General features: G+C 38.9%; 6 protein-coding genes and 1 non-coding gene across 7 annotated transcripts in view; 4 read left to right on the top strand and 3 right to left on the bottom strand.

Annotated features, from left to right (window-relative positions):
* The window catches only part of ptprq (protein tyrosine phosphatase receptor type Q), a 57,767-nt gene extending 54,259 nt beyond the window's left edge, over positions 1-3,508 (top strand). Inside the window, exons 56-59 of the mRNA XM_053623876.1 lie at positions 1-148; positions 2,121-2,256; positions 2,361-2,484; positions 2,567-3,508. The exon at positions 1-148 is cut by the window's left edge and continues 1 nt beyond it. Coding sequence (XP_053479851.1) covers positions 1-148; positions 2,121-2,256; positions 2,361-2,484; positions 2,567-2,604 — 446 coding nt within the window. The 3' untranslated portion in view covers positions 2,605-3,508. The remainder of the gene's footprint in view (positions 149-2,120; positions 2,257-2,360; positions 2,485-2,566) is intronic.
* Positions 3,509-8,943: 5,435 nt separating this feature from the next.
* On the bottom strand, positions 8,944-45,530 carry iqsec3b (IQ motif and Sec7 domain ArfGEF 3b). The gene is made up of 15 exons (XM_053622564.1): positions 45,100-45,530; positions 40,195-40,278; positions 30,030-30,150; positions 25,480-25,788; positions 22,992-23,647; positions 17,079-17,240; positions 15,683-15,805; positions 14,688-14,854; positions 13,472-13,611; positions 13,135-13,260; positions 12,346-12,445; positions 11,117-11,275; positions 10,911-11,000; positions 10,762-10,805; positions 8,944-9,419 (listed from the first exon to the last, which is right to left on the bottom strand). Exons 1-15 carry the CDS (start codon positions 45,528-45,530, stop codon positions 9,000-9,002), a joined length of 3,132 nt encoding a protein of 1,043 aa, XP_053478539.1. The 3' UTR covers positions 8,944-8,999.
* A 3,442-nt stretch (positions 45,531-48,972) lies between these two features.
* On the bottom strand, positions 48,973-49,083 carry trnal-caa (transfer RNA leucine (anticodon CAA)). Its single transcript has 2 exons — positions 49,046-49,083; positions 48,973-49,018 (listed from the first exon to the last, which is right to left on the bottom strand). It is a non-coding gene; the product is annotated as a tRNA-Leu (tRNA).
* Positions 49,084-49,619: 536 nt separating this feature from the next.
* On the top strand, positions 49,620-59,543 carry wash1 (WAS protein family homolog 1). The gene is made up of 11 exons (XM_053622567.1): positions 49,620-49,738; positions 51,525-51,665; positions 52,476-52,587; positions 52,788-52,934; positions 53,208-53,344; positions 53,667-53,802; positions 54,933-55,128; positions 55,245-55,430; positions 56,263-56,421; positions 56,849-56,917; positions 57,926-59,543. The coding sequence occupies exons 1-11, from the start codon at positions 49,731-49,733 to the stop codon at positions 58,072-58,074; spliced, it is 1,440 nt and encodes a 479-aa protein (XP_053478542.1). The 5' UTR covers positions 49,620-49,730; the 3' UTR covers positions 58,075-59,543.
* ddx11 (DEAD/H (Asp-Glu-Ala-Asp/His) box helicase 11) lies at positions 59,029-78,487 on the bottom strand. Its single transcript, XM_053622566.1, has 27 exons — positions 78,261-78,487; positions 78,067-78,178; positions 77,693-77,835; positions 77,385-77,471; positions 76,306-76,448; positions 76,170-76,227; positions 75,766-75,873; positions 75,363-75,450; positions 75,014-75,219; positions 73,981-74,133; positions 71,420-71,466; positions 71,164-71,243; positions 70,976-71,017; positions 70,464-70,531; positions 69,808-69,846; positions 68,154-68,280; positions 66,651-66,779; positions 64,754-64,866; positions 64,586-64,658; positions 64,385-64,488; positions 63,659-63,808; positions 63,124-63,192; positions 61,906-62,006; positions 61,216-61,300; positions 61,017-61,092; positions 60,286-60,440; positions 59,029-59,166 (listed from the first exon to the last, which is right to left on the bottom strand). Exons 1-27 carry the CDS (start codon positions 78,393-78,395, stop codon positions 59,134-59,136), a joined length of 2,724 nt encoding a protein of 907 aa, XP_053478541.1. The 5' UTR covers positions 78,396-78,487; the 3' UTR covers positions 59,029-59,133.
* Positions 78,488-79,366: 879 nt separating this feature from the next.
* Positions 79,367-88,563, top strand: fkbp4 (FKBP prolyl isomerase 4). The gene is made up of 10 exons (XM_053622568.1): positions 79,367-79,732; positions 80,830-80,974; positions 82,835-82,977; positions 83,057-83,177; positions 83,690-83,846; positions 84,000-84,090; positions 84,907-84,990; positions 85,096-85,281; positions 85,717-85,956; positions 87,412-88,563. Exons 1-10 carry the CDS (start codon positions 79,643-79,645, stop codon positions 87,493-87,495), a joined length of 1,341 nt encoding a protein of 446 aa, XP_053478543.1. The 5' UTR covers positions 79,367-79,642; the 3' UTR covers positions 87,496-88,563.
* A 7,180-nt stretch (positions 88,564-95,743) lies between these two features.
* Positions 95,744-97,076, top strand: LOC128606444 (macrophage mannose receptor 1-like). The gene is made up of 2 exons (XM_053622570.1): positions 95,744-96,546; positions 97,038-97,076. The coding sequence occupies exons 1-2, from the start codon at positions 95,801-95,803 to the stop codon at positions 97,045-97,047; spliced, it is 756 nt and encodes a 251-aa protein (XP_053478545.1). The 5' UTR covers positions 95,744-95,800; the 3' UTR covers positions 97,048-97,076.
* The last annotated feature ends 47,103 nt before the right edge of the window (positions 97,077-144,179 follow it).

Consider the following 144,179-nt stretch of genomic DNA (forward strand, 5'->3'; position numbering starts at 1 on the left):
ATGGCGACTACATGGTGGTGCATCACTTTAACTACACGTCCTGGCCAGAGCACGGTGTTCCTGAGTCCAGCTCCACTTTAATACAGTTCGTCAAAGCCGTCAGGTCCAACAGAGGCCACGACAATGCAACCATCGTAGTGCACTGCAGGTCAGCTGTCTGTCTGTGCTGAAATGTGTTTCGTCTGCATTTCAGAAGTATTTACATCTGTACAGGGTGAACTTCTTACTCTTTTATATACAGTATCAAATTTCTGGGACTGTACTACCATTCAAAAGTATGGAATTAATGTTTTCAGTAATATATACTCAGTAAACTATATATATATATATATATATATATATATAAACTCACATATATATGTATGTATATGTATATATATATGTATGTATATATGTGTGTATATATTTATTTATTTATATATACATACATATCATATATATATATATATATATGTGTGTGTGTGTGTGTGTGTGTGTGTATGATTCTGATGAAATCATTTGTAGAACGCTGTAAAATGTGCCCAGAACGACTCCAAAATTATTCCAAATGTTTGATAGTATAAATTATGATCTTTATTATAAAGCTAATATCCAGATTTGTCTTTTGTTTTTTGTTTTTTTTATCTTGAAGCAGATACTTAAAGGAGGAATCACTAATAATTCCAGTATATTGTTTATTGTTTAATATATTTTTTAATGACTGTTAACTAACTTATCCCAAATCCCAAACCTCTACAAATATCTTTTGGTGTCTGGTTGACATTAGATCTTTACCTCAGTGCTGCTGAATATCTCAGTTCTAACTGGCATTAGTTCTGGCTGCAAAGTAAATCACAGGTTTATACCAATGCACTCTTTCTAATAGCAGTCCCTCCAGGATTTCACGATTTTGCGATCGCAGAAATGAATGAAAAATCAAGCAGACGTCAGTAGTCTGAGGAGCTCGCAATTTCTCAGGATCACCGCAGATTTTTTGATGATTTGGGTCGAGACGTGTCAAAAAATGTGACGTCATCACGACGGGCGTTTGGCTGAAGCCCTCTTCGATTTGCATGCGTCGAACGTGAGTACAGCTCGAAGTCGTACTCGTTTACCAACAAACATCAGCGCGAAGGATCCTGCAAAACAATTTCGTGCGAATGCAATTTCACCAATTCGAGTGGTTTTCTGCAAAAAAAGCAGGAAAAAAACTCAAATTTTGACATTTTTTAAAAAAAGCCAAGTGTTTTTTGGCCCCAACAATCACAAAAAAATCCTGTATGGACTGTAATATGGCATCGTTTCTATAGTAACAGCTCATTCCCAGAGATTTGATGTCAGATACTCCACATGAACGCATTTAGGAGAATATATATAATCCTTGATATGGTGAAAAGACATTCATTTAACATTTTTAGAAGGAGTCTCTAGTGTCAGTGCTTTGTAAAAGTCAGAAGTAAAGCTAGAACTTTAAATTTTCCGACACTGGAGCGTGATGTAGTTTATTCCATAACTCCTATTAACCTATTAACTTACTGACTAAAAGGAAATAACTTTTATTGGATGTTCCGAAACATTAAATGTAACTACTGTATAAATAGTATGATGTATGAAAAGTATGACGTGTCGTTCTTTAATAAATGTAATCGTTGGCGAATTTCTGAGGAATAAAGGTTATAAACCTTTAGGGTGAAAACCATCCATCCATCCATCCATCCATCTTCTATACCACTTATCCTCCTTCAGGGTCACGGGGATCCTGGAGCCTATCTCAGGGTGGGGTGATAACAGTGACTTCAATTCATCACACCATCCCTTGTCTGATTGTTTTCCTTTAACAGCATGCCCCCAAGACTGTTTCATTCTTTACATATTAGATCTATAAACCATATAGGAGTTTAGTAAAAGGAATAATGGCTAAGGGAAATAAATGTGACTGGTGATTCCATGCGTTTGAGTGGTACAGTCTGTGTACAGTAATTTATTACATGGGGTGCACTAGTATATCATTAGAGCTTACAAAAGGTCCAGATGTGATTTGCATGCGAATATTGTCATTGTTTGATTGATTACGACGATTGAGGAAGTGCACAGCACGTGTATTGTGTGTGTGTGTGTGTGTGTGTGTGTGTGTATTGCAGTGCTGGCGTGGGCAGAACCGGAGTCTTTATAGCTCTAGACCACCTGATTCAGCACATCCGAGACCATGACTTTGTGGACGTGTACGGCCTGGTGGCAGAACTGCGCAGTGAGAGGATGTGCATGGTGCAGAATCTGGTTAGTCACACACACACACACACACACACACACACATACACATTGATTGAAAAAGACTCCTGTAAATGAAGCGTGACGTTAATGTCAGACTCTTCGTTCCGCAGGCTCAGTACATGTTTCTGTATCAGAGCACTCTGGATCTGCTGACCAGCAAAGGCAACAGTCAGTCCATCTGGTTCGTTAACTACTCGGCGTTGGAGAAAATGGACTCGCTGGATGCTATGGAAGGTAAAATACAGTCACACGACGGTGTTACGGCAACAAAATAAAAAGTCTCATTTAGACGGATCCATGCTGTTTTTTTCTTCAGGTGACGTTGAGTTGGAGTGGGAAGAGACGACAATGTAAGAGCGCTGAATTTTCTGCATTATGCCTGTCACGGCTTCATTAAGACCCTGAGTGAGGACGACTGGGGCACTGCGGCCAAACACAGAGCAAACACCAGGAACATTTATGAAGCCGACGGTTTGCACACACACACACACACACACACACAAACACATGGCGTGTGTGTGTGCAAACTGTGTGTACGTATAATCACTTCAGACGTCCCCTGCTCACATCATTAACTCATCGAACAGTGTACCGACGTGTAAAGTCAGAGGATTATAAGCTTTTCATTTGAATCCTTCCCTTCTGTTCGGTTTGGTTTAGATTGACACCTTTTACAGTTTTACTTACATTAGAATCTTACTAAACATATATTTGTTTCAGAAATTTGAAACTCCTTTTCTCTATTCTATCGAACACGACAAACATCGGAAAATGTTAATATTGCAAAGTGTAAAAACGTTGAAATAAAATGATCATTATTAATCATCGGATTCCTACATTTTTCATGATAATAATTAATGCTACAAGCTGAAGCAATGAAAGCGAAACGATGTTTAAAGTTAAAGTGTAACTTCGCGCTCTACCCTCACGTTAATGTCTTGTTTTACGTGTATTATGTATTACGTGATCGATTTATTTTATTCATACATCCAGTACGTCACACACGGTAGCGGACGAAGACCCAGCACTCGTCAGCTCGCTATTTTTAATTTGTTCCTCATTTATTCAATTTTTATCATAAATTATTAAGCCAAACAAGTGTTTATGTCAGGAGCTATAAATATACAGGATATTTTTGTGTGTATATTTTCAAATGAAACAGTATTTGTGTTTTGAAATAAATGCGATTTTTTTTTTGTCTGAGATATGCAGTGTGTCCATGTCATGAAAAAACGATAAAGAGCAGCTGTAGAGCTACACCTCAGTAACGTAGAAATACGATCAAGTAAACAGAACAGCCGCGCTTCCAAAGGTGAAAAACACTTGACTTTTCAGAAAAGTGCTTTTTTTTTTTTTTTTACCTCTCTACCAGGAAGCAAACAAGAAAAATAAAGATGGAGGACAAAAAAACGGAGTCTTGTTAGCAAGTGAATATAGGGAGATATAAAAAGTCCCCCATGAGCTGCCAGGACAGCTTCAGCAGCTTCAGCAGCTTCAGTGCTCATCGGTGTCGAGTCTAGACATCTGTGGCACTGTACTGGAGCGACGATGAACACTGTTCCCTCTGGTAATGTGATGATGATGGTGGTGGTGGTGGTGGTGGTGAAGAACACTCCAAATTTTTCATTAGGTGTTCAGTTAGAAAGAAACACCCAACAAAAGAAAGAAAGAAATGATAAAAAAAAAAGAGCTAGAAAGAATGAATGAAAGAAAGAAAGAGACCAAACAAACAAAAGAACATTCAAGAAAACAAGAAAGACACAAGGAATGAAGGAAGGAAGAACAAAAACAAGAAAACAAAGACCTTTGGAGAAAGAAAGAAAGAAATACCTTTTTTGAGAAAGAAAGAAAGAAAGAAAAATAAAGAAAGACCTTTTGAGGAAGAAGGAAAGAAAGAACGATAGAAAGAAAGGACCTTTTGAGAAAGAAAGAAAAATAAGAAAGACCTTTTGAGAAAGAAAGAAAGAAATACATTTTAAGAAAAAAAGAAAGAAAGACAGAAAGAAATACATTTTGAGAAAGAAAGAAAGACAGAAAGAGACCTAACAAACAAAAGAACTTTTAAAGAAACAAGAAAGACAAAGGAAGGGAGGGAAGGAGGGAGGAAGGAAGAATGAACAAAAACAAGAAAACAAAGACCTTTGGAGAAAAAAGAAAGAGACAAACAAAGACATTTTGAGAAAGAAAGGAAAAAATGAAGAAAGACCTTTTGAGAAAGAAAGAAAGAAAGAAATACATTTTGAGAAAGAAAGAAACAAAGAAAGAAAGAGACCAAGCAAACAAAATAACTTTTAAGGAAACAAGAAAGACGAAGTCGTTTGGAGAGAGAGAGAAAGAAAGAAAGAAAGAAAGAAAGAAAGAAAGGTCTGATATGTGAGTACTTATCTGATTTGCTCTGTCAGGTAAACGCTGATCCTGAATGAAAGTTGGCTCGTTTCTGCACTGCACTTGAGCAGAAAGTTATTTCCCTGCAGCTCTCCGGCTTTATTGCAGCTTTTTCAGACAACAACAGAGTTCAGTTATCTGAGCGCTGCAGTAATAAACACTGCACCTAAGACCTGAATATCACAGTGTTAAAGATTACCGTGCCTCGGGCTGTGCTCTGTGCACTGTTTAATCCAGCAGGCTGAAAGTGGAGGCAACTTTATTCATCCAGACTCCGACATAACCTCGCTTCCCTTCAAAAGCAACAAAAAAGAAACTCGCAGTTAAAGATTTCAGTCTAAATCTCACTGAAAAACAACACGACTCTTTACCATGGGAATTTCATTTTCACAGCAAAACCCCTCTGAACAGAACACAGCAGACACCATGATATCTGATCAATTTTATTCCCATTCCAGAAAACTCAGCTGTGCAAACTTCACAAAAAGCGGTTCCTTCCACAAATCCATAGCAATAAATAAAATCTCACTTCTTTATCATTTCTATGCCGACACACAGGATGACATCATCGCTAAGCTCCCTCTGTACAAGTAGACAAAATATGCAACTAGCAGTGAATAATACTACTTAATACATACTTAATCCTCATTAATGAATATCACCTCCCAAAACCCCAACTAAACAAAATAAATACACTTAGTTTAAAGCATCTAAAATATACTTCTGTAGTCTCGGTTGAATCATGTGCCTGTTACAGATCTATGCATATTCATGTTCATAGGCAACTTTTATATGACATGCAGTACAGCAAACAATAATGTTGCAGAGATGCAAGCGTGAGCCACGAGGAAATTTCAAACACAAAGCTATTTTCAGTGTGTAATCAAAAGTATTGGCACGTCCTATGAATCCTGGATGCAAAAAACAATGCGGTTATGATGTGTTATATGGCAAGCGTAATGCTGTCTAATGAAAGGTATGAGCCAGTGGGTCATCATAAGTACTTATAGTTACATAGTCCATATTGTGTTATAAAAAACCATTTTAAAAAGTACCTTGTTTGAGCAGCTTATGATCAAATTAAGGATTTGAAGACACTGCAGTGCTTACATTTTGATCTCAGAAGACGTTTGTACAAATGAATGAAGGTGATGAAGTTAAGATTTTGTTGTATTTTATGTAACATGTCTTTTTTAAGGCTTTACTGCAGCACTATAACCTACAGTACAGTAACTATCTCATGTTTAATAGGTAAAAGTACAGTAATTACAAATCAAATCTGGTAACCGATGAGAGAACCATTAGATTTGTACAGCAGAACGTACAGCGCTATAATTACACAGACCTTAATGTGTAAAAATGTGATTTTACTAATAGTTAAATATGTAAGAATATGTGAAATAATTCATGGGGGGGGGGGAAGCATCATGTACAGTATTATGCAGTAATAAAACTTTACAAGGGCGTAACCGCGCATTCTTTGGGGGGTCGTGTCCCCCCAAATGTTGAGGAAATACCAATCTGACCCCCCAATATACAGTACAAAATACTTTCTATATGTCCCCATTTAATGAACTCGTTAATGCCAACGGATCTGTCTTTTCTTCATCTATTCTATTTATTTATGTCTATTCCTTTTGAATATATTTCCGTTTGTTAAGGAAAATAGGTGTGCGCCCCCCCTCCAATTGTACGCTTGGTTGCGCCCATACTCAACACAAGATCGTTGATATATTTTAGCGGCTCAGTCTGTAAGAAATGGAGACAGCAGACAAGCGTAGAAAAGTGCAGCAGAACATACGAGCTTTTTTTCAGACAGTAAGTAACTAGATACCTAAATAGTAGGTAACCTTAGCTTAGTATAGAAGGCTTCATACCATGACTTGGCTTGTTCTTAAGAACGTCAATTAACTTTTGATATTTGCACACCCACGAAGTAGGCTAGGCTAACGTCAGTTCCAGTTTTTGACCATTAACGTTACATTCACTTTCATATCCTCCTGCCGAGTTCGTTGGACACCCCCCCCCCCCCCCCCCATGTCCATACTATGGTTACTCCCTTGATACCTTATACTAAAATTCGTATTTGGAAACCATGTTAATGCTTTACATGAACATTCCCGTAAATAACTTTTAACACAGTTTACACCACAGTGCTGTTAATTTCTCGAATCTGATTTTATTAGATGATGTTGATATTAACTACTGAAATCTGAAAAAAAAAAAGTTCTGCTGTACAAAACCTGCTGTTTATTTTTTGTTGTTGTCGTTTTTTCCTAACAAGTTACTAAGTACGTTAAAATCCAATATACAAAGTACCAGTAATGATTCGTACTTAGTACATTCTTACCTATTAATTACTAAGTACATACTATATATAATTACCCATCACTATAAGTACTTATAATGTCAGTTGCTATAAATATGTGATTACAATGTTGTTATGAATGTTATGTCTTCATAAAAGCTTACATTCTTACTTTACACTGTTTCTATGCCATGCTATTTATTTGTACACAGGATTCATAGGAAGTGTTTTTGTTAAAAATTTCAAACAATTTCTTTAAAAAAAAAAGCACGTGTATCATCTCAGAAGTCCGAAGGCAAAGCAAATCTAGACAAAAACAAAACAAAAACAAAAAAACAGCTTGGTTTATATTGAGTAGCAATCTCACACCCAGTCACAGAAAAACACTACATAGGCACCCTACAGAAACTGCCACTAGAAAGATCAGGATACCATCCAGGGCCTAGCAGTTGTTGGGGCCATAAAAGGTGAGAATGTATATTATACACAGATGTCGGGATAACCCATGGAATGTTTTATTTCAGCTATTAGCATTAACTTCTGTAACACTTTGTTCCTGCTGGAATGGGGAAAAACATCTCCGAACATTCAGTGTCTCATGAATTAAACTAAAGCTCTGTAATGAAACACTGCAGGTAGTTAGACCTATGCATAAGTCCATATAAATATGCCTTAATCAGGGTGTCTACAGGTATCCTCGAGTTATTTAAAGCACTTTTTGCACCGCTACTTCAAATGGAATTTAATACTGTTCGATATTCAGACCTCAGACCTGAGGTCTGAATATCATAGATGTACCGGCTATTCAGATGCCGAGCAAGAGTTTTGTACGTAGGGTGGAGTTTGCCTAAAACAGAGGTATGTGAGCATGTTTTTCTTAAGTTCAGTACGACAGTCTGACAGTTTCCTTTAACTGCACGTATGCCACACTGAAATTGAGATTTTTGGAAATATGATATTTATGTTTTTGATTGTAAATATACTCAACTATGGAATGCCATTTAAGGCCACTATTAAATACATAAATATGACGCTATTAATTACGTAATAGTGTCATCAGCAAAATGTTTTTTCGCCACACAGAGGACATCAGAGGAGACTTCAACTTAATCTGAGACTCTGCAAGGAGTGAATTGTTTATGGATATAGTTATTAATTAAAGTAGCATCAGCTATAAGTGTAGAAGATGAGTGCTCGGTCAGCTTATCCTTCACACCGTGGGCACGCTTTCTTTACAGGATTTACAAAAAAAAAAAAATGGAGTATTTTATTCATCCAGCCATCCATTTTCCATACCGCTTATCCTCCACAGGGTCATAGGACATAGCTCTAGACATTTGGACATAGCTCTGTTCCACTGTAAAAGCGTGCTACCAAAACTGCTCTTAACCAAAACAATGATATTTTATTCCGTATTTATTTGAGGTTTTATCCTTTATTCAGGGAATTTTTCAAAATGATGGGTTTCAGGGTGAATGCAAGTCCAAAACGGAGTAAAATGTATACCTATCAATATGAAGAATGTATTACTCGTCAGTGCGTTCATTTAAGAGCCTGTGGACACCCTGTTTAATAAAACACTATAGATCATGAGCACATACATGTTCACCCTTGTGTAACTCTAATCTAAGCCATGTTTTACAGATCGGAACCCTGGGACTAACACCAACACTTCTAACATCATCACGCTGTACGTTAAAGGTCGTAAGAAAGTCTGATGCTAACGTTGCAGCTCTGTGGAAATTGCTCTATAAACCCTTAAAGAGATAAAAGTACAGGGAAAAGAACATCTGACAAAACTAGCTACTCTGTATCTAAAATACTCATTTAGAGGACACGAGGCCCCGATTGTGAGATGTGATTATTTATACAGGACTGAGCAGGTGTTAGTGTACAAAAGGTGTGTGTGGGCATGTGTTTGTGTGTGTTTTGTCAGGGAGAAAAGAATATATTACCGTCTGTGGTCATATGGTTTCGAATAGAAAAGGTACAATGGGAACTGAGACACTTGAATATAAATGTGTGAGTGTGTGAGTGTGTGTGTGTGTGTGCACGCTCAGACTAGACTGCGTGTCCCACTTGAATACCTACGCTGACTGAGCAGGTGTTGCGGAGGGGGCGGAGTTGGAGGGCAGAACTGGTGTTTGTGATGATAAGGAGGCGGTGGAGGCGGCAGGGGCGGCTGCTTTGCCCTGCCCTCCCTCGAGTGGGTCGGAGTGGAGACAGCCGACTGGATTAAACGTTGTCCGGGGTTTTGGCTCAGGAACGCCTCTACATGCCCGCGGCCTGCCGAGTCCACGACGATCACCTTGACGATCTGCTGGCACTGGATGAGCGTGTCAGGGGAGATGTTAAGGGCAGAGCTGGGGGTGGAGCTGGAAGCCGGGCTAGGCATGATGGCCAGCTGAGGCTGAGAAGTGGGCGGAGCCGACGGAGTGCTGACCTGGTACGTTCGGAGCCTGTTGTGAATTGACACCTAGTTTAGGAACAGCCAGAAGCAGGAGGAAGCGTTATCAGCCTGGCCTGCGGTGCTCGGGCGGCCCTCCGGTGCGGACGAGACGAGAAGGCCGTGCCACGGAGCATGCAGGAGCACACACACACTCCGACATGACGTTCAGTGTGCTGGGACGTCCTGCAGCTATCACACCCCTCCTGAATTATTGGCACCCCTGACCTACCCACTTAATCAAGTTGTTATAACAATACGGCTCTGTAAACGATCGATTTAACCCTTATGTTCTGTACGGGACAACATGTTGAGGTCGTTTTACAGTAACGTTCCCTGAAGGTGATTAAGGGATGAACGGAACATGAAATTTTTTATACTAGGGAACTAAAATACAATATGCAAGTATTCAGAAAATATGACTAATTGGGTGCTATTCTAATATCTAATTATACTTCAACTTTTGATGTAAAGTGGGTGCTGCTAATCTAGAGCTTCACCCTTATTTAATCACAAAATGATCCTACTAATAGGTTTTATCAAATCGAACCATTCATGGTTTAACAGGTTTTGAATTAATCAGCACAGAGTGTGCGGGCGTCCTGTGAAAGTCTAGTCAAGTAACTACAGGGGTTCCTCAACGGTTCTTTAAATAGTTAATGGTTAGCTTTGTAAAGGGATTCTACTTGTTAATCAAATGTGCTTGCTAAAATTTTAGCCCGAGCGCTGAGAGTTAAGTAGAAGCAGGTTGAATCTACGATATAAGATAAGAAAATGAGAAATAAGGATTACAACATGACATGGTGTGCTTTTATAGGAAAAGAATTGGTGTAAATCATTGGTGTGGTATAATGAAACAGAGTTACTCTTCTCACCCCCCCAAAGTCCTCTTATACACCACAGCAATTTTCAAATGACTATACGTTATATCTATACGTTAGAGCTTTAAAATCAAAACGCCTGGGATATTGGCATGTCCAGTTCCTAGGTACAGAACATGAGGGTTAAATTCTGTATGAAAAGCATTAACAGGAAGCACATCCAATCTAATCTATATATCCAATCCTGCAGGAGGGGTTAGGGGTAAGGGGTGTAAGCATGTAGTATTGGGAGTGGGCTATAGTCTGGAAATGCTTGCACTGGTACCTGGTTGGGATGCAGGTGTTTGGCTGGAGACAGAACACCGAGGGCCTGGTGTCTCTATAATTATAAAATACAGTGAAGGACACAGTGGGTTTTGAGGTCAAAAGGCAAAGGGGTGGGGAGCTGGGGAAAAGTGGGACAATAGGAGCTAAATAAACGTTATGTCAATAGATTTACAAGCTCAAAGCAAAGACGCAGACAACACATTGCGCAATCAATCGATACAAACCTCGACTGCATTGCTTCCGGTCTTGTCGTAAAAATCGGGGTCTCCTGGAAATCACAAATGTAACTGTAAGAACGTGTATTTTTCAGTATAGTCAGTCTGCAGCTTCTGCATGAGTGTGCGTGTGTGTGTGTGTGTGTGTGTGTGTGTACCTGCAGGAGATATTGGTCTTGAATGCATCTCTAGTTGGCTGCCATTGTTCTGAGCAGTTGTTCTTACCGCCTGCTGCCTCTCTAATTCCCCTGAAATACAACACACACACACACACACACACACACACACACACACATGTTAGTCATGACAGCAACTTTCCTGCGAGCACACGCTGTAAAAAACCACTTCATGTAACTGACATTACATTCGATACGGATCTGTTCCATTTCAGCCACCTCGGCGATGCTCTCTCGCAGATCCTCCACAAACTTCAGCAGCTCTTCAGAATTCTGCGAGCAGAAACTCAACACCTGCTTCTTCTCCGACGAGAACGGAGACAAGATGGTAATACCATGAGGGTAATCTGTGAAAGAAAACATACCCTAACATGAATACAGTGACGTGCATAAGTATTCGCTCCCGTGAGCGTGTCCACATTTCGTAGTGCTACAACCTAGAACTTAAATCAACTTTACTGAGATTACAAGTCTCATACGGTATCTTTACAAATTAGCCTATTTTTGCCATTGCCGTCTGTTGTCGTCAGAAGTCGCATACTTATTAGATTGTTTGTGCCATTAAAGTGGCACACCTGTTCCTGGAAAATCCTAGAGAACATACCTAACCCAGCAGCATCATGAAGACCAAGGAGCTGTCCAAAAATGATGGATACATATCATCAGGGTTTTTGGTTAAGTTTTCAAACTGTGAAAAGGGTAACTACAGAGGAGCTAGAGAGACCCACAGCTCAGATGGGAGAACTGGCCAACGCCACAAAGCTGTGCTTTATGGAAGAGTGGCGAGACATTGTTGGAGACATGGAAAAAGGTTCTATATGATCAAAATTGAGAAGACCTGAGAAGACCATCACCACAATGAAGCATGGTGGTGGACGCTAGCATCACATTGAACTTTACAGTGGGCAGTGGTGGCTTGACGGTTAAGGCTCTGGGTTACTGATCGGAAGGTCAAGGGTTCAAGCTCCAGCACTGCCAAGCTGCCCTGTTGGGCCCTTGAGCAAGGCCCTTAACCTTCTCGGCTCCAGGGGTGCTGTATCATGGCTGACCCTGCGCTCTGAGCCCAACCTCCTAGCATGCTGGGATATGCAAAGAAAAAGAATTTCACTGTGCTGTAAAGTACATGTGACGAATAGAGACTCATTATCATTACCCTTGGTTGAAGATGTGCAAATATTCAAGCCACTGTAATTAACCAATAGGCAACTATGCCTTTTTTTATTTAAAATTATGTACTATCCTACGTCAGTATATGTTAATATATATATATTACTGTACGTAATTGACCAATTTCAAACACATGTCCACATGTGGAATATAAGTGAATGTCAGTTTATGCTAAATATAATGCTATAAACCCATGTACGCTTGTATATCAGGTTTGCGTATAGTTATATATTTATTAACACATGCTTACACTCATTTTCAAACAGGTGGAACTGCATCCCCAGCAGACCCATGGCTTTACAGAAGACATATGTCGCTGCACTCTTCTTCTTGGGACACAGCTTCAGTATCTACCAACACAGAACACACTCTTAATCCACGCAACTGTGTGTTTATGGCTCAGTGTGTACATGCGGCTCAGTGCGCAAACGGCGCTGGTCTGGAATAAAACAAGCGTGAAAACAACACAAGTTACTCTAAGATGTGATTTGTCTCCGAGTTGATATTAGACAGTGAAATTCAACTGTAACACACATAATGTTGTATATATCGTGTGCTACACGAGTCTATTAGAGGGATCTATATTGGCCTAGATGTGGTTTTTTTTCGGAAAAAAATTCAAATGTCACAAACATTTCTCAGTATATTTATACCTATTCTTTAGATTTTCTAATTCTAGAGGATTTAACTCGCACCCTTCTCTCGACATTTAACCAAAACTGTTAATACAGGCTGTTCTTTTGACTGGCAGTGTATTATGTGAGTGTGTTTTTAATATCTTGGTGGGGAACAAATGTCCTCATATGGATTGGAATATCTAACAAGTTTGACCTTGTGGGGACAATCGAGCTAGTCTTCACGATTATATATTTATTTATTACAAAATTGTATTTCAAAAGAGACAAAAAGGTTTTATTTGGGTTACTGGGGTTAAGGTTAGGGTTAGATTTTAGCACCGCATTAATGAGTATGTCAATCGAAGGTCCTCACAAGGATAGTAAGACAAACATGTTTGTGTGTGTACAGCAGAGTTACTCACCACGATGAGGTCATTAAAGAGGAACACCTCTCTCTGATGGGACGCTTGTTTCTGTGGCTTGTTCACGTCGCTGACTTCGTAGAGACGACTGCAGCACACCAGCCTCCGATGTGGCACAGACAGAATCTGAGAGAGAGAAATAAAGACAGACGAAACTACACTTCAGAGTGTGCACGCGTTTAAACGCTGAGGGTTTGATGAAAAGCTCGCACCATTAGCACAATACATTCATACATTCAGTTCAGTTTCGAGGTGCAACCCTGAATAACGAGCTCAACGAATGCTATAATAGGAAACACGGGTCTGTTTTCTGTTCCTGATTGGATGGTAGACTCACTGTCTTCATTCCCTGAATGTTCTGCTCCACCCTGGTGACGTAGGTCACATGGTCCTCGTTGGAGCGGAGCTCGCGCTGTTGGATGCGTTCGTAAATGCCAGCCACCATCTCCCGCGGAATATCAGCTCCGTCGTCAACCCCTGATAGAACCAGAGTAAAGTAGGGATTAGTCTGCAATTCTGTGAGAGAGAGAGAGAGCGAGAGAGGACATCGCATGTTGTGTGTATATAAATATAAACACATTTAGACTAGGGGTGTAACCATGACATCATGTACATCATGGAAATCAGCATTCTGTTAATTATTCATCGAATGCAGTTTCACTGTTTGAACACCAGAGTTCCCAATCTATTCAACCCATAGAGCTAAAATATATATAGAGGGCACACCGGTCACATGATCACATTCTTTCATGGAAAGTCATCTGTGATCGGTAGCTCCGGATCACAACAACCGACATGCATTGGTGGCAGTGATGGCTTGACGGTTAAGGCTCTCGGTTATAGATCAGAGGGTCGGGGGTTCAAGCCACGGCACTGCCAAGCTGTCACTGTTGTGCCCTTGAACAAGGCCCTTAACCCTCTCTGCTCCAGGGGCGCTGTATCATGGAGGACCCTGCACTCTGACCACAACCTCCTTACATGCTGGGGTATGTGAAGAAAAAAGAACTTCACTGTGCTGTAATGTACACGTGATTAATAAAGACTCGTTATTATAGGTTATATGGTTAAAGAGCATGTCACATGTCATGTAACCAATCAGTGACCAGTTAACAGAGCTGCTTGCCCCACCCACTTTGTTTGTACCATTGGTTCCTATTTGAACAAACCTTGTGTAGGAATTAAAAATTGTACAACATGAATCCATTATACATTTTAACGCTGTCTTCTGCTTGTAAAGTGAATTGCGATGGAAAACACTTCCGTAACTAATCCCTTCTTGCATTTTCAATCTATAGTATGTTCGACTCATCAGTTGGATTTTAAGGAAAGGGGTGGGGTTAATCAGCTCAGTTCTGAGAAGAGGTGGGGCTAATTTCAAGGCCAGAGAATTATGCAAATAACACAAGCATGATATGATGAAAATGACCTATGCATTGCAATATTGTGAAAAACTTTTTTTTTCCCCCCGAAGGCATCTCAAGAATCAAATGTCTAGGGACACTTTTAAAATATTACAGTCCTTTTAACGGTGATGAGAATCAAAGTAAAATCACCTCGGAGGTTGCGTATAAAGTCCTCGAGGAGCATCTTGCGCTCGGGTTTGATGTTAGGGCTGTACATGTCGGTGTTGAGCAGGACGATGGCGAAGGCCAGGATGAAGATGGTGTCGGGGTTGTGGAACTGCTGAACCACATCAGGGTTACACATACAGTACCTCTGACTGAGAGAGAGAGTGAGAGAGAGAGAGCGAGAGAGAGAGAGAGATGAAAGCAAAATGAGTGCAAGACAGTAGGTAAAAAAAAAAAGGACAGATGAGAGAACAGAAAAAAGGACAAGAGTGAAAGATAGCGTTGGTGCACTTAGTCTGCCTCATGCCTCGGGCTTGGCGTTTCATAATTTTTTTTCCATTAAGGCTCTTTGGTTCAGAATAACCCTCAGAGGATTTTAATTCTTCAACATATGCACACACACACACACACACACACACACGGCTAAGTAATGTCATGCTTGAGAAGTCACAACGTTTTATGTGTGGGCGTTATAAAATTCCATATTTATGTGTACAGAAATTTGAGACATTAAGCTCCCTGGACAAAAATGAGACCAGACTAATACTAAAACTAATACTTAGTCATGTTTCCCCATCACAGGAAAGTCTTCAGGACAGAGATTTTACGACAAACTGCATTTTCTTTCCTCATTAACTTCAAGAGAACCTACAGTAAAGGACTGTTTATGTCCTTTATAACGTAAGTGACAGAACAGGAACTAACTTGTGTTAAGGACGTTCCACAGCATGAAATGTAGCTATAAATGGATAAAACATATCACGTGTTGTTCTTTACTAAATGAAAATTGTAGCTAATGATTGGCATTTTTCTGTGATATATCATGCCAGGACGTGCTGTTGTAGGAAATTAATCAACTTCGGGGTGATAACTCTCTAACTCCGATTACCATCGAGTGTTTTTTTTTCCCTTACTTATCTTCTTACTTATCCTATTTTATTTCAAACGGAATACATCAATGTTTTTTGTGCGTTTCTCACCTGAACGCCTCGATGAGCCTCTCCACCTTCTGAGCCTCTCCCTGTACACGCACATGAGCCTGAAACTTCCGGAGAGCCTCGTCCAGCTCCAGCAAGGAGAAGTCCATCTCATCCACTACACAGCTGGGAGACAGACAATGCAAAGTGAAAGCTGTGTGTTTGTACGGTTTTCATCGTAAATAAAGCCTGTGGGGAGAAAGCAGTGATTCGCAGTACAGTGATACAGAGCTTTACAACTGGACTTAAAGTCTAAAAACCTCCGGTGCCATCTGACGTCTGTAATCAGGTTCAGAAGTTCCTCCGAGTGACTCTGCTCACCTGACCTTCGTTAACCTCTTATTTATTAAAGCTGACGTAACGAAGGAAATAGTGAAGGAAGCTGTTCATTGAAGGAAAATGAAATGAGGAATTAAAGAAATGAAAGCGATGAATGAAAAACAGGAGGCAGCGGAAGAAGGAGAAATAAAGAAGCATGAAAGAGAAGGGATGAGAGAAGCAATAAAGAGAAAGAATGAAGAGAAAAAAGATAACTGACTGGAAGATGGAAAAATAGAAAAGCAAAGAATAAAGTGACAGAAACAAAGAAAGAAAGAAAGAGAAAATAAATGGATGGAAGGATGGACAAAGGTAAGAAAAATATGGAAAAAGAGAGAGGCAAAGAGAAAAACGAGAACGAAGAAAGAAAGAGAAACAATGAAATAAAGAAAAAGAACGAAGAGAAAAAGATAATTGATTGAAAGATGGAAAAAGAGAGAAGCAAAGAAAAAGAAAGGGAAACAGAGAAAGAGAGAAACAAAGAAATAAAGAAAATTAATGAACAGAAAAAAATGGACTGAAAGATGGAAAAATATAGAAGCAAAAAGAAAAAAGAAATAAAGAGAAATAGCAAATAAAAAGAATGAAGAGAAAACGAAAATGGGCAGAAATATGGAAAAAAGTGCGAAGCAAAGTGAAGAAGGAAAGAAAAAGAAAGAAAAAAGAAAGAGGAAATAAATGGACAGAGGGATGGATAAAGGTGAGAAAAATAAATATGGAAAAAGGAGATGCAAGGAGAAAAATGAGAAAGAAAGAAAGAAAGAAAGAAAGAAAGAGAAACAAAGAAATAAAGATAAAGAATGAAGAGAAAAAGAAAATTGACTGAAAGATGGGAAAAGCAAGTGTGAAGCAAAGAGAAAAAAGAAAGAAAGAAAAAAGATGAGAGAGAGAATGTGAAAGTAACAGAAAGAAAGAGTAGAATGAGAATAAAAGAAAAAAAAAAGATTTTTAATGTTTAAGTCCTGTTTCTGTAAAGTTACTTGTAGATAACAACTTACAATTATATATATATATAATACCTTTACCTTTTTTCATTTAAAAAACAAAAACAAGAAAGTTCAGAAATAAACAGTCCACTCACTCAAGAACATCTCTGTTGAACTGTCTCTTGCTGTTGCCCAGGAACTCTCCAATCATCTGCCGGCTTAAGCCCTTCCTCTGCAGCAGGAAGTGAGCCACGCCTATGGCCGTATCAGGGATGAACCCTCGTGAGATCAGGAACTGGACGCCTTTGTCTGGGTTTCTGCACACAAGGCAAAGTGGGTCTGAGCACCGAGTGTGCAGTTAATTACACTTCAACTAACAAAGTTCTTCAGTTATTCATTCATTTATCTTCAGTAACCAACTAAATGCTACAAGTCTGAGTAAAATACTTGCAATTCTAGAGCTCAGGTTTTCAGACGTGTCTGACGTTTCCCATCTGCACCACTCCGGAGCATTTTCAGTGCAGAACTGCCATAGCCTATAATTTACGTCCATTTTTAAAATATATGAAGCAGCAACCAAACAACTGTTATTGAGCATTGAGTGCATTCAAGAGCTTTTTATATGCACACAGAAGCCAAACAAGCCAGTGTCCATTTTTTATTTCTGACCTCGAACACTGAACATTTTGAGGTGAAGAGCATGAGGTTACTAGTCAATAGAGTTTTTAGATGACATAAATGCAGCACTCAACTCACTCAGGGTTTAACGTTGTGTAAATTTGTGTAACTCAAATCATGTCTTGATGTCCAGGATTTGGACTTCATAATAATACCCATTAACGTAATTCTGTTGCTGTTGGTTGCTATATTGGTCAATATCTAACTGCGATGGAAAGTCATTTATATACTTATATGCCTGTATTCCTTTTAAGTATATTATTAGCACAAGATAAACTAAAGTATGAGGACACAGTAGCGCTGAGCGGTAACACGAGCAGCAGGCTTATGTAAGCCACAGCTGGCAGATCAGCTGGGCTACGACCGCGGTGTTCTCTAATGACTCTTACATAGCATATGGACCCTGCTGAGGAACATCTGCCTCTCTCTGCATCCTGCTCAGACTCCACAGTGCACACCTCCACCCTCAGACTTCGCCGCGGGATATCCCAGAACCTTCCTTTAACTCAATCCCGATCCAGCTCAAAAGTGTTTGCACTAATGATGCATTTATTTTCCCAGTTTACTCAGATTGCATGTCTCCTACAGTAGGTTCTGCTCTGTATGAGCTGTAAGTACTTTCAGTCATTATTATTATCTATGTCATGCTGTTGCAGTAATTCTGAAAAGATTGATGTTTAAGGGTTCAATGATAAAAGCAGTAGGAATGTAGAAACAGCGAACCAATAAGAAACTCTAAAGAGTGTCCCTTATACAGAAGAATAACTTCTCCCCTTCTCCGATTACAACCGCGCCCACGGGTCCTGCTTAGGGCTGTGACTGTACAGTGATTGCATTTCAGTGCGGCCCGACTGCAACGCAGTGATAAAAGTGAAATACTTTGATTTGAATAATTTGATTTCTTATCAGTCAGCATTATATTCTTAAAAAGAAATGCCTGTTTCAGGTTGTTGTTTTTTTTAAATGGCATGATTGTATTGTTTGGAGTGGATTGTGAATTTGCAGATGATCTCTGTATGTGTCTGTGCATTTAACTTCCTGGTTCAACCATTATTTATTATTACTGCAAGCCTAAGATATAAGATATAATTATGCGAATCGAATGAAGCTAGAAACGTCACCAGCATCGGATAAGACAATCACATGTTACAGCCTTTAGATTTAATAACTGTAGACTTTTTGATAATTATTATTATTATTATTTCGATAGATAGTGTATCTTTAAATAGAAAGGATAAATGTTCATGTTTTTCTTGGTTATGGTTTCTGTTTTTCTTGAAAAAGGAAAGGAAACAGTAAATTAAAAGTCATACTTGGTAGAGGAAGTGACATGAAAAACCACGTAGCCATCAGTTACAACGTATTTCAGGGGAAAAAGGAATATATTTTCTTCATCGAGCAAACAAGTTCCGAGAATAGCCAGGTAGATAGCTAGACTAGATATATGTAGTTATAAGTAGCATGACCCTGCTGAAAAAACACCCCAAAACATTAGAAACCATCGCAGAAATTCTAGTGGTTTCCACTACAAATACCATTACAAACCATCAGCTCTTAACCATTAGAACCATTACTAAATGGTTTCCATTAAGTATGAGGACGTATTAAAGACATAGATCCTTAATGGTATACACTAGACATAACATGCCACCAATAGAAGGCAACAAATTACCAGTAGAGACCCACAGGGACCATTACAGTTTCCATTAAAACCAATAGTATCCCATTTAAAACCATTACAAATTCTTTTAGGGGTTCTATTGCAGTTTTTTTTTTTCCAGCAGGGGAACCTTGTTGATATTAGCTAGTTTGCTAGCCTTGTTGATATTCAGCAAGTAAATCGTTTCTTGTATGTTTATTTCTAAATGTATCACCAAACTACATCAATACTGTTACAATCAGGCATACAATATACGCATCTATTTTATTTTAAACCCATTTTGCTTACTACAGCTAAAGTTCCCATGCAGCCAGCCATATTGAATTTTCAATCATGTCATGTGACTGCTCAAAAAAAAAACCAAGACGGGTAATTTCCCGAGCAAGAGACGCCAACTTCCTAGACTGCATCCCGTGGGGGTTTTCCAAAAGGAGGCAGGGCTCATTCCCTCTTCATGCAGACTGGAACTATAACTATTCTTGTCTCCCAAAGAACATTCTTCATCTAACTGTCAATATTTGGCTGAGGTGTGTCTCAGAGGGCAGGTGATACGCCCAGACGTCTACACGTCTCTCCACCACTCTCTAAACCTGAGGCCACAACTGTGGTCAAAAACAGGTCTCACGAGCCTCATACATTAATCACTACCTCATCTGTGTGCATTAGTCAGCTATTAATGTACAGTACTAATATAGTATAGTATAATACAATACTCACTTTATTGTTCTACTTGATGCTGTCAGGAGATTAAATCGATGTAGTCTAGCTCTAAGTGTGTGGAAGTACAACAAACTTAGTCAGTTGGAGTAACTGACAGGTACTGTTGACTCTCTTAACAGCATTGCATTTTTCTCAGTTTTTAAATGCATGTAAAAACAGAGGGAGTCCTGCTGCCACCCAGATTCAGTCCCAACCAGAAATAAATCACCTCTTAAATCTTATTAGCATAGCAGTGCTGCCCAGAGTTGTCTTTCCAGGCAACTGTGTATTTATACTACATGACCAGTCATACAAACACTAGTCAAAATCTCTTTTAGGACATTGCTATTTTTAGGCTGTGTATCAAAGAATGCGTCAAATCACACTTACACTCATAGACACCTGCTCCAAATGTTCAGGTTCAGTGCTTTTTCAGGCTGTAAATGTGCAATTAATGTGCGAAATAATAAATCTACGCTATTTAAGGATGTACCAGTTTTTAAAATGCACGAGCTGGCAGCTCTGCTGGAATTACTTCTGAAACTGAGAGCGCACAGCGAGGCACAGAAGCTCCGTATAACTGGATGGATGGATGGAGGAGGCAATGTCTAGAGCAGCATTCATAAATGCCTCTTTGAGCTGGCTTGTGCTGCTTATCTGACTTTAACCATTAGAATTCACTTACAATACGTGGATTTTATGTACGTTTTATTTTGCTAAAGGAGGAATTAGAGCAGTAGGAACTCGTTTCTGGAACAGGCAGAAGTGGGAAGTGGTTCCCAAGGGGTGTAAGAGAAAAGCATTTGCCTTATTGTCAGGAGACTGCAAATCCGAATCCGGGCAATGCCACAGCGATCCGTAGCCGGCGGTCCAAGAAAGGAAAACTGGCCACTCTGTCTTACTGGGAGGGACGGCAAAAACAGACTTGTGCACACCTTTACACTTATAAGTGATATCAAATTCTCAGTGGTCCATTAAAGAAAAAAAAAAAATTCCCAGCAATATTTCCAACTAATCGATAAAACCGATGATAATCGATAATTAAAATAATCGACAACGAATTTCATTATGGATTAGTCGGGTCTGTGACGTCACTGTTGACCCTACCACATTGTATTTTCCACTGCCCCAACCAGTTAACATCTCCACAGCAGTGGCTAGGCTATTAGTTGAATAGTCATCTAGTCTATGCAACCCTTAGTATGCGGATCTGTCAACGATGGCAGTACCCCACCGATTGACCCGGTCCTTTAACACTCCAGTTTCTTTCTTTTAATCAGTGGCTTTAACACAAGGTCAAAGATTTTCATTCCGGTGAACACTTTAATATCTGCTGACTCTTTAATTTCCGTTAAATGCAAATGCACGGTTCATTACTCAATCTTTTTCTGACCCCTTCACCCCCACCCACTTCCAAAAAAAACCCCCAAAAACCTGCAAAACAGCCTGAATGTGACCGATGACTGAAGAGCTCACCTGGTTACCGTGGCACCCATAGAGATGCTCACGTCAACCATATTAAAAGGAAGATGTGCTGGCGTGTTAATACAATGGCTGTGTGTGTGTGTGTGTGTGTGTGTGTGTGTGTGTGTGTGTGTGTGTGTGTGAGAATGTGTGAGTGTGTAGCTACATATTAATGTCGTGTGAAAAGGGAATAGAGACGTGATCAGAGCAAGCAGGCCGCTCTTGTTTTGAGAAACAAATGTTCTGAGTGGGAGGCTAGCGAGATGTGTGAACCAAACAAATGCTAATTTTCACCTTTTTTGTCTTTTGAAAAAAAAAAAGGCATATAATGTAGTCATTCTTTAGTCATTACAGCCCATAATATTACACAACATACAGTACAGAAGTGTCTCTATTAGTTTGTGTTGGATTTGAAATCACAGGTTTATATTAATTGCACTAATACATAAACGTGTCTATAGTAACAGCTTCAGTAGCACAGGATCTTGTATGGTAGATGCTCCGCACAATTTTTTTTAAAAATGTGTGTGATTGTTGATATGATGATGCTTTCTGTGAGGAGATTTAAATTCAGCATTTTTTTTTTTGAAGGAGTCTCCATTGTCAGTGCTTTGTAAAAGTCGGAGATAAAGCTGTAACTTCAAGAGAGAGAGAGAGAGAGACAGGGGAAAAAGAGCAGCTGTCGAGAGAAATGAATTTTTATAGCTGTTATAACGTAAGAGATAACGCAACTATTTTTTTTGCCTTTGTTTAATCTAAAGGGACAGAATCCTCATCCACCTCACAACGTAATTTTATTTATTAACATAGTTTTTTTTGTCACAATGTAGAACTTTTCTCCTGTGTAATTATAGTCGAAAAATAGAACCTTCAATGTTAAGTTTATTATCCAGTAATTCATCTTAAAGCATATTATTCTGTGAGTACAATTACTCAGTAACTACAAGGATGTCTACAAGTCACTTACAAGACTGAACTCCAAGCCACAATTTAGACTGGCATTAGATGGATTGTTAATGAAAACTGCAGTGTATTCAACAAAGGTCGTAAAAGTACCTGCATTCTTCACTCAGGTACAAACACAATGACTCATCGATATAAATCCTGAAGTGCAGCTTAAAATTCTTTTCTTAAGTTGAAGCAGAAAACTCGTACATTTACTTAAAAGTCCAAAAAAAAAACGATTCAAAAAAGGAAAAGACAACTGCCTGAGTTTAAAGTTTTTAGTTCCTTATGGTAAATTAGTGTCTCTTTCACCACAGAACGAAGGGACAAGGGAAATCGTTCAGATCAGATAGATTAAAGTGATGGGTATGATGCCTCATTCTTGCTGTAACATCTATTAAAGTTTAAATTTGGTAGGAATTATACGAATTCTTTAAAGCTCCTTAAGGTCTGATGCTAAAGAGACACTTTCTGACTTTATAAATGTGTGATTATAGAGATTTTTGAAAATGTATTGAATAAAATTTAGATTTTGTTTCTTCTGAAATGTAGGAAATAAAAGTAAAGTGCAGAGACTTAAAACCAGACTTAAGTAATCGTACTTAACACGTCTGGTACTCACATGTTAAACAGGTTGAGTCCGATGCGGTATAGACGCTTGCGTGCTACGTCTGTGGAGAGTGTCCCACAGTGCGTGTCTGGGCAGTGTGCACGCGGTAAGGACATGATCATGTTCTCGCACGCCGAGGTGGATGTGCTGCTGCTGCTGATTGGCTCGGAGCTGTTCTCTGACGCACTCTGATTAGTCAGCGGCTTCTCCCAGGCTGACTGTGCAGATTCTGCTTCATTACCAGTCGGCCGCTGATCCAGCGCTATCTCCTCACTAGGGGGCGGGGCTGGGAACTCAGACTCCGCCGCGGTGGACGATTCTGATTGACCCCCGCTCTGCACCCTTGCTTGAGGCTCTGTGGCAGTTTCCTTGGAGATGCCGTTGCCTAGGGAAACGGACTCGAGCACAGAGGAGGACAGGCGAAAGTTGTGGTTGTCGATTTGTACTGTCACGTCTCTGAAGGCCATCATGAGCTTGCTGGCGCTGCGAGGAATGTTTTCCGCACAGGCGTTCTGTGTGGCCTCTTGAAGGGTGGTAGGGTCCATCAGTAGCCCCTCTGTGGCTGGTCCAGTAGGTGTGGTCACCCCTGGTGACCTCGCCCCCTCCCCGTCACCGACAGAAGTCCAGTTGCTCAAGGCCTCATCTATGGAGCGGGCTAAGGACTGCACCTGAAATGTAAAATATAACAGAATGGAAGAGAATTCTGTGGCAATCAAAATTATTCAACCCCCATTGCAAATCAGGTTTATTGTCAAAATTTCAGCTGTTTGCAATGAACAAATCAAACAAAAGCAACTGAAATAGTTCAACACAATGAATGCTTCAAGTGGTTTCCCCAAATTCAACTGAAAATGCCTTTCTCCAGTCTCAAAATTATTCAACCCCTTCATGGCAAGCATCTTTAGTACTTAGTAGAGCACCCTTTTGCTATTATGACGTGCTGCAAACGAGATGCATAGTCAGACACCAGCTTCTGGCACCGTTCCTGAGGAATCTTAGCCCGTTCCTCATGAGCAATGACCTCCAGTTCAATAATATTCTTAGGCATGCATGCTGCAACCACCTTCTTCAAATCCCACCAAAGATTTTCTATGGGCTTCAAGTGGGGTATGGGGTTCAGGTGACTGTGACGGCCCTACAGAATCTTCCAGGACTTCGTCTGCAACCAAGCCTTGGTGGAATTTGAGGTCTGCTTGGGATAATTGTCCTGTTGGAAGGTCCGGTGAAGCCCAAGCTTCAGCTTCCTCACAGACGGCATGACGTTTTCTCCTAGGATTTCCTGATACTTCAATGAATCCATCTCACCTTCCACACGCTGCAGGTTTCCAGTGCCAGAGGATGCAAAGCAGCCCCAGAGCATCATGGAGCCACCACCATGCTTGACTGTGGACAGAGTGTTCTTTCTTCATTCTTCTTCCTCCAGACATACCGCTGATCCATCCTGACGAAAAGTTCCAGTTTTGTTTCAGCGCTCCACAGAACAGAATCCCAAAACCTCTGTGTCATATTTATATGATTCTGAGGTGACTTTTCTTGTGCTTTTGGGTCAGTAGCGGTGAACGTCTTGGAGGTCTGGCATGGAAACCTGCGTTTAGTACGCTCCTTACTGTGTTCACTGAAACCTCAGTGCCTGTTGCCACCAGGTCTTGCTGCAGGTCTTTTGCAGTCACTTGAGGGTTTTTCACAACCTGCCTTCTCAGGAATCTGCTTGCAGCCATTGATAGCTTCCTTTTTCTGCCCTGTCCAGGTATTTCATATATTTTCTACCTCTAGCCAGTTCAGGTATTTCATGTGTTCCAGCTCAAACATACCTGGTGCAACTAATGAAGCCCTTGATTAGTCACATCAGGTGTGCTTGAGACAACACCTGTTTTGTATATTTATGCTGTTGTGAGGGATTCTCTTCAGGGGGTTGAATCATTTTGAGACTGAAGAAGTCATTATAAGTTGCATTTTCAATTGAATTTGGGGAAACCACTTGAAGCATTTGTTGTATTGAACTATTTCAGTTGCTTTTGTTTGATTTGTTCATTGCAAACAGCTGAAAGTCTGCAAATTTTGACAATAAAACTGATTTGCAATGGGAGTTGAGTAATTTTGATTGCAACTGTAGATGTGAAGCGACAAATCCAAATGATCGGCTTGAATCATTCCTTAGACCAATCCTTGGTTTCTTTGGTTCCGCCGTTTCTTCAGTTTCTCACTCACAACTTTAGTCCGATCTGCAATTAGTTTATTTACTGTTCGACGGGTAAAAATGGAAGAAGAGCTTGTAACCATGGTTTCTTCTTGTCCGGTCATATACAACCTCTTATTAAATGTGCATAGAGACAATATGAATAAAAATAAAGCCAGTGTCTGCTATTCCACAGGACAGTCCATGCCCCAAAATGACAACAGCAGACAACAGTCCTTACGTGACTATGAGACAATGTGAATGTAATGCAAGATTGAATAAGAACTCTAAAGAAAGAGGAGCTTTATCAGTTAGAAGCTTTACCTGTTCGCTGAAGGTGTCCTCCAGGTTTGTGAGTGTGTTAGTGGCACCTGCAGACAGCGAGCTGGAGTGTGTGAGTGGGATGCCCATGAGAGAACAACCCTCCATCAGCGCACGCTCAGCAGAGAAGCCGTCTCTCTGCACCCGCACCCTGCGCACAGACATGCGTCGCGGAATGCCGCTCTCCAGAACCGAGTTACGTATCTTCTGGAAGTTCTTGCTGAGCTGGTACTGACGGAACGCTGTCTGGATCTTACAGGCAGCGCGGCGGGAGATCAGCGCACCACCGTACTTCTGCTCCAAATCCTCGATCTGCAGCAAGACACAGAGTGAAAGAGAGAGAGAGAGCGAGAGAGAGAAAATAGACACAGAGATAAAGTGATGATTTTGTGGCAGCATACCAGGATGAACACATAATACATTCACACTCCTTCGCACTGAAAAGGTTATTTACTTTACTTTTTCACTTGTTACCATGGAAACATGCTTGATCACCAACCTTTATTAACAGCAAGCTGATTTTAGCAAAGCCTCCCACATACAGCAGCGTGTAACCCTTTCTCTTTAAGTTCAAACTCCAATGAAGTGGATAATTAATTTGGGTAAAAAAACAAAAACCCTGAAATATATGTGTGTGTAAAAATTGAAAACACTCACAAAAAGATATAGAAGATTATTATGGAGGTTTCTGTCTTTCATGCGGACAATTTAGCAGGTCTTAACTCAATAAACGTGCAGTTACATTTATATAGCGCTTTTCTAGACACTCAAAGCGCTTTACGTAGTATGGGGGGGGGATCTCCTCAACCACCACTAGTGTGTAGTATCCACCTGGATGAAGCGACAGCAGCCATAGTGCACCAGAACTCCCACCACACACCAGTTATTCATGGAGAAGAGAGTGACGTAGCCAGTTCAGAGAGGGGGATTATTAGTGGGCCATGATAGAGAAGGGTCAATGGGGGAATTTCACCAGGACACCGGGGTTATACCCCTACTCTTTTAGGAAAAGAGTCCTGGGATTTTTAATGACCACAGAGAGTCAGGACCTCAGTTTAACAGCTCATCCAAAGGACTGTTTTTACAGTATAGTGTCCCCATCACTATACTGGGGCATTAAGCCCCACACAGACCACAGGGTGAGCACCCCCTGCTGGCCTCACTAATACCACTTCCAGCAGCAACATCAGTTTTCCTCAAGAGGTCTCCCATCCAGGTACTGGCCAGGCTCAACCCTGCTTAGCGTCAGTGGGAAACCAGGCGAGAACTGCAGAGAGATACAGCACTGGCCATATTTGGGATGTTTCTATAAAAAAGTGTAAAATACATGGATGAGTAAAAGTAAATCTATTATTTTAGACCCACAGTGTGATTTACTAAAACTGAAAGTGTTGTTATCTTAGAATATTAACAGCATTTTAGAGACGATTCCTTAATATGACCTTAGAGTGGTAAGATACAGCAATATGTACAGTAAGAAATAAAAAATGATGAAACATGCTGCTATAGGAACATAATATAATCAACAACATGGTGGCGGAGTTGCAGTTCATTATTTTCCTATAACAGCACATCCTTTTATCATCTTTTATTCCTATTATACCACAACAGTTTGTCACTGAGTACAATTTTCTATTTGATTAAAAATGGCATGTTTTATCTGTTTATAGTTACACTTTATGTTGTGGAACATCCGAGAAGCAAGTTCCTTCCTGTCAGCGCTTAGGTTAAAGTTATAAACATTCGTTCCCTCAACAATCTCTGTTTTATTTTCTCGCTCTTGACATTAATAAGACAATTCAAAATTGCAGCTTGGAATATTACAGAGAAATGGAAAGCGTGAACTCTTCTTTCCTGAAGACTCTCTTTTGAAGTTATACCTTTACACTGACACTGGAGACTCCTTCCATAAATGCTAAATAAGTTTTACATTTCCTCACAGAAAACTTGCATACTATAGAAACAATAACTGTTTCGAATACAGTACGTGATTATACAGTAAACCTGCCGAAATTTCATTCCTCGCTGAGCTCGACAGCATTTAAAGAGCTTGTGAAAAAGCATTCATTTAGATATGTACGGGATCAAAAGAACACACTCATGGCTACAGTCTTTGCTTTTGCGTAGACATCGTAGATTTTTTTCACAGCCTTTCATCAGTGTTATATAAACGACACGTCGTTTTGCATACATGTGGCAGGTTTCAGTTTTACTCTTCCACGAGATCCAAACTCAGCATGACTACGCAGAATAATTAGCACATGCAAGAATCTCATTTAAATCGTGTTTACGCCCCCTACTTTCCACATGACGGTAATAATCACCTCACACCCACTACCTTCACACACAATTTAACACCCTGCACACACAAACGAGCAACTTTATATAGAGAGAGAGAGAGCTGTAGAGTCTTATAGAATCTTACTGTGTTCTGACCATGTACTTCACAGAAACAGTATAATTACTGAAACTGCTCAAATTTACTTGCTTAACTAGTAAGTTCAGTGAATGTGGCGTTACAGTAAAATTTTGAGGTTGTTTTTTCTCCCACCATGTTAATCCAGTTTCTAGCAAAATGTCTTCCAAAATTTTTCATACTTACTTTATTATTATTATTATTTATTGTTTGCTTTTTTCCAGCTAGCCTTTAAGAACGCCTTTGACAAAAGAAGAACGTATTGAAATCGTCCTCATGGCTGGATCAGGAAGCTGTCGCAAGCTTGTGATGGACTTTAACAGGAAACAGGCCGAGCACATCACACTCGACACAACTGACGTGGTACTGGCAAACGCCGTCCCCTGTGTGTGGAGACTTTCAGGACACACTGTAGTTCCAAAAATGTATCTAATCATGAGGTATTTAATCATGCCCTCTTCGTTCTAACAGCTGGAACATGTTTGGAATTTCAAGTCCTGGTTTATTAAAGCTGTGATTGTATAAAATCACCCACGAAAAAAAAAAAAATAATGACAAGCTGATTTGCTAACAAGGTCTACAGAGAATAGTCTTTCATGTAAAAAATAAATAAATAAAGTTGTCTGTTTTGCACATTGGCTGTAATTAACATGCAATGTTAGACCTTTTCCACCTGAAGCTCTGTTTATGCAAAATGATTATCACCCACAATGCAATTTACTGCCGTGATTTTTTCATATAATGTGTGTGTAAACCAGATGTAATCGAAATTTCCTGTTTTTTTGAGAAAACCCAACCCATGACCTTTAATAACCCCAAGATCTCAAACTATCACAGTGTATACGTATAAAAACAGGCCAAGTCATTCCATCTACCCAGGGCGTTTATTGCCTATTATTATCTAGCTACTAAAATAAAATTGCATGGAACCAGGTGAAAAATATCTCGTATGATCCAAAAGACCTGACAACCCCTAGAGGAATAATTCGCAGTCCTACTCTCAGTATAATCCTTTAACACATTGCTTTAATGTTTAATGTCCTTGCTGAAACTATTAAATCTTTCCATACAAATCAGTGGAAAAATGTGGAAGGTTTTAGACTGGCCGAGTCAGACTTTAACCCAGCTGGGCAGCATTTCACCTCCTGAAGAGGAGACTGAAAGGAGAAACTCCCCTGAAACAAACAACAACTGAAAGAGGCTGCAGTAAAAGCCTGGAAAAGCAATACAAAAGAAGAAACCGACAATTTGGTGATGTCAAGATTTATCCGTTCCTATACTTTTGTGCGCCTAAAAATTGGGTAGTCTGATACAAAAGGCTCTATGTTTTATGTTGTTTAACACATATAGATGTAAACAACAGGAAATAAAAGCGAAAATCCTAAACTCTCGTCTTATATCCATCTTTTGATCTCAACCCAAATATCTTTGGACAAATGAACTGGTCTTGCCGTTCCAATAGTTTTGTTGGGGACTGTATTTATTTTAAAAAATATATATATTTTCCATCTCGCCCCTCACCTGCGTGCCACAATTTGAATAACTCTAATGTAAACTGATACGACTGAATAGCAGGTATTACATTTGGAGAAACATATTTTTGACAAAATGACAGTTTATTATAAGACAGATTATTTAAATTAGGTCTTAGTATCTCAAAATAATCAGAATGTTTGTCAAAATTATGATCTCGTGTTACTCACACTCTGACCTACGACGCCACGAGCATTTCATCAGTGTCTAATTAACATAATACACTCTTTTATTTTGCATTCATTTCGTATTTTTAAAAGTCTTTTTGACGTGCCTCGTCCCCTTTAATCTGCGATAAACATGAGTTTTAGTTTCAGGGAGCCTCTTTATTATGTAAATTTACTGTGGCTATCAAGAACATGTACAGTGTGTGTTGTTTCCTCCGTCTACTTTGCACATGACATTATTCACACAGTTACTTTTTGTAAATCACTTGCAACAAATGTAATTTATGTCATTGTGCTACTGTTTATTTGGCATCTTAGTAGATCAGGACCTCAGTGTACTTTAGAGCCTCATAGTACCACACACTTACCCAGTTAATACCTAGAACTCAGAAGCCTCTAAAAGGAGCCGATACCAGCTAGGTTCATGGGTAGTATACCTGTTTTTGTTTGAGATCAGGAGAGAGCTTATAGTCCGGCGTGTGTGAACAGGATGTAGGGCTCAACTGAGCAGCGTCCTTCTGGTCTTTCTCATCCTCTCCTTCAACTGGATGGACTGAACTGCTGAGTGGACAAAGACTTTTGATTACGCAATGTAGCACAAAACACATGAAATCACCAAAAGATTATGATTGTGTCAAAGTCTGATGAGCTCAAGCACTGTCTTGTTGAATTTCTGTAGCAATATTTAGACCAGGGGTGTCCAATCTTATCCGGAAAGGGCCGGTGTGGGTGCAGGTTTTCATTCCAACCACGCAGAAGCCACACCTGAGTCTATTGAAAACCATGATCAGCTGATTAAACAGGTGGAATCAGGTGTGGCTCCTGCTTGATTGGAATGAAAACCTGCACCCACACCGGCCCTTTCCATATAAGATTGGACACGCCTGATTTAGACTATACAGTACAAGGGTCGTATTCAGAGTGAATTCAGAGGAGACTTAATCACATGAAGTGAGGAGTTAATACTGAAATTAAACACACTGGTAGAATGATCCCAACAGGATGGGATTTGGCCAAAACAGAATCAGGTCTCAGTTCACACTTTGATTAATCGTAAATTCTGATTCATTTAGCATCCACAATGCGATTTACTCATTTACTGTGTCTATAATCGAATAAGACCGAACAGCAGGTATTAAATTTGGGGAAGCTTCTTTCCTCCAGTTGAAGATAAAAAAACGACAGTATAAAACAATGACACTTCTTTTTACTGTGATAAAGTTGCTCTCATCATGTTAGACACATTCACAGCTCCGATGCTGACAGCATTTCAACACATAGCATTTCACTGTTACAGCGTGTAGCACAACAAATTAAAACACCAGATGATCAAGTCCTGTAGCTATATTAAGGCTGTATAACTACACAAGGGCCCTATTCAGAGGAGAATTAATCACACATAGTGAGGAGTTAATACTGGAATTATGCACACTGGTAGAATTAATATCTGGATTTAAGAGCTGCTCTGAGGGATTTGCCCAAAACAGAGGCAAGTCTTAGTTCTGACTCAAAGCTCTCGCATGCATTACTTACTCTGGAGATATCCAGTATTAAGCCCAGTACCACCGTTTGACAATCTGTTGTAACCACAATGTTCCATGTTAAAGTTCATGTTTTGGGAAAATATAAAAGCACATCATATTAAATCTATCAAAATGTCAGTCCTGTGTGCTTACTGAAGATCTCAGCAGTGAGATAATTAATGTGGGTGGACTGCTAAATTTAGACACATTTTCAGAGATGGCAAATTAACATGTTTATCCAGAACTATTTATGACTATCAGGATCAAAATATTTTCCATTGTATATATCATGTTATTGTTAGGGGTTTATTTGAACCTTTGTCTCATGGGGAGATCATTGTGTTTTCCTACCTACTGATCTAGTAAACGTGTGGGAACACACATTTAGGATGCATTTTTAAAAGGAACTTGGTGTAAATCTGCCTGCTGACTGCAAGGCAAATTGAATTTCCAATAAAAGCATTGGCAAGCCCTTGATTTAATTTTAAGGAAAAGCTTTATGGGGAAGAGCTAATTTGCAGGTTGGGGAAAAATTACGCTAGAAGTCTGAAAAATCATTCGTGGATATCAGGGAAATGTACAGCATGCGCAGGATACATTGGTGAGAACAAATTAAGAGCTTTAAATGTAGAACAGAGGTGGTAGAAATATAAAAAATCCTTTCTCAAATAAAAGCGCAAATATTATAGTATCTATAAAAGAAATTCGGGAGAAAAAGAAAATGGGGGAAAATATTGTGGTTGAAAGATAAAGCTCAGTAAAAGCGTTAGAAATCAAAATAAATGCTAGACAGAAAGGTATAAAGACTGATTCCCAAAAACAGTGCATAATTTCCTTAAATTAGTTTTTGGAGTCATTTGTAACCAAATCCAATGTTTATAAAAATCTCACAGTTCATTCTAATGAGCATATAATTAGAGCAGTACAGGAAAAAAAAAATTCAACGTTAATCCTTTTAATTTTTTTTCTGCATAAGAATGTTTTTTTTTCCTTTGAAGGAGGCAAACAGAAATGGAGAATAATATGTGTTCGACTTTAATATCTTTAATAGTACTGTTGCGACTTGGAAGTTTCTAACAGAAACGTTTAAAATTATATATATATATATATATATATATATATATATATATATATATATATATAGTATACGTAGTTTTCACCCCATGTGTACTGTAAAGGATTAGGATTTGCATATACCCTGGGTAATTTTTCTGATTTTCTGGTACTCAATACCGGAGTGAATGCCTTGATTGAGATTGACAGGATTATAGATTGTGTATTCTCTACTTCAGTAAGCTCAAGTGGCTTGTGCTTGCTCTCAGTTTGTCTCTCCTGCTGCAGTTCAAATGATACCGAAAATCTGTGCGTCATCCATCAAACTAACACAGAGGCACCATTAATAATGAAACTGTCGCATAATCTGCCAGAGCCCAGAAACGCCTGCTGAAGCTAATTCAAGTTAATCTAGTCCTTTCTAGACCAGCCCACTACTGCAGAATTCAGTGACTTGTGAAAACTGATTGACCTACATTTACAGTCTTTTAATCAGTACTGAATCAAAGCCCACTGCTTCCTCAGAGCTAATTAACACTGCTTAATTACACCATGACGTGCTGCGTGATACGGTCGCTGCGCTATCAAGATCTTCACAGAAACAATTCCCCAACTGAGCCTTTCATTAAAACCAGGGATTTCTCACAGTGCGCAGCAGAAAAATCCTAACAGTTACACGATTATCATTGTTATTATTATTATTATTATTATTATTACTATTATTATTATTATTAGTAGTAGTAGTAGTAGCAGCAGTAATAATAGTAGTAGTAGTAGTAGCAGCAGCAGTAGTAGTAGAAGTAGTAGTAGCAGCAGCAGCAGCAGTAGTAGTAGTAGTAGTAGTAGTAGCAGTAGTAGAAGTAGTAGTAGAAGTAGTAGTAGCAGTAGTAGTAGAAGTAGTAGTAGTAGTAGTAGCAGTAGTAGTAGTAGTAGCAGCAGTAGTAGAAGTAGTAGTAGAAGTAGCAGTAGTAGTAAGAGTAGTAGTAGTAGCAGCAGTAGTAGAAGTAGTAGTAGAAGTAGTAGTGGTAGCAGTAGTAGTAGTAGCAGTAGTAGTAGCAGCAGCAGTAGTAGAAGTAGTAGTAGTAGTAGCAGTAGTAGTAGCAGCAGCAGTAGTAGTAGTAGCAGCAGTAGTAGAAGTAGTAGTAGAAGTAGTAGTGGTAGCAGTAGTACTAGTAGTAGTAGCAGCAGTAGTAGTAGTAGCAGTAGTAGTAGCAGCAGCAGCAGTAGAAGTAGTAGTAGTAGTAGCAGTAGTAGTAGTAGCAGCAGTAGTAGAAGTAGTAGTAGAAGTAGTAGTAGTAGTAGAAGTAGTAGTAGTAGTAGTAGTAGTAGTAGTAGTAGAAGTAGTAGTAGTTCTTGTTATCTTAATTTTATTTTGTTATTCAGTTTTTATCTTTCGTTTGATGTTACACATGACGCGGACTCAACTGTACCCAAAATTAGTCCAAAATGTTCGAGTCCATGTCAAGCTCGAGTACAAATTTACAGTCCTTGTTCATTCATAACCGGACTCAAGTGCCCCAACTCTAGTTCCTCCCCACCTCTGTATGCAGCCAATGTAGATCAAATGCACTGACTCTCTTTTCCTGGTAAGTTTCTAATCACCTACGCCATTACATCTTTAACACAATCTTTCATTTTGTGTAGCTGTACTGATGAATCTAAGGAAACTATGAGTATAATTGTGTATCACCAGTATAGAAAGAAAAGTGAGTTCTGTTTGCATGTCAAAGCAACTAAGGCTATTAAGGCTATTAATTTATTTATGTAACATTATCTATTCTGTTGATTAACACCAATAACTGACCATGAAAGTAAAATAGGAATAAGATCTAAGGAGTAACAAAAACTGTATGTGTACAGTATGTGTTATATATATGTATGTCCCACGAATTATCGCTCATCCACAGGGATTTGGATTCGAAGACTAATAATAAACACTTCCAATCGATTTTACTGCACCAAGACAGCTAAAAGGACTTTTTTTTGTGGCTCCTTGACTTTTAAATCAAAATCTGTTTTAATTTTCAGTCTCTCTTCAGCAGTACGAGCATCAAAAGACTTTTCTAAAATCAGGTCAACATTAGCAGTGTCGGCCATTTTGTGCCAAAAAACAGCTGAGCTACTAGCTGAAGAAGGAAGTGACAGCTAGACTTATAAACAGCAAATTTCAGAACTGAATGCAAATAACCCAAGAGAGCTTTATACTTATAGTTTATTTATAATATTTACAAACTACACCTACTGACATGCCAGTCATATTCATTCCTGATTTACTGATTGGCAGCTGGTTAAGAGGTTCCGCCCCTTTCAGAGGTAGACCAATCATCAGAATGAGAAGTTGTGCATCCAGGCGGGACGAGCGAAAAGTGCACTGTCTAATAAACCTCAAGATGTTTTTTTCCCCCTTTTTTTTCCACCCGCCCACACACCATTCATCCACAGTGAAGCCATGCGTGGCTCAAAATGACGTCTTAAAAGCCTGTTGTCCATCCATTTTCTGTACCGTTTAACAGGGTAAAGAGGGTCGCCTGGAGCCTATCCCAGGGGACTCTAAGGCTGGGGACACCCTGGATGGGGTGCCAACATGTCACAGGGAACAATCACACATCCATTCACACAATACAGGCAAGCTAGACATGCCAATCAGTGTACAACACATGTCTTTGGACCGGGGGAGGAAACCGGAGTACCCGAAAGAAACCCTAGAAGCACGGGGAGAACATGCAAACTCCGGCACACAGGGCAGAGGTGGGACTTGAACCCCCGACCCTGGAGCTAACCGCTAATCCACCTGTTGTCTAATGAGCATTAACGGTAAATGGTCTGCGCTTATATAGCACTTTTATCCAAAGCGCTTTACACTGTGTCTCATTCACCCATTCACACACACTCACACACCAGTGGTAGCAGAGCTGCCATGCAAGGCGCTAACTTGCCATCGGGAACAACCTGGGGTTCAGTGTCTTGCCCAAGGACACTACGGCATGTGGAGTCATGTGGGCCGGGAATCGAACCGCCAACCCTAAGATCAGTGGACAACCCGCTCTACCAGCTGATCCACAGCCGCATTAATCATTCGTCCCATTAAAATAGCGAGTACACAAACACGTTAGCAATGTGTCAGGAGCTTCATAGGACATTTTCATGAAGGATGCGCTGTCTGCTGAAAAGAGTTTGAGTTTAATAAACGAACAGTGCAATATTGCAGTGAGACATTTCAGAATTGGATTGAATTCCACCAAGATTGATGAATGATATAGACACGTTGGTAAGCATTTCACTGATGTGTTTTAATGAAATTTTAGTGGAAGCCCGGCTTCCTGTGTAGTCTTAAAGCAATTACCTGTGGTCTGCTGCGAATTCTAGAATTATTACTGCTGTACTGTACTGTAAAAATAGTATATACTAGTATATTCACAGGAGCCCAATGAAACAAGACAGTGGGTCATATATGGATCTTGGGCCTTGAGTTTGACACCTGTGTTGTAAAGTGAGAACAAAAAAGGGCCTAAAGCAGAACCGTCTCGGACACAAAAGGCTGAAGAATCTCCATTATCTCTGTCTGTCAAGTGAGATCTAAACCAGGCAGGAACTTGTCTGTTTAAACCGACAGACGAAGATTTCAAGCCTGTCCTTTACAGTAATAATGTTTGACTCACAGCCTGACAATGATATAATGCATCATGGCGTTTCACTTAGTGTAACACTGACGATTTTTAAGACAGGCACGGACATGAGACGGAGTAATGATATTTCCACTGGCAGAATATTCCTAACGAGAAACATTACATTTCCTTACATGCACGCGCACGTTATTATGTAATTCTCTGCATTATAAAGCATGTATGAGTGTCATAGGAGTGAAGGTCTCCTTCGTCTGTGCACTTTGCTCAGCAAAACCGCTCGGAGAAACCTCCCTACACACCACTTTTCCTCTGAAAGCAAATGTGAAGAGACTTTTATTGCAATAAAGCACACTCTGCTGACTGGGTACTTTGTCAGCACAACAGCCAGTAAGTACTCTATTACCTGAAACACACACTTACTTGCTCTCTCTCGCTCTCTCTCTCTCTCTCTCTCTCTCACACACACACACACTGACACTCACAGGAAATGCCCTGCCTTTAATATACTGCAAAATACTGTACAGAACTAACAAGCCACAGCGGTACATAATACACTATTTTTAAGGACGTTAAACCGAATATACAGTACAACCTATTTTCTAATAATAACAGCAGCTCCACTCAACATGCTTGCTTTTCAGAGGCTGCCGTGCTGGGGTAAAGATGAAAGGTTTTACACAGCACAATGTCTCTCAGATAAAAGCTAAGTGCACGACTGTGTCTGATATGTCTGAAGTCAACGTTCCCAGCGTCCTGCCACGGTTTTGAAGCAGCAACCCTCCAGTGCCCTGTACTTCTGATCACGGCCCTAACCGAAATCGAAATTTTAGTGAGGTCCAATTAGATTTGGTTTACGATACAGCTTAAGTTACTTACTGATTTCTGAATGACTGTATATTACACGATACATGATGACATAATAGTTAGCAATGAACGGTATCCTGCTTATAGCATGTTATAAGTAACATTACCAATACAACCTAAAATTAAGCGTTTATTTAAAGTAGCTTGCAGCTTAATCAGCTAACGCTACTGCATCTAGCAAGCTGATATGAGTAGTCTAAACACCACCACCACCATCAACAACAACAACAAAAGAGGTTTGCATTTTACATAAACACTCGCATAAATAATGCACTATATAATGATTATATAGGTCTTTATTCTTGGTCACGTATACATTACAGCACAGTGAAATTCTTTTCTTCACATACCCCTACATGCCAGGAAGTTGGGGTCAGCCATGATACAGTGCCACTGGAGCAGAGAGGGTTAAGGGCCTTGCTCAAGGGCCCAACAGGGCAGCTTGGTAGTGCTGGGGCTTGAATCCTCGACCTTACGATCAGTAACCCCGAGCCTTAACCACCAAGCCACCACTGCCCCTATACGGTCAAACGTATGACCATCACATCCATATGTGGTTCTTCCCCAAATTGTTGCCACACAGTTTGAAGCACACAATTGTATAGAATTGCACACTGTAACATTACAGTGGACTTAAGAGGCCTAGCCCAAACCTGTTCCAGCATGACAGTGCCCCTGTAGACAAAGCCAAGGTTATAGTGGAAGAACCCGAGTGTCCTGCACAGATCCCTGACCTCAACCTCATTGAACCCCATTAGGATGGACTGGAACACGACTGCACCCCAGATCTCCTCACCTAAAACATCAGTGCCTGACCTGCTCCACAGCCACAGCTCCAAAATCTAGTGGAAATTTCCCAGAAGAGTGGAGCTTATTATAAACTGCGAATAAGTCTAAGGGCAAACCTAAAGTGTCTCCACAGCTGTTGTGAGGACAATCATCAAGGCACGTTTTTCCCCCGCATAGTAGACTACGTTTTGCAACCACGCTATCAGGACGCGACTGTTTCCGTATCGAATCTGACAGCTACAGTTAACAGAGTAAACAAGCCCTTCTGAAACCACCAAGGTCCGAACCTTAGAGACCTCATAGCCAGTTACGGCCATGCCTCCGTTACTCGACGTGGGGTTCTACAGGAAGAGCGTCATAGTTTATTTAAGTTTATTTAATTAAGTGTTAAGTGTTGTTATAGAATGAAACGAAATGATAGAAATTGCTATGAATTTGCCCTTTAACACAGTGTAACAGGTTTGGTGTCTGTGGGTAGAAGGTTCAGGAATAAAAAAAAATCGTAATTAAGTAATTAACTAGTAAAAGTGTTAATTAAACGAGAAAAAATGTCAATCAGATCGCAATGTTTTCTGTATATAATTGACCATAATTCAAGAAGGTCAGGCTGTACCGAAATAATGTTCCTGTGATGTTCTGAAAATGTGTAATGACGGTTAGCTTCACAATTTTTGTTATTTTTTTCTCACACAATGTTAGTCAGTGAGTCACAAAGTGTCTGGTTAAAAGGTTGCAGCAACGTTGCTGGAAAGTTTCTGAGAATTACGTAAAAACGTGCTCGAACACATCGGAGTCGGATTGAACAAACGTTCTTGCAATGTTCTTGCAAGAACCATTCTGTCAGTTATTAAAACTTTGTGTTTATTAAAGCAATGATGTTCTACTGGTAAAGGCACGTAATCCTGGCAGAATTACTGTGTGAGAGCATGTTTTTCTTCTTAATCCTCTCTCTCTCTCTCTCTCTTGACTTAATATTCTTGCTCGCTCTAAAACACACTCCCTCTCTTTCCCAAAAGCATACACACACATTCTGTCTCTCTCATCGCCTCTCTGTTTATATTCTGTTCTCTTGGCATGCTTTAGTGTATTCTTTCTTCCCGGATTAACACACGAACGCATACTCTCTCGCCCTCTTTCTTTTCAGATAAATTCACCATAGTAGGCTTACTAGCACAAGCCCTTTTGCCTTTGCAATGTCAGATTATATTTTACTCACAGCCCGAGCTATCCTTCGTCTTCTCTCCCGAAATCAACTGAAAAAGAAGAGTCGTGTTCCAAAATCAGCGCTCAAGAAAATGTTTAATGACCCACTGCTTGACTGGGAATGTGGATTCGGTTCTGATTTGTTTCTGTTGGACATGTGTGCAGCTTTTCACATTACCCCAACACGAACCCATGTAACGGACAGACTTAAAAACTTTTAACATGGTGTCCTGTAAGGTCCACGTTCATCCTTTTTACAACAATCTAGGCTGGTAATGTTAGCAATGAGTGATGTATATTTATGTACGTCCTGAAAACATTGAACTGTATAGTCAATGTTATCGATTTATTTAGCACGCTAACATATCTGTATGTTGATTGATCTAAAGCTAATACTAGTATACACAACATACAACTTATATAAAAGTACTGCTGATGCTGTGAGACATCACGTGCTGAACTCGGGGTTGAGGAAACCTTCCAGAGTTTCAGAGTAAATATTTCATAGTTTTTGGGCGTTTGGTCTTTGTTTTTTTGTTTGTTTTTTTCCTAGTTTGAAGTCAGGAATACAGAGTCACAAGCTTTCACTGAACGCAGCACTAGGCCTGCTATAGGTTCTTGGACAAACATTCATAATTCATTCATAATGAACTTTCTTTTACTCTCACACTATCTGTTGTTACTCAGATGAGGACGGGTTCCCTTCTGAGTCTGGTTCCTCTCAAGGTTTCTTCCTCTTAATATCTCAATCTAGTTTTTCCTCGCCACCGTCACCACCGGCTCGCTCAATAGGGATAAATCCACACGCTTAAAATCTGTATCCTGTGTTTATATGTTTCTGTAAAGCTGCTTTGAGATACCTTGAGCTTGGTGGAAATTTACAGTCCCTCTTAATATCGAAATGGAACTTTTATGGCTTTTAGTATGAATATGTCAGCTTTAAGGTTATCTATAAGCTAGGGCGCGTCAAAACAATGACAGAATTCGCATTTAGAAGATATATACGCATTCAAAATTTACACTCTCTTTCTCTACCACCGATATGGATCAACAATTGTAATGGCATCATTCTGTACTTCAGCTTCTCATTTACTTTAATTATTCAATTCCACTGAGTCACCTGCTACTTTCACATCAAACTCTTTCCTAGCAAGAGAATACACTACAAACTCCACCACATGATCTATCACATGATACGTACTCCCATCTCCCATCACAACCACCACATTACTAACTAACAAACCTGTTCATTATTACTCAGTCCCTTTATAAAACCCAGATTTTAACTCATCCATTGCGTAATCTCACTCCAAGCCCTTTGTTCACTGCTAGCTTTTCGGATTTTGCACCACTGTTTGAATAATACTGGGTTTTCCCTTTTTAGATTGTTTGCTGCATGTTTTTCTTTTTAACAAAACCCTGCAACTGCATTCAACACGTGGCAAATTTCTGACTGTCTAATCTGACGTTGGATTGTCATTGGATTCTCCTGTAAATACAATCTCTAAAATGAATTAAATGAATGTCTCCTGCCACATCCTCACCTTGAGCAGCCAATGGGATCGCCTTCAGGAGCTTCAGGGGCTTCAGGGGCGGGGCAGCAAAACTGGTGCAGGACAGTCTGGCTTCTGTAAAAGAGAAGGGAACGTTTCTAATTAATATCATTAGCACGCATCTTTTATTACATCAGCGTCCATAGTGGCATATTTTATATTTACACTGCTGCCGAAGCACTGAAACCTCATTATACCCACTAACATACTGTTGGTTTTGGCAGCTCTTTCCCAATGCAAAGCTGTTAATTATGTGTAAAAGCTGAGAATCATTACTAACCAACAAGCACTTATTATTTTTCTATAAATCCACCCTGCAGCATCATTTTATTTTTTACATTCCTAGGACTATTATGTTATTTGAATTACCTTTGTTTACCGATTCAGAATTGCAGTCCATTGGCTCTAGTATGCAGTATATTAAAACATAGAAATGAAATGTACAGAATATCTATCTCCCCTACCACAATATAGTCAATCAACCATGTCTATATTTGGCGTCTGAGGGTGTTGCACTGGAGTTATGAGGATAATCTTGCTTCCAGTTTAGCATTACTGAATATGCATCCATAAGTAATCACATACTGACCCCAAAAAGACATCGTCTGGCTCTGAGACACCATTTATAAAAGAGTAGGACATATTTAGAGCTGCATTTCATGTGCTTAAACAAGTGAGGAGTTAAAGCAGAAACTGCACACATCAGTATTCAGACCTCATATATAACTACTGACTAAAACACTAATCAGACAGTTGAGCAGGATTTGTATGCTCTGGGCAGAGTTTGCTGAAAACAGAGGTGTGTTTCAATCACACGTAATTCTGACCTTCATTAAAGTTCCTGATGAACTGTCGGAGCACAATATAGATGTGCAGGATCAAGTGCTATTCTATAGGCTGCTGAATAATGAGTATAGAAGCCATATTGTTCAATTAAACCACATCATTTCAATGCATCTCATACGTACATCCTATTAGTCTCTTTTTGTTTTTCATTTTTAAATTGTTTCTTACAAAAAAAAAAACTTAAACTAAAAAACCTCAATTCACTTCTTCAGCATTTTCTATCCCTTTATTTTATTCAGGATTAAATGCAAGAGCTTGTGTTAAAAGTTGGTGGTCTAGATGCTGTTCAAAAACCCTGTCTCGGCGCGTCTTCACAAGAACATTCTGGCAACCGCATCCAGGTGACTCAACTTAAGTCTCTGCATAACCTGATTCTGAATACGAGGAACTTTCCCCAGCGTAAACAAACGTTCACGCGACGCTTTAACTCTTATTTCATTAAATAGTGGCAGTGCATTGCTTAAAAACATACAAATATTTGGAAACTATATTATTACAGATCAAAAAAAGAAACAAATATATGATCAGAAAGACAACTATTTGAATTCAACGTGCGTTATTACTTTGTTAATCAAGCATTAGAGTTGGGGTTTTTTTTGTTTGCATGTTTTTGTAATATCATAGAGATACCATTTAAGCACATCAGAGACTACTGAGATTACTGAGATTACAAGCCAAGAACATGTTGTGATGTATAATTAGTAAAATGTCATTTTATTTATGCTGGTTGAACATTTTTCTCATACAAAACTTTGGTTGCTGCCTAAGCTTTCCTTTGTCCTAAACTAAAGGTCAGAAATAATTCCACAAAAGTGCTTATAAAGCACATATTTACTATGAATAAGAAAGCCAGGGAGCAGGTTGTAATGTTCTGTGAATGGCAGTTATAATAAAAAATTTATAGAAAATAAAAATAAAACATCGATAAGACTTCCACTTCCCGCAAACCAGCACACGCTTTTTCTGTTGAACCTGTGTGGCTCAACGGTATATCTCTGGGTTAATGGTAAGAAGGTTGGGGGTTCAAACCCTGCCAAGCTGCCACTGTTGGACCCTTGAGCAAGGCCCCTAACTGTCTCTGCTCTGTATCAGGGCTGACCCTGCGCTCTGACCCCAACTTACTTACAGGCTGGGATATGCGAAGAAAGGAGTTCCACTGTGCTGTAATGTATAAATAAAGGCTTCTTCTTCCTTGTTAGTCGCCTTTTAAGAAAAACCGGCAGAGCTCAGTCGCATAACCGGAGCGCTTCAATAGAATTACAGAGGCTGTTTCTAGAGAGATCTCTTGCTAGCAATTATTATAAATCACTGTTTTTAGTAATTAGCCGAATGTAACATCTCATACACCTACAGCTAGTGTTCTGCTTGGAAATAGCCACACACAAACATTGAGCTTCTCCTTTCCTTAGAGAAATGTTAATTATGCACATAAATATACATGCACAGATACACACTCACACACACACACACACGCACACACATGAACCGAGAGAGATCCAGAGTACAAATGCAGTCTGAGAGGTGCACTGGGGCAGATGAGTGGTTCTAATATACGTAGCGTTTCTGTTTCTCTCTCTCTCTCTCTCTCTTTCTAAATATCTCTCTATCGCCCTCTCTCACACACACACACGCACGCACAAAATCTCTAGAGTGGATTAGGAGGCAGCTGGCGGATCAGCTCTACATCCTCTATGGGAATTTGACTTTAATGCTTCACTTAATGCACAGTATGCTGAAGTCTATTTGTGTGTGTGTGTGTGTGTGTGTGTGTGCGTCCATTTCTATGTTCATATTTTTGTCCGCATGCCTGTAAGTGCACTTGTGAGAAAAAAGGAAGTACTCTTGTTTACTGGAGCTTCACATTAACATGACGGCTTTCCATCCTCAGACACGTGCCGTATTAAAGCATTCCATCTGGCACGCCAGGTTCATTACGACCGCAACAGCGACAGCTCTCTACGGTAAACACAGCAAGTCATAAATCTAACACGTACTTTCATTTATCCTCACCGTCACGAAACCCATGAGTTCGCCAGTCGCTGACCAAAATGTTCAGATAAAATACAAACTACGCAGCGAAGATAGAAATGTATTAATCAAGAGTAGCGATCTGTTTGTGAGCAGCGATGTACTGCATGTTTGTGTGTATTCACACGTAAAGGCTTACACGCTTTAACGGTTCTTTGCTAGGGGAACCCTTAATGGTTCAATGTAGAACCCTTACAAAGGACTTACAGTAACATGTACCTCACTGAAAACACTGGTACACTGAAATATTTATTTTTTCCATGCTCTTCCATGTTAAATTTGTTTTGATCCTGAGACATTAAATAAAACCAGATTTAGACCATAGATTATAAGATTTTTACTGTTGTCTTACCAGATATAGATATTGTGATACAAATCATATTGTGATATACTCTATACCACAGCACGACTGAATGCTCGATGTTGATTGGTCAGAAGGGGTTGATTTAGTCCAGCTGCAAATCACAGGTTTATGTTAAGGCGCTTGTTCCAGTGCATTGTAATTTGGGTTAAATTGGGGTGTTTCACATAATCTGAGTGTAACAGTGTACTGATGAATGACGTGTTGTTAATTAACATAGAAAAGCATATGGTTTTTGATATATCATCTAGCCTATAAGTCAGAGGTTAGCTGAAAAAGAACAAATGCTTCAGGACAGAGGAGTTTATGATTTCTCTGTAACATGATTTCGTGTTTGTTGTCTTATTAACTTCGACCGAAAGAAAGAAAGACAAGAGAGAGAATGACTGTTTATAGCTGTTATACCATACGGATGACAGGAACTTGTTTCGTGGACGTTCCGCAACGTTAAATGTAACTATAAACAGATCAAATGTCATGATTTATTTAATTGAAAAAATGTAATTGCAGGAAAATCGCTGTGGTATAAGAGACATGAAACACTTTGATGGATTCTCTGATGGAAACTCAGGGGAGATATAGTATGAGGAATAAAAACACTTAGAGGGTGTGCTGTTAGGAAAATAATCCACTTCAGTACAGTAAAAGTAAGTCCGCTTTGGGTCAAATCACAGCAAATCACTTTTAAAAATATAAACCCTGAAATATATATATTTCCTCAATCTAAATATCCATCCATCCCTTTTTCCATACCGCTTATCCTACACAGGGTCTCAGGGAGCCTGGAGCCTATCCCAGGGGACTCGGGACACAAGGTAGGGGATACCCTGGACAGATTGCCAACCTATCACAGGGCACAATCGCACACACACTCACACACCCATTCCCACACTACAGACAATTTAGAGATGCCCATCAGACTACAATGCATGTCTTTGGACTGTAGGAGGAAACTGGAGTACCCGGAGGAAACCCCCGAAGCACGGGGAGAACATGCAAACTCCTCAATCTGAATATATGCAGCCTATTTTTTTTTTTAGGAAATAATGTGTTGCTTATTTTTAGTCACAGAAGAATGAGTCTTATAATGTGAACAGCAGACAGTAAAACCTAGCTGAGGAGCTTTTTATTGATTTTTTACTAACAGGGGGATGTGAGTCCTCAGATTTCTCTTTGACCTGTTTAGGAGTCACTGGATCAGTGTGGCTTGTAAGAGCATGCACTTGGAAAGATGTCAGTTTTATTTGATTTCATATTGTTATTATTATTATTATTATTATTATTATTATTACATTTACATTTATTCATTAATAGACGCTTTTATCCAAAGCGACTTACAAATGAGAAAATACAAACAAAATATTACTTAGTGGTTGTTCTTATCAATTCGTTTTATTTATAATATGTCTTTTATAGAAAGGTTTTGTTGTTGTTGTTGTTGTTGTTGTTTTACCTTTAGGCTTTACTATGCATATAACCCCTGTGCATTCCCAGTATTTGCGCAGGCGCTCGTGCACGAACGCCCCGTTGCGCGTGTAACATAACATTTCTCATAACACAGTAAAACTCAGATGTTGTTATGTAATCCAGACGGCGTGGCGTCATCAGTACAGTTGTCCACTTTAGAGCTTATTGCATGAACACTGATTGACATGACTTACTCGGAATTCCTTGGGCCGGTCCGACAAAGCGCGGTGGACATCTGGGGCACCAGGGACCGGCAGCGCGTGTCTGCGTCCGCGTCCTCCGTTGACGAGTCCATGCTTGCACAGCTGGGCACAGCTGGTACCAGCTGCATGTCTTGTGGTGAGTGGCGCTCGGTTTGAGGAGCCGGTGTCCGCAGAGGAGAGGGCGTCCCGTCCCTGCTGGCCAAAGCAGAGGAGGTGCGAGGGGGCGGATGAGGCCGCGAAGGGTGCCGGTGTGTGGCGTCGTGGAGTCGCCGGTTTTCCCCAGCCAGCTCCTTCAACTTGCGCTCGAGCGTGTCGATGCGATGCCGCTGGGTCTGAATGAGGCCCTGCTGGTTCTGCACGATAGTCGTCAACTCCTTGAGATAGAGCACCGCCTGGAGAGGGTTCTCCAACAGGCTCGACATGCTGCCGGACCGGAGAAGCGCGCCGAGGCAGAGAACGGAATCAGGCTGCGCGCTCAGCTGGACGGAGAAAGAGAGAGAGAGAGAGAGAGGGAGAGAGAGAGAGAGAGAGAGAGATGGAGAAAAACTCCCACCTCCGCCTCCGCCTCCGGAGGAAAGGATGCGCGAGATGGTGCTGATGCGAGGACGTCAAAACATAAGCACACGGGGGGCGGGGTTTCAGGCGTGACGCAGTGACGCACGCACGGGTGCACGGTAAAGGATCGCCCAGACTGTCGGTGAATACAGTCAGGGGGTAGAGGGTTAATTCACTATTAACCTCTGAGATCCTAAACTTTTTACTGGCACAGACAGACAGACAGACAGACAAAAATAGATAAATAGATGTTGTCTGACTTTTCCTCACATAACATTTCCACTGATTTAGCGTGCATTTCTTATTTATACATACTCTGAAAATTGAGTAATATTCAGGCAATTAATTTATCCTGATACCTCTGGTATACAGTAAGGCACACAGTGCAATTGTTTGATATCCATGAGAGAGACACACACACACACAGAGAGAGAGAGAGAGAGAGAGAGAGAGAGAGAGAGAGAGAGAGAATTTTTTGTGAATGTTTTGAACAAAAGATCAAAAGGTTAAACAATAAAGGCACATTTTCACAGCCTTCTTTGCTCATATTTACCAAGGGTGCCAATAATAGTGGAGGGCACTGTACATGGAGTATTGCACTCCCTGGCTTGAGCATGGTTATGTCAGTGATGTCAGAAAATCCTTCCATCCGTTCTAAACCTACAGACCCGCATTCATATCCAGTACAACTCTTCCCTTCCCAAGCAGTGCAAAAATTCCCTTTCTGATTCGCAGATAATGGGACTTAAACATCACATTTGCAGTGACAGTTAAGACATTCTCCAAAATGGAGGACATATATGATTGTTAATTAACTGCTGCTTCCCAAAGAAAGTCATATGTCAATCCACTTCTAGTGCAGAGAGAATTCCTTTGAAGGATGTGGGTTACTGAATAGAAGGTCAGGGGTTCAAGTCCCAGCACCACCAAGCTGCCACGGTTGGGTCCTTGAGCAAGGCTGTAAACCCTCTGTGCTCCAGGGTTGCTGTACCATGGCTGACCCATGTGCTCTGACCTGAACTTTCTATCAAGCTGGGGTATACGGAAAAAAGAATTCGCCCGTCCTTTAATTTCCGTGGCAAATAAAGTTTTCTTCTTCTTTGGTGCGCACATATTTTCCCATTAATAAAAGCATTGGCTTACATTAGGCCTATACTTAAAAATCATCTAAATCCTGCAGGATGATCCAGAGACTGCTTTCCTTTTTAAGAAACATCCACTTATCTCCTACAGTTGTGGCACAAACATCAAAGACCTGTCAGAAGTGAATTACATGATCAGCCTCAAAGTAACTATGGTACTTCTACATGCGAGTGTTCAAGATGTTCCACTGCAAATGTATTAATGCATCCTCAGAAGCATTTTTTACTTGCACATCTGATGAAGGATTTTTGTCAGAAACATACTGTTTCTCTGGAAACATTGTGTACTAGGCTTTTATTTATTTATTTTTACTACATTCCATTATTATTAGCAAAGTACACAGCAGTTACATCCTGGATTCTTCCTCAGTATATACATATACAGTCCTCTACTGAAGTATTGGAACGGCAAGGTCAATTATTTCGCTTCTCAAAGAAGCTCATTCTCAGCTCTAGTGAATTTTTGGCGTTTTGAAACTGAAAGATACTTAGAAGGAATTGAACCTTGTGTCTGGTGCCTTAGACCACTGAGTCATCCTGACACAATGGCAGAGCTGTCCTCCCTCCTTAGTGTTCTTCAAAAAATCATTTTAAAAATGGCACAACATTCTCTAGAGTCTAGAGTTTTCATGGAATCAGTCCAATAACAACAAAAAAAAAAGCTTCCAGAGAGCGACAGTGGATGGAAACGACATGTTGGCGAGAGACGTCAGTGGAGAATGGTCAGACTGGTTCAAGCAATCATGAAGGCTATGGTCATTTAAATAACCACTCGTTACAACAATGGTGAGCAGAAAAGCATTTCAGAACATGCAGCATGTCGAACATGGAAGCGGATGGGCTACAACAAAAACAGACAATTTAGGTGAATATAAGAAACTGGACATTTCTAACAAACGTGCTTCACCAACTTCGCAAGCAAAGTGCTCTTAGATCAAGTGACATTTCTGTGGTTTGAGGGGCAAAGGAGCATTCATTTTGCATTTTTGTTAATACCTCCATGTGGAGACCAGAAGACTCAGCTATCAGCTAGGAAGGGATTGAACCTTGAGTCTGACAGCTTAGACCCCTCGGCCATTCTGACAAGCAGACAGTACTGTCCTGTCTCCTTAGCGTCCCCCAAAAAAGATTGATCATAAAAAATCCACTAACTCAGAAGCAATGCACTGTTGATGACAGAGGTCAGAAGAGAATTTCCAGACTGGTCGGATTGAACCTTGAGCCTTTCGCCTTAGACTGCTCGTCCATTCGGAGACATGGAAGACATTGCCCTCTCTTCTTAGTGTCTGAAAAAAAGAAAAGAAAAAAGTCACCACTATCTCTAGAGTTTGCACAGAATGGTGTGAAAAAAACAAAAAAACACCCAGTTCTGGGGGCAGAAACGACATGAGAGAGGTAAGAGGCGCATTGGTTCGAGCTATCAGGGAGGCTATGGTAACTCAAGTAACCCATCTTTACAGCTATGTTGAGCAGAAAAGCATTTCAGACATGCACCATGTTGAACCTTGAATCTGATGGGTTACAACAGCAAAAGACCACATTGAGTTTCATTCCTGCCAGCCAAGAACTGGAATTTGAGTCTAAAATGGGCACAAAAACTGGACAGGTAAAGATAGGTCAAACGGTCCTTTGTGGTCTTTTTGCAATCTTCAGCTGCACAGATAAGGTGAACATAAGAAAGACATTTCTAGCAAATAGCAACTGTGCAAGCAAAGTGCTCTCATATCAAGCTTCTGTCGTTTGAGAGTCAGAAAAAAAAAACAACTGTCAGAAGAGGGATTTCAACCCACACAGAGACCAGAACACTCCACTATCTGGAAGGGATTAATTCTTGAGTGTGGCACCATAGACCACTCGGCCATCCTGACACGATATGGAGTAGCTTCTCTCCTTACTGTCCACTGTTCTTAGTGTCCAACAAAAAGGGAAAACTGGCACATATGTCTCTAGAGTTTGTATAGAATGGCATGATAAGAAAAAGCACGTTCTTAGAAGCAGCTCTGCAGGTGGAAATGCCTTGTTGATGAGAGAGGTCAGAGGAGAATTACCAGACTGGTTCAAGCAGACAGGAAAGATATGGTAACTAAAACAACCTCTCTTTGTATCAAGAGGAGAGGAATCTTAGATGACATCAAACCTCAGTGTGGGTTGGCTACAACAAAGAATCTGTCAGAAGTGGGATTTGAACCCACGCCCCCATGAGGAGACCAGAACACTCAGCTACCTGGAAGGGATTGAACCTTGAGTCTGGCGCCTTAGACCACTCGGCCATCCTGACACAGTGAAGAAATATGTCCTTACTGTCCTAGAATTGTAAGCTATCTATAACTACTATAGATATAACTATAGTATTTATAGATAAAAGCTATCTATAAATACATATAAATAGAAATTCTGTGTACTGTATATCAACTGGTTCCACTACCTACAGCCCCAAGGAAGTTAATAAAGTAGCTCTATAGCTATGTATAGGGCTTTATACAGAATATAGAATAATATAGAATAATAAAACCATATCTCTCATTTTGTACATAATTTTTTTGTAAAACATAAAAAAAGAGAGAAATGGTTTTGTTTGAGTAAGGTGAAAGGACACTGAATGTGAAATAGTTGAATAGAAAATCTAAATACTACTACTACTACTACTACTACTACTACTACTAATAATAATAATAAGTCGTTTATTTTAGATAATCAATTGCAACACTGTGTTTGTTATAAGAATAAATATACAGTCTTTTATTCAAATAAAATTGGTAAAACCGTAACGAATCTGCCAGCGTAAATCAACAGATAGTCATAATCCTCTGTCATGTGACCAAAGGATGCGGAAGTTTTGACCTGGAAGACTTGTGCAGTTTCTTCAGTCTGTGATGCGAGGAAAGAACATCGTCTTGTTTTAAAATTTAGGGCTCGACTCTCTAAATGGGCAGGTAAAAAAAATTCCTCGAGGTTTTATTTGGTAAATAATTAGTAGTAGTTTTTTTTGTTGTTGTTTTTAACAGAACCGTTGTTCGTCTTTTTGGATAGCTGAAGCTAAGTTAGCTGGCTAGCAAGCGAGCTGTTTACATTTTGGGGGAAAACGTAGACGGTATTTACTTCGGCATAACAACAAAATGTCACAAACCGGTCGCTTTTCTCACACTTTCGAGAACATCATTTATTTGTCAGTTGATTAATTTATAAGATAAGAATAAATGTCCGTTTCCGGCTTAGTGTAGCCTGTTGTCACGTGACTCTCAGTGAGCGCTGTTGTTGTTATGACTGTATCACTGTAGCGGTGTTAGGGTTAGAAATGTTGACTTTTGATAACCTATTCTGCAATTATCACGGTTTTAAGGTATCACGGTTTTAAGGTATTAATCGATTATTTAAAAACACACAAGTTGGTGGTAAAAACGAAAGGAAATGTTTATTACAGGGTGTCACGTGCCTTAATTATCGTTCTTTCTAGTTTATATTTCTGAGAAGAAATTTCCATAAAAATTCTTACGTTGTCAGTATTCATCACGTTGTTGTTGTGAGCTGAAAGAGTTTTTTTATTGTCATTTCTCTTTATAGCTTTTATATAATTGAACAAAATGTCCTGTCTCCAGGTCCATCGAGTAACACAACAATACAGTGGCCCAGGACTACATCAAGTGCAAATAGACAACCGGGACCGTGTACGATGAGTGAAAACAGTGCTGTAAATACACCGGACAGTATCTTTCGATTGTGGTTTCGGCGATAAAAAAGTCGTAAAATTGATGTGTGCAGAGCTGCTTAGCTAAAAACAGCCAGATGTTTGTTTTAGTTCTGATCAGCAATGACGTGATCTTGTGTGCTGTGCGTACGATAGCTGTCGTGTATGATATCTTTATGAGCACGCTGCAGGAGAGGTAAAAGTGTACGATGTTTTTGACAGTAGAGGATTAAACACACTCACTGGAGAAACAGAGGTGTTGTATACAATCTTTCACCCGAAGAGATCCTAGCTGAAGCGTGCCCAAATCCCGCTTTCTCCCGAAAATAAACGCGAGAGCTGTCTGTCATATGACTGTTTTGTACGGAAATGAGCAATAAGATAAAAAATTTTGATGGAAATATTGACCAGGGAGACGAAGGCAGCGGGGATCGTCTGTTGCGCAAAGAGAACAGTGCAAAACCTCAGCACCTCACTCTGCCACACAATTAACATGAGAACAGATGAATTTGATTTCCTCTCTGGCGCTTGCTGGCTGTTTTTCACAGCTGTACTCGCAGCTAGCTGCAGAAGGGTTCACACTACGCGAGTCTTCACCAAGAAAAGAAGAAACGCGAGAATATTTTGGTGTGTCCGTCCTCGGAGACTGAGAAAATCGCGGTGCTGATCCGTTCACACTAAACAAGGAGTCGACAAGCTCCAAAATTAGTTAGGGCATGGGCGCTAGACTCCGGGCGGAGCTAAAATTGTGTAGTGTACACTAGGGTTTAGGGTGAAACCGGAGGGACGAGGTTGTGAAATCCAACATACATTCCATGAGAACCACTGGAGTAAAGAACAAGAACATGTAGAGGTTAAGAGATAGAAATGTATTTGAATGTGTATTTTGAAAAGAGATTTCTGTATAAATACCACTCTATTCACATACACTCACCCATCTGTCTACGTCTGTGCAACGGATCATTCAGTATGCTGGATGATGATGATGATGATGATGATGATGTGTGCGCTCACGTGTGTGTGTGTGTGTATAGGATGACTCAGAAGTACCACCTGGAGGGCCAGGTCTATTCTGTGCCACTGATCCAGCAGGACCTGAGGAGGGAAGAGGCCATGCACCAGATCACTGATGCCCTGCAGTACCTGGAGAACATCTCCACAGATATCTTCAGCAGGTAATTCCCCGTCGCCCCAGATCATTTTAGTGAACTGTCTTTAAGAAATGTCTGATATGACCAAATATTTCTCTGATGATAAACTCTAGCGCTCCAGAAGATATTAATATTTATTAATATAAGCATGTGTTAATGAGGATTAAATGTAACCTGCACTTCATCATTAACATGCCTGCTTTACAAATTTATTTCTGTTAATAAAGCTGTTAATATAAAAAAAAGAATGTTCAAATGTAATTTTTCTAAAATAAAAGGCTTTAAATGTGGGGAAAAGGGCAGGATGTTCTGGAAATGGCAGATACAGTGCATTAGGTGTTTTTTCTTTCTTTCTTTCTTCTATATGCATGTTTTTTTTGTGTTTAAAAAAAAACTATGCTAATATCAGCTGCAGGAATGGAGAAACCAGCCGTAGTGTTACCATGACAACATAGTGGAGAAGAGATGGTTTTCTTGGTGTGTGTGTGTGCGTGCGTGCGTACGTGTGTGTAAAGATAACTGCTGGTTTTCTGGGTCAGCATCATTACGATGCATTTTTTTTTCCTTTTTTTGTTGTAATTTCTCTTCATTTCAGCCCATTTCACTCCTCACTAGGCAACAGGGTGTACTCAAGGTGTGTGTGTGTGCATGTGTGTGTGTGTGTGTGTATGTTCATGCACAGGCTTGCATGCTTTATATAGCTCACACACATCAGCTAAGCACTACAGGCATGACTATACTCTGTTTCATGTGTTTTGTTTATCATGATGTTGGGAGAAATTATAAAAGCAACATGGTCTCTCTCACACACAATTGAGCGTTTTGGTTTTGCAGGGTGTCTCAGAGTGTGGAGAGGAACCGTGCTCACCTTCAGGCCGTCACTGACCGCATTAAACTAGCCCAAGCACGAGTCCACAAGATTAAAGGAAGCAAGAAAGCCACGAAGGTGATAAACAAACTTTCAGTGTAAACACACACACACACACACACACACACACACACACTTTTTTTCATATCTGTAACACCTGGGGTGTCCAATCTTATCCAGAAAGGGCCGGTGTGGGTGCAAGTTTTCATTCCAACCAAGCAGGAGCTTGTGTGTGTGTGTGTGTGTGTGTGTGTGTGTGTGTGTGTGTGTGTGTTTAGGTGTTTTCCAGTGCGAAATACCCCGCTCCTGAGAAACTCCAGGATTATTCATCCATATTTATGGGTGCGGTAGATCCAGCATCTCAAAAACGACCTCGCTACAAAGTTCAGGGCAAGCTCCGCCCCCTGGATGACAAGGCCTTACAGGTGAGTGACGTCTTCATTTTTTCCTCCACTTTTCCTTATATCTTATGATCGGGGGTATGGTGGATAACGTGACACTAATCCAATGTAGTGTGAACACTAAATACTTTTCAAATCAGCCATTTTCGTAGGCGGTCCTAGATCGGATATACGCTCGGCCGTCACTTTAAGAACACCTGTACGCCTGCTCGTTCATGAAACGATCCAATCAGAAGGCTTTATGTATATATAATATATCTATATTTATTCATTCATTCACGTTCTCGTGTGTTGCAGGAGAAGCTGATGTATTTTCCAGTGTGTGTGAACACTAAGAAGCGCTCAGAGGATGAGACCGAGGAAGGGCTGGGGAGTCTGCCAAGAAACATTAGCTCCGTCAGCTCTCTGCTGCTGTTTAACACTACAGAGAACCTGTACGCCTCTACACACACACGCACACACACACACACACACACACACACACACACACACACACACACACACACACTTGTGCCATATTTACCAGAGATCTCCTTTACTTGTGTGTTTCAGCATTCCAAGTAGTCTTGGATCATTGAGCATTTTTGATGAATATGTGAACACAATGAATATGTGATGTGTGTGCGTGTGTATATATATAATCAAATATTTACAAAAATGTGAAGGGTGTACTCACTTTTGTGAGATACTGTGTATACATATATATTTTGTAAATGAGGTTTCAGACCCTAATCGGTTTCTTACCCGCGCGTGTAGGTATAAGAAGTACGTGTTCCTGGATCCTCTGGCGGGAGTCGTCACTAAAACTCACAACACACTAGAGACGGAGAAGGAGGAAAAGCCGTTTGACGCGCCGCTGTCTATCACTAAGCGAGAGCAACTCGAGAGACAGGTGAGAGTCAGACATGAGAGAGAGATTATTTGGAGATGAACGTTTCAATCAAAACACAGTAAGCACGATCTCAGTCTGATTTACAGTCCCCTCCGAAAGTATCGGAACAGCAAGGCCAGTTCTTTGTATGTTTTCACTATACACTGAAGACATTTGGTTTTGAGGTCAAAAGATGAATACGAGACGACCGAGCAGAGTTTCAGCTTTCGTTTCCTCATAGTTGCATCTAGACATGTTAAATGACTTAAAACATGGCACTTTTGGTGTCAGACCACTCAATTTTTAGATGAGCAAAAGTATAGGAACAGATAGTCTTCACGTAAATAACACTTAATATTCGGTTGCATATCACCTTGCTTGCAATAACTGCATCAAGCCTGCGATTCGCTGACATCACCTCAACTGTTGCATTCTTCTTTTGTGTTGCTTTTCCAGGTTTTTACCGCAGCCTCTTTCAGTCATTGTTTTTTTTTTTTGCTGTTGTTTTCCTTGGTTAACCTGTTCCATGTCTGGTTTGTAGTACATGAGAGGTTTCCTTCTTATTCAGAACATTCTAAATTGTTATATTGCCTGCGCCTGATGTTTGTGCAAAGGCTCTGATAGATTTTTGCTCTTTTCTCCCGTAGACAGCTCTCTGATCTTCATGTTGGTTTGTCCTTTTTAACAAGAAATGCAGTCTTCACAGGTGAAACCCAGGGCTCAGACCAAGAGTAGACATCCAGAGCTATTCATTCTTTAAACAATCAGTTTAACAGGGCACACCTGGGAAGCAAGAAACACCTATCAGTCATGTGTTCCAATATTTTTGATCACTTGAAGAAAAAAAACGGGTGGGTTCAAACAAAAGGAGCCATGTTTTAACACGTTTAGATGTAAATATGAGGAAACGAAAGCTGAAATTCTGGTCTGTCGTCTCGCATTCATCTTTTGATGGCAAACCCAAGTGCCATCAAATGTTACCATGGAAACGATAACATTTTAGAAGTTCATTAATATAAACCTGATTTATTTATTTTCTTAAACTACAGCTTGCGCTGCTGTTAGAGAGAATTAATCAACACCTTGTGACTAATCAGAATCAAGATTTCAACTATTTATTTTTAGTAACTGAATTTTTCTGTCTCTCTCAGACTGCAGAAAATTATTTCTACGTGCCGGACCTGGGGCAAGTGCCCGAGATCGATGTGCCCTCTTATCTGCCCGACCTGCCTGGAATCGCCGATGACCTTATGTACAGCGCTGACCTCGGCCCAGGCTTCGCCCCTTCTGGTGCGGTCAGTGCGGCCATACCAGAGCTGCCTTCTTTTGGCACAGAACATGAGGAAGGTGATGAGAGAGTGCATAAACGAACTGGACTGAAACAGAACCAGAACACTTCTGGGGGGGTTTTTGTTTTGGTCAAAAGCTGACAGTTTGTGATGTTTGGTCTTTTCATATTTCAGGCTCCCAGTTTCGATCCGAGGCTCCTCCTCCACCTCCGCCCCCACCTCCTCCACCCCCTCCTCCTGAGTCTCCTCAGGTTGCAGCTCCTCCCCCTGGAGCTCCTCCAGCCCCGCCACCTCCCCCTCCACCGCCTCCAGCTGTTCCAGATGTCACAGGTGGTGGAGGTGTAGCCAGTCAGGCCACAGGTATGCCCCGCCCACAGGTATACATCAATATCCTTTAGTAATACAGGGGATGAACTCAGTGGGGCTGACATTAGGTACTGTACAACAAATGTCTAACTGATCTATCTGTGTGTGTGTGTGTGTGTGTGTGTGTGTGTGTATATATATATAAATAAAATGTCGTGAAAAAAATAAGTACACCCCATGGAAATGCAAACATTTGATCCTCCAAGCAAACATTTGATTCTCTTTGAAACAGTGCATATTAATAAAGTTGATATTCTTGAACAAAACCACAAGGAAAATTTGCTTCTTTTTGCATCAGACAGTCTGCACTTGGGCTGAATTTGCTGGGGTGGCTGATTCTGCACAAACAGGCAGTCGTTTGAAATCTGCCCCATTTGTAGATGGTTTTCCTTACAGTGGAATGATGTATTTCAAATCATTTGGAGATCTTTTTAAAATCCCTTGCCAGACTCCTAGGCATTCGCAACCTTTTTTTTTCTGAAGGCCTTACAGAACTCTTTAGATCTTTACATGATGACACCACCGACATCAATAATAAAGGAAACACCTCGACACTCGATATGAGAGGGGTATAAATAAGACCGGTTCCACCTGCACTCCCTAAGCAGCTTCTAATCACTGGCACCCGATCTTCAACACCTGATTCTAATTTTATGATTTTGAAGGTGTGATAAATTTAGGGGTGTACTTACTTTTTCCATGTGACTGATCTGTTTTTTGTCAATGTAATTTTGTAGTAACCCTTTAAAAAAAGTTACACATGACCGACCTGTTGCTTTAAGCTTGCGTGTGTGTGTGTGTGTGTGTGTGTGTGTGTGTGTGTTAGGTGCAGTAAAAGGAGCCCCTACAGACGTCCTGCAGCCGTCAGATGGCCGAGCCAACTTGCTCGAGTCTATTCGTAACGCTGGCGGCATCGGCAAAGCCAAACTGCGCAACGTTAAAGAGCGAAAGATGGAGAAGAAGAAACAGAAGGAACAGGAGCAAGGTCAGACTCAGGGTGTGAACACATGTCAGACAAACAGTACAAAAAAAAATAAAGTACTTTACAGCACAGGAGATGCTCGTGACTACACCGACCTTCAAGCTGATTTTTTTTTTTTCCCCCTGGGAAAACTTCCTATAAGCTCTCAGTGGTTTGAGTAGAGCAGCTCTAAACAGTCTGTTTTTAAATTATATGATTACTTATTAAAATAAATCCAACGCTGTGGTTCAGGCTCGCTTCATCGGCAGGGCACGATATAATAAAATATATCAATATTACTGATATTAGAAAGGTGAGATGAAAACATTACTTTGAGTGTATTTGCTTTATTACTTCATTTTCTTAATCTGTTTGACATTTGCTTTACCGTTATCGGGTGTGTGGGGTTGTAGTCGTGTTTTAAAAAAATGTATTATTTTCTCTCCTTCAGTTGGAGCAGCAGCCAGTGGAGGAGACTTCATGTCTGATCTGTTTAATAAATTGGCCATGCGGAGGAAAGGTAGGACTGGAAACTAAATTGCTGAAACTGTCCATCGTAGACGGAAACGTCCAGACCGTGACGAAGTGCTGACACTAGAGACTCCTTCCATGAATATTAAATCAACTCCGTACACACAACTTTACCTTACAATAATGATATTTCATTGTTACGTTATTTACTTTAATAACAAGACGATTTTAAAACAAGTTTATTATTAGGTTTAGATGACGTAGAGATGTTATTCTAGAAAGTGCATCAAGACGTTCCGACCAATCAGAGCTGAGAATTCAACAGTGTGGTGGTATAATGCACAGTCGTGTACATAAGTAGCTTCTTAAGAGCCAGTGTTTCAAAGAAAGGCAAAGAAATTAAGCTATTTAAAATATATATAAAATCTTCGATCATTTCAGAGCTGTTCAAGTTCTCCTTGTCAGGGCTTTTGAGAAAATCTGAAATGTTCCTTGTGATATAACGAAGCGCAGTGTGTGTGTGTGTGTGTGTAGGCTTCAAACTACAGGTTGCTAACAGTAACTGGAAAAGACTAAAAAGAAAGTTCATTATTTCCGTAATTTAATTCAGAAAGTGGACCTTTCATACATTGTAGATTTATTTACATATGATGTGAAATATTTCAAGCTTTTTTTTTTTTTTTTAAATCTTGTTTACGGCTCAAAATATTAAAATACAGTATAATACAGAAATGTGTAATGAATCTAGAATATATGAAAGTTCCACTTTTTGAATTAAATTACGGGAGAAAAAAAAATGAACTTTTCCGCAATATTCAAATTTTTTGAGGTGTGTGTGTGTGTGTGTGTATATATATATATATATTTTTTTTTCACCGACAGATTACAAACACACTCGGACAACACGAACTTAAAGTTCTGTTTAAAGCTCAAAGTACTTTAACCGTCTTTTATTTATTTATTTATTTATTTATTGGTAGTTCCTGATAATCCCCTGATTCTGAGGTTTTGGTTTTACTTCATCCTGCTAACGAACATATCGCTGTCCAATCTATAGGCATCTCGGGTAAAGTCCCAGGAGGCGGAGACTCCGCAGAACCGCCCGGGAGCTCCGGCAGCGCTTTCGCCAGAATGTCGGACGTGATCCCGCCCCTTCCTGCTCCCCAACAGCCAACCGCAGAGGATGATGACGACTGGGAGGCGTAGCCAAGACAGACCATTTATGAATGACTCTTTAAGAACTGAAAGCACAGATGGACCTTTCTGAAACCATGGCAGCGCAACAGACGCGGATTGGACAAGGTCATGTTAAAATAAGTTCCGAGCTTTTTTAACGGTCGTTTGCTAAAATACAGATCAGATTACATGCCTAGATGATGTAGGGAAACTCTGTGTATATGTAATCTCATCCTTTTAGCAGATTATTGGGACTTTATGCCATGTGACGATTTATAAAACGGAATATTCATGCGAGTCAATTCTCCTGTAACGGACAAAGAAAAACCTTTTATAAAATGTCAGTGGCGCGTTCCTTCACTCGGTAGTACCGTGTATAGCACCTGAGAGGTTGTCTCATTGACTCTGTGCTACTTAGGAACTTTCTTAGAAGAGGATACTATTCCTAAACTCACAGTGAAATTCACTGCACTTAACAACATTGTTGTATTATGTTAACTATGACTTTTTTTTTTAGCTCGGTCAGTTTCCCAGTAACCGAAACGTGGGACTGGGCAGAAAACTGGACCAGCTCATGGATTTATAATTTATCCATCCCTGCATATGAAAAGATAAAATATTCATAGAAAAGAAACTTGTGAAATCTTATTCAGTATTCAGTAAAATCTGGGCAGCTGAACAGCAACGTGTGTAATGTGTGTAATTACTTTCTTTACGCACTGATTATTTTCTACCATCTGCTGGGGAAAACACACGGCCCAGGCACACGGTGTGCAGGAAAGCCTTAAATGAAGTTCTGAAAAACCATCAGAGAGAGAGAAAAAAAAAATCATACATGTGAGAGGTTATCGTGTACAAATCTCGCGTTTCTCTCGTTATATCGACTTTATTCACATTAAACCGTAACAGTCTCGCGTGAACACGTGAGTACAACACGGCTGAACGAAACAGACTGGTTAACAGTAATGTTAATTATTGACGTAGGTTTTACAGGATTACACAACTACACGCACACTGGTTTTAAAAACAACAACAACAAACCCTTGCATTCGGACGGCGATGTAGAACTGAGGTCACGTGGCGTTCTGCTCACTGCTGTGTTCGTCGCTTCTCCAGGAAAAACTGCACAATCAGACAGAAATACAGACGCACTCAGATCTAATCTACAGACATGTGGTGTACAGATAGACACGATCGGCTTCTGTCGTAGGACAGCAGCTACAAACATGCATGCGGATCGGGGTTCAGTAGATGAAATGGATGTAGGTATGTAGAATTATGTTAAAAAAAACAAAAAAAAACAACAACCCAAAGTTGATGTTTAGAAGTTCAGAAGATTGTGCCTTGATATTTATCTGGAAATTTAACCAAGTGTCGCTGTTATTTTAAATCAAGTAGCTTAGGGAATAAAACACGTGGAGGTGTGCTGTTATTCGCAACATTGATTATTTTCCTGTAAACAGCATGTTCTGAAGTATTTTATTCCCTTTTATACCACAGCAAGTCGTCTTTCGTTTTTATCAATTAATCACATGATATTTTTGATCTGTTTATAGTTTCGCTTTGCAAAACAAGATATCCTATCATCGCTTACGCTGTCACAGCTATAAGCACAAAAGACTTGCTCTGCTGACACTGGAGACTCCTTCAGTCCCTACAGGATTTTGTGGAGTTTATTTACGATTGTTGCGTTCAAATTCCGCGATGCGACTTATGCGGAGTATTTTGTGCTTTTTGGTTTTCTTGCGGCAAACTACTCGAATGTGTCTTTCGCAGTGATGTGTGTTGGTAAACGAGAAAGTTTAGCTGTACTCGTGTTCGACGTATGTGAATCGAAGAGGGCTTTTGACAGTCGCGGCGTGATGACGTCACGTGGCGAGTCTCGGGCCGAATCTGCGGTAATTTTCAAAAATCGCAAGCTCCGAAGAATATTGCGGCGTTTCCTCGATGATTTTGCGTTCGTTTCTGCGATCGCATAAATCCTGGAGGGAGCGCTCTTTCCGTAAATGCAAAATAAACATTTCCTATTAGGTTAAATTAATAAACAGAGAAAGACTGACTTGCAATCAAAATGAACTAAACTAAAATAGAGCACTGTGTTTAAAAGTGCAGTAATTTTCCCACTAATTGATAAACTGGTCTAAATAAAAATGACCCGTTTAAGAGTTAAGATGGAATCGCTTAAGGTGACTCAGAATAAACACTTCTTACGCGCATGTATGTGTATGAACGCGCCCTCACCTTCCTGATGCTGGCGAAGGCCGGCCCGAAGTTGCTGTGAGTGCGTGTGCTGCTTCGGATCCACTCCGGAAGTTTCTGCAGCGTGCCGGTGCGGGCGTAGCGCCGGTCACACAACACGATACAGGCGTAATCATCCCTGTGACGAATCGCCCGGCCTGGGAGAGTCGACAAGAAAGTGATGAAACGCCGAAAACAAGATGCAGCACGTTTCTCCTACACATACTAAATGTACAGCTGACTGCGAAAAAAGTTTGCACCCCCTTTGGTTTATTGGTGAAAATACATAAGGTAATTTCTCTGAACGAGGCTCATTAAGGTGTCTGAGGAGTTTAAGACGTAAAGGTAAGGACTCACACACTCAGGAAGGAAGAGAGTAAAAAGATGACAGTTAAAGCCAGTATTCAGAAAAGGAAGAAACACAAAGCCACGACAAAAGAGTGAAAGAAAAAATAAATGGGTAAAAAAAACCTGTGAACCTTAATGCACGTTAAATGCTGTTAATTCGAAATGAAAAACAGGTGCACAAACTTTTGCACAGAACTATAGTGCGAGTAATATTTTAAGGCGACAATCGGCCTGCACGGTGTGTGTTTGTGCATGTGTGGGCATTATTTTATATCTTACTGGGAACTTAGTGTGTCCTCAAAAATATATTAAGACAAATGTATGCGTGCGAGTGTGTGTGAATAAAGCTGTATAGGTAAGGTTATACACACAAATCCTCATTTTACCAATTGACTGATTGACTGCTTTCATGCACAGGTTTTCGATTAAAGCCTTCCCTGGACTTCGGCCATCGACATGAGGCTGAAAAGAGAGAGAATGGTGGTAATAGAATTTTAAAAGTATTTTAAATTATTCTTTAGAGATTTTCTTGGTGATGTTACAAACAGAAACAACAATGTATAAATCATTTGGTTCGTCAATTACCATGTGCTTGTCTAAATACGCCATTTTCTCCTGAAGTTCAGGGGACTTGATGTTGGGGTACGGCATTCCGACCATCACAATACATCTTAACACACACACACACACACACACAAATTGCAAGTCGCTGTGAGACACTGATGAAGTAAACATGCAAAGATTTTCTTGTGAACTTGTGTGCGAATGCAAGCTCAATAGCAGCGTCTGAGGAAGTATTTTAACTGAAAATAGAGCTCCAAAGTTGGCTAAAATGCCCAACTTCTGCAACATCTTTCTAGAGACTAGAAAGACTGCAGTGGCATGGGGCTGGTGTCATTTGGAAGCTACTGAAGAGCACTTTTTAATTGTTATAACGTGGTCGTGTAATGTATAATTAATTTATAGTAAACGTATAAGTAATTGTATAACGTCGTGATCCGGAGCTATCGGTCCCGGCATGCTCTCTATATATTTTATATCTGTGCAAATGCGTTAGATGCATAACTAACAGAACGCTGATTTCCACGACATGAATTGCACATTCCCATGATGCACATGGTCCCATTTTTTGTGTCGCGATGCATCGTTACTCCTCATACTATCCGATAACAACGGCAACAAAACAAAACCATTAGACCTTTGCTAATGTACTGGCTTCCGCACCCCTACACAAACAGTAACTATGGTCATTTGGTTCGTCAGAATCACTCTCACCTGCCCAGGTCATCTGAGAAGTTAATCCCTTCACTCATCTTCCCTCCAACCACCGAGAACAACAGCGCCCCCGACTGGCCGCCTCCAGTATTGCTGCAGCGCTGTGGCAGATAAATAACACCACACTGTTAGAACAGGGCTGGATGATAAGACAATATATACAGTACATATATCATGATAAATGATCTCAATATACTATATAGTTTTCTGATATACGAGGATTATCTTATAACAATGAAAAAATTAAGTAATAATACACGGGGCATGCTCTTACAGGAAAATAATCAACGACATGGTGGAGAGCTGCAGCCGGCCGTGAACCGTCACAGTTACAGTTTCACTACGCAGCTGATTATTTTCCTATAAGAGCACACCCCGAAGTGTTTTATACCTGTTATACTGCAATCTTTCAACGACTGCATTTTATTTTCTTATTCATTAAAGATATCCACACCAACAGCAAACTTCGCCTGTTTAATAGCATCATCATCCCAACCGCCATCTATGCATCTGAAACTTGGAAGAGCTCGAGGGCAGTCATCCACAAGCTGAATGTGTTTCAACAACGATGCCTGAGAAGAATACTCGGTGTATCATACCGTGATCGTATTTCAAACGAAGAAATTCTAAGAAGAACAAACTCCCGCAGCCTGGCAGAAATGGTCGTAGAGCGAAGAATGCGCTTTGCAGGACACATTCTACGGATGTCTGACCACCGCCACGCAAAGATCGTGCTGCGCTGGACGCCGCCACGGGGGAAGAGAAGAGTAGGGCGGCCGCGGAATACTTGGCGACGAACATTCATGGAAGATCTACGAGCGCTCGATGTCAAGTGGGAAGATGTGGAAATCGACGCTTCCGACCGAGCCCGCTGGCGAATGCTTGTTGCCCGATGCGCCCCGCTGCGCGGACGGAACTAACTAACTAACTAACTAATTCATTAAAGAACGACACATCATACTTTTAACCAGTCTTAGAAAATGAATCACTTCTGATCAATCAGATTCAGTACTTCAATAGCACTGTGGCAAAATATTAATATATAATAATAATAATAATAATAATAATAATAATACTGTATACTGATATTAAACATTTTATACTGAATCTTTAAAAAATGCTATATTATTATGATATTAAGTATCGTGATATGATATTTTTGTTATAATCGCCCAGCCCTAATTTACACATGAACAATAAACGACGTGAACAACACACCTGGATGCACCTGGAGTACTCGGACAACACCCGCTCCACCTGACTCGCTTTCTTCGGTTCCTGGAAAATCTGAATTGCGCATGAACACAACACGATTAATATAAACTTATAGAAAAATAATTTTTTAACTTGTCGGTTTGTGAAATTGCACAATTTTCCTCTAATAATTCTTCAAAATACAGTACAAAGATTTTCGGTACCCTTTAAACAGCTTCTCCGTCTTTTTAATTCAATCGTCTTAAAGAGTCGGAGAAACTTCTTACCGTCCTTCTCATACTGCTTTCTCTAAAACTATCGACACCCCTAAATAATCTTTGAGTTCGATATTTAAGTGCTTAAAACGGTATAGTAGCATTATATGTTTACGCCCATTCTAAAATATCACCCGTTACACGTGTTATTTCTTCTACACCTTCACTTTGACTCATTTTCACAGAAGATCATATGGAGGATTTTCGGTTTCATGGTTTCTTTAGACAGAACGTCGCTCGGCTTAACGTCAGTGTTAACTGGAGTAATGTGTCGAGGTATTTACCTTCTTTTTGGCTGCGAGTCGTTGGAGGACTCCGTTACTCTCCCAGTGTCCCAGAATTCTCCTCTCGTACTCATAAGAGGGGAAGAAACAGACCACGCCTCCTGGAACCACGTTGCACAGGTTGGACAGAACACGCCCCGTCTCCTCCATCTGAACACACACACACACACACACACACACACACACACACACACACAAAATACAGTGCTATGTGCATAAACAATGCCAGTGATATTAGCGATATTATGGAACGGAGGACGACATGGTGGTGTTTTCTACTTGTGTCTTCATACACATGGTGTTTTTAATAAGGCCAAATAATAATAATAATAATAATAATAATAATAATAATAATAATAATAATAGGCATTTTATATGTGTGTAAAAACCTATTTCTAATGATAAGGGGTAATGTAACTATAATTAAAATATACTTATAAATATATATTTCCTGAATATACCCATGGTAAAGGTGCCATAACTGACATTTTAATAGAACTTTTTTTGACACATTAGTAACCATGGTAACCGTACCAAACAGCGGTTATAATTTGGGTTACAGTGTTTATGGAAAATAAAATATAAATCAGAAAGAAAGTGCAGTTTTAAATATTATATTATGTTTTGCTCTTTTGAGGGTGAATTTTTTTCTATGAAGTAAGGATTCTGAGGCTCACCCATGCGTGCGTGCGTGTGTGTGTGTGTGTGTGTGTGTGTGTATTGTACCATCTGTGGTCTGTCTCTGGTCTGGAAGGTAAACTCCAGCTCCTGTCCAGAGGGTCCAGTGCAGAGGATTATGGGTAGAATATTCTCCGGAGGGATGACATGACCTGAGGCACAGAATTTTACAGACATGAATCGTTCTGTGGTTATACTAAAAGCAACACACACACTCGCGCACACACTCGCGCACACACGCGCACTCACCACATGAAAACTCTGCAATGCGCTCCTTATGAGCTCCAGCTGACAGGAGAAGCTGCTCCTTAAAGTCTGAGACCTGTGATATGAAAGGGTGTTAAGGCATTCAGCTAGTAAGCCTTGCTGTGTGTGTGTGTGTGTGTGTGTGTGTGTGTGTGTGTTATATTCGCTTACAGGCTGCATGGTTCCCCCGGCAATTACGACGGCCCTGCATTCCTGGAGAACTTGTGCAAAATGAACCGCTGCATTCAGCATGAGAAACTTTACACTACTCTGAGCCAGGCATGCTGCATAGAGACAAAGATTTGTGTTCAGCGCAATATATGTACGTACACATAGACACACACACACACACACTCCTTGTCATCACTGTATTAATGTAAGAATAAAGGAGTTCACGGAAGTCAGAGAAAGAGCTTAAAGTCTGTTCATGTCATTTCAAAATGACTAATTACAAAGAGACCAGTCATAGCCATTAGCATGCTTCATTAGTTAGCAGACAAATCACATGTATAAAGTAAAATCTGGACAGAAGTGACCGTCTGATCGTGGCTCACATGGACAGGAAGTGACCGTCTGAGTGTGGCTCACATGGACAGGAAGTGACTGTCCGATTATGGCTCACATGGACAGGAAGTGACCGTCCGATTGTAGCTCACATGGACAGGAAGTGACCGTCCGATTGTAGCTCACATGGGCAGGAAGTGACCGTCCGATTGTGGCTCACATGGACAGGAAGTGACCGTCCGATTGTGGCTCACATGACAGGAAGTGACTGTCCGATTATGGCTCACATGACAGGAAGTGACCGTCCGATTGTAGCTCACATGGACAGGAAGTGACCGTCCGATTGTAGCTCACATGGACAGGAAGTGACCGTCCGACGGACATGTAAAGCGACCCACCACAGTTTGTTACGTGATGTATGGGGCGAGTAAAGAATACCATAATAAATTAACACTGGAGTTTATTCTCTCATACCGAGAATATTACTGGTGCTTACGAATAAAATAATTCAGTAAGTTTAAAGGAACAGCAAGAGAAAAGGTTCCTATCGTAACTTATTTATTATATCCATGATTAATTAATTAATTAATTAATTAATTAGTGGTTAAAAAAAATATATATATCATCGCATGTATTATTATTGGCCTATCAGAAGTATCGATTATTCAAGGTCAACACGCTCGTCCTTATTGTCCTTCGACAGAGCAGGACATGGCGACTGAGAAAACCAATTATCCGTGGCTTTATTTGTCAACGTTCATGTGCATTAAGGAATCCAATAATAAATCTTACACCTTTGTATGTAATCTTTGCAAACCGAAGATTAAAATACTGTCGAAGTCCACGAGTTCAAGCACAAATTTAAAGGCCGCATGCAGAGGTGAACGCTGTAGTGTTGAGTCGATAAGTAACCTAATGTACACATTACTTCAAATCAGTAGGCTATATTTCTGGATTTCATTATGCTTTATTGTTATGACTATTATTATTATTATTATTATTATTATTATTATTATTATAATTATACAGTTTGAGTATTAAATGTATATAAATGTAAAATAAGACTCAACAAGCTGATTCACAATCATGACATACTAAAAATGTTGCCCAATTAAATAGCCTTAATGTAGTTAGCTACGTTTTCTTAGTACTGTAATTTGTATAGGGTAGCTTGACTGTAGTGTAACTACTTCAAAATATAAGTAGCTTGTAAAAGCTTGAAAGTTTTTACAGTTTAGTTCCTCCAACACTGAATGGTACCGGTCAAGGGGTGGGATATATTAGGCAGCGAGTGAACAGTGAAGTCAGTTCTTGAAGTTGATGTGTTGGAAGCAAGAAAAATGGGCAAGCATAGAGATCCGAACCAAACTGTGATGGCTAGACGACCGGGTCAGGGTTTGTCCAAAAACGGCAGGTCTTGTAGGGTGTTTCCGGAATGTTTTAGTACCTATCGATATATCCACCTGTAATATGCCTTGCAGCTGGAAACTACTGTCAGAACTGCTGTAATAGAAAATTAATCAACACTTTCCGACCGATCAGAAGGAAGAATACATTAGCTTACCTTGTTTTTCCATCACCACTCTTCCATCTTTGTTGGCGCTGGAGAGAGCGAAAAGGAAACTTTCCACAAGCATCATAGGAGATGCCATAATGGGTCTGTCTTCTTCTGAATCCTGACACTCTACAGGAGCTAGAACACACACACACACACACACACACACACACACACACACACACACACTTATATACAATATAAAAATGCAGCTTTATAAAAGATTAGGGTCTAGACACTGAATAGAACAGTGGGCCGGAAAAAACATCCCAAAAACATTAGGAAGAAATCTTGAATGGTGAGATATCTTATGATATCGGATGATGGCCTGGGACTACAAGCAAGTTTTTTTCCTGGCTTAAACCCATCCTCCAACACATTATACCAGTTCAATTCAATGATGTATAACCTGTTTAAAAATAATAATAATAATAATAATAATAAATAAACAAGCTGTAGGATAATGCATATAGATTATATAGCTGAGGTCATAAAAAAAGAAGCATTTTTTTTCTTTAGTCCTGCCCTGAATGCGCTATTTCACATAACAGATGTTTACATATAGCCCACAAGACACAATAATAACTGAATTTACACAAACGAACCAGTTCAAAAGTTTACACACGCTCGATTCTTAATACCGCGTGTTGTTACCTGGATGATCCACGACTGTGTTTTGTGTTTTGTGAGAGTTCTTCACGAGTCCCTTGTTTGCCCTGAGCAATTAAACTTCCCACGGTTCTTCAGAAAAATCCTCCAGGTCCTGCACATTCTTTACTTTTCCAGCATCTTCTGCATATTTGACTCCTTTCCAAAAGTGACTATATGATGTTCAGATCCGGATTTTCACACCGAGGACGACCGAGGGACTCGTACACGACTATTACAAAAGGTGCACACGTTCACTGATGCTCAAAAAGGCAACACGTTACATTAAGAGCCGGGGGGGTGTAAACTTTTGAACAGGATGATCGGTGTAAATTGTTATTATGTTGTTTTAAAGATCTACCTACCCTTCGGAAGCTACATAAGATATTTACATGTTTCCCAGAAGACAAAATAATAACAATAATAACAATGTATTATATATTTGGCTAGGATAAGCAGTTAATATGACTAAACGCTGACAACTGTTACCTTTTAATACATACCCATTAATGACATATTTTCCTTAGCAGTTATGCTTCATGTTCTCACTAGCTATGTTTCCATCCCAGTTGCGAAATTAACGTATGCAAAAAATATCGCAATAAAATAAATGCGAATAAAACACCGTTTCCATCGCATGTGTTCCGGAGAACGAAATCGTCACGCCGCATCTCGCTCGCCGCCATTTTTACTTTTATGATCCAATTATTTGATCAAATGATTTGTTTGAGGGAAAGTCACATGACTTTTTTGATTTATTTTGACCTAACATTCCCCGACATTGCCATTAAAACAACCCTCGGCATGTTATAACCTAGATTCATCATTCTGCAGAAATATTAATCCACATGACCGATATCTTACCTGTAGCTTTGCTCTGAAGGCCCTGCAAGAAGCGTCCGAGTCCTTCGGTTCTGCGATTCTCCTTATTCATAGAACTTGTGTGTGTGCTTACACCGCTCCCTTCATACTTCTCAGAAAATCCAAACAACTACACACACACACACACAACAACAGTGTGTTTGCAGTTGTCCACATTTAAACTTCTATCCAGCACACAGTACGTACAGTGCTGTATAAACACAACCGGTCAAAAGTTTGTGGACACTCGACTGAAATGTTTCTCAGGATGTTAAAAACCTTTTGATCTGAAGGTGTATGATTAAATGTTTGAAATCGGTGTCGTAGACAAAAATATAATCGTGCCGATGTATATTCCTGACTTATTTCCGATGAGAAATATTCCGGAAAGCAGCCGATAAGAGTCCAGCGTAGGCGGGAACTCCTTTAATACTGTTTAAAAATCATCTCAGGGAAATCCCTCAAGAAATCGGTCGAAGAATACATTTCTGGAAATTCTAGACGAAAAGGGCGTCTACTTTGAAGATGCTAAAATACTAAATTATTTTTTATTTATTTTGGATTTTTTTTTTTATCACAATATAATTCCTGTAGTTCCATTTGTGTAACTCCAGAGTTTTGATGACTTTATTATTATTCTAAAATGTGTGTGTTGTTGTTGTCGGGGGGCTAAAAATAAAGAATGAATGAATAAACTTTTGACTGGTAGTGTATGTACAATAGAAACAGCTTGAAACCTGGCCAGTTGGTGAATTCTATCAATAAATGAAAATAAAACATACCCATGTACCAACGTTAACGATAAAGGTCTTGTTATAAAACACACTGAAAGCTGTTCGTATGGAGTTTCTACTTTCCAACAATACATTAAAACCTAAATCCCGTCAATACACCTTCAGAGCCACACAATTACCACAATTTACTCCCTGAATGGACAAATTATAAACAATTATAGCTACAGATACATTTGACTGAGGTACTGAAGCATTCAGTAAAATACAGCATGAAGGATTATCGATAGAATTGCCCTTAGACTTCCATTATAAGTCTGGAGTAAACATTTTTGTTTTACAGTGAAACCCAATTCACATAATTCATGTCTGTGATAATCACGCATCTCGTACAATCGAGGATAAAGGATCAGGCATCCCGTACAATTGAGCATAAAGGATCACGCATCCTGTACAATCGAGGATAAAGGATCACGCATCCCGTACAATCATGGATAAAGGATCAGGGATCCCGTACGATCGAGGATAAAGGATCACGCACAATCGAGGATAAAGGATCACGCATCCTGTACAATCGAGGATAAAGGATCCCGTACTATCGAGGATAAAGGATCAGGCATCCCGTACGATCGAGGATAAAGGATCAGGCATCCCGTACGATCGAGGATAAAGGATCACGCATCCCGTACGATCGAGGATAAAGGATCAGGCATCCCGTACGATCGAGGATAAAGGATCACGCATCCCGTACGATCGAGGATAAAGGATCACGCATCCCGTACGATCGAGGATAAAGGATCAGGCATCCCGTACGATCGAGGATAAAGGATCACGCATCCCGTACGATCGAGGATAAAGGATCACGCATCCCGTACGATCGAGGATAAAGGATAGTGATTAGGTCAAATAAAGGTTACTCGGCTCACCTTCCTGCTGATCAGACTCTTCTCCAAATATCTCTGCACCTTCATCAGAAACAGATCTGAAGTCAGTAAACAATGTAAAGTGTATTTAAAAAAGCTGTGCTGTACAAAATGCTATACTTGAACTTATACTTTTTTCTTTGTTAAATAAGAACACGTTTGTAATCTGTATATTATGTTATTAGGCTTAGATTACGTACAGTGTGTGCTTTAAAGGGTCCCTGTGAATTACTCCAGCTCTTACTGACGGAGATGATCATGTATTAGAAAGATGGCGTTAATATATAACTGCTCTCAGAGCTGCTATTATAGAACATTAAATCAACACCTTCTGACCAATCAGAATCGAGGATTCAACAGCACTAGGGTATAAGCAGACTTACCTACACGCAAATTCTACATTTATATACAGTATCCCTGAAAGGATACGGAATTTATGCCGTTTTGATTTTAAAAAGAGACACGTAAGAAGCGCGTCTGAGGTCTACCGGTAGAATGTTCCGGCGCCTCGACGCAGTGACCGTAACAGCACGACCATCTTCCTGCTTATTTCGGATAAACGGAAGGAACTAGTGTCTACCGAACCGTTCTGATCTCCATCTACACTTTGTCATTCTTTGGACTTCTTCGTTTCACACGGCGAGACGTGTGCGCTGTACCTTGAACAGGTTGATGTTGTCTATCTGAGCTCTGAACAGGAAGTCGTTAATGGTTAACAGTTCAGTTCCTGTGGTGAAGACAGAAATAAAAATGATTAGTGAACAACCAATTTAAATTTTTATCATTTTTAGATGTGTTTTATTTATTAATTTTTCGTGGGGTGGGGTCGGGGGGGGGTTGTCATGCATTTGTCATGATATACACTTCATGAGAAACTGAAAAGTTATTTATGAGTTTTTAATAGCACCAGGTTTGAGCTTAAACCGCTTTCTGTTTCCGTTTTTATTTTGCTGCGCTTTCTTTTTCCTATTTCTCCATTTATTTATGTTTGTAATTCACGATCGTCAATTCATATCGTCTAACTGACGGCTTGCCTTTTCCCAGCCCGAGTGTGACATCACAAACAATTTGTCCGTCCTGTAAATAAGGTCAATACATGAGTGATTTTTTTTTTTACAGGAGTGATGAAAAACATGTGTGTGTGTGTGTGTGTGTGTGTGTGTGTGTTTACCTGACTGAGTGCTCTGAGTCACAGGATTCAGGCCCACCTTCCCTGTAGTCAAAAAAAAGTTTATTAAAATTACAGCAGAAAACACAACATTCCTCCCTCCCTCTCCCTCTCTCTCTCTCTCTCTCTCTCTCTCTCTCTCACACACACACACACACACACACACACACACACACACGCACACAGCTGACCTCCAAGAGTGCGCACAAGCCCCTCCAGCACAAACAGGATTTGCTTGATATACATCAGATTCTTGGCCTTCAGGCGGCTCCTTGAAAGAGACTCGTATTAATAAATCTAAATATTAAATACAAAACATGTTTATTTCTTCCTTGCGAACATCTGAAAGCCATTTTTATGAACGTCACAAGCATCTCCTGACATCTTAAGACTACCTTTAAATTTATGTAGGTAGTAATGTAATGAGTTGGATTTTTTTTCCTTTACCTGTAGCGCTCGCAGTATTGAGAGAGCTGCGAGTGAGCCCTGCAGAGCTGAAACACATCATCAACAGCTCCAATTAATTCAGCCATTTCTGCTTATTAGGCACAGGCAGATAACTGGTTAGATCATTAATTACAATAATAATGTACAGCGTACCTACCGGAACCATTAAAAAAAACATAACGACACATGAATGAAACTTTGAGACTCTGTATAGGCGTATGTTCTTTACCTTACATTAAAACCTATTATGAAGCGCTATACAAAACCAAGGCTGTATATTTAAAGCCTATTTGTCAGCTGAATTAATGAGTTTCATGCCAAGTTGGACGAATTGGTATTTATAACACCGCTATGAAGCACTAACGTATGCCTTGTACAACTTCACTAATTTATAATGAATCTATCAGCTAAAGGAATTAAATGAATGGATACTTCATAGAAGCTGTGTCAAGTGGTCATGAATGTGGTGTTAGTCAGACAAAGTAGATCAGATAGCGCAGGGATGAATTCTCAAATCTGATTGGTCAGAAGGCGTGCGTTATTTCTGTATAAACGCTGTAACATGGACGACTGGTTGATATTAATGCGCTCCTTTCTATAGTAACAGCTCACAAAGAGGGACTTGTGCGGTGGACACGCCACGTAATCGAAACTAATAATAAATCCAGTGTTGATGTTTAACGAAGGAATGCATACAGTATAATCCTTGATGTGGTGACCTTTTTTTTAACAAGATGTTTATTTAACATTTATGGAAGGAGTCTGAGGTGTCAGTAGTTTGTAATGGGCACGGTGCTTTGTAAAGTTTCTACGATTCGAGAGAGAGCGAGAGAGAAAAAGAGAGACAGAGAGAGCGAGTGAGAGAGAGAGAGAGAGAGAAAGAGCGAGAGACAGAGAGAGCGAGTGAGAGAGAAAAAGAGAGCGAGTAAGAGACAGAGAGAGAGTGAGTGAAAGAGAGAGAGCGAGAGAGAGAGAGTGAGTGAGTGAGACAGAGAGCGAGAGAGAGAGAAAAACAGAGAGTGCAAGTGAGAGAGAGAGAGTGAGTGAGACAAAGAGAGTGAGCGAGAGAGACAGAGAGCAAGAGAGAGAGAGAGACACAGAGAGAGCGAGAGCCACAGAGAGATAGTGAGAGAGAGCGAGACACAGAGAGCGAGAGAGGGCACAAGTGAGTGAGTGAGATTGCGAGAGAGAGAGTGAGAGAGAAAGAGTGTGAGTGATCGAGTGAGTGAGTGAGAGAGCAGAGAGAGAGAGACACAGACAGAGAGAGCGAGACACAGAGAGCGAGCGCGCGAGAGAAAGAGACACAGAGAGTGAGAGAGGGCGCGAGTGAGTGAGTGAGTGAGTGAGTGAGAGAGAGAACGAGGCTTATACAAAAATAATCCTCTTCAGTGTGATAAGAGTTCACGCCACCCTGGTGTGCATCATTTTCGTATAACCACGTCATCTGTAACGTGTTATTCCTTACCTAACGAATTTGAAGATAAGGATTTAAAAATAAAAACAGACCTGTAATGTCACCTCAAGTATTGAGAAAAAAAACTTTTACAAGAATCCCCCAGCATTACGTTTATAAAAGATGCGTGCAATTCTTGTAAATGTGTTCCAAATGACCCAAAGTACTTTTCACAAGGTCGACATTTCTGTATTGTAAATTCTTTATTCTATTATTTTGAGAAGCTGGACACACAAACACAGATATTCAGTCCGTACAGGATTTCAGAGTTTTTTCTGATTGTTACAGCCCAAAAGGATTGATTTTTCTGCGGCTTTTTTCAAAATTTGCGATGCGACTTGCTGAGTTTTTTCTGCTTTTTTGCAGAAAACTTGTTGAACTGGTGAAATTGCAATGGCACTAAATAGTTTTGCGCGGTCTTTCGCATTGATTCTTGTTGGGAAATGACACCTTTTAGCTGTACTCATGTTCAACGCACGTGATTCATGTGGAAAATCGACTGTAATTTTGTTTAATTGCAAGCTCTTCCGAGAGTTTCCTTGATTTCGCGTTCATTTCAGGAGGGACTGCTTATTTTGGACAGTTTAAAATACCGTCATTATTTTATTCAGGGGATATTTTAGCTCGTTATTCAAATCGGGACACGACCTTATTTAAAACACGTTTAATTAGTCTGGGAAGCTCGGGATCAGACAGATTTTTCACAGCGCGTTAAGGTTAAAACATTTGTTAATATAATTGAGCAATAATATGGTTAACTGTGCTAAAACATTCAGCAGAGATGAAATTCTCAGAATATGGAAATGTCCCTGGAGCTTACAACTCACTATCAGTACATTGCAGGTTTATTTCTGTCCCCTGAGGTAGAGGTGTGTATCAGGACTGGGATCCCATCGGACCCAGTTATTTTTTATCTGTTTTTTTTTTTATCTGTTATTTTAGTTTACAAGAAACATGTTGAATTTCTTGGCCATAATAGCGTAATCACACATACTGGGTGTAACATCGGTTATTTCAAGATTGAAGTTTGTACCTTAAACGAATATTATATGGTACACTATGTTCACTTTCCCAGGTGAAGTGTTAGCAGAGTAGCTTAGCAACGTACCTGTGCTCCGTTGACCTCGGAACTGTGCAGTGCCGTGATCGTGTCCGTGAGGTTGTGAGCCTCGTCGATAATGACGATCTGATCCTTCAGTTTGATCCCGGACGCCTTGCGAGTCGCAGCGTGAAGGAGTGATTGATACGGCAACACCACCACCTGAGAGAGGGAGAAATAAACTTTAAAATCGGTGCTTGAATTCACTGAAACCCTGAATTAGGGCTATATGCATAAATTGGCGAGCCAGCCAGGAGTGGTCAATTCAGATATAAAAACTAATAATCAGAGACCAGATAACAGAGTTTCTACTGATTCATGATGGAAGTAGTTCCAACAAGCAGTGTTGTATTATTAGAAATGAATGCGGTGCCTGGAAAACCTTAACCTGGATGAAAAATATCATTAGTAAATTATGTTCCATATGTTATATCCCACTCATGTCCAATATACTTTGGACAAACGTGAGCTCGATTACTAGCGGTTAACTACCTGCTAGCACTGAGGATCTCAGAGTGTTTCAGATTTGAATATTCATGTATATGTATAGATCCTGGAAGTTTAATGAGGTTGAAAGTATAAAGGGTCCTGGGCAATTAAACATTTTTTTTTATTATTTTAAATGACACATCTGTGGGCACATTAGTTAAGTAAGGAATTAAACGTGGGAGCATGCTGTTAAAGAAAACTAATCAACAACGGGATGGCATAACGACGCAGAGTTACTGTTACCACCTCAAAATTGATTATTTTCCTAAAACGGCACATTCCGGAGTGTTTTATTCCTCTTATATCACAGAAACTTGCCACAAATGACTTATATTAATTAAAGAACGACAGTTTGCACTTTTTTTTTTTATCAGTGTATAGTTACATTTAATGCTATAGAACGTCCTAGGAACAAGTTAGTTCCTGTTATCGGTTACGTTATAGCAGCTCAACAATCATAAAAATAAATAAACAGACTTTTGAACTCTAATTTGTGTGCGTGTATATATGTGTATGTGTGTGTGCGTGTGCATATACGTGTATGTGTGTGAACCTGAGCTGCAGGAATAGCAAGCCGTGTGCTGTAATAAGGGCAGGTGTGTGTGTCTCGGCCGTGCTGCACGAGCTGCTCGATGTCTCTGACGCTCGCCAGCACCTCGTCTCGCATCGTCATCATCTTCTCATAGCCTGAGAACGCGCAGGTCGCTTTGACGGCACCGCGGCGGCGTTTAGGCTCCGAGTCCACCTTGTCCTGCTTATCTGTGTGCAAAGGTCAAAAGCAACCTATGTTTTATCCCCCCAAACACACACATGTAAATATACACAGTATGTATCTCATTTGTTTTCCCATAATGCTCGTGGGTGTTGCGTTTGTAGCGTGTTTGAGCGTTTGTGATTCTGACCGTGTTTATTTTTTTGCAGCTCCATACAGCGATCGTTGATCAGCTGAACGCTTCCCAGTCGTGCCACCTCTGGATTAATGCACAGATTCTGCAGAGACAAATACATCTCGAATTTTCTACTCACAAATACAGTATTTACATCAAGGGTCCTATTATTGTTATGTCTTTGTTAATAAAACGTACTGGAAATTGTTTCTAGAACTGTAATCATCACAGAATTTCTAAAACACCTTGTGATATGCAATTCTGGCATTGAACGGATTCGATTATTTTGTTCATTTTAGGCTTCTGTGTACATTGTTTACAGGTTGAAAATAACAATTTAATCTAATAACTTTGTCATAAAGCATACAGTGTGTGTGTGTGTGTGTGTGTGTGTGTGTGTGTGTGTGTGTGTGTGTACCTGTCTAGACCCGAGATTGACCAAGCTGACTGTGGAGTTATACGGACTCTTCTGCACTTCATGCACGAACTGGGCCAGCTGCGAGTGTGTACGGCTGCAGTAATAAATCTAATATAAAAAAGACACAGTTACATGCATCACAAACACACGCTCATGCTCACTTAATTTATTTCACATTTATTTAAAATTAAACATGAAAACCATATACTGTTAATACGTAACATCCCCTGATCCCCATCCCCTTTTTGTTTAAAGCACAGTGAGGCCTTTTTTAGACTTCAAACATGCAATTATTAAAATTTGAATAGAATTCAGTCAGCCCTAATTATAACCTGTCTAATAATTAAATAAACGTACAAAAGATATCTGAGATCACAATCCTCTTAAATGAAATTAATACGCACCTTAGTGACATGCTCTTCCTCCAGATCATCATCATCCTCCTCCTCCTCATCACAGAGCCTGGAGAAGAGTGTTCATGAATATTGAGATGAAGAAATGCTATAACAAACATAGACTTGTGCATATACAACCACACACCTGTTTTTGGGTGTGGGTTCTTCATCGCTTTCGTAATCCGCAACAACGAGCCCGTCCTCTTCGTCTTCGTCAGGTCCGTCTTCTGATCCCGCGTCCTTCTTACTGAACTGCAGCAGCTTTTCAGTCTCGCTATTCTCACTGTTCTGTGGATATCAAGACAGGGTTTAGATACGCAAAAAAAACACGTGCAGACATAAATATACTGCGGTACACAGGGACGGCGGGTACTAATGTGCTAGCAGGGCTACTCCTCCATTTTTCAAAGATAAACATATACAGTGCTGTTAAAAAGTATTTGCTCCCATCCTGATTCTGTGTTGATCTCATACTAAATAGTTTTAGATCTTCAAATGAAATACACCATAAAAGAAAGGCTTTATTTCTTCCATCTTTGGTATAGTGTGCTACTGGGTAAGACCTTTTAACCAACTTCATGCTATTGAAAAAGTTCTATTTAAGTGATCTGATTAAACAGGGTTTGTAGTAATCAGGCCTGGTTGTGTTTAGTCCAGCTGAATCCTATTATGAATGCAGCTTCATAGATTTGGGGAATTAGTAACTACAGGAGAAAATACATTTTCACACAGGCCCAGTTGATATTAGAGAACTTTTTTGTTGTTGTTGTTGCTTCAATAAATAACATTACCATTTAAAAACTGTATTTTGTGTTTACTCGGGTCGCCTTTGTTTTAATTTCTGAAACAATTTAGTAGAAGATATACACAAAAACAGAAGAAACCACGATGGGGGCAAATACTTTTTCACAGTACTGTGCATCAATGTAAGGGTTTATTTTTGGCGTCCATGTCTGATTATTTACTGCTAACAAAAGGAGGACCATTTTGGACATTTTGTGGAACTGAGCACAACAGTACCACCAGTAGGGCTGATTTCTTTCTAGGCCAGACTGTAGATTCAGTCATGTCAGGCGATTACACAGATTTGGTCTCTATTTGCGCTGATCGATGAGACCTCACGATCTAATCCTAATAATTTAATTGCCGAGCTATTGATAGATATTATATTTTAGCACCCATCTAATATCATGACCAGCCGTCACTGACGATACACAAACGGACTTTTCTCTTCATGGTGTATTTTAGCTGAGCGTTGTGTCTGATCATCTCCAGTCGGTCCTCTCTCCTCTTCCTTTTCATCTCTTCATCCTGGGGGAAAAAAGAAAGAAAGAAAGAAAGAAAGAAAGCAGGATATGAATATACAAATATGTTAATAAACTTTAGGGAATTATTGTACTTCTCCGATATAGCCATTTTCTTTCATGTACTAGATTTATCACACTTTGCACCTTTTTTTTTTTTTTTTTTACAACTTATTAATACATTTTGGTGCCAAGATATTCCATATTCAGATTGTTTCGGTTTCCCACCTTTAATTTGTTCACCAGCTCTCTCTCTGCTCTTTTCTGCACAAACTCTGAAACCCAGTCCAACTCTCCATCAACTCCGGCGCTGTTACTTTTCTCCTCCTCCCGAACCGTGATTCTGTCCCCGTCTTTTCCTCCTCCACCTACTGACAGCATCACGACGCATCAATTCATCCTGAGAGGAACTATGCAAGATTTGATGCACCACCCTGAAATGCGTGTATTCTTCTTTCCTGCTCTTTCCTTGTCACGAAATTGCAAAACTTCTCAAGACTTTATAGACGTGTGTGTGTGTGTGTGTGTGTGTGTGTGTGTGTATATAGAGAGAGGATATATATATATATATATATATATAAAAGAATCGATTCGTGAATCACCTGCGCTCGCGCTCACTGTGTGCTCCAGGAGCTTCTCAGCTTCTTGTCGTTTCTTCTCCTCAAAGTCTTTCAGCCATGTCAGAGCACCACAGATCAGACTCAGAGACTTCCCCTGGAAATCATAAACCGGTAATGAACCCCGCCACTAGTGTCAAAACATGGACAGATAAACAGAACGATCCGTGAAGACTGACCGTGCCGGTGGGGCTCTCGAAGATGCCCACTTTGCCCTCCTCGAGCACGGTGTACAGCGCCTCCATGAAGCGCTCCTGGATCGGATACGGCTTAAAGGGAAACGGGAAGCGATTGACTCCATCCCCGCTCTCCATTTCGACCACTCCGGTGACTCAGATCTAAGCTGAAATACCTGTGCTTTTAGTATGGCGATCGACGAAAGATACTTCAGCTGCTTGCACTACTAAACTTCCTCGAAGGTCCGCGCCATAGATATGTCTCAGCCAATGAGAACGAGACTCAACCTACTCCGGTTAGGGATCATCATCAAATTACCACTTTCATCAAATGAAACATTAGACCCTATCTAACCCTAACTCTGTGCTAACAGACTCAACAAGAAATCTTTTTACAGAGTGTCAAAAAACCATTCACTCCTTTTTTTTCTTTCTTTTTTTTTTACTAAGTCCAGCAGTATAAGTGTAAGTTCTTTTGGCATGTGGCATTCATGTTGTACAATGATGAATCATTTGCTCCATATTTATTTTTAAATGCTGCCTATATCCACCGATGAATAACAGGGGCTCGTTCATTCTCTGTGTTTTACCTCCATGAAAATATAAAGTTAGTAAGTGGAAGCAGTGCTAGCAACAAACAAACTAGGACTAGCTAGCTTATGGTTTACCAGATAAAATTATATAATAAAATAAAAATATTTATACATACCTGTCCACATACAACCAGAATGTTTATTTGTGTTCTTATCACTTTAATTTCTCCTACATCAGGTACACATAAATGTCAGGAAAACCTATTTCTGCCCACATGCCAATGTACATGGACTACAGGTTCTTGGACAAGCTGTAAGATTCACCGTCGAGTCCAACTGCATTTAATTTAAGCCGATGATCGTTAGTTATAGTAGCGTTTTCGCAGCTTCCCCTATTAAAACCAGCCATTTTGCTGGATGTTTTTCCACTCGTCCGGCCAAGGGGGGCGTGTTCTGGCATGAAAGTGACGTCATGCATACCCTCTATTGCCCGACTTTCGTTCTGCAGCTGTTCAGTAATTTATAGACAGGCCCTGGAAGCGCAGTTCGTCTCCCTTCCAATCGCTCTGGAAAGTTCGCTGCCCTTCCTCCTGCTGAACAGTCTAGAAGGTGCTGCACGCCTATAAGTTCACTCTCTCGCTCTTACATACACACATATATATCGATATACAAACACCAACCTCTTATATTACTTTCTGGAATTTGATACGGGCTACAAAGACATCGTTTTAAACAAGGACTAGGAAATTATCTGACACCGTCTGGGCTGCACCTCAGCTAGTTAACACTCCACACACACCCCATCAACTCAGTCAGCAGGTGGACCTGAACCTCACACATTGTAGTGCAAACATGACTGCAGAAGAAGTCTCAAACGACGGGCAGAGCATCACTATGCAGGGAGACGACATCACTCCTAAGAAAGATGGAGGAGTTTTGAAGGTAACTTGATTTGTTTACAAGTGTTATTGCACAGTCGGTGCTTGGTGGTGACTAGGCCAGTGTGAAGACCGGCTAGCTGGCAAACCAAGCCCTAACTTTCCTCACAGTGCCTTGTAGAAATGCATTAGCAAGTTAACGTGGATTCAAACGGAACTGTAGAACACCTGAGAATCGCACAAAGCTACAGCTAACATGCTAGTGATGCTAACATGGCTACCTAGCTAGCTGGTCGCATGGCAATAAGTAGCTTCGCAAGGTGTTTTTGAAAACAGCAATATGTGTGTGTATATATATAAAACTATATCTACTCATCCACCATATAAATATTAAGTTATATGTGTATATTTTGACGGGGCAAAATATACAAGAAGCCCGTTTTGCAGTACAAAAAAGGAGCTTTAATTACTCAGGTGTCCATTTCATGCTTCCAGAAAGTACCACGGAAATTCTGGAGGCTTCCCGAGCGCGCGCTCACTGTAACTCTTTAACTTAAATACAAATTGTTTTAAACTGTTTAAAGGTACAATAGGCGTTTTGTTTCTTTCTTTGTTTCTTTTTTTTTTTTGGGTGTACACGTAATCTGGAAGATATATGAGAACATGAACCTTGGAGTAAGCGTTAGCAAAAATTGTATTATATCGCTGATAAAAACCCCATTTAGAAAGCAGTTTTCCGGGCCGGAAAGATTGTTTGTGTTTGGATGGGGCTTGTATCAGCAATTAAATTTTTAATTTTTTTTTAGGACACAATACTCTATAGGGTGTCTGAAAAGTCAGGAAGATGTTGAGAAAGTATGTCAATTTGATTATATTGAACAAAATCCTCCCCAAAACATGATTACAGTGGCTGGGAAAATGTGTAGCGTGTATGTCGTAATTAATAATAAATATACACTGATACATACGTAGTTTTATTCTAATAGGTTCTTGATTACTAGTCTACGGGCTGCCTAGATCATGTCGGTAGTACCGTGACTAATCTTACCTAATGTACCTTTAGACTCTATATGTATTTATGTCCTTAACTATCTAATTGGTTACCTCGTATTAATAATGCCCGTCTCTTTCGTAACGTGACTTCCTTGTGTCTGCCTGTAGCTGGTGAAGAGAGAGGGCACAGGTACAGAGTTACCTATGACAGGTGACAAAGTGTTTGTGCATTACGTCGGCACTCTTTTGGACGGCACTCAGTTCGACTCCAGCCGTGACCGAGGAGAGAAGTTCTCGTTCGAGCTAGGAAAAGGTGGGTTTGGATGTATTGCATAAACTTTCTTGCAAATAAGATGCGCGCAAAAACCTGCCAAGGTAAGTCTATAATTATTGGCACCCTTCAGAACTCTGAACAAAAATTATTATGGAGAGTAGGGATGTAACGGATGATCAGATAACGAGTTTGAAACGGTGCACTGTTTATTTTAAAAAAAAATTTTTTTTTCTAAAGAAAGTTTGCCGTAATAGTTCACAGGGAACCGGAGGAGTGCATCGGGACTGGGATTCCATGCGACATAAAAATAAATAAATATATATATTGGTCATAATGTTATCAAAACTCCGGAGTAACACAGATGGAACTATGGGAGTTCTGTTGTGATAAAAAAAAAAAAAATCCAAAATAAATAAAAAAAAATAAGGGTGTCTACTTTGAAGATGCTAAAATGTTAAAATATTTTATCATCTTCAAAGTAGACACCCTTTTTGCCTAGATGTTCCAGAAATGTATTCTTGGCATTTTCTCGACCGATTTCTTGAGGAATTTCCCTGAGATGTTTTTAAACAGTATTAAAGGAGTTCACACCGACGCTGGACTCTTATCGGCTGCTTTTCGGAATATTCCGCTCCTAGTCGTCCGTTTATAAAAAGGATTTTTTATGTAAATAAAATGTTAGTTTTCTACTGAATACATCGGCACGATTATATTTTTGTCTACGACACCGATTTCACACATTTAATCATACACCTTCAGATCAAAAGGTTTTTAAGATCATGAGAAACGTTTTAGTTGAGCGCCCACAAACTTTTGACCGGTTGTATACATCTCTAGTTGACACCAATTGTGAACAGAAGCCAGAATTCCCACACAGAATCTCCTTCAGGTTTAGACTATGCTAATTATTTCTATCAGAAAATCAGTGTGCGACATTGCAGTAGAAAATATGGAAATATGATCAAAATATCATGAGATGATTCTTGAAGCCATTTCTACGATGCACGATCTATAGGTAACAAACTGCCAGCAAAAACAGTAGTATTGCATTAAAAAAAAAAAAAACTTGTTCAATACTCTTTTTTTTTTTTTTCCTTTCTTTTTAAGTAATTTTTTTTATATATTTAAAAATAGTTATTTTTATTTTTAAATCGAACACTGAAAGGAGAAAAATGTAAATCTGTGGAGGATTGAAGATTAGGTACAAAATCTTAATAAAACAAAAGGATATCAGGATCTCCACGATATTAAAAGAAAACATATTGTGATACAATTTCTGATGCTATTGATATTGAGTCATCATATCGCCCCAGCCCTAGCACACTCCCCAGTTCACGCACACGTTCAGAGCTCGAAGGCAATAGGTAACCCCCTAGAACTGTTTCACAGGCGTTCGTCGCCTAAAGATGGTGAGGTGTATTAGGATTAAGTAATGATGTGTTAATTTCCAATTTTTTTTTCCACCCTGTCTATTTTCAGTAGCTCCAGTAGTCCGACCTAAATACCGCCTTACTGAGCTCCAAAATGAAACCATGTTTGTTCCACATTTCTGTACAAACTGGGCTGAAATGATCAAACGAAATGCCAACATGAAGCCACCGCACCGTATAGCACACGAGTTCCTAATTTTATTAGACAGGAAGCGACTCAGTGCTGTGTGTGTGTGTGTGTGTGTCGTAAATTTGAAATAAGAGGGTGCCAATAATTTTGGAAACAATTTTTTTTTTTTTTTTTTTGCAGAAAGTTAAGACTTATGTATCTAGCCTATGCTCTGTCCCAGTATGATCAAGTCTAAACTGTCATGTTTCACGTGTGCTCATTTTTATGAATGGTGTGTGTGTGTATATATATGCGTGTGTTTGATATATATGGATTGAATATGGATTGAATATCTTGCAGGTCAGGTGATTAAAGCATGGGATATCGGTGTGGCGACGATGCGCGTTGGTGAAATCTGTCAACTGATTTGCAAACCTGAGTATGCGTATGGATCTGCTGGAAGCCCCCCCAAAATCCCACCCAGCGCCACCCTGGTGTTCCAGGTACCGTCTCGCTCAGTGCTTATTCTTCAGGTGGCAGAAACGTTTGAGCTTTCGCTTAATTTTCGTGTTTGTGGTGCAGGTCGAGTTGTTTGACTTTCACGGTGAGGACATCACAGAGGATGAAGATGGTGGAATTGTACGTAGAATCATCACTAAAGGAGAGGGTTACAGTAAACCAAACGAGGGTGCATCTGTGGAAGGTAACAAACACACACACACACACGAGATCTCTGCCCTGAAACACATAAAATATGTTTATAATGAAGTAATTGGGGTGTGTTTAGTGTTTCTGGTGCTAATTTATTGGGCTGGGTGTGTTTTCATTATTCCCGTTCAGAAGTTAGTGGTTTTGTACCACGATGATGTCACAGAGGGACATTCGTATCGCTAGTGCAGTTACAGCTGTGTTTTTAATAGGAGAAACATTTCAAGAATCTCAGATATAAAGGTTATGAGTCAGGTTTGCTCCTACAAGTAAAATAGACTGACATGTAGGTGGAAGACATATCAGAATTTCTTTCTAAACATTTTTGGATGTTGGAGATCACGTGTCATTCATAAATATCGATGTACAAATCATTCAGGGTGGATTTTTTCTTTAAAAAGACAGCAGTGCCCTTCGATTCATTCATACCGAATAAAGACTCGTCGTGACCGGATTGGAAGAAGGAGAAGCTTTTTGCTTTTTAACGTCGTCCTCTCTATCGTTCAGTGCATGTCGAGGGAACGCTCGAGGGCCGCGTGTTCGACGATCGGGATCTGACGTTTGAGGTGGGAGACGGAGAGGGTCTCGACCTGCCGGTCGGAGTGGAGAAAGCGCTGCAGGCTATGGAACAGGGGGAGGAGTCCTTGTTCATCATCAAACCAAAGTAATTACACTCTTACACACTGTAAACGCAGTTCTTCACAAGTTAGTCAGGTTACTTATCCACCGTTAGCAAGCACGTACTCCTTTACGAGCGCAAGGTTCTGCTGTTCTTTTTTTTTTGTGCCGATTCAGCATTGTCATTGTGTACTTTCAGATACGGCTTTGGGAACGCAGGGAAACCCAAATTTAACATTCCACCTGGTGCAACACTGCAATACAAAATCAGACTCACAAAGTTCGAGAAGGTGAGTGTGCTCGAACGTTTATACACGTGCAAACGACACCAGTGCCTCTGAAATCCAAATCGGGTGTTTCAGGACGTTTTGTGTGTACCGAAATGATCAAATATCTGAAATAAATTGAGATATTTCTGGAGATATTCTTGTCTTAATTTTATAGTTCATCATTAACAAAGAAAACGTTAAATATTTGATGATTTCATAACTAGGCCCACTTTTTTTAAATCATATTTCTACAGTTACTTCCCCTCATTAGTGCGTTAGTGGCCAAAAAATGGCTCTCGGTGCGTTTTGGAAGCGCGTCTTGCCGTACACTATTCCCTTTTCCAATCTTTGCTTGGTTGGGGGGAAAAAATTCTTAGCTAGCTTTTTTCAACCAGCCACAAGCACTGACTTTTCCTGCTCACTCAATTTTCTAGCATCTATTTTTACCACGTTGGTTCAAGTGTGGTCATGGCGAGTAGCTCCACCTCATGCATTCCTTCACCCATCCTCATTAAGAGCTTTATTGTGGTCAAGGTTGCTGTGTAGGCAGAGATTAGTCCACCAGAGGACATAAGTGTTAGGTTAGGTTAGACTGGCCACACGTAAAGATTTTAAGCCCGATTTGCACCCTCCCCAACGCTCGGCTCGATTCGAGGCGTGTCTCTGTTTACTTTAGATCTAATTAGATAGAATTCAAGCATGCTTAAGTAGATGTAATTATGTCATTAAATAAACGTGTAGTAAATAAACATGACCTTGTTTTCAAGGCTTTCAGATATGTTTGTGTGTGTTTGTGGGGTGTGGTGTTCTTCATCTACCTTCATTACTGTCACCTAGGCTAAAGAATCCTGGGAGATGAACACCGGTGAGAAACTGGAGCAGAGCGTTATCATCAAAGAGAAAGGAACTCAGTACTTCAAAGTATGAGCTACACATCGACATTTTCGATCGTTATCCAGCTGATCGTTAAATTCCAAGCTGCCTGTTATGTTTATTTTTTTTTTTATCCGTTTGTTTGTGTCGTAGGTTGGTAAATATAAGCAAGCGGTGGTGCAATATAAGCGCATCGTGTCGTGGCTGGAGCACGAGTCCAACCTCGTGGGCGAGGACGAAGAGAAAGCCAAAGCCCTGAGACTGGCGGCTCACCTCAACCTGGCCATGTGCTACCTAAAACTCCAGGAGCCCAGCCCCGCCCTCGAGAACTGCGACAAGGTCCAGGACCTTTAACCGCCGCTAATCCGACACATCCGTATTCCCCTACATACGTTGTTGTAACGATGTCATTTATAGTTGTGCGTCTATAGCAACACTATATGTGCGTTCATATCACACTAACCGTGAAAGTGAAAGATGTCGTCATGATTTAAAGCCTTTAAAGTTTTTTATGTTTGTAATTTGCCATTATAGAGGAATATTCTTGGATAATGGTTAATTATTTGGGGTATTTATTTCTCTAAAATGTTTTTAATGATTGCTTTTGGTTAAATTCAAACGTGTTTTGTTTAGTCGTCGTGCTAACATAGCTTCGATCAAGAATTTTGCCTATACGTTTGAAGTATTCTTCTTCCACCCTTCTGCTGTGTTCTTGTCATTTTCTCATGGCTGTAAAACCCTGGTTCCTAATTGGTTTCTGGTGTCTCTTCATAGGCGCTGGAACTGGATGCGAATAACGAAAAAGCCCTGTTCAGGCGAGGAGAAGCGTTGTTCGTGATGAAGGAATTTGATCTGGCGAGAGAAGACTTCCAGCGCGTGATACAGCTGTATCCGAGCAACAAGGCGGCGAAGAGCCAAGTGCAGCAGTGCCAGAAACACATCAAGGAGCAGCACGAGAAGGACAAACGCCTGTACGCCAACATGTTCCAGAAGTTTGCCGAGAGGGACGCTAAAGTAAGCGGTGTAGAGTTCGTACGGATGACCATTATGGAACCATCATATTAAATTGATTGACAATTCTAAGCTTTATAAGCTTGATGCTGGTAAAGTCGTGTTGTGTCAGGTGTCATTTAAATTTTTATTTATTTATTTTTAAAGGCGCGATGTAGTGATTTTACTCTGACACAGAGGCTCAGGAACAGGGCTCTGTCATAATCGCTGCTTTAGTATGAGGTTAAGTCACATGGCGACGTTTCAAGGTTTGGTTGATTGGATGGCGCGTTATAATTTTGGCTGGATTCGGTGCTTCCTCTTATACACAGAGAAAGCAACAAAATATACGGTTCAGCCGATATTTGTCCCCTTGCTACGGTGGATATGGGAGACACCTGAAAACTATGCTGTCACGCTTCTCCTGGGTTACGAGGGAAATGAGGTGATGAGAGGCAGGCTTGGGATAACTCGAAAAAAAAAAAAAGGCTCTTTTATTGCCCGTTAATACTTGGTTATATGTATAATAAATATGAGCTGTGAAAAATTGTTTTTATTGTTTAGCCTTTTGATCTTCTGTTAAAAAAATTCACAAAAATACTCGGCTCTCACGGATATCAAACAATTGCAAACACAACACAGGTTTATCCAAGAAAAAATGAAATCTTAAAACTAATCTGAAAAGCGAATTCACGTGTGGTATTGGTTGTTTTCTTGTGATTTTATCTCCGTGAACCAGTGAATTCATGAGCCTCTGTCTTGAGCCAATAGAAAACAAGAGGGTGGAACTGTGGTTTGTTTGGTCAGTACAGAGAAACTTCGGAGCCACTTATTGTTCCACGCTGGACTTCTGTCTCACCGTTTTCTTACTGTTGGCTGGTGCACGTTAGGGGGGGAAAAAAGAGCTGTTTTGTCTACTGAAATACAGCACGGTAGGATTTATTTGTTTGTTTGTTTTTGTCAGGCGATTCAACATCCTTCTTTTAACATTGTCGGTCATCTGAATCTTTTCTCCTGAGCCTTTGTGTCAGGCGTGACGTCAATACACGATGCCTTTATATGTCAAATCTCTCTCCGCTGTTTCTCAGCACCTTCTCTTAAAGGGAAAAAAAAGTACATACTGTTTCACATCCTGAAGATGTGAAAGAGTTTTTTTCTGATTGTTGCAACCAAAAATGCTTGATTTCACCGTGGCTTTTTTTTCTTTCTTTAAAATTTGGAGTTTGAATTGGTGTAATCGCAATTGCATGAAATTGTTGGTAAATGAGACCGTTAACGCACCTGAATTTGGCTGAATGCGCGTCATGATGTCACGTGACGCCGCAAGCTCTTCCGAATATCACGGCGTTTCCTGACATTGTGTTAATTTCTGCGATCGCAGATTCCTGAAGGGAGACGCGTAACGTAAGAAATATTGAAGATAAATGTCTTGTTCTAAAGAATTTATTTTTTCTGTGCTTTTTCTTCGTTTTCTTGCAGAAGGAAGCCGAGCAGGCAAAGAAAGATAGCGACGGCACAATGGAGATAGCAGAAAATGGTGCCCACGAGCAGACTGCAGCATAAATGTGTTAATATGGCTGGTTTTGTGTGTCTAATTAAATGTTTGTTTTTGTTTTTTTTAACACAGGTTTTCATTTTTTTTTTTTTTTAATAAACAGTTTGTACCTAATGAAATGAGTGCGTGTGTATAGGTCTGAAGCTGAACGTCTGATCTGTAGAATATTGTTTTTTTTTTTTTTCTTTAAGCCTCGCTTAATTTGCATTTGTGTTCATGTGAGGCAGCTAGTCGACCCAGCTGTATGCTTTTTGCTGCTATTCCGCATGATCGTGTAGAACCGAAGCCTGTAACGCTGAATGGAGAATAATTACTAGGCGTTAAATATTAAGCGGTACCACAGGGTCCGATAATGGGCCCGGCCCTGATGGCGCTACTAAACGATATATTGGAGCGCCACGACGTAGTGCTACTGTACAGAACAGATAAAGGCATGGAACTAAAACGATCATCATGGCGACACGACTGTTTGTTGGTATTCTTCATCTGGTTGTATACGTTTGATAGCTGTTTTTTAAAAATATCTTTCACTGTGTTCTGTTCATAAAGCTTTTAAACTCCCTATAATCCTTTTTTTTTTTAATTCACACAACTTGAAATCCGGTGTCGCGTTTTGTTTTTGGGGTTTTGGTTTTTTTTGTACATTTAAGAGGACAGCATGTACAGTAGGAGGAGCTTTTTATCATGGAGAACCGCTTAGTATCTGCTTGACTCGCTCTTGGAATTGTTAGGTTTTAGGCAGTCGTGGAGAAATCGATCCAGACTTCAGTTCTAGCCTACTTTAGTGCACAGAAGTCAGTTTTGTGTTAGTGCTGACTCGGATCAGGATCCTGGGCTCATATCTGTTTTTTTGTTTTGTTTTGTTTTGTTTTGTTTTTTTTCCCTGGACGAGGACGTTTGAGCTGAGGTTGTAAATTACTGAAATTTAGACGCGTTTCTCTCTCAGCAGTCCATATGCTTGCGCTGGTTTGTTTGAAATGCATGAACGGAGGTGAGTGAAACGCGTCAATTGTTCTGTTCTTGTGTCATTAATGCTCCAGTGGTGTCAAATAAAAGAATCCAATAAGCTAAAAAAATCATCTTTTTTCTTTACCCATCACATTCAGTTCAATTTTATTTACATTAAACACTGTCAGAAAGCAAATGTATAGAAATCTAGGTTTTAGATTTCTAATGAGCAAACCCGAGATGGGGAAGAACCCTTGAGAGGAACGTTACAAAATATCACCCAGTTCATTTGTTTTTAAACGTCTTAATAAAACAAAATAACGTAACACACCATTTATTAAATGTATTCTGTAAATTTTGTATAAACAGTGACATTACATTATGATATCTCTTCGATAAATGAGTGGAAAAGCATCGATATTGAAACGTGACCAGATTATAAGTACCATGTTGCACCGTTGATCCATCATAATGTCTGACTGAATATTGTCTGTCACTCATTTTCAGAGCTGGTTTGTGAAGCTGCAAAGCCACATGTTAAATGTTTATTTCATGTATAATGTGCTTCAAAACCTCAGGAGGCTTATAAGAAGTAAAATCAATATCTAAAGACACTGACATGTGAGCTTGGGAGGAGGAACTGAGGTTGATGTGGTCAAATTAGCAAACGATTAGCAAGTTATGCCAACGGCTGGTTGTTATTTCTCTCCTTTCCCCTTCGTGGAACATAGTGTAAAGTCAGGGGGCGGATAAATAAAAAGGATCGACATTACCACCCAGAGAACACCATCCCCACAGTGAAACATGGTTTTGGCAGCATAGTGTTGTGGGAATGCTTTTCATCGGCAGGGACTGGGAAACTGGTGAAGGTTGAGAGTTGGATAGATTGAGCCAAATACAGTGCAATCGTAGAAGAAACCCTTTTCCAGTCTGCAAGAGATGTCAGACTGGTGGATGTTCACCTTCAAACTGGATGGCATACTGCAAAAGCTACACTGGAGTGGTTCAAAACCAAGACCCTGAATGTGTTAGAAGTGGAAAGCCAGGCCTCGAGGCCATTAAGAATCTATGGCAAGAGTTTGAGCAATTTTGCCAAAAGAAATGTGCAAAACTGTCAAGATATATATATATATATATATATATATATATATATATATATATATATATATATACAATTCTGATCTATATCTGACATCCATGAGGACTTGCAGCTGCAAGTATTGACTTTGGGGTGGGGGTATACATTAGTCCCCTTTCAAAAGTATTGGAACAGCAAGGTCGATTATTTTGGGTTTGAGCTCAAAAGATGAATGAGACAATAGATCAGAATTTCAGCTTTCATTCCCTGATATTTCCATCTTAATGTGTTTAAAAATGTTAAACATGGCAAATTTGGTTTGAACTCACCCATTTGTCAAGTGATCAAAAATATTGGCACGTGACTGACGGGTATTTCTTGTTGCACAGGTGTGTCCTGTTCATTGTTGAAACAATGAATTGTTTTGAATGTGTACTCTTGGTCTGAGCCCTAGGTTTTGCCTGTTTAGACTGCATTTGTTGTTAAAAATAATAAACCAACATGAAGACCAGAGAGCTGTGTATGGGAGAAAAGCAAGCCATTTTGAAGCTGGGAAAAGAGGGGAAATTGATGAGAGCCATTGAAAGCATTGGGCATAGCCCATACGACAGTTTGAAATGTCCTGAAAAAGAAAAAGAAAAAAAACACTGGTGTACTAACAACCAGACATGGAACAGGTTTGCCAAGAAAACAACAGCAGCTTCATCGTCCACCCAGGACGTCTAATGGTACATGCACATCAAATATGGTGAAGACCGAACAAAGATTTCTAAAGGCAGCTTTTAATGTAAATGCTTCTTGGGAACAGCAGATGGTGCTGTGATATTAGGAACAGGAGACTGCCCATGTTGGCTGGAAAACTGCTCTTCTTCCTCACTGAAAGTGAAAGATTTTGACATGAAGCTCTACTCTTCATAATATAATGATTGTTGTGAACTCAAATGCTTGATCTGCACAATAAAGGAGTTTTTTTGTTTTGTTTCATTTGTGTCATTTCCCCCCATTTGACTGTATGTAAAATGGATTCGAAAGAGTTTTAAATGACACAGGAGTACATATATATATCACTTAGACACCTGCATTTAAATGTCCAGATTACTATAAACATGCGTCAAAAGAAACACGTTTCTTCTTTCTTCATTTAACTTCTTTCATCTCTGGATTGTGAATATACCAATGCATTTAGAATTTTAGGATGTCCGTGTCTGAAAAACACTGACCAATTCATTCATTTATTTATTGTGTAATCAGGTTTAATCAAAATAGAAACTTACAGTGAGGGAAAAAAGTATTTGATCCCCTGCTGATTTTGTACGTTTGCCCACTGACAAAGAAATGATCAGTCTATAATTTTAATGGTAGATTTATTTGAACAGTGAGAGACAGAATAACAACAAAAAAAATCCAGAAAAACGCATGTCAAAAATGGTATAAATTGATTTGCATTTTAATGAGGGAAATAAGTATTTGACCCCTCTGCAAAACATGACTTAGTACTTGGTGGCAAAACCCTTGTTGGCAATCACAGAGGTCAGACGTTTCTTGTAGTTGGCCACCAGGTTTGCACACATCTCAGGAGGGATTTTGTCCCACTCCTCTTTGCAGATCTTCTCCAAGTCATCAGGGGATCAAATACTTTTTTCCCCTCACTGTACATTTCGGTGCAAATTTCAAACGTACACGAAATGTACCATAAAACAGAGAACATATTAATAAACAATTGTCTTGAAAGGTCGGGTTTAAGTTTTTATTTTTAAAGAAAGATTTTAGACAGTTTTAAGGTTTTAAAATATAACTTTAAAAAGGCTAAATCTGAGGTAGAATGTACCAAAACTGGAGTACCAAGTTTTAAGCGCTTTGTTCATTCATATATTTGAATTTAATTATCTGACAAAAGGTCAACAGGCAAATTATTATAGCTTCAAGAAACAGTAAATGTGAATATGACAAACAGGTGCATCTCAAAAAATTTGAATATCGTGGAAAAGTTCATATTTTCTGTAATTTAATTAAAAAAGTGGAACTTTCATATATTCTAGATTCATTACACATAAAGTGATTTTTTTTTTTTTTTTTTTTTTTTAATCTTGATGATTATGGCTTACAGGTCACAGGCTCAAGGAATTCCAGTATCTCAGAATATTAGAATAAAGAATTTATAATGCAGAAATGTCGACCTGAGAAGATCTCTAATCAGCGAATTAACTCAAAACACCTGCAAAGGTTTCCTGAGGCTTTAATCACTCAGTCTGGTTCAGTACACAACCACAATCACGGGGAAGATGAAAGTAAATGTTGCTTTTCATTTGGAAATCAAGGTACCAGAGTCTGGAGGAAGAGTGGAGAGGAACAGAATCCACGTTGCTTGAAGTCCAGTGTGATGTTTCCACAGTCAGTGATGATTTGGGTTGCCATGTCATCTGCTGGTGTTGGTCCACTGTGTTTTCTCAAGTCGAGAGTCGATGCAGCATCTACCAGGAGATTTTAGAGAACTTCATGCTTCCATCTGCTGACAAGCTTTATGGAGATGCTGATTTCCTTTTCCAGCAGCCAAAACTATTAGTAACTAGTTTACTGATCATGGGATTACTGTGCTTGATTGTCCAGCCGACTCGCCTGACCCGAACCCCATAGAGAGTCTATGAGAGACACCAGACCCAACAATACAGACGAGCTGAAGGCCGCTATCAAAGCAACCTGGGCTTCCAGAACACCTCAGCAGTGCCACAGGCTGATCGCCTCCATGCCACGCCGCACTGATGCAGTAATTCCTGCAAAAGAATTAAAACCCCGACCGAGTATCAGTGCATAAATTAACATACTTTTCATCAGGTCGACATTTCTGTATTAGAAATTCTTTATTCTAATATTTTGAGATCCTGGATGTTTGATTTCCGTGAGCTGTAAGCCGTAATCATCGAGATTAAAACAAAAAAAGCTCAAAATTTTTCACTTCATGTGTAATGTATATGAAAGTTCCATGTTTTGAATTATATTATGGAAAAAAATGAACTTTTCCACGATATTCAAATTTGTTGAGATGCACCTGTAATTTAATAAGAAACATAATAAGAGACACAGAATCACACAGGACTGATTGATACTGGCCATATTGTGTACCAAATGACAAAGGTCAACATATTTGGTATAAATATTAGTGACCATACACTTTTGAGAATTGTGACACCAATGTTGTGATAAGGAAAACCCTTAAGCCTTATTAGCTAAAAATAATACTTATCAATTATGCCCATTTTACAAATCTGTAGAGGCTTAAATATTTCAAAGGTGGACCAAAAAGTATTTTGAGTAGGTCTTATGGTTCAGGATATTTGGTCTGTAGTGCTCCAGCAAGCTGATGCAAGTCTCCTCATTTGCCTGAAGCGTAGAGAGAATGCTGTGTGTCGTATCTGGTGTTTCTGTACCTTACAGGCTTTGCTCCTCATCACATTTTAGCAAAGAAATAAAAATCACTGAAATATGTTCTGAAAGCAGAAATGGACTTTTCACCTCGCTGAACCATGACAATCATGATACTTTCTGCTCTGAGAACACATTTCAATCAGCAAAACTCCTATATTCAACATTTCTCACAGTCTTTTTTTTATTTAAACTGTTGCCAAATTTTTTAGTCAAAATTCATTTACAGGGTCAGAACACTGGCATCGTAGTCACGTGTGAATCTTTACTTCTATCCACAAAACAGACAAGATGAAATCAAGACCAGAAAAAAAGATTTGCTAACAGCTAAAATGCCTACGTAAATGGAAAGGAGGAAACGATGAAACTAAAAGAAATATGGTTTCGAATTACTAGCAGTAAGACTTTGCAAAACAAGACACATGCAAAGGATGACCTAAAGCAAGCAAAAGACAAGACACAGGGGAAACAAATGATGGAAGAGAGTTGCCATGGTGAGCCAGGTAAGATGACGTGAGTAACAGGAAGATTTACAATTCCTCTGATTCCTCTTAGCGAGGACTAAAAAGGCAAATAGGAGAGGGCAACACAGTCACTACATCTCAGGAAAAATGGACGGTGATGATGGTGAAAATGTAAAGGGGCTCTGTTCATGGAGGTTGGAGGAATCAGTCCAACAGATGAGCAGAGGTTTAGAGAAAGGAAGAAATATTGAAAGTGAAACTGGATAAAAGTAATAATGTGGGCAGGTATAGATGAGGAACATGTAATGTGGGTGGTAGGCTGCTGCATAATCTTGGTCTAGTTATGGTAAATGCTCTGCACTTATATAGCGCTTTACACTGTGTCTCATTCACACACCAGTGTAGCACCATGCAAGGTGCTAATTTGCCATCGGGAGCAACTTGGGGTTCAGTGTCTTGCCCAAGGACACTTCGGCATGTGGAGTCACGTGAGCTGGGAATCGAACCGCCAACCCTACGATTGGTGGAGAGCCCGCTCTACCAACTGAACCATAGCATGCCCAGTTTTGGCTAAGCCATAGTTATACTTGAGCTTTAGCTGGGATTGTGGAGCATCCAGGAGTGGCTGATTAAAACGATGTTTTATCTGCTTATAAAGAGTTTATTATTGAAATTTGAATTAAAGTGTAATAATGGAGTCTTGCTACTAGTTTATCATGTAGTTTTCCATGAGGATTTTGATCATCCCTTCTCTGCTTAGGCACAGGGATCTAACCATTCTGAATACTGATTAGACTTCAGAAAGCTAAAAGACACTACAAGTTGACTGCATAGATGAACTGAAGTGGTTTGATAAATTAGCAAGTAATTCTTTAAACAAAAAACATGTGAGCTTAGTCACAGAGGAGGCTTTGGACTATTGTGCAACCTTCCATGTTGAAAATGTCTCAAGAATTTCTGCCTGCCTTAGAAGAAGAAGAAGAAGAAGAAGAAGAAGAAGAAGAAGAAGAAGAAGAAAAGTTAAGAGAAATGTGAAAATAAGCGTTATATGTAATCATTTAATAATTGGTAGTAGGAACTGGAAAGAATGGGGAGAGAACGAGGTGAGAATGTGGACTATATAAAATAATGAGAACATTGGATAAATTGCTTTGTTGGAAGCCAAAGTAAACCATCTAAGAAACTGTGTGTCAAATGAATAAATTTGCCATTGGCACAAATTTTGCTGTGAAAATCGATGCGTAAACTAAATCATCATGTATTTCTGACTGCCGCTAGGCTAAGGGCAATTTCTGGCACTTGCAAGCAAACCCAGCAGTAATCCTAACTTTATTAATCCTTAAAAATCTGTAAGAATCAAAATAATAATAATTACAGTATTATGTTAGCTTTAACTTTAAAACGGATTAATATTTGATATATTCTACCTGTTGTTTTTTAGTCTTGCATTTTGTAAATGTCATCTTTCTAGGAGCCAGGTTTCTGACCTTTCACGGACCAAACTTGTGTGTGAGATTATGAGTGTGAGTTGGGATAATTTTCTTGGTATAAAATCTGTAATCAGTTATTAATTACTAATCAGTAAAAGTGTCATAAGTAATACATTCCTTTATTCATTCATTGATTTATTATGATTTTGTCACCTTATAGAATATGGAATTACAGAATATACATGAAGGAAAAAAGAGGTTCCAATAATAAAAAGGTCATTTACAATAAGTTTACATTAATACAAGAGATCGTTTATAGTAAGGTAGATGTTCCCAAACTAAGGGTCGCAAGCCCACATGGGGTCGCTTGATTTACAAATGTAGTCACGAAAGAAACTCACAATGTCTTGACTTGGAAACCTAAAGGTCACAGATGTTTTGGCTCTGATGTACCATTTAGTGACTGCCATTATAACATTGTATATCATATATATATATATATATATATATATATATATATATATATATATATATATATATATATATATATATGATATACAATGTTATAATGTTATAATGATTCGTAATGATAATTTACAATGAGTTCACAATAATTTAAAAACCTTTTTAATATAGGAGTACAATAATAAATAAATGTCTCGATACACTAATAATGAACAAATAAGTGGAGAGTTATTGCCTAATACATTTAAACATTTATGTGGCAATATATCCTCTTTACCGGTTTACCTAATACTAGTTAATACAGTAGTAAACATGTAGAAACTAATTCTAATATTTAATTCTGTATATTCTGGTTCGAATCGGTTTTCTCTCCTCCCCATGCAAACCTTAGAGTTTACGTTTTTTTTTTGCATATGTTTACATTAAGTGATGTGTGGTTGGGAGAAATGTGCTGAGTTGGCACAGACGAGAGGAAAGATTGACAGAACTCAGATCCTTCAAAGCAGAGATGATGAAATTCATTTCGATTTTCTTCCTGGTAGGAAGTTGTGGCTTGGTTGAAGGTATGATAAGAGAATATATTTACTATCCTGGTGCAACATATTGGTATAATGCTCAGCGAATCTGCAGAGAACACCACACTGATCTGGCTACCATCAGCACTGCAGAGGAACAGCAGCGACTTGTAGAGAGTTTTGGTTTCAGCAGTGGGCCAGCTTGGATTGGGTTGTACACACAATATGTATACTCGGTATGGCAGTGGTCTCATGGAGAGCCAGTTTCTTTCACACCATGGTATCCTGGCTATCCTGATAAACATTATTACTCTTCTGGTAGTGGCGGATACAAAACCTGTGCTTTTTTGGAACAAGGACAATGGAAAAACGACTTCAGTTGGGCGCGTTATCCATACTACTGTTATAGATATTTGATTTTGGTGAATGAGAGTAAGACTTGGGAGGAGGCTCTTCGGTACTGCACCACTAAGTACACCGGCTTGTCCTCTCTGCCCTACGCCACACAAGTGCTTCAGGCAAAAACGGAGCTTGCACTGACCCAAACAGAGAGTGTGTGGACCGGCCTGCGCTTCATGGATGGAAACTGGTTCTGGCTGAGTGGAGAGCCAACGCAGAGTCTGGATTTACTTCCATCATGTCCAGCTCATCCTTATCGCTGCGGAGCTCTCAACAACAACACAAACATCTGGGAGAACCGAGACTGCAACGAGAAACTGAATTTCCTCTGCTACTGGAAGTGAGTAATAAATATCCAGAACAAGTCAGGATTTTATAAAAGTTAATCCTAATGACATCTTTGTGTTGTTTCTGTCTCAGAACTGAACATTACTTACATTACGTCTTAGTGGGGTTTGTGAAGAATGGATGGATTCTCCATGTTTAAATGTTATTACAGTAGTGGCAATCAAGACCCAATCTTATCAGATGTATTATATTACTGAGTTGTTATAGTTCTTAGACCATTTGACTGATTTCTTGAACTGAATGTTTAGTCCAATCTTCACATACTCATAAACCAGTGAACAAATACTTAATTGAGACTAATAGTTATTTAAAACAAAAAACAAAAAAACAAACAAACAAACAAACAAAAACGTTATGTGAATGGAAAGCTCAGGACTAATAAACCTCTGGGTTTCTGTAAATAGCCAAAATATTATTCTAAACATTTAAATATCAGCTCATAAAATAAATCTGTTATATGTATGTTTGTGTTTTATTATACAGTATTGTGTAGTGATCTCTGGCTGCACCCCTGCATTACATGTAAGTATCAGTTTACAGTCTCATGAAACATACATTAAAGATGCAGACAATGAAGCAACACTGTTCTCTCTCTGAACAGATGACTTTCCAAAAGAAGAAATCTCCTACAGGAAGATTACATGCATGACACTTTTCTTTTTTTTGTTAACTGATTAAGATGTAGCATATGTTTGTATAATATCATATCATATCATATCATGTCATATCATAGATGTATCATATGTTATTACTGATTAAGATGTAGCATATGTTTGGCTTTCTTTATTCATAGATAATTTATATAGCATTGAAACTGAATGTCAGGCTTAGATAGAGAGATAGATAGATAGACAGATAGATAGATAGATAGATAGATAGACAGATAGCTTTGAATGTTGTTTGTATGAAAAGCTATCTTGAGTAGGAATTCTGAAGAGAAAGACCGGTGGAACGGAAAGTGATTCGTCACCTCTCGTGTGAAAGTCAGTTTATTTGTTCTACATGATCAAGCAGAGAAAGTTTCATAGTAGTAGACCAATTATTTCAGCATTCTCTTTAGCGTACATCCCTAGCTCTTTTGCTTTGTATTGCCTTTGTTATAGCACAAAAAACAGCATAACTACGATTACCAACCTGTGAATAGTTTCAATGTACTAAATATGAGAATTATGCTAATTTAATCTAATTATATGCATGTAATTATGAATTCCCCTTGTTCACTTCTTGTGAAATGAACTCAATGATTCTACGAAAATGGTTTCCTCAGTACTGATTCATTAGGACTCAGAAGCAGACATTTATTGGAAATGGCTCAAAATAATGATCAGAGCAGATCAGATCAGAGAAAAATGATCAGATCATATCAGATCAGATCCTGGGGCAGGTTTTATGGTACGTTTGGTTTAATGGGTTTAAATCTATATTTATTTTCCATATTATGATTGTGTTAATCATCATGACCTGTTGTAGACTATAGATTTCACTTGTTAGCAACATGCTATTAATGTGCCTTAAATTACAATCAGTAAACATGTAAACAACAAATTAAAAATAAACATGTGATGCGTTTATAAAGGATATTGGTTGTTTTTTTTTCTTCTGTAGCTCCATAGCCATATTAAATGCCTCTGAGTATAATTACATCTAATGAATTATGTCTCCCCTGTTCATCTACCTCTGCTAAACAAACTAGTATTGTGTCTCAAATCACATCACGCACTACTCTAGACCATTATCGAGCACTAACACAAACTACTTTTCCTATTACAGTTAGTGTTAGAGTTTTAAAAAAACCCTCTCATCTCACGTAGACTTCAAACCTGCCGAAAGGTCTGTTCTGGGTGCCAGTCTTCTGGATTTACATAAGAAATCTTCTGGCTGTACATAAGATATGCAGGGAGCATGTAAACAATGCCACTCGTGCTTGCTGCTGCTTCTGCACGCGCATGCAAAATCATGTAGCAAGTATCACACCACCCCGGCATGGATTTTCCTAAAACACAACTCTTCCCACTAGACTGTTAAATCAGTGCAAGGAATATTCCATTCGTTTTACACATACGTCATGGATTCTTCAGTTAAGGGACAGAGCATATCCTACATACAGTCCTTTTAATGTTAAAAATGAAGAAATTTGTAAAAATAAAAGTATTTTATAAGTTACATCTAAAGGAAGTCTGTATACATATGGTATTCACTGCTTATATTTTTAAATAACTCAATTCGAATTATTTAAAATGCATGCGCTATGCTTGGAAAACGCACGCAATTTAACCTGTCCTCAGCAAGAGCTCATAATATCAAACTGCCAAACAGAGTGTTTAAAAATGCAACAAATTCATAAATATTCACTGAAAATGAAAGGCATATATCTGTAAGATACCAAATAATACATAAAGTAAATCTTAAATAATATTTCCCATAAAACTTCCCCCCGAAAATTTGTGTCCTCACTTTACATCAACTCTCTCATATTCTGTTTTAGAATCCTGAAAAAATCATGAAATGTCACTGTCAGCTATAACTCTGAGGACCCCTTTCCCAGAAATAATGCCTCTGCGGTCACAGCTTTAACATGTCAACACCGTCTTCCCATTGTGATCATTTCTGCCAATAATTGTGGGATTTTTACCATTATTTATTTATTTATTTATTTATTTATTATTCTTACCTTTTTTTTTTCTTTCTTTTTTTTTATTACAATTTGGAAGGTCAGCTATGCTTATTGAGGCAGCTTCAACTCAGGGAAAAACACAGTTAAGATGGAAAAATATTCAATTTTGTCAAGTCCATCAACTCCATAAGGTTTTATGTCTGATGGAGTTGACTTGCAAGGTAACAAGTCCTCACAAAAACTCTTTATATAGCAATGATATAATACCATTTTTTGAATACGGGGAATGATTCTAATTTTGTTTCATGATTTCAATTGCATGTATGTTTGGCCTGATTTACATGCCTTAGGTATGAAATAGGCTATATACATGAAATAGGCTATATACCTGAAATAGGCCATATACATGAAATAGGCCGTATACATGAAATAGGCTATATACCTGAAATAGGCCATATACATGAAATAGGCCGTATACATGAAATAGGCTATAGACATGAAATAGGCTATATACATGAAATAGGCTGCATATCTCATATTCGGTGCTACTATCACACAGGAGGAGATAATTGCTCTTCCGTCATTTGTTTTCAATAAGAGGTGGGTGAGCAGGAAAAACAAAGTGCATAGAGTTGCAGGTTGGAGATGTACAAGATGCAAACTTGTTACTCTGATGCAAAATTTCTCAACTTCTGAGGTAGAGAGAACGGCATGAGGAATGGACTACATTCCCAGTCTGGCTAGCAAATAATTGACACAGAAGTAGGAAATGAGCACATTATATGGTTAATCTTTCTCAGGTTGCAATTAAATTACCATCTTGGATGTAGCATTCCTAGCTCTTTTGCCTTGCAGTGCCCTTGTTATAGCACAAAAAAAACAGCATAACTACAATTACCAACTTGTGAATAATTACAATGCACTAAATGTGAAAATCCTGCTAATTTCATCTATTTATATATAACAAATTCTAATATTTAATTCTGTATATTCTGGTTCGAATATACAGCAGGTTTTCTCTCCTCCCCATGCAAACCTTAGAGTTTACGATCTTTTTGCATATATTTATATTAAGTGATGTGTGGTTGGGAGAAGTGTGCTGAGTTGGCACAGACGAGAGGAAAGATTGACAGAACTCAGATCCTTCAAAGCAGAGATGATGAAATTCATTTCGATTTTCTTCCTGGTAGGAAGTTGTGGCTTGGTTGAAGGTATGATAAGAGAATATATTTACTATCCTGGAGCAACAGATTGGGATAATGCTCAGCAGACCTGCAGAGAACACCACACTGATCTGGCTACCATCAGCACTGCAGAGGAACAGCAGCGACTTGTAGAAAGTTTTGGTAACAGCAGTGGGCCAGCTTGGATTGGGTTGTACACAAAATATCTATACTGGTCATGGCAGTGGTCTCATGGAGAGCCAGTTTCTTTCACACCATGGTATCCTGGCTATCCTGATGAACATTATTACTCTTCTGGTGGTGGCAGATACAAAACCTGTGCTTTTTTGGAACAAGGACAATGGAAAAACTATTTCTGTTGGATGGGTTATCCATACTACTGTTATAGATATTTGATTTTGGTGAATGAGAGTAAGACTTGGGAGGAGGCTCTTCGGTACTGCACCACTAAGTACACTGGCTTGGCCTCTCTGCCCAACGCCACACAAGTGCTTCAGGCAAAAACGGAGCTTGCACTGACCCAAACAGAGAGTGTGTGGACCGGCCTGCGCTTCATGGATGGAAACTGGTTCTGGCTGAGTGGAGAGCCAACGCAGAGCCTGGATTTACTTCCATCATGTCCAGCTCATCCTTATCGCTGCGGAGCTCTCAACAGCAACACAAACATCTGGGAGAACCGAGACTGCAACGAGAATCTGAATTTCCTCTGCTACTGGAAGTGAGTAATAAATATCCAGAACAAGTCAGGATTTTATAAAAGTTAATCCTAATGACATCTTTGTGTTGTTTCTGTCTCAGAACTGAACATTACTTACATTACATCTTAGTGGGGTTTGTGAAGAATGGATGGATTCTCCATGTTTAAATGTTATTACAGTAGTGGCAATCAAGACCCAATCTTATCAGATGTATTATATTACTGAGTTGTTATAGTTCTTAGACCATTTGACAGATTTCTTGAACTGAATGTTTAATCCAATCTTCACATTCTCATAAACCAGTGAACCAATACTTAATTGAGACTAATGGTTATTTAAAAAAAATAAAAAAATAAAAAAAAGGTTATGTGAATGGAAAGTTCAGGACTAATAAACCTCTGGGTTTCTGTAAATAGCCAAAATATTATTCTAAACATTTCAAATATCAGCTCATAAAATAAATCTGTTATATGTATGTTTGTGTTTTATTATACAGTATTGTGTAGTGATCTCTGGCTGCACCCCTGCATTACATGTAAGTATCAGTTTACAATCTCATGAAACATACATTAAAGATGCAGACAATGAAGCAACACTGTGTTCTCTCTCCGAACAGATGACTTTCCACAAGAAGAAATCTCCTACAGGAAGATTACATGCATGACACTTTTCTTTTCTTTTTTTTTCTTTACTGATTAAGATGTAGCATATGTTTGGCTTTCCTTATTTATGGGTAATTTATATAGCACTGAAACTGAATGTCAGGCTTAGATAGAAACATAGATAAATAGATAGATAGACAGATAGATAGACAGACAGACATATAGATAGATAGACAGATAGATAGATGTGGGGTATGACCCAACTTTTCCTTAATTTCCAGTGGGCTTCATTTATCAAGCTGGATACAAACAGATGTAAATAATCATAAATTGTTCTTAGGAACATTTACACAAGAAATTTGGTATTGATGAAAATCCTGAAATTTTCAGAAAAACACTCGTAAACTCCTTGTGCTCCTGGTTGTGTGTAAATTTTACATCCAACTAACTAACTAACATAAACCTTGATTGATCAGCTTCAAAACATTTGCCTGCTGCATTTTTACATACAGACTACACAGTCAGGTTTAAACCACTGGGTGTCACTAAATGGAAATGAGGTGTGGTGTGGATGCCCTTCACAGGTGACTGGCATTCATCAACATACACACGTGATTGATAAATGAAGCCTAGTAATTGTCAGTAATTTATTTAGTAGATTAGTCATTTTATTCATATATACTATATCAATATTGACATGTTCTATTATCAGTCTTTCATAATGCATTTGATCTGACTTTCACTGCAGTCAAGCAGTGCTTCATTTTTAGTGGAAAAAGATCGGTTTTAAACCTGTGCACTCTTGACGGAGCAAGATTTCCGAGTTCGAGCAGCGGGAAAACCCTCCTCTTTTATTCACTGAAAAGAGAGCACTGGTGGACATTATTACTCGCTTTTGTGTAGAAATATTAAAGCTTAAAAACTGTCATTTTGAAGTAAAACATATACGCTAATGTAATAAATAAATGCTTTTCAAAAATCAAGACATGTTTATTATTCAGTGACAATAACATCAAAATATATCTCACATTCGGTGCTACTATCACACAGGAGGAGATAATCGCTCTTCCGTCATTTGTTTTCAATAAGAGGTGGATGAGCAGGAAAAACAAAATGTGTAGAGTTGCAGGTTGGAGATGTACAAGATGCAAACTTGTGCCTTTGATGCAAAATTTCTCACCTTCTGAGGGAGAGAGAACGGCATGAGGAATGGACTACATTCCCAGTCTGGCTAGCAAATAGTTGACATAGAAGTAGGAAATGAGCACATTATATGGTTAATCTTTCTCAGATTACAATTAAATCACAATCTTGGATGTAGCATGCTGTTGCCATGGATACCTTGCAAGAAATGGAAAGGTTTGAATGTTGTTTGCATGAAACAACATTCTGAAGAGAAAGACCGGTGGAACAGAGAACGATTTGTCACCTCTCCTATGAAAAGCCTTTTATTTGTTCTACAGGATCCAGTGGAGAAGGTTTCATAGTAGTAACCCTGTTATTTCAGCATTCTCTTTAGCATATATTCCTAGCTCTTTTGCCTTGCAGTGCCCTTGTTATAGCACAAAAAAAACAGCATAACTACGATTACCAACTTGTGAATAATTACAATGCACTAAATGTGAAAATCCTGCTAATTTCATCTATTTATATATAACAAATTCTAATATTTAATTCTGTATATTCTGGTTCGAATATACAGCAGGTTTTCTCTCCTCCCCATGCAAACCTTAGAGTTTACGATCTTTTTGCATATATTTATATTAAGTGATGTGTGGTTGGGAGAAATGTACTGAGTTGGCACAGACGAGAGGAAAGATTGACAGAACTCAGATCCTTCAAAGCAGAGATGATGAAATTCGTTTCGATTTTCTTCCTGGTAGGAAGTTGTGGCTTGGTTGAAGGTATGATAAAAGAGTATATTTACTATCCTGGCGCAACAGATTGGGATAATGCTCAGAGGCAGTGCAGAGAACACCACAGTGATCTGGCTACCTTCAGCACCGCAGAGGAACAACAGCGACTTGTAGAGAGTTTTAATTTCAGCAGTGGGCCAGCTTGGATTGGGTTGTACACAGAAAGTGTAAACTCAGAATGGCAGTGGTCTAATGGAGAGCCAGTTTCTTTCACACCATGGTATCCTGACTATCCTTATAACATTAATTACACTTACACTCGTAAGAGAAAAACTAATGACCAATACAAAACCTGTGCTTTTTTGGAACAAGAACAATGGAAAAACGACTTCAGTTGGGTGGGTTATCCATACTACTGTTATAGATATTTGATTTTGGTGAATGAGAGTAAGACTTGGGAGGAGGCTCTTCGGTACTGCACCACTAAGTACACCGGCTTGTCCTCTCTGCCCAACGCCACACAAGTGCCTCAGGCAAAAACGGAGCTTGCACTGACCCAAACAGAGAGTGTGTGGACCAGCCTGCGCTTCATGGATGGAAACTGGTTCTGGCTGAGTGGAGAGCCAACGCAGAGTCTGGATTTACTTCCATCATGTCCAGCTCATCCTTATGGCTGCGGAGCTCTCAACAACAACACAAACATCTGGGAGAACCGAGACTGCAACGAGAATCTGAATTTCCTCTGCTACTGGAAGTGAGTAATAAATATCCAGAACAAGTCAGGATTTTTTTAAAAGTTAATCCTAATGACATCAAACATTTAAATATCAGCTCATAAAATAGATCTGTTATATGTATGTTTGTGTTTTATTATACAGTATTGTGTAGTGATCTCTGGCTGCACCCCTGCATTACATGTAAGTATCAGTTTACAGTCACATCAAATATACATTAAAGATGCAGACAATGAAGCAACACTGTGTTCTCTCTCTGAACAGATGACTTTCCACAAGAAGAAATCTCCTACAGGAAGATTACATGCATGACACTTTTTTCTTTTTTGCTTTTACTGATTAAGATGCATCATATGTTTGGCTTTCCTTATTCATAATTCATAATTTATATAGCAATGAAACTGAATGTCTTAGTCTTAGGCTTAGATAGAAAGATAGATAAATAGATAGATAGACAGATAGATAGATAGACAGACATATAGATAGATAGATAGATAGATAGATAGATAGATAGATGTGGGATATGACCCAACTTTTCCTTAATTTCCAGTGGCCTTCATTTATCAAGCTGGATACAAACAGACGTAAATTATCATAAATTGTTCTTAGGAGCATTTACACAAGAAATTTGGTATTGATGAAAATCCTGAAATTTTCAGAAAAACACTCGTATCCTCCTTGTGCTCCTGGCTGTGTGTAAATGTTACATCCAACTAACTAACTAACATAAACCTTGATTGATCAGCTTCAAAACATCATTTGCCTGCTGCACTTTTATATACGGACTACACAGTCAAGTTTAAACCACTATTTAGTAGATTAGTCGTTTTATTCATATATACTATATCAATATTGACATGTCCTATTATCAGTCTTTCATAATGCATTTGATCTGACTTTCACTGCAGTCAAGCAGTGCTTCATTTTTAGTGGAAAAAGATCGGTTTTAAACCTGTGCACTCTTGACGGAGCAAGATTTCCGAGTTTGAGCGGCGGGAAAACCCTCCTCTTTTATTCACTAAAAAGAGAGCACTGGTGGACATTATTACTCACTTTTGTGTAGAAATATTAAAGCTTAAAAACTGTCATTTTGAAGTAAAACATATACGCTAATGTAATAAATAAATGCTTTTCAAAAATCAAGACATGTTTATTATTCAGTGACAATAACATCAAAATATATCTCACATTCGGTGCTACTATCACACAGGAGGAGATAATCGCTCTTCCGTCATTCGTTTTCAATAAGAAGTGGGTGAGCAGGAAAAACAAAGTGTGTAGAGTTGCAGGTTGGAGATGTACAAGATGCAAACTTGTGCCTTTGATGCAAAATTTCTCACCTTCCGAGGTAGAGCGAACGGCATGAGGAATGGACTACATTCCCAGTCTGGCTAGCAAATAGTTGACACAGAAGCAGGAAATGAGCACATTATATGGTTAATCTTTCTCAAATTGCAATTAAATCACCATATTGAATGTAGCATATCTAGCTAGCATGTAAGCGTACATTTATATTTGGGTAAAATGACGAAAAAATGTGGTCAAAATTTGTGGTCAAAATGAAGGACTTCTCATTTTTTCATGGTTAAATATAGCCTATTTTTGACCAGTAGTCATGGACATGCTGTTGCCATGGATACCTTGTAAGAAAGGGAAAGGTTTGAATGTTGTTTGCATGAAACAACATTCTGAAGAGAAAGCCCGGTGGAACAGAGAGCGATTTGTCACCTCTCCTGTGAAAAGGCTTTTATTTGTTCTACAGGATCCAGTGGAGAAGGTTCATAGTAGTAACCCTGTTATTTCAGCATTCTCTTTAGCATATATCCCTAGCTCTTTTGCCTTGCAGTGCCCTTGTTATAGCACAAAAACCAGCATAACTACGATTACCAACTTGTGAGTAGTTTCAATGTACTCAATATGAAAATACTGCTAATTTCATCTATTTATATGCATGTAACTATACAAATGAATTCTACTTGTTCACTTCTTGTGAAATAAATAAAATGATTCTACAAAACTGGTTTCCTCAGTATTAATAATATGTTTTACTTATATAGCACCTTTCCACAACTCAAGGACACTTTACATTCCAAACAAATAGACATAGGAGAAGAACCACACCAAAACAAACAAACAACCAACCATACAACAAATCAATGACAAATAATCCAACTGTTAGGAGAAGATACAAAGTACTGAAGAAATAAATGTGTTTTGAGTTGTGATATAAAAGTCGAGATAGAGGGAACATATCGGAGGTTCTGGGTAGGGATGTCACAATACCAAAAATCTAGTAGTCGGTACCGATACCACCAAAAGTACATGATACTCGATATCAAAGTCGATACCACGGTGTGGTTTAAAAAAATAAAAAATAAATAAAATATATATAAATAAAATTTAAAACTCCTGGAGGACATCCTCCTCTGGCTGATACTGGCAAAGATAGAGTGTGTGTGTGTGTGTGAGAGATATTAGTTATCAAACACTGTCTGACAATGACTAATAAGTGCTAAGTGCTAACAAGTGCTAAGGTGCACTCCTAAACCCGCTCATGCGCGCGCGCGCGCACACACACACACCTTATACTCTGAATGCAAGCATTAGTTTAAATTCACTGACATGGAGGCAGGCCACAGAGATTTATTAAAAGCATTAACAGTTCAATAATTATTAGTGACATTAGGCTACAGTTTGCTGACAGGACACGGGCTGAATGGTGATGCATGGTGGTCCATTAGGAGGTAGTTTATAACATTGCAATGTGCTAGCATCGTTAACAAATAACCGGCTATCGCAAACATTACATGGGGCATAACGTTAGCTGGTTCCAGGTGTTTCCTCGCTTTGTTTGAAAATAACGATAGCATCGGTTGCACACCATCAACCGATTCTATCTTTCCTCTCAGCTAAAATTGTTAAGCTAAGCTAATCTTCTGTAGTTTTTCCCGTGTGCTTGTAGGCGTTCTGCTTCTTTTTCTTCTTCACCACTTGTGGACCGACTAATACACTTGCGCGCATGTGCTGCCCCCTTCAGTTCCCGGAAGAATTGCAACCTCTGTACCTTTATTACAATCGCAATAGCTTTTACACGCTCTTGTGCAGATGTTTACAGAGCTTTACTCAGGGACTTTTAAACCGAAGTGTTGAAGCACACCCGTGAAGCAAGATATCATTATTTTCATTAGTTCAATGGCTATATGATAGGCAAGTCATCGACTCAACAGGGAGCATTCAGCTCGCACTATTCACGTAGGAAAGGGTGAAGGAGCTTCTCTTCAGCACAGACTCTCATTGGAGTTTGAAGGCTATGGACAGGACACTGCTCACGCTCAGTGGAGATATGGCAAAAAATGAAAACCGTTGGACTGGATATAAACGTATGTGAGAGAGCCATAAAGTATGGAATTTTTAACCAAAAACAACAGGTCTCATATATCAAATTGGATACAAACGGATTTATCAGAAATTGCCTGTAGGAGCATCTACACAAGAAATTTATATCTAGCATGACGGCCAAGACACTTAAACTAATTTAAAAACATGCTATGCTAAAGTTGAAAGAAATTCCAGAAATGATAAGGAAGAAGGTGATTGAAATACATCAGTCTGGGAAGGGTTACAAAGCTATTTCAAAGGCTCTGGGACTCCAAAGAACCACAGTGAGAGCCATTATCTCCAAATGGATAAACTCAGCACAGTAGTGAACCTTCCCAGAAGTGGTTGACCTTCCAAAATTCCTCCAAGAGCACAGCAACTACTCATCCAGGAAGTCACAACAGAGCCAAGGACAACATCAAAGGACCTACAGACCTCTCTTTCATCAGTAGAGGTCACTGTTCATGACTCCAATATCAGAAAGACATTTGGCAAAAATGCCATCCATGGAAGTGTGGTGAGGCGAAAAGCACGGTCAAGCATGGTGGTGGTAGTGTGCTGGTGTGGGGATGCTTTGCTGCTTCAGTGCCTTGGCAACTTGCAATAATTGAGGGAAACATGAATTCTGCTCTCTACCAGAAAATCCTGAAGGAGGATGTCTGGTCTTCAGTCTGTCACTTGAAACTCAAGCGCAACTGGATTATGCAGCAAAACAATGATCCCAAGCATAGTAGTAAATCCTATTCCTAGAAGTAAGTGAAAAACTGATCTCCAGTTATGGGAAGCGTTTGGTTGCAGCTATTGCTGCTAAAGGTGCCACAACCAGGGGTTGGATAGCTTTTTTTGCTTCAATAAAAAAAAAAAAATTAAACTGTATTGTGTGTTTACTCAGATAGCTTTTGTTTAATGCTGTATTTCGGTCGAAGATCTAAAGCTATGTAGTATGAGATACACAAAAACACAGGAAATCAGCGAATACTTTTTCCACAGTGCTGTAATATATGCCAGTGTGGCTGCAATAGGAACATCATTTTGTGGCCAGATTACTAAAAGTGCATTGTTTTAATCACTTAATAAGTTAGTCATTTTAGTTAGTTAAAGCTAAATTAACTAAATAAGTTAATGTGATAAATAAACGCTTTTCAAAAATGAAGACATGTCTATTATTCAGTGATGATGTTACGCTACGGCCAGCAGAGGGCACTGTGGCTCGGCTCCTGACGAGTCACATGACATTGTTTTGGTTCGCTCGCTTCCTGCTGAACATTTATTGAAGTGACTTTCATTTGCCACAGGTGTTTATGTTTTGAGGTGATTATGTTTGGTATTTAAATGCCTTGGTTACTGAACCCGTAGCTCAGTATTATTGGTTGTATTATTTGTGGCGGTCGTTTCCATGTCTTGAATGAGCTCATTGTATACCACGTTTCTCGTTTGCCGGTGAAGACCGCGTTTACTTTGGTTTTGAGTTTAGTGTTTAATAAAGACTTTGATCTGCACCTGCATCTGCCTCCAGTCTACGATACGTTACAGATGATAATATTAAGATATATCTCACATTCGGTGCTACTCTTAGTGGCTTTTCACACAGGAGGAGATAATCGCTCTTCCCACATTGGTTTTCAGTGAGAGGTGGGTGAGCAGGAAAAACAAAGCGCGTAGAGTGGCAGGTTGGAGACATCCGAGATGAAAATTTGTGTCTGAGATGCAAAAATTCTTAACTTCTTAAGTAGAGAGAATGGCATGAGGAATGGCCTACATTCCCAGTCTGGCTAGCAAACAGTTGAGACAGAAGTAGGAAATGAGCACATTATATGGTTAATCTTTCTCAGATTGCAATTAAATCACCATCTTGGATGTAGCATAGCTAGCTAGCATGTAAGCGTACATTTTATATTTGGGTAAAATGATGAAAAAATGTCTTTTTAATCACCATTAAATTAAATCACTATCTTGGATGTAGCATAGCTGTGCTCTTGCTAATATACATATTTTAATATGTATTAGACTGCTTACAATGTTTAAACCATAAACGCTGGATTAAAGTTGGTCACAGTGTTTCACAGTTTCACCATTTATTTGATCTTTTTGTACCAAGTAGAAACATTACTGTTTGTCTTACGTTTACATATGTTTTACATGAGTTTGCATATGATGTGAAGGCTGTCAATTTAGTTGCCAGGAGACCGGGGTAAAGATATAGGGACCTCACAGTGAGCTGAAGTTCAGAAGTCATGAGTATTAAAAAAGAAAACACAAAGACAATGCATCATCTTAAATCTTAAATGTAGTGACGAAGAATCAGATCTAATGACAGGGCAAACCATGTAAATGGTCACAATACTCTTTTTCTTGCCCATTCTTAGCTGTACATTACTTCATTTAAAATGAAATAACTTATAGATACCCAAAAATTGGTTTAGTTTGTTATGAGTTGTGCAGGCTCTCACTGCATTGAAATGGTTTCAAGAAAGGTGGGTCTCTAAGCAAACACAAACAAAACAACTAGACAGATTAAATCAACTGAGATTAATTGGTTAAAATATTCCATACATAATCCTACACTTACTATGTCTAAATGATGATTTACCATTCTGTTACTTTTAATCAAGTCCTTAAATGCTAATGCGCTCGTGATCTATTACTTTGTCAGCTTTCACCGTTCCATACTATCAGCACTGACATTTTCATGAGTAAAACACACCCAAGGTTATCAAGTTTCTGACGGACACAAAACATTTCTTATTGATTAATTCACCTTTTGATTGAATCTGATGGATTATACAATAGTTATTCTATAACAAGTGTCTAATCAGAAAATACTCTATAACTATGGGTTTAAAAATATTAGATAAGCTTTTTTTTTTTTTTTATTGGAAAAAGATAAACTCTAACACACCAAACACTCGTTTTTACTGGTTTAAAGATGTTAAAACGATTTAAAGTGTATATTGGTATCCTCAAGCAGCCTCCAACATGATTGTTGTACAAACTAATTTGTTATGATTACGCTTCTTGTCATGTATTACCGCCACCTAGCGGTCAGACGTAGAAATAGCGATTAATGGGAAGTATCGCTCCACTGCGCATGCGCTGTCTCAAACCGAGCAGGAGACTTGGCGATCATAGATACAGTAGCCTATTATTGTTGCGTGCTTCGGATCACTGCTCTGTCCTCTGTTTCCATATAATAAATAAGCGGGGAAATGAACTTTTGTTGTTGTTCCAAAAGTAAGTCATACAGTATCAAGTAGTCATTAATTTAAATTTGAGTAGCTTTATCCAGGGACAATTGCAGAATAAAATCAGCTCTCATCAACTTGTTGAACACGACCTAATCTAAATAACTGCAATATTAATTATACAATTTCTTCTGTTATTTAAATCACAGCATAAAAATGCAATACTCATTGTATATATATATATATATATATATAAAAAGTTAAGTTCTGAATACCACCACAAGATGGCAGATCGCACTCAGGCATTTCATTTAATTTAACTTTATTTTATATTGTTTTATTGTATTTTTTTTTTTATTATGCCAGTTAACACAATAACACAATATCAACAAACCAGGAGGACAGAGGGAAAAAGTAAATAAATGAAAAGTCTTTAAAGTATAAAGTTGGATGCAGACACTAATATTAGTCCCAGTTGGTGCCCAATTGTGTCTTTGTACACAGAAAAACTTCATATTGTTTTTAAGTTTCCTGATTGCGCAATAGACTCAAATTAACATTTAAGCTCACATTTGAAGACCATAAAGAGAGGTATGCACTTTGAGAATGCGCATTTATGAATATAGTGCTTTGCTAATAAAAATATAAACTTTACAGTATAAAGAAAAAGGTAGGCTACCATTTCTTTTATCATATTCCGGAAAACCAAAAATGACATTTCATTAGTGGTTAGCACGTTCGCCTCACACCTCCAGGGTTGGGGGTTCGATTCCCACCGTGGCCCTGTGTGTGCGGAGTTTGCATGTTCTACCCGTGCTGCGGGGGTTTCCTCCGGGTACTCCGGTTTCCTCCCCCAGTCCAAAGACATGCATGGTAGGCTGATTGGCGTGTCTAAAGTGTCCGTAGTGTATGAATGTGTGTGTGAATGTGTATGTGATTGTGCCCTGCGATGGATTGGCACCCTGTCCAGGGTGTACCCCGCCTTGTGCACAATGCTCCCTGGGATAGGCTCCAGGTTCCCCGTTACCCTGAAAAGGATAAGCGGAATAGAAGATGGATGGATGGATAACATAACACTGAATGAATGTCAGACCAGAATTTAAAACAAATGTAAGGAGGTTTCTGGTTTATCCAAACAAAAATAACCATTTATTTCGATATCTTGTTTAAGTCTTTTAAGAGAGCATGTATCAGGTTCAAATCTATCAGTTAGGTTCAATGTTACTTCTTTCACTTGATTAATTATAAGAAATTTGTGCAGTAAGAGCCATATCTTCTTCCAAGCAATATCATCTACAATTTCATTCCAGTATGAAATCACATAAGGAATTGTGAATGACAAGTTCTTCCTGAAACACAACTTTTGTTTTGTTTCCACTCAAAAACTGGCATTTACAGCATGGTATAATAAATAAATGATCCGTGGGTTATTTTGAGCTGAAACTTGAGCTGAAACAGATACATTCTTGGGACACCTGAGACTTATATTACATCTTGCAAAAACTTTCATAATAGGTCTCCTTTAATGCTTGACAAAAAAGTCCAAATGACACCAGAAGAAATGCACAGGGATTAGACTCCATGTCTTCTATCAAGGTGTTTAGGAATGTTGCGAAGTGGTAAAACTGTTTAAACATGCATTACCACCAAGTGTTTCCTTTTTAACATGCTACTGACACCTGGTTCCACTTAATCTCTTTTCAGCATCCCATCATTAAGCCGTAGTAGCAGCAGAATTAATGGCTGTAGTCTAACTCAGCTCTCTCGCTCTCAATTTTTCTGCACATTACTTGCCAAATTAGCCATGCTGATGTCAGCAGAATGGATGGTTTTCTCCTTTTGGAAGTTTATCACAATGTCCAAAACAAGCCATCAGGAAAGAGATAGCGTCATGCTCACAATGTTTTCAGGATAGGCCTTGGATTCATCACAACCCTGACCGGAATAAAGTGCTTACTGAAGATGAATGGAGAAATTAATATGTTAATGAATGAGTTTTGTTTTCATTCGGTTCACGGCAAACCCTGACTTTCTGCAGTCATAGACACACATGCATGTACACACATACTGTACATTTCAAACAGTGCAGACTTAATGAACTGTAATCATTTATACATTATAAAGTTGACCTAAGTTATTATTATTATAATTATTATTAGTAGTATTATAACCATCCATCCATTTTCTGTACCACTTTATCCTATACAGGATTTTGGGGAGCCTGGAATCTATCCCAGGGGACTCATCCTGGACGGGGTGCCGACACATCGCAGGGCACAATCACACACACACTCACACACCCATTCACACACTACAGACAATTTGGAAATGCCAATCAGCCTACAAGGCATGTCTTTGGACTGGGGGAGGAAACTGGAGTACCCAGAGGAAACCCCTGAAGCACATGCAAACTCCGCCCACACAGGGCATTGAATGGGAATTGAACCCCCAACCCTGGAGGTGTGAGGCAAATATGCATTCCTCTTATTCTTCTTAATGTAATTTGAATTAAAATCCCAAATTGTAAGGTAAAATATAATTGCCCCTTAAACTGACAGATTTACAGAAAATTTTATGATGTCAAACACATTTCAGTAGCCTCTAAAATATATAGAAATACAGAAAAACATAAAAACATGGAAATGTAAACCATAGAAAACTCTTATTATGATAGATATTTCACCAAACATCCAATTCAAGGCAGAAACTTGAAACTTGTACTTATTAAAAGCAAACTGACAAAATCAAGAAACTTTGGATGAAACAAATGAATGTAAAAAGTACATTTTTGTGCCTGACATTAGATCTGAACCCTACTTGGTCACTTATAAATGGTGTAATATGCCTACATCTCTTCTCTAACCAGTCTGGAAGATGTTGTTAATGCTTTAATATCACAGTCCTAGATCTTTGATTTCTTTCCTGCATGTGTTCTCTCTATTGCTTTATTATATATTTTTGTACATTCTGGTACTGCAGTAATGCTTCGGGGACAAGTGCTGAATAATGTGGATGTGCTGGTCATCAGGGACATGCAGGAACAATGGGCTTCTGTAGGAATCAGGGGACTCAGTTGGTTTCTTGACTTTTTGGAATAAATTGGATGAAATGCAGACGAAACATTTCAGCTTCCATGTTGCCTCAGGTCAGTTTAATATGCCAATTTTGTTGTTATGTGTACTCTCAGTTGGAGTGGATTACAATAGAATACTGTATTATCTGTAGCAAGTGATATATAATATTTAGTCTGATATATAATATTTAATCTAGTATATTGTATGGCATTGTACAGTGTGTATAAATAGTCTACACAGCTCTGTTAAAAAGTTTTAGTGATGTAAAAATATTCCCCCCCTCCCCCCACTTTTAATGTGATAAAACCACCAACAAAATTCAACTGAAAAACAAATAGAGACATTTTAGGAAATTTACAATAACCTGCTAGCACAGGTTTGCACACCTTTTCACTAATATTTTGTTAAAGCACCTTGTGCTTGTAATACCACACTCACAGTGTTCTTGGGTAAGAGTCTACTAACTTAGCACATCTTGATTGGCAATTTTATTCCACTCTTCCTTGAAAAAAAAAAAAAAAAGCTCCCAGTCTATCAAACCAGAAGGAAATCTACTGTGTACATCTCTCTTCAGGATTTTGCTAGGATTTCGATCTGGACTGTGACTGGGCCATTGCAAAACATTAATATTCTTCTGAACCATTTCTTTGGATTGGATTTGTGCTTTGGGTCTTTATCGTGCTGGAAGATGAAAATTTTCTTCATTTTCAGCTGTATAACAGAGGCCTGCTATTTTTGCGCCAAAATAGATTTGGAGCTACAGTATCTATGAATTCCTTTATCTTGACCTGAGCCACAGTCCCAGCTGAAGAGAAGCAGCCCCATAGCATGATGTTTCCTCCACCATGCGTCACAGTCGGTATAGTGATCTTTGGGTTATAATCTGTCTTGTTTTGCACCAAACATCTATTTTAAATTATGGCCAAAAAGTTTTACATTGGTCTCAATAGACTATGACACATTTTGGCACATGTTTAGGCAAAATTGATGTGGGCTTTGATGTTTTTATTATTTCCTGAGAAAGAGCTTCTGGTTAGCCATCCTATCTCATACCCCACACATGTGAAGAATATGATTGTAGTCACATGCAGGGAGTAACCAGTACTTGCCAGATTTTCCTGCACTTCCTTTAATGTTACTGTAGGTCTCTTGGCAGCTTCCCTGATATGTTTTCTTCTTGTCCTTTCAACAATGTTGGCGAGATGTCCTGTTCTTGGTAATGTCACTGTGATGCCCCATTTTCTCCACTTGATGATGATGGCCTTCACAGTGTTCCATGGTCAATTCTTTTGCACTCCTGCCAACTGCTTGGTCATAAAATATCTGGTTTAAAACACTAAGGTTTGTTTTGCCCAGAACTGTTCCCACATGTGTCTTTTCTGCCAGTGATATAATTTGTGCTGATGACACTGATGACATGATGACATCATTCCGCATAAACAAAACATGTACAGTGAACCACTCACAGGAGGGTGGTGTGGTGTCATTTACATTCAGATTAGCTTTGTATTGCATTTCTGATGCTATGATGAGTAGGCTGACATGCACGGTATGAGATGGATGCTGCATATCATCTTGCATAGATGCATAACCAGCATAGCCAATTATATAGTGCATCGGTCTCTTGCAAAACTCATTCCACAGTAGATGAGGACTGTCATGGACTGTCAGCATGTATCAAGTCTGGAGGTTTGTGTAGAATAAAGAAGTGTATCTTTTGATGTTTTGATAAGATTTGGGTTTCATTATAGCCTGATATATAACATGAAATCTAATACAGCTGATGTGAATCATGGGGCTGCTAAAAAATGATTTCATAGCTGAAGCACTAGAGCAGATCAATGGCTTCTTAATCTGGCTGAACACATTCATTGATTTCAGCAAAATCTGCGATTAAAAATTCACTGCTATGCTGCTACATACATTTCACTGAGCTGGGCTTATAAATGATTAAAATAACTCTATACATGCACACATGCAAACTAGCACTGTTGTAGGATTTCCTTATAACTGAATTAAAAATGTAACAGGATATAGACTGAATCAGCACAACAAAAAAGAATGAGAAATGTTGCAGTAGTATTTGGTATTTACCAAGGGTGCCAATATTAATGGAGGGCACGGTGTGTGTGTATATATCAGTGCCCTCTATTAATATTGGCACCCTTGGTAAAATATGAGCAAAGAAGGCTGTGAAAAAATCGCCTTTGTTTTTTTTTTTGTTTTTTTTGTGTAAATCTTTTGATCTTTTGTTAAATTTCCTTTACAAAAATACTCTGCTCTCATGGATATCAAACAATTGCAAATAAAACACAGTTTTATGAAAAATTAAATCTTTGTTAAATATATGTGTGCCACAATTACACCAAATCACTTCTGTAGGGCGTCCTACTAAATGCTGTAAACGTACTAAAGATTAACAATTTAAACTCCTCAGTATATTCCATATATAAAAGTGCAGAAATCCCTGCAAATTATATGAACTGAAGTCGATCAAGTCAAGGTTTACATTAGTTAGTCTTCTTACGTGTAACTTTACACACAGAAGCATGAGTAGGATACAAATACCCCGAACCCCCCTGCCCCGGACTTACAGGATTTTAATCAATAGTGAATTTCTTGTGTAAGCACTCATACTAACATTTTATGCATAAAGCTTAATAAATGCTTTACGATTGTGTTATTTTATGGAAAGAAGAAAGGATCAGAAAGCATGCTGACCTCTAGGAATAAATCCTCCGTTTCTGAAATTGCATTGTTTGTACTGAAATGTCAGTGGCTTGGAAAACACGGCGCTATGAGAATGCTTCAGTTTGTGCAGAGTCTCTTCCAATTACACAGGACCTCAAGGAAAATAAGCATCTCAGGATCCTATAATGGGTAACCAAGCCAGGCTTCCTCTCTCTTCAACAAAACAACCCTCCTTAACTATACGGTTCAGCTGAAACTCATCAAACGGCTCTCAACCCAAAAAGCACAGAAGAAGGAGATACTAGATACATGGAGATGGTTTTACGCTTATGCTGCCAGGTGTGTAATATAAAGACGTACTTACAGAGGGCCATCTGTAAGTGTAGCAGTTTTATTTCAGATTATGTTCATTTAATCTTCTGAGATGTGATGTAAGGTGATGGCCCTCACTTCTTCTCTTTCGATTCAAAATTGCATATGATTATGTGCTTGGTACAAATTGACTGGGGGGGATGGGAGGGATTTCATAACAAAGCTCATATTTTGCAGTGCAAATTAAACAGAAAAAGCTCAGAAAAAAAGCATAATGCACCTTTACGCCACAAGAGATCACATATTACATATCAGGTGTGAAAAACATTTAATCACGTACAATTTACATTTTTTTTCTCCATAGAGGAACGTTTCCTTCCACAAAGTACTAGTTGAGAGGGGTGTGCATACTTATGCAACCAGGGAGGTGTAAATTACATGATTATTTCCCCCCTAATAATTATCAAACTGTTTTCCAAGATGGGAAATAAAATGTCTCTTGATTTCTGTTTTTCCGTCACAAAAACTTGAGCCACATCTCAAAATCTCAAAATGGCCGCACCAACGTATATACAATATATACCTTATTAATTTTATAAGCTTTCTTCCAATCGGTATTAGTGACTGGACTATTCACACAACTACGATGGACAATGCAGTATTACTGCTTTCTAATGCGGCAGCTTTATAACAATAAACACAGTGCAAATAAATTGCTATAACCTCTTGTTGACATTTATTAGCCTTCACGGATCACTCATCTCACAGTAATGACTTAAAAACAGGCTGTAGCTTTTATAGGGATGCAGTTAGCTCAGATACAGGACATGCTTTTCATCATGATGGCTTTCAAAGTGTCTTTAAATATAGATTTCTTTGAACACAAGCAATTGCAGGAGGCAAATTAAAGAAATAGGTTTGTGATTTATTCCCCAGAAGTAATATGCAGATCTCCTGCCTTGTACTGTTGTGCACTTTATGTCTTATGTGTCCTAATTGTAATGTCCGAAGTGTAATGTTTGCACAGTTCGGGAATTTGCAATTAAGAATTTCACTGCAGGGGCATGGTGGCTTAGTGGTTAGCACATTTACCTCACACCTTCAGGGCTAGGGGTTTGAATCCTGCCTCAGCTGGGTTTCCTCTTTGTACTCTGGTTTCCTCCCAAATCCAAAGACATGCGTTGTAGGATGATTGGCATTTCCAAATTGTCTATAGTGTGTTTAATGTGTACGGTTGTGCCCTGTCATGGGTGTCCCCCACCTTGTGTCCCAAGCTCCCTGGGATATAGGCTCCAGACTCCTCCGTGACCCTGTTTAGGATAAGCCGTATGGAAAATGGGTGGAATTTCACTGCAAGAATTATACACTGAATAAAGTTATGTTCTGCACACTAGTATTTGTTGTGATCGTTTCTGAACGAAATAGGACTTTGAATTAATTTTTTTTCAGCAGCCGTGGTTTTTCCCTGTGTTTCCCAATGTTTCCTAGGGCATAATGATAGGGTTCACAATTAATAAATTAAACAAACAAAAAACCCAAAAACTTCTGGATAAGACCACGCCCATTTCCAGTTAACATCGTGAGGAGGCACAGACATCCGTCTGCACTGCCTTTTTTTTGGTACATTTATTTAATCTATTTAATCTATTTATCTTATTATAGCAGACTACTCTTATACATTTTTCTGAAGTAATTCCCACAAATATATATATATATATATATATATATATATATATATATATATATATATATTTATATATATATATATATATATATATATATATAAAAACAGTACAGAGTTATATATAAATACTGAGATGAAATATGCACCAGAGAAAGAAATGGGTTGTTATTAATATTTCAGCCCCATTTAAAATGAATGGGAGCAGAATTTAGAGCAATGAATTTGCGTGCAGTGGACATATAGCCATAAAGATATTTATTATTATTATTATTATTATTATTATTATTATTATTATTATTAAATTTGTGTCTGGGCTTCAATAAAAGGAAAAGGCAAAGGATGACAACTTGCAGATAAACTGATCTGTGTTGAGTTCCCCCTCTATTTGATTCATCATACCCTAAAGGCAGTAGGTTACTCAGGATCTCTGGCAGAAAAATGACAGAGCTTATTATGAAATTATGAAATTAACTGCTGAATCAGGCAAAGAAACATTCTGTCTGTTGCAGTGCTTCATATTTTTCCACACTCATTGTGTCACAAAGTCATGTGCTGGATTAATACATTTTCCTTCTTTTTTTTTTCTTTTTTTTTTTTTAACCTTGAATCACTTTTAATGTCTGGGGAATTACTCACATTTAATTCGTTTAGTTTATCATCAATCATTTTCCCCTTCACCGCCTCATCTCTTGCATCATCTGTCTCTTGATTTATATGCTACAGCCACCCTACTGTGTTATTTGCAGCACTGCTGCAAGTTCTCTCTCATTATCTTGCTTTATAAGCAAATTAATGATCTGTAGGAACCTGTGTGAGGCACAAACAATCTCATCCTAGTGCTTGGTGCAATTATTTTCTTCACTATGCAAATGAAGGTCATATGCACTGAGGTGTGCTGTTTACTGCTCATTTCAAGACAGAAATGTTTTCATTATGTTGTTTTTAAATAGGATATTTAGGATACATTAAGGTTATTTTCTTTTCAGTTAAATCATAGTGTTGTTTATGTTTATAAGACAAATGTTAAGACACAGCGCAAGACATATTTGATCAGTTCTGCGCAGGGTTGGATATTATCAGTATGAATATACAGTAAAAGTGTTTTAAACATTTCAAATAAATACTCTTTCTAAAAGGATTTGATTGTTGCTTCCTACAGAGTAGGCACCGAAAGTCCTCCCTCTAGTGGACATGTGATGCATGACACTTCGGTACGGTTAAACAGTGCAACGTTAAGAAAGAAAGAAAGCCTTTATTTGTTACATATACATTACAGTACTGTGAAATTCTTTTCTTTGCATATCAGAGTTTCTAGGAAAGTTGGGGTGAGAGCCAGGGTCAGCCATGATACTGTGCCACCGGAGCAAACAGGATTAAGGGCCTTCTTTAAGAGCCCAAAAGTGGCAGCTTGGCAGTGCTGGAGTTGGATTCCAGAGCTTTATCCACTGAGCCAACATGTTATTAATTATAATGTCAGTAATACTCCAAGTATACATATTTACAATACACTTAACAACTGACATTTAACAAGGCAAAGTCTTTTTTTTTTTTTAGTTTAGGAAAGGAATAAAATACTCAGGGTGCGCTGTTATAGGAAAACAATCAATGACAGGGTGGTGTGTCATGTGGGGTTACTGTTACACTGCAAAGTTTTATATTCCTATTATGCTACCAAAAACTAAATGCCAGACCTATTAGTATCAGTTGTCTTCTCAACCCTTTTGTATGGATCTGAGACCTGGACAATCTATGCCCACCAGGTTCGCAAAATGAATGCTGTGATGATGTGACACCTGTGCTCCATAATGGGTCTGAGTTTGATGGACCATATTTCCAACCAGACAATTCTTGAGAAGGCAGGCCTGGATGATATGGTGACAATTCTCTGCCAGAAAAATCTTCCCTGGACAGGTCAGAATGCAAAATGATAGGTTTCCAAAACAAGTGCTCTTCTCCCAACTCCAACAACTCCCAAAGTGTTGGCCGCCCTCGGCTCTGCTTCAAAGATGTGGTCAAAAGAAATCTCAGGAGTCAAAGCATACCAAAAGATACATGGTACCAACAAGCCCAAATGAGATCTTCTTGGAGACAAGCCATACGGACATCAAAGTTGGACACGACTGACAGCTGAGAGAGAGAGAGAGAGAGAGAGAGAGAGAGAGAGAGAGAGAAGCAGGGATATTGCTAGTGGTGTGAAAGATAGACAGTTGACCCACAAAAACAAAAAATCCAATAAGATCTTTGATTATGTTAAATGTATACATAATATAATTCGGAATACAAGACTGATGCTTAGAACGATATTCTGTCAGCAGGCCCAGAATTCCTTGTTTTACCCTAATGCTGTGGCCATAAAATGATATACTGTGTTTTTAAATCTGTTTTGCATTGCATGTAATAGATTCTTGTTGTGTGTGTGTGTGTGTGGTTTGTTTTTTTTTTTTTTTTTTGCTTATTGAGTGCAAAACTAATAATAATAATAAAAATTATAGTCAAGAAATACTAGGAAACAATCAAACAAATAAATAAATATTGAAGAAATAGACAATGTTTCTAACACAGGGCTGTTGAATTCTCCAATCTGGTCAGAAGGTATGTTGATGAATTTTTTATAACTGCAGCTGTGACTGGAGTATTTATATTCATTCACTTGTTCTGACCTGTTATCGTTTCTGTAGTAACCACTTACATAGAATTACATATGCAGAGCTCTACATAATCAAAACCTAATTTTTACATGGATTAAAAAACGTGTTGTTTGTTTAACAAAGAATAATGTCGAATAATTGATATGGTGAAACATCTAGAAACATTTAGAGTAATATTTACGGAAGGAGTCTCCAGTGTCAGTCTCCAGTGTCAGCGCTTTGTAAGTCAGCAGCATTACGGTTACCATTACAGCAAAGTATTTCAGAATGGAGGAGTTTACGCTTTATGCTTTCTTAGTAACATGACAAGCTGCATTTATTTATCTATCTATCTATCTATCTATCTATCTATCTATCTATCTATTTATTTTTGCCTCGTTAACTCTAAAAGAGAGAAAAATGAGGCAGGAATCTCCCAGTCATTCCACAACCCTAAATGTAGGAATAGATGGATAAAGATTGTCTTAGATGTGTCATTCTTTAATGAATAAAAATGAAATTGTTGGGACAAACACTTTGTGACATGCCGTTACGGGGGAAATAATACATTTCAGGGTGCTAAAAGTAACTCTTCTTCATGTTGATTGTTTTCCTGTAACAGCACACCCCAAGCTTTTTATTCTTTATAAGTATTTATTTATTTATTTTAAATACAATAATGGCAGGTTTTTTTTTTTTTTGGTGAGAAATAAGATGTATGGATGAACATCCAGCAATATAAAGAGGTGAAGCTCCTCAGGATTTGTAAGTTAATTACGTGTATATATGTGTTGCTACGTCCTGGAGAAAGAAAAAGAATTCGGAGAGAATGTTGTGTACTTCACTTAACGCAAGGTCAGTCGAAACAAACCGTTTGAGAACAGCCATTTCTGGCATCAGCTCATTAAGTTTAATTCCCTGCATGCAGCTGTAATTTTGAACAAATTGTTTGTTCCCTGTACAGTGGTTTAAGTGGTCATCTTCTGCCCCTGGAAAGCTATAAATTGTAGCATAGCTAAAGTCAAGGGGAGCATAAAGGCAAATCTATCTATCTATTTCTGGAGGGTCCAAGGTGAGCTGTAATGTTGTTTTTCAGCCAAATTATAAATGATAAAGCAGGGAAGACTCGTCCATGTTACAGCTATGAAAAATCAAATGGAATGAAAATAGATCTTTTAATAGAATGGAAATAAATATTTGATTTTTGCTTCATTGAAATTTTGAAGACACTTCATATGAGACGAGGTTTCGTTCGGAATTTAAGTCACTTCTCTAACCCAAAGCATCACGGATTTTACCTGATGGTCAATTTCAGTTTTTCTTATCTGACCACAGCACACAAATCTGACTGTAGTTTCGATGTAGTTTAAATTCTTTAGGTTTGTCAAAGTTTTGGAAAGAAGTTGCAGAATTTCTCCAATTATGGTACACCAGCCCAGGACATTACACCTCCCCACCAGCAGAGGTCTCTCTCCCCTGAGTTCTAGCTCACCACTTCCAGGTCAACTTCCAGTTTTTCATATATACTGTAAATCTATATGTATATGTAGGTATATACACTATGTGGCCAAAAGTATGTAGACACCTGGTCATCACATCCATATGTGGTTTTTCAACAAACTATTGCCATAAGGTTGGAAGCACACAATTGTCTAGCATGACAATGCCCCTGTGCACAAAGCGACCTACGTGAAGCAATAAACTCAATGAAATAATTCATAATCAATTTTACGAAATCATTCTCACACTTTAGAAGTTGTATGTATTAGGAAATGAGGTTTTCTCGGCACCCTGACGATTGAGTGAATAGCCCTGAGAAGAAAAACTCCAGTTAATTTAAACTACAGCACTGAGTGTGTGTGAAGAATAACTGCTGTAGGTGAGGGGCAAAATAGTAGCAGAGTGTGTATAAATATCGATTTCAAACCTGAGGAGTTCACTTTTTTGCCCGCTGAAGTTTCCTCATGCTGCTCCGTTCAGCTGACAGTCGATAAGTTAACAGCATGTGTGCATTTGATCAGCAGGTTTAACCTATAGCGTTGCCTTTTTCTACCTAAAATCCTTATCAAATTTGCTGAAATCCTTAAATGCTCTCAGCTTCTGACTGAATACGAATAGTATACTGGAGTGTGTTTGGGAATATATTATGATAATTAGGATATATGGTGATTCTCTGTGCCATGGACTGCAATCACAATAATTATTTAGCATATGCTTGGTATTTGAAGATTATATCAGTTAACAGATATCTCTCCATATCAGCAGATATATTTATGCATCTTAATCAATATCGTTGGTATCGTATGTGAACTCTTAAATATTAATCTATTCTAACTGATATGTTACATGTTATAGAGTTATAAATGCATTATAAATGGTCACTTAACTAGCGCTTTTTTTTTAACCTTCTGCACTTGTTCTTATTCACCCATTCACACACACACACACACACACCAATGGTTGCAGAGCTGCCGTGCAAGGCGCTAACTTGCCATCAGGAGCAACTTGGGGTTCAGTGTCTTACCCAAGGACACTTCGGCACGTGGAGTCACGTGGAGTCACGTGGAGTCACGTGGGCCGGGAATCGAACCGCCAACCCTACGATTAGCGGACCTCCCGCTCTACCACCTGAGCCACAGCCGCCCAATAAATTATTAAACTATCTTATTAAATTATTGTACATTATGCGACATTACAAAACTATTTTCCTGTTCTACTGACCAAGTTTATAATCACCCCTATAATCAACTCTTTCCTCATTCTTTCATCTGTCTGGAGTTTAAAAAACAAACAAACAAACAAACAAACAAAAAAAAAACAAGTTACAATTATGGATTTATTTTGACATGCCTTATTGTGTCTTTTACTAATTCTGATTGGTCAGAAGATGTTGATTCATTTTCTATCACATCAGCTATGACAGTAGTGCTGCTGCATGAGAAATCACAGGTTTTAATGCCCTTGTTTTAATAAGTTGTTTCTGTGATAATAACTCATTTACAGGGACTCGTATAGAAGATGCTCCACATAAACACATAAACGTGTGCACTTATATTGATGACATTATTGTTACTCGATAATATAACAAGCTGGATGATTTTTCTCTTAATAACTTCAAGCAGGAAAAAGAGAAAGGCTGGTGAAGGAACCATATGCAGTTTATAGCTGCTATAGCGTAAGTGATAATAGGAACTAGCTTGTTTTATGGATGTTCAAACATTAAATGTAACAAAAGATGGATAAAAAGTTCTATTACAGCATTTACCCAAGTGTTTTATCACTTAATTATTTTCTCTATACTTACCCAACATTGCCTTTTGTATTACTTTTTGGGTTTTGTTTTAATTTGCAAGTTAAAAATGCTCTTTATTCTTTTTAATTAATTGTCTTTCATTCTCCTAAACTTATTACTGATTCTTTACTTCAGTTTGAAATGGTCTTTTTGTCCCCACCTAGACCTTTCTAGCAATTTTACATTCTAGCATTTGTGTCTTGTCTTTAAGGTTATGAATCTTTGCAGCTTCACAGGGTGCTTTGTACTGCTCTGCCTTCAGTTGACACTTTTTGTGTAAGTCATTCTGTCTAAGAGTGTTTGCTAAATGACTAAAAGTAAATGATTCTGTTAAACCTGACTGCCTCTACTACGGATGGTGACCGTGATTGTTCAATAAGCCTAAATAAACAGACGATGTTATTACATCCACCTGCCTCTGGGATTCGAATATTACAATAATACAGTTATGATCTCTGTTGTATTTCAGTGCACGTTTACTCTGCTGTATATCTTGTCCATGTCACGTGACTTTCCATTGGCTATCGAGTCCCGCTCATGTTTCTTATTTCATGACACTTCTAAAATAAAAATAAAACAAAAAGTCATAAATAAAAAAATACAAAGAAATGGTAAAATAACTATCCACTGGTCTGTCTAACTATTACACTAGACAAACAGATTAAAGAGGCATGATATCAGCATAGCTCTTCCATTCAGTCAGCTTTACTCAGGTCAAACTGGTGAAGGAGCTCACTGTATTTAATGAAAGATCACCCTTGGGATGAGAACAACCTGCAAGAAGTCATTAGATATGAACTGTATCTATATATCACTTCCATTTTACACATGAAATAAAGCTCAAGGACAGAAAGAAATGAATAGTTTATTACAACCTGTCCTTGGTGAGAACAGAGAGAAGTACTGTATGATAGAACTGTATCAAAGAGCAGAGAGTAGCGTTTGGACCATCTAATCAATAATGAATACAACAAAGCAGTCGGAATGAATTCATTTTCAATGTGAGCTGAAGATCTGCAGTGGAAGGACGTATAGTGAACATCAGCAACACACAGTTGGCAGGGAGAGTGTAACGAAAAACTTTATGTGGACTTAAAGTTCACATTCATCTGACTTTACATTTAAGGAATATGGCAGACACCATTATCCAGAGCTACTTACAAATGACTGAGGATGAAGGGTCTTGTTCAAGGACCCAGCATTGGCAGGTGCTGGGTTTTGAACTTACGACCTTCTGAGCAGACGCCCAACATCGTAACCACTGAACTACCATTTCCCCGACTTCTCAATCACATTTCACAAAGGCGTTGAGGAAGTGGATTAAAGATGCTCAATAATCATTACCTGGAATTATAAGGATCCTTAATCTTTAATTGTTAAATTGAATCCATTGAATGCGCATTGATGCACAACTTGAGTGATGGTAATTCCAATGTTGACATTTCTCGACTATTTTCGTCTTGCTAGACTGTATCAATTAAACAAACACGTGATCTATCATCTGTGTCGCTGTGCAGCCGTGCTGGCTTTGTTCGAGATGAGAATAACCCGTGGTAGTAGGAATAGAAACAGGCTCGGTGTGAATGAACACATTCAACAGTACAATGAAGAGCAGACCTCGGAGGACCTTACTATTTAAAGACTCTGAAATGCTCTCAGTAGTTGCTGCTGATTTCCTGAATTCAGGGAACTAACCCATCCTGATGGAGAGCATTGATAGCCTGCTATGTGAACATTACAACAGTAAGAATGTAATGCAGGAGTGCAGATCAGCAGTAGCAGAATCCAGCCCAATCCTAAATGTCTTCTTAACATTGTACTCATTTTGCTGACACTTTTGTCCAAAGCAACTTACATTTGGAACAGGAACAAACTGATTCGTTTTTATGGATTAAAAATATTTGTATGCCACAACTGCGCACTAGTGGAAATTAGCCAGTGCTGGTCTTTTAACCTGTGACCTTCCAATTAACAGCCCGATAGCTTATCCACTAAGCTACCGCTGCCCCGACTGCTTGAAACAACTGCTAAACTCTACGCTGTGAAATGCAGGTGGAAAATCATGGCTCAACAGCAGCATACCATCATCCTCGAAATGAAAGCTAGAGCCCACATAACACACATACAGCGCAGCTCATTATATGTACCTTTTATCCACATCATTATCACACCATTACTCTGCACATGTGTTGTGCAATGTCAAATAACATGTTTTGCACAGCAATTGCACTGCACTGATGTTCATAAATGGTCAACAGAGTCTGCAGACATCAAAATGAACGCGTCCATTAGTGTTTAAATGATATTTTACTATGAGCATTAGAAACAGGAACAGGCAGTGCATTTCCCCATTTCAAACAGTGTTTTTATTTAATATATTTCCCCATCCCTTTTGAAATTATTTCCTGGCTACGCCACAGGGGCGCAGGAGAACATATTTTTTTGAACAGGGTTCACTTTTTTTTTTTTGCTGACCTCCTAATAAATCAGCATTCGATGTCTATATATGATGAACCTGCATTTATGAAAGTCACACTAGATTTTATCTGACGTTTTAATCCGAGAGAGAACGTGCATGGATGACTAACTCAATAAAGAGTTGAGATCAATCCTGTCTACCTGCTGATATAATTTGTGTGGATGTGCTTCAAAAAGCTCTCGAACTGAGTAAACTCAGAAAGCAATCACAGCTCTCCTGTCCGTACTCCCTAGCAATCAGGTTTTATGATTGTTATAGCAGGGACGTGCACATGCTGTAATGGGATTTGAGAGGATCACAAAAAGATGCTGAACAGACCTAAGCTTCTATTAAAATAATATGAATTGTTCATTTCAGACAGAGAGTGCATGGATTTTATACAGGCAGTGAGTACAAAAATTACAAGCTGTATAAACATGGCACTCCAGGACTATATAATCGTTTAGATATGGAGATTGAGGAGCTGCATGAAACACTGATTTATTCTGGAATCTAACTTCGAGCAAGACATCAACACAGTGAAGCATTTGAAAACTCCTTTGAAATATTTTTTTATTTAATTTTCTCACTAATAGTTAGCAGGCTTTGTTTTCCATGTATATCAGTCGAATACCATTCTCAAATACGTGCGATCATACTTGTAAAAAATACTCCGAAACCAACATCCCATAACATATAAAACTATGCAGACGGTGTTGCTCTGGTGAACAGACAACATGAAATGACACCGATCTAGACGTGTTTCACAATGAATAAACAAAGCAAGCAGACAGCAAAAAATATCATACGACAGATACTACAGCATCTTCCTACAATATAATTAACGGTGCATTAGGTAAGATTAGATTACCTAGATTTCCCCCCCAAGATTAGGTCTCTAAAGATTAGGTGGCTTTGGCATTTGAATGATTACTGCCCATGTATACGAAGCTCTGGCCCTGGGATCTATGGTGACCTGCATAGTGTCTATAAAATGATTGACAGGAGGTGCATCCAAACACATACAGGCATTCTGGACCGGAAGTTAGTTTCCTAAACGACTTATTAAACATATTTTCCAAGGCCACAGCTTAATCCAATGTTTTTGAAGTTTTGTTAAAATTATATTCTACATATCTTCTATGTTCGGTGTACAGTTAAGGATTAAACAACAACAACGACAACAACAACAACAACAACTATTGCATCTTTAACCCAATAACATATTTTTATGGATTTTAAAAGTATCTTTAACACTGTCTTTACATCTTAAAACATAAAGCTCAGGATGAAGAGGTCATTGTTATCAGCACACCAGAGCAACCAACATAAAGAGAGCTAAATAAAATGGTCCATGATTGGGCTCCATGAATAGACCAATCAGGGATGGCTTAATACATATTTCTGTATCAGTATCAGTATTGGCATCAACAAATGCCCCCAAAAAAACAAAAAACAAAAAACATGTACTCATTCTCTGTCTGAAAAGCAGAGCCTAATCCGAGAACAAATGGCACGAGATGGTAATATACCCAGTATTTAGTATATAGCCAATCCACCTACTGGGTGTGGGAGGAAAGCGGAGAACCCAGATGGAACCCACGTACATTTTATACTTGCCATGTAACCATGGCTTCACCTCAAGTCTTGCTCTCTTAATGAATACATATTCACATGGGGAAGTGAAAAGTCCTATGTTGTTAACACTAGAAGCTATTTTAAATGCAATATTTTCACCTTTCCATCGGGTACCTCAATCATAATCACACAAGCATAGTGTTAATGTGACAGAAGAGGAGTTATGCAGTTCATATCCCACGGCCTCCATCTTGTACGCTCTCTATTTACCAAGGCTACATCATTCTTAGAAATGGTCCTGCTAGTCTAAATCATACGAGTACATACCTTTATCCACTGGTACAACTCAATTATCAGTGCCTACGAATGTAAATAAAGCACCATAATGTGACCTTGTGCCATTTTATGGGCACTGCGAGAAAAACCGTAATGGCCATAAATTTTAGTTGATAGCTTTCAGAGCCAAGGTTAAATTTACTGAGACTTTCATTTCACTATAAAACACAACAGCACACTCAGTAATATTTTCCAGTAGATCCACATACAATCAAAATTAGATATGGTGTAAGACATACAGTGGCTTGCATAAGTATGGGGTGGGTATAGAGCCTTTCTACATTTTTAGTGTTATTATCTGGATTTGAAATGAACTGCAAAGTGACATAAAATCCATTATTAAAAACAGAAAGAATACGGCACAAGTATGACTCTGCTTAGAAGAAGCTGTCCACTAAAAGGTCAGTGATTAAGGAGGGCATTAATCAGAGAAGCAAGCAAAAGAGACAACTCTTACGGAGCTGGAGAGATCCACAGCTCAAATGGGAGACAGTCATAGTCTGGGCACTCCACAAAGCATATGAAAACCTGTTTGAAGTGTTGAATTGCTCCTACAATAGAGGCACATTTTTTCCTAAGTTTGCCAAAAAAACATGTTGGAAACAGGTTCTCTGGTCTGATTGAACTTTTTGGCTTTGGCACATTTGGCAGTATCCAGTGCTGCTCACCATCCTGAGAACTGGTCACTGGTCCCTCCAGTGAAGCACGGTGGTGGTAGCATCATGTTAAACTTTCACAACTTATAAGGTAGTTTGAACACCGTGATGTAAAGGTAGTCAACAATTTTCCCCCCAGTTCAATATTATGAACTATTTTGTATAGATTCATGACATATAATGCCAATTTCAGTTCCATCCAATTTCAAGAAGGTGAATACTTATTTAAGTCTCTGCACTGCAATGCATATTTACCTTTTGAATATTATGAACATCTGTCACTTTTGTATTATAGCAAATGTATTATTGTTTGGTTTCCTAACAGTATGTGATAATGATTTTATCATGCAGTGCTGTTGAGTTCTGGAATCTGGTATTCATTTTCAGCAACAACAGCTGCTCTGACACCTGCCCATTATCCTGTAGCGTGCCAATAATTCTGGAGTTAACTCTACTGTAAGTAAAAGAAAAGTATTACTCTAACTGATCTCACACTTGCAAATTTATACGACATGATAGGTTCTGGTTAAGGTTGAGTGGCAGAGGTTAAGTCTAAGTAGAATTTTCTCACAGCTGTAACTGGAACAACTTGAAATCAAACAAAATCTGAATGTGTCACATTGTTCAAATTCGTAAATTAATTGTAAGACAGACACACTGCCTGCACACGTTTGAATATAGTGGGATACGTTTTGGCTCAAAAGCTAGACTTTGGGGACAATGTGCACTGGAGCTTTGCCCATGTAGCATAGGTACATTTTAATGACAGAATCCTTGCAAAAGGAAATTCTAGAGTACACGAGGGACGTCTGGGAATTTCAAAATGTCAGGTCAGAGCACAAGAGACCAATTCTCATATATCCCTCATGTAACTTGTCTAGAATTCATTTTAGCAAAGTCACTGGGATCAAAATTGACCTACCCAACATAAGCAATCCTCTGAAGCGGCATAGATTCCCAGAGCAGCATAGATTCCCATGTGATATGACTTAAAATGCTGAGGCAGCTCTTTACCAGTTAGCCGCTGTTCTTTTACTACGTTGCAGCATACATAGATCTTCTGCTACTAAGTTTTAATAGTTTTCAACCAGATAAGCATGAACTGAGACAAACTCCTGTACTTCCAGTTTAGTGTATAGAGCGTCTGGTAGAACCTGCCCAAAGCTCCTCACCGTCTCGGGATATAAGAGAATTTATTACAAATTTCATATATCATTTCCACTCACGTATATTTATTACATCAGCCTTCATCTGCATTTGTTTTCAGGTAGAAACGTCCTGTAAATTCCGTCTCATGTACAGTACCTGTAGGAGCTGTTTAAAACGTTCCGGTTGCTTGATCTGCTAACAAAACTTATAACAGGACAGGAGATGAGATGACGACAGAAACTACAAAACGTAGCAGCTTTTGTCTCTGCTGTTATAGCATCACCTTTATCCATTAGCCTAGTGATGGAGATCTATTGCATCTATTGTTCAGCACAATTTCAAAACAGATGCAGTCGATTAATTGGTCCTTTGGAGACCAAAAAGAGAGCTTTTGTGTTCACACTACAAATGTTCTGTGGTCCCAGAACCACCTCTGAAGATGGTTTGAGTGATCGGATATACAGTGCGTCTCGGAGACTCTGTTCAGACCTGTACTTTGGCCTCCCCACTTATGATCGGATCACCCAGAAAGCATGTATATACCAGGTGTGAAAAGTACTACACAGATACAAACTGAATTGGATATAATAAAAATTATATCGATTTATAAGAAATGATAATAATGATAATGAGTCTTTACTGATCACATGGGGCAGTGGTGGCTTGGTTGTTAAGGCTCTGGGTTACTGATCGGAAGGTCGGGGGTTCAAACCCCAGCACTACCAAGCTGTCACTGTTGGGCCCTTGAGCAAGGCCCTTAATCCTCTCTGCTCCAGGGGGCGCTGTATCATGGCTGACCCTGTGCTCTGACCCCAGCTTCCTGACATGCTGGGGTATGCGAAGAAAAGAATTTCACTGTGCATATGTGATCAATAAAAGACTCATTATCATCATCATTATAACCTAGAAATTCTTTTCTTCACACACCCCAGCATGTCAGGAAGCTGTGGTCAGAGTGCAGGGTCAGCCAAAGAAATGATAATGAGTGGGAAAAGAATGTCTACCACCCAGAACAATGAGGAAAAAAAAAAAGATATCTTAATCGAGAAATTATTTTAGACCTGAGTGTAGTATTTCTGTAAAATGCAGTTTGCCTCTCTCTGATGTGTGATCAAGAAACATTATCAAATTGTCAAATAAATTACAGGTGATATTGTTTGTACCACGCATATAATACCTACATTAGGAAACAAATTTCCTTAATGGTCACACATACCTGCGTTCATTTTGAAGGGATTGAAAATGTGAATTTGGAAACACTCCAGAGCATATTGATAGGCTATAATTAAAATGCAATTTGTCCAATGAATAATACACCTCCTGTGGGTGGCATCTGAAGCACATGGAATTCCCAATGATCACGAATGCATTAGTCTGGGGGAAAGGAGCACACAGAGGCACACAGTTATATTATTCCTATGTGCTGTAAATTGCATTAGACACTCAGCTACCTTATAGACCTCTTCAAAGCATTTCCATTCGACCTAGAAATAAGCGTTCATATATCATTATATCAAAAGTGTGTTTCAAATGCAAAATGCCTTACGATGCAACTAGAAACATCTGAGGCAAGATAAATGAACTGGAGCACTTTAGAAGTAATCTAATGGTGAGTACAGAACAAGGATGTAAAGTACAATACAATTCACAACACAGCGCTGTTAAATTCTCAATTCTGATTGGTCAGAAGGTGTTGATTAATTCCCTGTAACAGCAGCTTTGAGAGTAGTTCCAGCTGCAAGACAAATCACAGGACTATAATAACATTCGCATTCGAATACGTTATTGTTTCTATACTAATACTAACAACTTACACAGGGAATTGTATGGAGTAGTGTTTCTCAACCAACGAATTTGCAGACCCCTTGAAGTCTGTGGCATAATAACAGCATTGTAAAATAAGCATAAGGGGTATTTTTGTTAAATATTTCAAAAACTATACTTTAAATGCAGCTCTTAAGCCCATTACATGTCAGAAAATCCTCTGTGAGGATCAGTCAGTATATGCTAGGGTTCCATGGCTAAAAAAAAAAAAAGGTTGAGAATTATTGGTATGGAGGACACTTCATATAAACAAATAATAATAAAAAAAAGTGTAATTGTTTATATGGTGAAGTTTTCTGTGCTGTAAGGAGACATTTATTTAGCATTTTAAAAGGAGTAAAATGAAGATTTTACACACAAACCATGGGAGTAGTTTTTCGGTATTTTGTTCAGTTTTATCTCTTACAGTCGCACACATCATCAATAAACTTCAACCCTTAAAACAGTCTTGAGAAATAACTAATAATAATGTTTAGTATGTTTAAGAATGATAATGTTTCTCAACCAACGAATTTGCAGACCCCTTGTAGTCCCCCAGACCCCTTGTAGATCACGATGCTGAACTGAGGACTGGGAGACTGTGAGAGTGTGTCTTCTTCTGTGGGAACGTTTCCAGGTTACTACCATGTACAGAAAGTAAGATAAAGGTTGTATGCCTGGCTCAAAGCAAAGTAACCCAGCTCCACTTGAATTTACACATGAATGAGACTCATGAAACGGTTCTATTGTCCAGGCTGTACCCTTGTAAAGTGGTGTGCTGTAAAGTGCTTGAACTAATGCTCTATTTCCTTGGATGATGTAGAAAGTAGAGTTTTTTAAAAGGATGCTGCTGTCCATCTAAACTTTACTGGATCTCCAAAGAACCTGTAACTAACTGTCACCAAGAACCGACTGGTTTATGGGGCTCCACTATGTTTTCTGACGTCAGCAATATACGATATGCCGTTTTATTGACATTCAGTGAAGTGTTTATTGCGGCAGTGTACTAGCCAGCTTGCACAGATTTATCAGTAAATTTGGTGGATTAATTGTTTTCAAACATGGGTGAAAAGAAGTTTGGGGCAATGGACTGACGTCATATCCACCGCTGTTGAAGTCTTCATTCTGGTTGGTTAGAAGTTGTTGGTTCATTATCTATAACAGCAGCTCTTCCATAAATGTTAGATATGTTTCCCTATAGAAAACTTCATCATATTTATGATGATACATTTTTCTTTGTTAAATAATGCTACATTTTTAATCTGATTATTATTATTATCTTTAGATTAAGGGAGGGCTTGACGGTTAAGGCTCTGGGTTACTGATCGGAAGGTCGGGGGTTCAAGCCCCAGCGCTGCTAAGCTGTCACTGTTGGGCCCTTGAGCAAGGCCCTTAACGCTCTCCGCTCCAGGGGTGTCATATCATGGAGGACCCTGCGCTCTGACCCCAACTTCCTAATATGCTTTGGTATGCGAAGAAAAAAGAATTTCACTGTGTTGTACTGTATATGTGACCAATAAAGACTCATTATTATGTGATAAATCTAACAGTCCCCGTGAAAGAGCTGTTATTATAGAAACGGTAATGTTTTAGAACGAGTGTGTTAATATAAAGCTGTGATTGGCCACCAGAATACACCAGAATAATTCCCAACTCTTGATCTCCACAGTAATTCCCAACTCTTGATCTCCCTCTAGGCTTTGCTGAGCCAATTTCCACCAAATACCTGCCTGGTTTTCTGTAAGAAACACTTCAAACAATCTGTTTACTTCTTTTCTTTTTTTTTCTAAAAATCTTTTAGTATTGTAGAAATGAAATATTTCCTTACGACTGACCCACAGATGAAATGTGGAGTGTAATTTAGTTCCTGTCCATCACAGCATGAGGTGAAGTTCAGTGGTTTGGTCACCCGCTTCTTATCAAGTTTTTCCAGACAATTTCAGCAGAATAAGGAGATGAAATGAGGTATAAATGCAAATAAGAAAGTGCACAATACTGCACCAGCTCCAGGGAAAATACCACGGCTGTGCAAAAATGTTGTGCTTTGATCATCATAAATATTTCTCTGCTGTCATTATCATTCGGGTCTCAGCTTCCAGGAGCGGCGAAGACGTCAGATCAAACCACGACAGCGAGTCGGTGTGCTAGAGATTCTGTTTAAAACTGTTCTGCTTAAAACTGAGTGTTGGTTCTTGAGTTTACAAATTCCATCATAAGCATTTCAAATATTTTTAAAAAGTGAGAGAGAGAAAGAGAGAGAGAGAGAGAGAGAGAGAGAGGTTTTGTAGAGTGCATGAGTATTGTGTAATGAAAGAAGGGGTAAGTATAACAAATATCAATAAATTGCCAATATAGCATAGTCTAGCCATTAAAATAACACAATTAAAAAGTAGAAAAGTCCTCAAATCAAAAGCAATCAGAGTACAAAAACAGTTTTCATGTAATTAACTCACTATTATATTAGATTTTTTGGGAAATGTCAAAAAAGTTGACATGTTTTTGCATCATTTCATACCTTTTCAAAAAGAATCAAGTCTTCTACGCGCTCATGAACCTCCAACATATCAGAGCAGGAAATTAGACTGCATAGTTAAAAAAAAAAAATAGAATATGAAAGTCTTATGAAGTCTACAAATAAGTAATAAGAAGTCTTGTTGCATATTTGACTTTCCTCTCTCTATAAGGTATTACATAATGCGTTTTTTTTTTCTTTTCGCGTTTTCATCTCTGTTCTCTTAAAAAGAAATTTAATATAACATTTTTTGTGTTATTGTATATTTTTTTTCTCCATGAAAAAAGTGTGGATTAAGTAAGTAATAAAACATAGGCATGGCATGATACTTGGAAATTGGTTATTTTCCAATAACAGCACATCTTGAAGTGTTTTATTCCTCTCATACCACAGCAATTTTCCAATGCTAACAAGCGTTAAGTTATTTACAATGACACATTGTGTGTGTGTGTTTTTTTTTTTTTACCCATTTATAGTTACAGTCGATTATTGTTATCACTTACATTACCAGCAGCTATTCTCAGTTGTTCATCTTTTTTCTCTCTCTTGAATTTGATGACAACAAAACCCTCAGAAACACATCTTGTCATGTTACCAAGAAAAATGACTTTCCCTTATCTGAAAACTCTTACAAATCGCTGACACTGGAGACTCCTTCCAGAAAATGTAAGAAATTCACCATCCTACACAGGGTCGTGGGAGAGCCTGGAGCCTATCCCAGGGCGCTCGGGGCACACCTTGGATGGGATGCCAACCCATCACAGGGCACAATCACACACTATGGATAATTTGGAAATGCCAACCAGTCTACAACGCATGCCTTTTGACTAGTGGAGGAAACCAGAGTAACCAGAGGATATCCACGAAGCACAGGAGAACATGCAAGCTTCACCATATCAAAGATGATATGCTTTTCTTTGTAACTACACAAATGTATTAGAATGAGCGCCTTGCAGATGCACTTCTGTCAAATTAATAGAAAATTAACCAAGACTTTTTGAGCAATCAGAATCAAGATTTCAACAGTTCCCTGGTGTAAGAGGAATTAGTAGCGCATCAGAGATCAAAAACACTGGAGCCCTTCACATGAATGATCGCTACACACAAGATTGTGTGCAATCTTTTCAGTAATTGGTCAAGACAGTACAGATACAGCCATTTATACTGCAAGCATTTTTTTCAAATGGCTTATAATCTAATTAAGGACTTTATACACCCCTGATATAGCCTGTTCATGCCCTTGACATCTGGCAAAAGATCTAAGAATGTGATATGAACGATGACAGTCTTTGATACAGTTGAACCCCCAGGCTGTAAAGACTGGACGGGTCTCACTCACTCTCTCTAATCTCATCATTATCCACCACCATGAAGTCTGCCTGAATCAGCTGGCTAGTATCTTCCCAAAGCTGCCAGAACCAACCTTTGTTAGCTCCAAAGCAATAGCTCATTTGCACTACAATATAATTGTGAGACAAAGCGTCATGAAGCGCTATGGCTTTCCAGCTTGGTTCATTTCTCAAGACTCTTGCATGGATGAATTCATTCAGTCATTCTTCACTGACATCAGTAAACGCTTCATCCTGGTCAGCGTTGTGCTTGATCAAGGACTCCCAGGTACACTGGACATGAGGTGGGAATAGACTCTGAATGGGATGCCAATCCAGCACAGGGTACCACACACACACACACACACACACACACACACACACACACACACACACACATTCACATATTCATTCACACCTAGGGACAATTTAGTGTAGCCAATTCATCTACTGGCACACAGGCACAAACCCACACACAGATACTGCGAGAACACAATAGTGTTTGGTGCTCACTCGCTCACTCTTTTGTGGTCAGAAATCACCCAATATGACACTACATCAGCTCCTCAACCCCAGCTACATCACATCACTCAAGTTCACAGCTGGTATCAACTATAGAGAGACTACAATATATTTTTAACAAATTTAATTTGGTAAAATATAAACAAAATTGTAGCCTAATTTAAGCCACCTTGACCGTGACCAGACATTTACTAAGAATGAATGCATGAACACTGTACACTCAGGGTAATTTCTTAGGTCTCAGGTCTTTCTTAGTCCTACGATCTTCATATCTGACCACTTCCTCACACTTGCATAGAAGTACAAAAGGTCTTTTTTATGTTCTTTGGGATCCCAGTCCTGTTTCACACTTCTAGTCTAAACCTGATTGGATATGAACCATTGTGGTGATATTCACATCTGTAATTAGATTAGTTTAGAACACATTGTTTGTTCATTTTTTTAAACAATGTATTTATACAGTATTCAGCTACAGTACATTCCTAATATAGCTACAAGTGAGAATGATTCTCATATTCAAGTCATCCTGAACCCATAAAAATGTGGTTACATACCAACAAACCCCTCCCTAGCTTTGGCTTCTTGGACACACTGCATGCCTTGAAATGCCTTGCCCAATAACATTAGGTCATTACACATGCCTCTGAGTTCTAGAGTTTTATGCATTCATTTAAGCCAAATGCTTAAATCCTGCTGGGCACTTAAATGCCCAAGGGGCTTGAACACACACTAGAGGTGTCTATTGTATTGCTTTGTGATATTGTTACAGCTCAAGGATGTAGCATGACCAGAAGTACACAGGTCAGATAGCCCCAGAAGAGTTTTTATTTACTTCTTGTAGGAAGAGCTAATCTGTGAGCAGGCATGCATGACGCATCAGGTTTGAAGAGTGCTCTGGGATTTTCTCTGTAATGTCAAAGCGGGCAGGACGGCTGCAGATTCAGAGCTGAGCTGGAGAGCAAGCCTCCTTAGAGGAATGTGAAGGTTACAGAGAGTAACTATTTTGCATGCTAACTTAATTCCAACCAGCTCTCTGCTCCTCGCAGCACTGCGCAGTCCTTTTATTTATGTCGATATGGGCTACCATCAAGGTTTGCACTAGGGGCTCTATTTTAATGCCGATACAAGCGTTTGCTGGTTAAACCCGGGTTTACATTGTACGATATTCAGCCTGAATTTGGTGAGAAAAGTTCTTGCAGTGTCAGAAAATGTTGTTTAAAATATCATCTAAACAATCATAATCACTCATCTACCATCTACCAATAAGAGGATGGCATCTGCTTACACAAAACTTACGGGACAACACGGTAGTGGCAATGCCGAATACAAAAAAAATAATAATATTGAATTTAAAAGAAGAGCAGTTGTTTGAATTGTGTCCTCACATTTACTGTATATCGTGACAGGACAAGAAAAGGGATATGACATGGAAAGAAACAGAGCGTTAATTACAGCTTCCAAGATGTGTAGCCAGGTAATTAGCCCACAAATGTTCTGTTAATAAAGAGTATATTTGTATAGAGTATATTTACAATGGTTGTGAGAAGATGAAACTTCTGTGAGCTTACAAGCTCGAATGCTGTCTGTGGTTTCCTATTGGCCGTCGTGTATGAATACTCTAATTAGAGACGTAGCATGTTCGTCTGCAGAATTTGCTGGCAGCCATGCTCATGACACGGCAAGTGAAGCTTCCATACGAATGCAAAATTGATATCGTTGGTTTGTTTACTATTTATTAACTAAAGGCCTTGTATAGGGCTGAAAAAGTACTCATAAAACTCAACTTAGTCCAAAAATCCAACTTAGTGCATGGTTCACCATTTGGGTTGAGCGACACGTGCAGCTTATGAACCGCAACAGCAGAGACAGAATTAAATCACACGCTTCCCTGTTTTGTGTCCAGCTCTATACATTTTTTCAATCTGTCATAATATTCTAACATCTATACAGCATGAATTACTCACTACTCTGCTAGAAAGTGATTAGAAGAACAACCCATCAAGCATGCACCATCAAGAGAGACAGAAAGGCTATTTTTATCTGCAACACTCCAGTTAAAAAGCTGTTTTTTCTTCAGAATGATGTCAGAGCAAATTCACAATGCATGCACTTAGTATCGCCTTGTAGAAGAACTGTTTGTGTGTGTGTGTGTGTGTGTGTGTGTGTGTGTGTGTGTGCATGCATGTGTGTATTTATGCACCAATCGTCCTGTATAATTCTGTGTGAAAATGTAGGATGTCGAGACAGAAATCCTGAACAGATGGTGTTTTGAGAAAAGTCCAGCTGTCCATGCATCTGTGGCCATGCTGTTCTAAATTTGGCATAGATCCATCAAATTTACCTGGCACTCAAAAATATTATTATTTTATTTTATTTATGTGTGTGTTTCAGCTAATGATTTGTATACATGTGTGCTGGGGTGATAATAAGAAGGAGTGTGAGAAAAAAGATGTACGTATCTGTGTATGAAGGCGTGTCAAGTGACAAAAGTGGGATTTATTAACAGCATGGCTGTATGAAGGTGAATATATTACTTACTACATAATACAAGCTCCGTGCGGCTGACATTTCTTTAATTCATTTTTGTTCTGATTAGTCAACAGCGACTCTGACAGTGGTACCGGCTGTAATATAAATCACAGGTTTATATTAATGTGCTCGTTCTAATTCATCGCTGTTTATAAAGTAACAGTTGATTCAGAAGGGCTATGGTGGACAAGCTATAGAAATGAATAACAAAAGTGTATAATCATTCATATGGTGAAGTTTCCTCTAAGGAGATGGTTAGTTAACGTTTATAGACAGAACAACCAGTGTCAGCACTTTGTAACATTTAATGAGGTAAAGCCGTTCTTTAAAGTTTTCCGACACGGAGAAAGTTTTCAGGACGAAGGCTTTGTGGTTTCTCTGTGACATGACAGCATTTTTTTTTTTTTGTCTTATTGACGTCAATATTGGAAAAAAAAGAGAGACTGCTGTAACTTAATTGATAACATGAGCTAACATGAATTAAATTTGTTTTTAAAACAATAGTAATAAAAAAAATTGCAATTAACAACAAAGCGCTGTGGTATAAGATGATTAAAACATTTCAGGATGTGTTGCTGTTGGGAAATAATCAACTTTTGGCTGGTAAAGCCATTTGAACATGGAAAGAGGATGCTCTCTCCAGCATAAGTAATCTGCACTGGGTAAATATTTAAGAGAAAAGAAAATATTGAAGAATTATTATAAGCTTGGCATCTAGCTCATATAAAACAAGCGAATAATATATTTATTATACTTTAGTATTTTCTTTTATGTCTGCATCTTATCTATATCTCGAAGTATTCCTGTGTTAAGTTCGCTATAAATCAGTCATATAGGTCGTTGTTGTTGTTGTTGTTGTTGATGATGATGATGATTGTTGGTATTGACTGAAAAAAAAAGAAATTATGAAAACATATGGAATAACATGCATTCTAGTGTCAATATGTCTATGTATTAGTAAAAGCACATTCATTACAATAATAATAATAATAATAATAATAATAAAATAATATAAAAGAAGCACCCCAGTAAAAGTTAGGCAAAGGCTCGTTAAATAACTGGTTAAATACTACAATGATATGAAGTGCATTTCCCAAATTTCCCAGACCTCAACAAAATTGGAAAAACACATTCATTACATTCCTACAGTTGTATGCTAAATGTAAAGCTGTCATGCATTAAGTATAATATAAAAAAACAATTCGTTTAGATGTGATATCGGAATATTACGCCTGTGGTTCAGGTCTGAACCGAAAATATCCGTTTTCTACATTTTAATCATAAGATAAAACATCACTGGATATCAGAGGAGTTATGTGAACTGACTACAGGGACAAAAAAATAAAAAATAAAATTCTCCCTCTCCACTGATCTGAATAATGAACTAACATCCTTATTTAAAATGATAGAATTCCTCTTGCTGAACCTATTTACTTATTTATGAATAAAACTAATATAACTATCACTTTCAATGTTTAAGGGTTTGCTCTACAGCTGTTTTTCAGATTTTTAGATGAACTTCTTCTCCCCATGCTGGAGAAGAGCATCAGCCTACATTATAACATTATAACAGACTTCTTATAGATGGGCATGGTCTTCATTGAGTTCATGAGAAGGTGTTCTGTGGTAGCAAAAAAAAAAAAAAAAACACAACAAAACAAAACAAAACAAAACAAAACAGAAATAGCAATGCATATGGTAATACCATTATACGATGCTCCATTACTAGGTAAAACAGCTTTTCTGTATTATATTTAATGCAAACTATTCAGGTGCATTAAGCATGACACATTTCATCAAGCAGTTGGCATCTGACTAAAAACATGATTTATAATCAGCTCAGGTTCACCTATACTCCTTAATTATATTGGGAACTCTGGTGTCACTGTAGTCCATTAAATAGGAGATATTAACACAGTATGTATGTGATACAGACTCCACACTACTGGATGCACAAGTAAAAAGTAAGTAGCAACACAGTTCAAGTCAGTTACACTGGAATGCCTGGCTACTATAACCACTATTATTTCTAATACATGTATCACTACTACTACTACTACTACTACTACTACTTGAATTATTGCTGCTCCTATTGCTACTATTACCATTATTATTTCTAATACTAGTATCACTACTATTACTTTTACTACTGTTTCTACTACTTCTACTAGAATTACTATTACAACTATTACAACTATGGCTACTTGTATCACAACTACTACTACTACTACTACTACTATTACTACTACTACAACTACTACTACTAATAATAATCACTATTATCATCACTATTATTATAATTATTATCGTAACTTCAAAGAAGAAGAAGATAAAGGACAAACCCTATCTATATTGCACCTTTAATACATTGAAAATGCAGCTAAAATGCTTTAGGATGTGAAGTAAAAACAGAGAAAGAGATCTTTGCTGGCAGAAAGCAACTCCAAATTCAGCTGTAGTAAAATTCCAGAATTCAGCTGTATCAAGTCCTGACATTTTTTTGAGACTGCCTCACTGCAGTGTGCTCAGTAATGCCATTGCAGCTTTGGCCTACCTCCAAGCAACTGATGCCAGAGGGAAAACAGATGTTGGCTTTATACTTGGTAAGGCAAAGCTTGTTCCTCGTCCTGAGGATGACAGTCCCTTAGGCTTGAGCTGTGTACCGCCATCTTGCCTGTGCAACTTGCAGGACAGATGAATCATGCTGGGTACAGAAACATCTAGAAACATTAATAAGGACAAAGTAGATACAACTTTTCAACTCACATCATGAGGTCTCGTTGAGGGCATAGTAAAATGAGGTGGAGAAACGATTACTAGACATTTTAATTTTAAAATTAGAGCTTTTTATGATTATGGCTTATAGCTCATGGAAATAAAAAATCCAGTGTCTCAAAATATTAGAATAATGGATAAGTAGCAGCATTCCTCAGGTCTAGTTTATTTTTTAAGTTGGTAATGCTCTGCTGGTTTCATGCCATGTTTCCTCCAAATACCAAATATGCTAAAAAGAAAAGTAAAACACTAAACTTACAGCTCTGTCATTTGTCATTTTGTGTAAATTGTACTTTGATTACACAATGTGTGCTTAATCGAGCTATTTTTAGTCACTCTGTGTAATCACCTGACACAACTGTCACTAATAGGCTGTGTGAATCTACAGTCTGGGTTAGAAAGAAATCAGCCCCAGGTTCTTCTCATACCATTCTTTTTCTTATGACTATTAGTGATACCGTTGCACTTGATTCCACAAAAATCCAAAACAATCCACCTTAAATCATTTCTAATAGCCGATAACGTGACGTGGATGTCTACAGACATTATGGCACTGTATCTGGATCTGTAGTTGTGCCTACAAACCTTTCTTTACATTTCCCTCTTAATACGCCACTGTCGGCTGATTGCACTGAAACCTTTATTAACATCCCGTCATTACACCGCAGTAGCAGCAGAGCTAAAAGCAGGAGTCCTGCTCAGTCCTATCCCAATTTCTGTCCACATTACCTACTAAATTAGCTCGCTCTGCTGATGTCAGCAAAACAGAAGATTTCTTCTCTGTGTAAGTATGATCCAGATATCATCACAATGAGCTATGCAAGGAATGAGGTTTTCTAATACGATCACAATTTAAATGAGACTATAAATCCAGTGTGTCAGGATCCTATCAGTGATTACTGAGACTGAGATTAAGAGTCATTTATAAACTAAGGTAGTCTTCCTAAAAAGTAGAATTTGTAGAAGTACATACAAAATAAGACTAACTTTTAAAGATTAATGTCTTTAAAATGTACTGATGTTCTTAATCTGTGACCAATATCATTAAGATTATGCAGTGGAGTCAACCTAAACTACTTCTACTGTGTCTTTTAAATTCTTGTCACGTGATTTATCCATAATTGATACCATGAACACATAATAATTCTAACTTAAACATCAAGGTATGTAATGCTGGAGCTATGTATACCATTTTGTTTACTCTATATATGTATTCCTCTATCGTTCTCTTTCAGCACTCCAAATATCAGTATCTGTATCCATATTTGAATTTAAACTGGAAGAGGGCGTGACCTAAACTGAAAGGATTTTTTTTTGTCTTGACTAGAAATGCTTTTAATCCTGTAGTTATCCTTTTTGTTTGGACCTGCCTGTGATATTTTTCTAACAAATGTATCACTCAGTGCTTCATGTTCACGTGAATGTGGTCTTTGTTTGTCACGCAAGCTTTACATCTGATCACTTGCTAGCATCATGCTAGCATGAGGGTAATAACCTCCTGCTCGTGATGCACACATCTACTCTCAAGTGCATGCTCTTAGAACAGATGATGATGCGTAGATGAAGCATGATGTAGATGGTGTGTGATGTGTGTCTTCTGGCCATGGAGTGAGTGCTTTCGTGAATGACAGGAACGTTTCCTTTGCTCTGCTCCTTTAACTGTCTACCAGTGATCTGACTGGTTTCGGGGTTGCTGGACCCTCTGTGCCACGTTGTATCTGCGTTCACTTTGTGTAGCATGTCACATCAAGGCACAAGGAAAGTCACATCAAGGTAACTAACCCAATGACTGAAACATTTGATGTCAAGATTCTCCTGTAATGGCTGTCAGTGCGCCATAATCCGTACAGCTTCACACATTAGTGTTGGCACTGTGACAAGTACAACGGTGCCAAGTCATCTCCATGTATCCAAACAGTATGTGATCTGCTACGTAATACATCCAAGAAAATTCTCTGTGACAGTCCCACAAGAGGCCTGAAATTAATCTTTGAGGGTTCAACCTGTGAGTTTTAAGCACATATATATGATCCAGCAACCTCTGCATCCAG

This window comes from Ictalurus furcatus, chromosome 4 (genome assembly GCF_023375685.1).
Source record: "Ictalurus furcatus strain D&B chromosome 4, Billie_1.0, whole genome shotgun sequence".
Lineage (NCBI taxonomy): Eukaryota > Metazoa > Chordata > Actinopteri > Siluriformes > Ictaluridae > Ictalurus > Ictalurus furcatus.

Coding starts and splice junctions, on each gene's coding strand:
- iqsec3b (XM_053622564.1), bottom strand. CDS start 45,530: ATGTCGAGCCTGTTGGAGAACCCTCTCCAGGCGGTGCTCTATCTCAAG. Junction 25,789..30,029: donor CTGATCTCAAACAAAAACAG/GTATACTACCCA, acceptor GTCTTGCTGCAG/ATCGAGGATTTGGAGCAGAA. Junction 13,261..13,471: donor ACATTCAGGGAATGAAGACA/GTGAGTCTACCA, acceptor TCTCTCTCTCAG/ATTCTGTCTGTGCCACATCG.
- wash1 (XM_053622567.1), top strand. Junction 52,588..52,787: donor GAAGCAAGAAAGCCACGAAG/GTGATAAACAAA, acceptor GTGTGTGTTTAG/GTGTTTTCCAGTGCGAAATA. Junction 56,918..57,925: donor ATTGGCCATGCGGAGGAAAG/GTAGGACTGGAA, acceptor TCCAATCTATAG/GCATCTCGGGTAAAGTCCCA.
- ddx11 (XM_053622566.1), bottom strand. CDS start 78,395: ATGGAGAGCGGGGATGGAGTCAATCGCTTCCCGTTTCCCTTTAAGCCG. Junction 75,874..76,169: donor AGGAAGAGCATGTCACTAAG/GTGCGTATTAAT, acceptor TTTTTATATTAG/ATTTATTACTGCAGCCGTAC. Junction 71,018..71,163: donor GCTTGTGCGCACTCTTGGAG/GTCAGCTGTGTG, acceptor TTTTGACTACAG/GGAAGGTGGGCCTGAATCCT.
- fkbp4 (XM_053622568.1), top strand. CDS start 79,643: ATGACTGCAGAAGAAGTCTCAAACGACGGGCAGAGCATCACTATGCAG. Junction 80,975..82,834: donor CTCGTTCGAGCTAGGAAAAG/GTGGGTTTGGAT, acceptor AATATCTTGCAG/GTCAGGTGATTAAAGCATGG. Junction 83,178..83,689: donor CGAGGGTGCATCTGTGGAAG/GTAACAAACACA, acceptor TCTATCGTTCAG/TGCATGTCGAGGGAACGCTC.
- LOC128606444 (XM_053622570.1), top strand. CDS start 95,801: ATGATGAAATTCATTTCGATTTTCTTCCTGGTAGGAAGTTGTGGCTTG.